Source organism: Fistularia commersonii, chromosome 6, assembly GCF_037954325.1.
Source record: "Fistularia commersonii isolate RoL2024-O1a breed Wild chromosome 6, RoL_Fcom_v1.0, whole genome shotgun sequence".
Lineage (NCBI taxonomy): Eukaryota > Metazoa > Chordata > Actinopteri > Syngnathiformes > Fistulariidae > Fistularia > Fistularia commersonii.
This window is the reverse complement of record NC_141289.1, coordinates 1,515,197-1,635,000: the sequence shown is the minus strand read 5'-3', so window position 1 is coordinate 1,635,000 and position 119,804 is coordinate 1,515,197. Positions and strand designations below refer to the sequence as shown.

Genomic DNA, 119,804 nt, shown 5'->3' with positions numbered 1-119,804 from the left:
CAAAATTAAAAGAATGAAAAAGTAGTGACAAATTGCAAAAAGTACAATCAGAACCAGCAAAAAAAATGGTCAAAAATAACAAAAGAAATTAGGGATGCAAATAATAAGATTAAAAAAAAAATGCAAAAAAATAAAAAAATACAATAAAAATGCAAAAATATGATCAAAAACTGCCAACATTACAATAAAAAAAAGCAAAATAATGATCATAAAATGCAAAAATAAATAAATAAAAAATATGATAAAAAATGCAAAAATATGATCAAAAACGCAAAAAATGTGATCAAAAATGCAAAATTAAAAGAACGCAAAAAATAGTGACGAATTGCAAAAAGTACAACCAGAACCAGCAAAAAAATGGTCAAAAATAACAAAAGAAATTAGGGATGCAAATAATAAGATTAAAAAAAATGCAAAAAAATAAAAAAATACAATAAAAATGCAAAAATATGATCAAAAACTGCCAACATTACAATAAAAAACTGCAAAATAATGATAACAAAATCCAAAAAAAAAAAAAAAGACAGCAAAAAAAAAAATATCAAAAATGATCAAAACATGCACGGTATATATTAATAATACTAGCAATAATGCACAATATTATACATAATGTTTCTGCAGTGGGGGCCCTGGAGGGCCCGGAGCTCCCGGCAGCCAGAAAGTCCTCCCCTGCTCCTGCATCTCCTGGAAGACCTGCAGAAGGTCCATAATGAGAGTCAAGCTCATCAATCTCACCCCGGAGGTTCCCCTCGCCGCCGCCCACCGGCTTCCCCCGGCCAATGGGAACGCTTCCTCCAAACCCCCTCCCGACCTCCGCCGGAGTGTGACGGAGCCGAGCTGTCACTGGGACAAAAACCAGGAGGAGACGCTGGACGCTTCTTCTTCTTCTTCTTCTTCTTCTTCACCTTCTTCTTCTTCTTCTTCTTGCCTTTCCCTCTATTTTTTTGTTTTTTTTTCGCCTCCCCCGCCTGGAACCTGAGAGACGACGACACACCGGATTCTGTGAGTGTAAGGAAAGCACTTTCTCTCAGCCGTGTGTGTGTGTGTGTGTGTGTGTGTGTGTGTGTGTGTGAGCTGCTGCACCGTGTTAGGAGAAAACACTCTGCATTACACACACACACATTAGCTGGTCTGTGACAAATTATAAGGTGGCAGATTCATTTCATATTCTGGTATGCATTTGTTTACACTTCTGCATAATACCGGATTCCTGTGTGTGTGTGTGTGTGTGTGTGTGTGTGTGTGTGTGTGTGTGTGTGTGTGTGTTGCTGAGGGGGGTGTTTTCCCTGACACAGTGTGGCGGCTCCTCGACCCATTTTGACCCCCTGCGAGGGACGAACAAAAAGGAAGCCTTCTGATTACAAGGCACGCGCACACACACACACACGCACACACACACACACACACACACACACACACACTATATATATATATATATGCAGGTGTTTAGACTTTCTACATATCTATATATGTGTGGTAGATTTTTTCTTCAGGACACCACAAAGCAGCTTCTCGACCCATTTTCACCCTTTGAACTAATAACACACACACACACACACACACACACACACACACACACACACACACACACACACACACACACACTCACCGCTAGTCCGTAACAAATAAGCAGCAGGCATTTCCACTCATACATTTCTTTCAATGTATCACTGTTGCACAATCCTGTCTTCGAGGGTGTGTGTGTGTGTGTGTGTGTGTGTGTGTGTGTGTGTGTGTGTGTGTGTGTGTGTGTGTGTGTGTGTGTGTGCAGAGCAGGTGTAGCTCGGCCATCATCAGTGTCACTGAGCCTCAGACAAATGTGTTTCATTCAAGCATGGGAGTGGGGGTGTGTTCAGTGTGTGTGTGTGTGTGTGTGTGTGTGAGTGCTCCCCTATGCTGAGGCTTTGTTCTACAGTCAGTGCAGCGTGTGTGCGTGTGTGTGTGTGTGTGTGTGTGTTGGAGGGGTTCCACACTGAGGATCCTCCAAAGAACAAGGAAGGTTTCATCTAATCTGGATTTAAAAATCCTGACTTTTACAAACAAATCCTCTGTTTTTCATTCATTCATTCATTCATTCATTCATTCATTCATTCACACAATATAACAATCATAAATCTACACATTTGCACCTTTTTGAGACGTTCAACCATTCACACGTGCACACATTTAAATATCCCATCCATCCATCCATTCATTCATTCATTCATTCATTCCTCCATCCATTCATCCATCCATCCATCCATTCATTCATTCATCCATTCATCCATCCATTCATCCATCCATCCATCCATCCATCCATTCATCCATTCATCCATCCATCCATCCATCCATCCATTCATTCATTCATTCATTCATTCCTCCATCCATCCATCCCTCCTTCTATCCATCCATTAATCCATCCATCCATCCATTCATTCATTCATGATCTAGACGTTCAACCGTTCCCTCATCCATCCATTCATTCACATGTAAAAACAAACATTCACCCTCTCACCTGCACATCATGCATGTGAGGGTGATAAACTCACTCATCCATCCGTGTTCGGCTTATAAACTGGCCACCGAGCGCTCGGGTTGTAATCGGATTACAATCCCATTGTAATCCGATTACAACCGCTGCGATTTTCAGGTGAGATTTCATCGGTTTGGCGGAAAAGGGACCAAAATGGCGGTTCCGGGTTCGACGCCTCCCTCTGCTCGGGCGCCACGTGGTTCCCGCCCGCCCGCCGAGTCGACCAATGGCGTGCCGGCATCCCCCCCCCCCCCGAGGACGCCGTCCGCTTTGAAGTTCTTTTCCAACGTGAATAATTCAGTCGATGATGATCGGAATTCCCGGGACGTTTGAAAGCACCGCGGGGCGTTCGTAACTGACGGTTAATAAATAAAAAATAAATAAATGCAGATTATTTAACAAATCTAGGCTTTTAGAAAAAAAAAACTAAAATATATATATTTTATAAAAATAATGTGACCCCTTTCAGGCTGCGCCGTCAATGTGGGGAGATTAAAAAAACAAATACATTAAAAAAAACAAACAAAAAAAAAAAAGGATAAATATTTCAAAAGCATCATAAAGAGCTGACATAAATTGAAATCAATTCAAAATCTTAAAGCTTTAAATTTTACGGAATCAAGGAAGCAAAAACGATAAAAAAAAAACAGTTATAATCCCTTCGGAAGTAGCCGAATTAACCAGAAGACCAAAAAATAAATTGAATTGCATTAAACTAAAAAATCTTAAAGCGTTTAAATCTCTGGTAAACAAGGCCGAAAAATAATTTAAAAAAAAAAAGCTACAATTCCTTCAAACTCAGCCGAACAAAATAAATAAAAGAAAAATTAAGTGTCGTGGGAGCAAAAATAGGCAAAGTTAAAAAATTGGTAAAAAATATAAATATCATATCAACGATTATTATTACAATAACTATTGTTGTTGTCATAAAAATAAATTAAATAGAGGATAAAGAGGAAAAATAGTGGATTCAAACAAATCAAAAATTACATTTTTTCATTTTAATTCCACCAGAGTAAAACTCAATGTCAAAATATCTGTTTCATTCAGCGTAAGATGAAGTATCGTAATTTCTGGACTATTGAGCGCACCTTTATATAAGCCGCACCGGCAAAAAATTACAAAATACATCTATGTGTACACTAATAGGCCGCATGTAGTTGTGTAAAACATCATCCTCTCATTCTTGATATAAATGTTTTAATTTTCCCTTTATTTTTTTTTTTTAATCGTAGCTCAATGTCAGGCAGACAGAATGGGAAATACATGTTGCTTTTTAACGCATTGAAACGGCGCGAAAAGACAAAATGTGGTCGGGGTGAGAAGGTTAAGTCTCGGACTTTGGGCCGCGTTGACGTTTGAAGCCCGAACCCTCTGTTCTCCAGCGCCCAGCTGTCCGGGGTCGAACGAAAACAGCAGCTGGGCCGTCCTCGCCGAGCCATACATGTCCTGCCCCCTTCAAAGACATTCAGCGCGTTGGCATTTCGGGAAAGTTGGTGGCGGCGGCGGAGATAACGGGCAGGATACGTTCTCCAAACTGACTACTGAAGGCGCAACTTTGGGCTCAATCGGGGACCCTGATTTCGACCGATGGGATTGGTCGAAGGATCCGCCTACTGCGAGTCTTGTCACTGCTGACCGAAAGCAAGCTAGCGGCGATCAGAGAGCATGGGAATCCAACCACTACCAGCCTGGATAAAATAACCTCAGAAAAGTACAGGGGGTCCTCGTCTTAGTCCTGTTCCTGCCGCGCATCATAACGCAATGTTTGCCAAACAACACAAAAACAACACAAAAGAAACTTAAGTACAACCGGCGAATGTAAACAAACGTGACGATGAAGTCATCCGCTCCGCTCGCCGACTAGTTCCCATGCGGAATATGTTCTAGCATCGCAAATGGGGTCCATCGGAATGATGGAACAAGACTCTTAATAAACTCACGGCAGATGACGATGTAACCCTGAAACGTAGATCGCGGATGTCGTAAAAGCTGGGACTTCCTGTAGTTGAGGAACCGCCGTTACCTAGCCGGAACCAGAACACGCCTCAGCTGTAACGCAAATGTTAGCAAAACTAGCTCGAAAGCTGGCGACCGGTTGTTGTTTTTTTTTTTTTTGGAATCATAGTAAGGTGTAGAAGACAGTGGTGAGACCAGCGATGATGTTTGGACTAGAAACTGTTCCAATGACCAAAAGACAGCAGGCAGAACTAGAGGTTGCAGAGATGAAGATGGTGAGGTTCTCTTTGGGAGTGACCAGGATGGAGAGGATCAGGAATGAGTCTATCAGAGGAACAGCACATGTTAGATGTTTTGGAGAGAAGGTCAGAGAAGCCAGACTGAGATGGTTGGGTCATGGACAGAGGAGGGATAGTGAATATATTGGTAGACGGATGCTGGAATTGGAGCTGCCAGTCAAGAGGTCTGGAGGAAGACCAAAGAGAAGATTTATGGACGTAGTGAGAGAAGATATGAAGGTAGTTGGTGTGAGAGAGGAGGATCCAGAGAATAGGGTTAGATGGAGAAGGTTGACTCGCTGTGGCGACCACTGAAGGGAAAAGCCCAAAGGAGAAGAAGACTCTGTCACAGGGGTGCAAGACATGTATGACCGAGACAAAGTGATGATTGAGATGTTTTGGACATGAACAAAGGAGTGTTCATGTCCAAACCATGGTGAAGATCTGGGTAGAAGGTTGCTGAAGGTGAAGCTGCCAGGCAGGAGGTCTGTAGGAAGACCAAAGAGAAGATTTATGGACGTAGTGAGAGAAGATATGAAGGTAGTTGGTGTGAGAGAGGAGGATCCAGAGAATAGGGTTGGATGGAGAAAGTTGACTCGCTGTGGCGACACCTGAAGGGAAAAGCCGAAAGAGGAAGAAGAAGAAGAACCCAAATGCTAGCAGTCGTGGAAGGGCGGTGTTGTATGCTCGAGTGCCAGCGGGAAAGGAACAGAAAAGAAGAAGAAGAAGAAGACAAAATGGCGTTCGGGAAGCGACCTCTGAGTTGCCCTCTAGTGGACGTATTGGTAAACAGCTTTATCGACATCATGGGAAGTATTTGGACGGTGGCGTTTGGCTACACCTAAAAGGAACGTACCCATTTACTTGCTGAGCCTGAGCATACGTGAGCTTCACGGTGTCTGCTAGGTGAAGGGCGCCCTCTAAGAATCCCGCTGTTGGTGTCCTGATGTTACAGGGTTGGAAGTCCTCATCCATGCGTGGGTCCAGCCATGGAGTCCTGGCCGCCGGCGACCTGGCTCCTGCTCCTGATCGCCACCCTGGACCTCCTGAGGGCCGCAAACGGCAGGGACTTCACTGAGCAGGACATCATCTACCTTCACCCCTCCAGTGAGTCCCGGAAACGTCTCGCGGTGAAACCTATGGGCGATGGAGGGGATTCTTAGCAGCTGTTAGCGCTAGAAAACTACAAACAGTCGGATCAGTGTGTAGAAAGACAACCAACATCCTCTTATTTACACATCTGGACAATTTAGGGGAATTAAATCCAACCAGGGACCGTCTTGCTGTCAGACAGAAGCGCTAAAAAATAATCCTTTTTTTTTTTGAATAAAATTAAACCAAAAGGAAATTAAATTGGTTTTATATGGAAATAAAATTAAATGAAATGCAATTTTAATTAATAAGGAAATTAAAAGAAGAAGTGTAATGATCATGAAATACAATGACATAATATTAAAATCAAATTTATAAGGAAATAAAACTTAACTAAATTTAATTCATAAGGAAATTAAATTAAAAGAAATGCAATTAAATTGATAAGAAAATTTGAAAAAATAACTTAAATTATCATGGAATACAATGAAATCATTATAAATCAAATCTATATGGAAATATCACTTAAGTAAATTGAATTCATTTGGGAAATAAAATTAAATGAAATGCAATTAAGTTAATAAGAAAGTTAACAAACAAATTATCATGAAATACAATGAAATTATATTAAATTAAACTTATAAGGAAATAAAAGTTAATTGAATTGAATTCAAAAGGAAATGACATTAAATTGGATTTATAAGGAAATAAAATTAAATGGAATGCAATTAAATTAATAAGGAAATTTAAAAAAGAAATTGAATTATCGTGAAATACAATGACATTATATGAAAATAGAATTTATAAGGAAATAAAACTTAATTAAATTGAATTCATTAGGAAATCAAATTAAATAAAATGCAATTAAAGAAGAAAATTTGAAAAAATAAATTAAATTATCATGAAATACAATGAAATCTTATTAAATCAAATTCATAAGGAAATAAAACTTAAGTAAATTGAATCCATTTGGGAAAGAAAATCAAATGAAATGCAATTAAATTAATAAGAAAATTCAAAAAGGAATTATCATGAAATACAGTGAAATTATATTAAATCAAACTTATAAGGAAATGAGATTTAATTGAATTGAATTCAAAAGGAAATGAAATTAAATTGGATTTATAAGGAAATAAAATTAAATGAAATGCAATTAAATTAATAAGGAAATTTGAAAAAATGAATTAAATTATCATGAAATACAATGACATTATATGAAAATAGAATTAATAAGGAAATAAAACTTAATTAAATTGAATTCATTGGGAAATTAAATTAAATGAAATGCAATTCAATTGATAACAAAATTTGAAAAAATAACTTAAATGTTCATGAAATACAATGAAATCATAATAAATCAAACTTATAAGGAAATAAAAGTTAATTGAATTGAATTCAAAAGGAAATGAAATTGAAATGCAATTAAATTAAGGAAATCAAAAGACATTAAATTATCATGAAATGCAATTAAATTATATTAAATCAAATTTATAAGGAAATAAAAGTTAGTGAACTCAAATTAAATTGAATTCATAAGGAATTAAAACTAAATGAAATTAAATGTATAACGATATACGATGAAATTAATTTAATCAAATTTATAAGGAAATAGAATTTGATAAAATTTATAATTAAATGAAATTCAATTTACAAGCCAGTAAAATTAAATTCATTATGATATTTAAAAAAAAAAGAAAATAAAAGGCATCAACTGCGACAAAGCCTCCGGATGAAAAACAAGCGATTTTTAGCATTAGCTCTGCAGCCTCATGCTAGGAGTCACTGTGCGGTGCACAAGCTAACTTTAGCTCGCTAGTTTACGGCGTGTGTCAAGGCAACGCAGCAAACACACATAACTGGGTGTGCTCGCCGTGTGAGTTACTGGCGGCGGATCGGGGGGCTGATCCCGCCGCCGTCGGGGCGGAAGCAGATGGCGAAAATGGGGCTAAGGAAAGAAAGCACGCCAGAAATGACTGCGGGGGGTTGTCATGCCTTGGAAACGGCGCGCTGGGCAGCAGCAGAGGGTCGTTTTTTGACCAACCAGTCACCGGCATCTTAGATTATTTGCTGTTGTTGCTGATCATAAAAGGATAAACTCGGACAGAAACACATGGCGACTTCGAAAAGGGGAGATGGGGATATCAATGATTGGGAAAACAGGGAAGGCTGGAGCCTATCCCTGGACCAATCACGGGGCCACATATAGAGACCATTCACCCTTCCATTACAAGTAGTTTTGAAATGTATTAACTATCGCCCCTCTCATTAACATGTCATACGGACATACAACTGTTGCCCCTCGGGTTCACATGTTATACGGACATACAACTATCGCCCCTCTCATTCACATGTTATACAGACATACAACTGTTGCCCCTCGGGTTCACATGTTATACGGACATACAACAGTCGCCCCTCTCATTCAGGTCATTCAGACATACAACTATCACCCCTCTCATTCACATGTTATATAGACATACAACTATCGCACCTCTCATTCACGTCATACAGACATACAACTGTTGCCCCTCGGGTACACATGTTATACGGACATACAACTATCGCCCCTCTCATTCACATGTTATACAGACATACAACTATCGCCCCTCTCATTCGGGTCATACAGACATACAACTGTCGCCCCTCTCATTAACATGTCATACGGACATACAACTATTGCCCCTCTCATTCACGTCATACAGACATACAACTGTTGCCCCTCGGGTTCACATGTTATATGGACATACAACTATCGCCCCTCTCATTCAGGTCATACAGACATACAACTGTTGCCCCTCTCATTCACTTTACACAGACATACAACTGTCGCCCCTCTCATTAACATGTCATACGGACATACAACTATTGTCCCTCTCATTCACGTCATACAGACATACAACTGTTGCCCCTCGGGTTCACGTGTTATACGGACATACAACTATCGCCCCTCTCACTCACATGTTATACGGACAAACAGCTATTGCCCCTCTCATTCACGTCATACAGACATACAACTGTTGCCCCTTGGATTCACATGTCATACGGACATACAACTGTCACCCCTCTCATTCCCTTTTTTTACAGACATACAACTGTCACCCTTCTCATTCACATGTTTTACAGACATACAACTCTCGCCCCTCTCATTCACATGCCATATAGAGGCATTCATCCTCTCGTCCACGATATTTCAAACCACCAATAAAAACGAGGACATTCAGACTCCATGTGAGTCAGATCAATTAGCTGCTGATCGTCTCCATGACTCAACGTGATCCTCGGACAATAAATGTCAGGACGGCAACCGCCAGCCTTCAGCAGCAGGTGAGGCCCTCGGGGTTTCACAACTCAAGTTCAAGAAGTGCTCAGTGTTTGTGTAAAACGTTGGTCACTCATTCCAGCGCAGCAAGAGAATCTTACAACACCACTTAGGTTACTACGTCGGTTTTTTATTAAAGGCCGTTAAATCGGCGTATAGAAACACAGGATACTCACCCTCTCATCATACAGGCATACAACATTCGCCCCCTCATTCACAACTCATAAAAAAAAAAAAAAAAGGGCTTTCAGTTTCTGCTGACCTTGGATAGAAGTTAGTTTTCAGGGTGAAGGCCCCCAGCTGTCTCGGGGGGCAGTGTGTGTGTGTGTGTGTGTGTGTGTGTGTCAGGGGCGCTCTGATTGACTCTATGGTACCAAATTGGAAAGCAAACAGTGCAGCCCTTTGATCCCAGCAGATGGTCTTCATTGGAACAACTGCAGAATTAGCGGACCGGCTAGGAGGCGGAGCTACGGATCACTACTCCGGTTATAGCTAACCAGCTAGCACCTGGCTAGCTTAGCGAATTATCGATGAAGGTTTCCTGACTCGGCCTGTGCTCCCGTTCCATGGCTGGAGCTGTCAAAACATTTTTTTGTTTTGCGCCCCCTTTTTTGTGGGACGTCAGGAAATGAAGACCAAGCTGAACCAACATGAACTTCCTGCTGGTGGACCTGCTCTTGTGGAATTACTGTTGCGTCTCAATTTCCATGACAATAAGATGAACTTCCTCTAGGAAGCCCCCGAGGACTAGACCATAACTACCATTGAGGGGGTGGTTACTTTGCATAATTCATTTTTATTTGACATATTAGCCCAACAGCTGCCGTGCTAGCACTTCCAGCAGTTCCATAAATCATTTTCAGACCTCCACACATTCATAACTGTCAGATCCCTGTTTTTGAACGTGCTAGCTTGAAAAGTAAATCTCTGCAATGTCAAGAACAGCGAGCCCCCTGCTTGCGCCTGCCGGTTCTTTTCCTCTAGCCAATAGCAGTTAAAAACAAGTAAAAATATGAAATAAAAATAAAGACGGCTAACATGGGCTTTGCTAATCGAACAATGTTGAGCAGGTGAATTGACGCGTTTTTCCCTCTAAGTTGCACTTTACTTTAAGCTACTTTTTTGAAGAACGCTTCAAGCTAGCACTAGCTGCTAGCGATGCTGCCATAGGCTTACTCTGCTGAGGGTTAGCGCATGGTGCACTTCTCAACGCTCCTCTTCGTATCCTGACTGCGCTAGCGTCCCCTCGTTAGCGCGCGCTAGCAACCTCACGAGTCCTTGGGCTCTCTCATTGGACGAGTTCAAGGGGCGTGGCTTGATCTTCTGCAAAGTCCTGCCAAATGCTTATGCTAGTATGCCGTTGATGTATCATGTCAGCTATTAGCATGTAGCTATTAGCGCTACAGGTAGCTCTCCAGCCTTCATACCCAACATATCCCTCTATCTCACTCACAAAACTTTTCGAGGCAGAAGGTCGCCCACATTGATCCGTCCAAAGTTCCTGCACGGACAACCGTGCGCTGATTTGAATGTAAATAAACGCGACGTAGCGACGGCTAGCTCAAACAGCTGAAGCCCTGTCGTTCAAACGCTAGTAACTCCGAAACATCTAAAAAGATGTTTCGGAGGCGTCCAGGTTCTTCACCTGAACTTGAGCAAGAGATTTTTTTCAGTTTACGTTCCACTCCTAGCTTGAGAGATTCATGCTAATAAAGTCCGTTTCCCTCCCACAGCCACTCCGTTTCCTGGCGGATTCAAGTGCTTCACTTGTGAAGACGCCCGGGACAACTTCAGCTGCAACCGCTGGGCGCCGGACGTGTTCTGCCCGCGCGGTAAGATCGATTTTCACACCTTCACGCTCCGTCCGCCCAACACATGTTGCCGCCCCATCTCGGTCTAACGCGGAGATTAGCCGAGAGCGTTAGCGCCGGCGGGATTTTTTTTTGATTGACGTTAGCGGGTCACTTCGTCGACGCCGCGCACTTGTTGCGGGATCCGCCGATTCGTCGCGCTTGACGCTTTTTGGGCACTGAGGCTCTAAAGCTTCATCCGGGGGTCATCTCACCCTGACGTTTGTCTGCAACAATTTGCAGCTTGTACTGTAAGATTAGAAGACGGTATGCGGGCTACATAACTTGGACTTGTACAGTGAACTTAGAGGACGGTATGCGCGCTACATAACTGCCGTTGCACCCACTTGGCGGCGGAATGATGAATGGGAACTCTGACAATCTGAAGACGTTTGCCGATGATCCGAGCCTCGTTGAGTTACTGAGTGAGTCGTTCGTTTTGGAACCGTGTAGGGCTACTGTGAGTAACCGAGTGATTCGCTTATTGAGTTACTAAGTGAATCGTTCGGTTTACAAGCAGGGAGGGCTAATGTGAGTAAACTGAGTGATTCATTTGTTGAGCTACTGAGGGAGTCGTTCGTTTTACAAATAGAGAGGGCTACTATCGACCCCTGACGGGAAAAGCCGAAAGAAGAAGACTATCAGTAAGTCAGTGATTCGTTTGTTGAGTTACTGAGTGAGTCATTTGTTTTGTAAGCAGGGAGGGCCACTGTGAGTAACCGAGTGATTCATTTGTTGACTTAATGTGACTCGTGCGTTTTGCAACCATGTAGGGCTACTTTGAGTCACTGAGAGATTCGCTTATTGAGTTACTGAGTGAGTCGTTCGTTTTGGAACCGTGTAGGGCTACTGTGAGTAACCGAGTGATTCACTCATTGAGTTACTAAGTGAGTCGTTCAGTTTACAAGCAGGTAGGGCTAATGTGAGTAACCGAGTGATTCATTTGTTGAGCTACTGAAGGAGTCGTTCATTTTACAAATAGAGAGGGCTACTATCAGTAAGTCAGTGATTCGTTTGTTGAGTTACTGAGTGAGTCATTTGTTTTGTAAGCAGGGAGGGCCACTGTGAGTAACCAAGAGATTCATTTGTTGACTTAATGTGACTCGTGCGTTTTGCAACCATGTAGGGCTACTGTGAGTAACTCAGAGATTCGCTCATTGAGTTACTGAGTGAGTCGTTACTACTATCAGTAAGTCAGTGATTCGTTTGTTGAGTTACTGAGTGAGTCGTTCGTTTTGCAAGCAGGGAGGGCCGCTCTGAACTGCTGAGTGATTTGTTCGTTGAGTTACTGGATGAGCTATTCCTTTTGCAAGCAGGGAGGGCTAATTTGAGTAGCCGAGTGATTCAGTTGTTGAGCTACTAAGTGAGTCGTTCGTTTTGCAACCATGGAGGACTACTGAAACGGAGTGATTCGCTCATTGAATTATTGAGTGAGTCGTTCGTTTTGCAACCATGGAGGACTACTGAAACGGAGTGATTCGCTCATTGAATTATTGAGTGAGTCGTTCGTTTTGCAACCATGGAGGACCACTGAAACTGACTGATTTGCTCATTGAGTTACAGAGTGAGTTGTTCGTTTTGTAAGCAAGGAGGGCCACTCAGGACTGCTGAGTGAATCGTTCGTTGAGTCACTGAGTGAGCTATTCCTTCTGCAAGCAGGGAAGGCTTCTGTGAGTAACTGAGTGATTCATTTGTTTACTTACTGACTGAGTTGCTTCCTACTCTAGCTTAAGAGGAACATGGGTTGAAACAAGAAACCAGACCTGTTGCTCTTCCCACAGGGCGAGTACGGTGATTAGCTAGGTATGGTTACACATTCGCAGTTAGAATAGCGGTTCTGCAATAGCAACGTGTTGTCAAGTATCTTATTTGCAGTTCGCTAGCTAGCAGTAGCAGGAACCAGTCAGGGAATGAGTTCACGGCCAAAGGCATCAGGACTCGTGAGGCGAATAAACAGACTCTCGAGTTTCAAACGATTCGTTGACTACTCACACGTCTCTAAATCTGAGAATCCAAGAATTACTGACCATTGGCGTGTCTTTGAATGCCTCACTACCCAACACCCTGCAACCTTCTGCTCCTCAGCATCAACTACTTCCACTTGACCAAATTTCTGACCAATCACACAACAGTTCTATGACTTCAAACGAGAAAAAAAGTAAGCTCTGTCTAGATGATGTGTGGAGATCCAAGTGACCTCCCATTGAACCTCAGAGGTGCGAATGGACCAAAGCCGGAGTTTGATTCTGCGCCACAGCTGACAACAGTCCACTGGCTCCATCCCATAAAGATAGAGGTTGTCGGCATGCGGCGTGTAAATGTAGGCTTAGGACGCCTGTCTCCGACACGACAACAAAGGTCACGGTGGATTTCGCACCAAGCAGAACTAAACCGAGGTTGTCAGGGAACTCCAGCTGCTTGTTCTCACTTGTCTACATTGCTGTTTCTGCTTCCAGAAGCCAAATACTGCTACACGCGCCACGCCATGAATGGGATGGGACACAGCCTGTCGGTGACCAAGAGCTGCGCCCGGATGGACGACTGCCTTTCCGCCGGATGTACCGTCACGGATCAGGAAGGAGAGAAGGTGTGGTAGTGGTGGGACCTTCTTCTTCTTCTGGCTCCTCACTTCAGGGGTCACCGCAACTAATCCCCTACCTCCATCTAACCCTCAGCATCCTCTTCTCTCCCACCAACTAACGTCTTCCTCTAGCTCTTCTCCAACCTCCATCCGTACCATCCCTCCTCTGTCCAAACCATCTCAGTCTGACTTTATCTCCAACCATCTAACATGTGCTGTCCCTCATTCCTGAACCTCTCCTTCCTCCTCACTCCCAAAGAAAACCTCCACATCCTCATCTCTGCTGCCTCTGGCTCATCTTACTAAGGGCATCAAGGACTAGGAGATACCTTCCACTGCACATGTCAGAGCCTTGTCTGGTGAGCTCCACCCAACGTAAGAACAAGGACTCACAGGAACAAGGACATATAACTATTACATCCATGACATGAAACTGGTAGAGACAGTACCTTCTGTCCATCCTGTCCATTCTAAGGGAGCTCACGGATATGTAGCCAAGTGCAGCAAAAAAAGCCGTAGCACCAGAAGCTGTGGGGGCAGAGTTGTATGCTCAAGGGCAACCAGCGAAAGACATGGCATCTCTTGTACATCATCATCAGCCAATCATCATCAGCTCTTCCGCCTTGTTTGTTATTGTGCGAAACAGAAATCAGAGCTTGAAAGGGCACTCTGCGCTGCCCCTTCTGGGTGTACTGCTGGGTGTACTGCAGCAGACCTCTAGAAAGACCTCTAGACCTCCGCCACATGGGAAAGTGTCATCAGACAAGGTTGATTTGATTTGGCGCCATGTGGATAAAACCTGGCCCGACAATTAGCCTGATTAGCTTAGCCTGTCTGATTGGTCAGTTATGAAATTTGAGGAACCCTGAGGACAACCCAGGAGGCTACTTGCTGACAGAGCTGCAAGAGGTGAAGCGGTCAAACTAGATAGGCAACCATCTTGGTGGACTTCTTGTTTGTTGCCCCATGTAGGGGCAGAACTTTTTTTTCTTGCAATGTGCAATGGGCATGCTAGTGTTCCCACTTTTCAGACAATAGCATCTACGCTAACTAGCTAATTCAAGATGTCTTTTTGTTTGCCATCCAGGTGTGCACTGCCTGCTGCCAGGGGAACATCTGCAACCTCCCGGTGCCGATGAACGAGACGGACGCCGTCTTCACCACCCGCTCGCCGCTAAGCGCCGCCGCGGGTCTGTTGCAAAGCTACGCCCTCGCTTTCTCCCTGGTCTACAGCTCCTTCGCCATCTCTTCCTGAGAAGTGACGCCCCCTGAAGCTGGAGAGTACAGACCAGGTGCTCCTTCTGTCTCTACCAGAGGAACCGGGCCAACCAAGGGAACCTCACGTCACGTTCCATGTTTGACAAACAAGAATCTGTTAGATGCTGCTAACAGAACGGGCGCCTTTTTGGGGGGCGTTTTGGAGTTCCTGTTGCAAATGTCATACATATCTGAGAAGATCAGTTGAAGCGGCGAGCTCGCCGGGTTTTGGGCCCATAAACAAGAAGACCAGAGACCCTGCACTGCAAACACTTCAGTTCCAGGTTTTCAGGTCGACCTGCAGCCGTGGGGGGCGGAGCTAAAGGGCTAGTCGCTAATCTCTTGCAATGCAAATGTGTACATAATCATCATAGTATTTATTTTTATATAACCATGTTCTCCTGAGAAGTGCTAATGGAAAAGAGCGCGTTGATTACTGCAGTAGCGACACACACAAGAAAAAAAAAACGAGTATGTTGGGACGCGGCGGTCACCAGGATGACATCACGGACACAGGTTGCTATGGTTACCAGGGGTCTCGATGCAGTCCCGCCGCGTCTGGCACACTGACGCAGGGAATCCACAGCGAGCGCCGCCAACAATCCGGTTGTTCTTTTGACGTCCAGGATGCCTGTGTTTGGACGAGGGCGGCGACCTTTGACCTCTTTCCCCGCTCATCACCGGCGGCGGCGAGAAAACGCTTTGTCCACGATGAACGTGCGACCGCGAGCGAGACTCTTCGCTCTCTGTTTTCCAAGCAAACACTCGGACCAAGTGTTGACTTTCATCAAGCAGGATTTCCTTTTTTCCTCGGGTTTCCTTCATTCACTTCTTGCATACGTTTATTTTCTGCAAGTGGAACCGCGGCATGTTGTTCTGCTGCAGTGATTCATCCATTCGTTCTTTATCTAAATTGCTTCTCCTGCACTCAGGATGGGGTAGAGGGGCTGGAGCCTATCACAGAGGCGGGTTCACCCTGGATCGGTTCAACATATGACCATTCACCCTCTCATTTATATGTCACATAGGCATACAACTCTTGACCCTGTCATTTATAAGTCAAATGGAGGCATACAAGTCTTGACCCTATCATTTATAAGTCAAATGGAGGCATACAAGTCTTGACCCTATCATTTATAAGTCGAATGGAGGCATACAAGTCTTGACCCAATCATTTATAAGTCTAATGGAGGCATACAACTCTTGACCCTGCCATTTATAAGTCGAATGGAGGCATACAAGTCTTGACCCTGTCAGTCCCAGATTTTGGACAACGTAGAGTCTCCAGTGACCCTCCAGCATGTGTTTGGACTGTGGGAGAAACCCTGAGGAACCCGAAGCAGACATGTGGAGAACATGGAGACTCCACACAGAAAGGGAATCCAACTATGGACCTTCTGGCTGCGAGACTGAACCTCCAACCTCTGCACCTCAGTGTCTGACTGTAAATACGATGTATCCCGTGTATAAATACATTCATACTGTATGTTCCCTCATGTTCCTTCCATGTCAAACATATCACCGAGGTATCTCGTCCATGGTGGAGATTCGACGCGCCACGTGGTGTTGTTGAGTTTGCCGTGTTGTTCTTTCCACCGTATCTGCAAAGCAGGCAGAAAAAAAAGCCAAGATAAGACTTCCTCGGAGCAGGATGACGCCAAGCCGGTGCTCGGGGAGGGGAAAGCAAACAGACGCCGTCCGGTCGGCGTCCAAAACCCCACTGGAGGACATCGCCGCCATCTTGGAGACTTCAATGTCTTGACTAAGGGTCGGGAATTAGCATATCAGCTAACAGTTGGCTCCTTTCCCAAGTCGGAATGAGTGAATCCCTGAAGCTAATGACTTCATCTTGAGGAATAGAACTAACCAAACACACACACACACACACACACACACACACACACACACACGTGCACACATGCCTCTCCAATGGCGTCTCTTCTTACCGTTGCCACCTGCTGCTCTTTGAGCCTGCCGGTGTAATTTGTAATCCTTGTCCGTGACGGGATTAGCCTCCGGCCTTCGTGCCCTCAGCGCTGGGACGGCGAAGACCCGCCTCCTGACCCTGAATGCACCGCCACCCCGACACACACACACACACACACACACACACACACACACAGCTACTTCATTGAAGTCGTGACGAAAATATATATCACTCTCCACTCAGTTCCCAGTCGTCTATAGTCAACTTTAAATGGTAAACATTCATTAGCAATACCGCTAATCCTGCTAAGGGGTGCTGGAACTGTGATTGGTTGAGTGGCCGGTTAACCGGTCAGTCACCTGATCCTAAATGAAGATCGTTCACCCTGTCATATAAGAAACACATATATTGGTTGAACATGCTAACTCTGAACACAATTCCCTTAAGGAATGGAACCAGGGACCTTCTTGCTGTGAGGTGGAACAACCTGCCGTCCTAAAGGGTTTATGGTCTGTGGTTTCAAATCACTTCACACTCGAAAACATTCACAACGATGGAGGCAGAGCTGCCGTGCGAGGAGCTAGCCGGGCTATCGGGAGCAACGTCAGAGGGTTCAGCATCTTGCCAGAGGACGCTTTGACATGCTAGGGAATTGAACTTTCAACCTTCCAATCAGGGAGACGCCTGCTGTACCGAGCATACCCAAACCTGATTTCAGGAATTGACATCCGCTCCATTTGTTTCAGCGCTAACTGCTGCTAAGCTACCCGTCAGCCGATGCCCCCCATTGATATTGTTTTCTGGTGAAAACGCAAAACTGCGGTTGTGTTACAGCCGGACATGTCCTGCGTGGAAAAGATGAGTAAACACCGGTTTCCATGGAAATAGGGAAAAGGCTAAACTTTGAAAACAAGGCAAGCTCGCTAAGGGTGCAGACATTTTCCATGTACGAGTGGGTCAACCCGTGAGCCGATAACAATAGCAAACTCCAGAGTCCTTCGGGTTACTCCAGAGTACTCCAGCGCACTCCAGAGTATTCAAGAGTACTTCAGTGCACTCCAGAGTACTAAAGAGTACTCCTGTGCACTCCAGAGTACTCAAGGGTACTCAAGAGTGCTCATTCATACTCCAGAGTGCTCCCTAGTACTCTTGAGTACTCCAGGGTCCTTCACAGTACTCAAGAATACTTCATGGTACTCCATTGCACTCCAGTGCACTCAAGTGTACTTCAGCACTCAGTACTCCAAAGTATGTCACATTACCCCGGGGTACTCCGTAGTACCTGAACTGCCATGACTCCCAGTCTACATCCCCTTCGTAGCCCAGAGTCACTCCAAGCAGCAATTCCACCTCCTTGTAGGTACAAACACTGGATTGGTTGCCGTTGTTGATGCTTACACTCGCTGTCTTTCCCGCGTTTGTCATCGCGACGACACAGGAAGCATCTTAGTCCGTCACAAAATCACAGCGCCGTCTACCGGCCTGACACGTATACTACAGCACTTCTGCTGCTTCTTCAGGTCAGCTGTGCACGGCGACTGTTGCCGTCTGCTACCGTGGAGCGGTTCGAAAACGCCGACTGAAAACAAAACGCTACGTCGTCGTGGAAACAGAGTTAGCTGCTTCTCTCTCGATGGCTGGAAAGCACAAGGCCAACACTTCGCCACCCGCAGACGTCTTTAGTGCTACCAATATCCGGCCCACGCCGACAGCAGAGGAACTCCAGTGGGGAAGCCGCTGCTTCTGAGACCAGGGGCAATTAATCCCCTGCACCTGAACCCACCGTGCACATTTCCGACCCTTCAGCCCCGAGAAGGAACTCCCCCTTACTCCTAGCATGTCAGGGGTAAGGGGTTAGAGGCAGGTCAGAGGCACAGGCCAGGTGAGATTACGCAAATTCCTGAGCGTGAGTGTGTTTTTATGCCGATGCCGCTGCATTTTATTTATCTTAAGACAATCTTTTCTGATCCGGTTCGAGTTCCCGTCACGGCTGATCAAACAGTGCACCTGTGCTCCCCCTCCGCCCACCGCCATCTGTATGAGGCTATTAGAAAATCACAAGAGTGGATTTTAACGGCCTGTAATTAAAGTGTCCTGCTAGCAGATGCGTCTGAGGGTTCGGCCCGATCTGACAAAGCCCCGCTCGTGGGGCCCGCGGGGTCGATCTCAGGCCTAATTGAAAGGAATTCCTGGTGGGAATGCCTAACAGGATTACGAGATGTGGAGGTTTGGTCACGCATGGAGGGGGGTCGACAAGGACCAATCACATTGCTGCGCTCAAAAATCCCCCAAACAAGGGTTCTGGAGGTTCTGCTTCTAATGTTTTGCAGAAGACGGTGATGTCTAGGTGTCGGTAAACAAGTGTCTCACCTCATGTTTCTTAGCTCCACCTGATGGATTTTCCGACAGCGAGTAGTCCTTGTCTTGAAGAAGTACCTGCTTCACCTGACCCTGCAGGTGAAGCAGCAGCTGTTGCTCATCAGGCTGATGATACCGGGTTGGGGGGGGGGGGGGGCATCCATTTTTTCCTGATTGACAGACCATGATGAAATAGCTGCAGGTTGAGGTTGGACTGTACCACCTGACTAGGGGGGTGGAAGAAACTTTCGCCTCTGGAGAGCAATATATTCAGAATTTGACCTGGATCCTGAAAACAGCGGGGATGTTAGCAGCGCGACGGTTAGCCTCACAGCGAGAAGGTTCACAGTTGTGCGGCGTCTCCATGTTCTCCCCCGTATCTGCGTGGTGTTCCTCAGGGTTCCTCCCAAAGTCCTACACATGAAGGATGTTCACTGGAAAACCTAAATTTTCCAGATGCAGGAATGGGAGGATTAAGACTTGTATGCCTCCATTTGACTTGACAGGATCAAGACTTGTATGCCTTTATGACTTGTATGCCTCCATTTGACTTGACAGGATCAAGACTTGTATGCCTTTATGACTTGTATGCCTCCATTTGACTTGACAGGATCAAGACTTGTATGCCTTTATGACTTGTATGCCTCCATTTGACTTGACAGGATCAAGACTTGTATGCCTTTATGACTTGTGAATGGTTTTATGCCTCCACATGTTCCGCAGGTCAGTCCAAGAACAATGCAGGACATCCCCTTCAGACCCTGATGAGTGAATGAATGAGGGAGTGAACCGTCATATGTCTCTTTTGGACGCAAAAATGACCAATAGAACGCCAGTCTCTAGTTGCAGCCCTATGATTGGTCCAGGGTGAACCACTGCCTCTCTAGAGCTACCTAAAAATACAAGCAAAAAAATAAATACAAATAAATTAACTCTGAAGTGTACAAGTGTAAAGTATAAAATAAAATACAATTTAATCACACATTATTCCAAAATAAATACTTTATTAAGAGGAAAATAAATGTTCACAGGCAAAACAGATTACACGATGTACACCCACGATGTGTGTGTGTGTGTGTGTGTGTGTGTGTGTGTGTGTGTTCAGCTGCCCTGTAGCTTCCTCATCACGGGGCTGTCGGGCGGCGCGCTGGTGAAAATGGTCCCCACGAAGGCGTGCGTCCCCCACAGGGAGTGTCTGATGACCCGGCAGCAGCCCAGGTCCTCGATCTGGAAGCCCAGGTGTCGGTACCGCTCGTCCGTCTCGAACAGGGTGTTGTTGGTGTACGAGCCGAAGAACTGGCGGGAGAGGAAGGCGTTCAAAATCACGGTGGAAATATTCGAAATTCACTTTTATTGTTACGTATTACCTTGCGGATAACGCGGGGAAATTAAATCAGGGTAAATTCAAATATTTTCTGTGTAAACTGAAAATATCTGGCATTCTTGGCATCTGGCTAAGCTAACACAGTACATGGAGTTTAGACAGAATGTGGCAAAGTTACATTTAGCATAGCATCCTAGCATCAGACGTTAGCATCAGAAGTGTAAGACGTTTTTGTTATTCATAAATATCGCTCATCTAATTAACAAACATGGCAAAAGCTTGGGTCTGGAAGGGATTAATAGCATTTTAACTCGTTTGAATTGATATTTATGCAAATTCAGTTTTAACCTTCGATCACAGAACTGATTCAACTCCGAAAGGACGGATTTCCTGGATTTAGTTGTAAAAGTGTCCTTTCTCCACTAACAACTCCTTATATGGAACTTCCTGTTGCGTCCCAAAAGCAGACTCTTAACTTTTAACTTCTTATTTGTTTGTTCCTTTTTGGTAAACAATAAATCCGGCTGGCGTCTGAGAGAAGTCCAGTCTGAGCAGGAAGGTATTTCGAGGACAACACAACACGACGACACTCGACAATTTGTTCAATATATACAATATATTCAACAATTATGTAACAAACTACAGGAGGGAACCAGTCAAATTCAAAATAAATCAGTTCTGCTCAACTTTCACATTTATATTCACTTCAATTCCTGTACCGGAACCAATACCGACAATTTTCACAAAGTAATTTATTTATAAATATATACACATATAGATATTATTCTCTTTTTTAAAATTATTTATAAATATAATTACTTTATTTAACCTTATTTGTGTATTTTATTTCATTTAGTTACCTTAAATTTTATTTATTTATTTATACATTCATCTGTTTATTTCAACTTTACTCTTGGTGTTCCAAACTTTGGTGCTGCTGGAGGAACAAATAGTTTTTCTGATTCTATATTTCGTTTCTTGAACTCCTTTCTTATGGAGGTCTGTTGTCGCCATCTGCTGGCGACTCTCTGTCACCGCACCCACGGCATTGGCAGCCAATCAGAGACGACTTCATTAGCGCACGATGGCACGTCCAATATTAAAAGTTGTTATTGCGCCGCAAATTCCGGCATATTCCGCTACTTTTTCACACCCTTTGAGAAATGCCGATTTTACAACGATGCGGCTAATTGATGGATTTTTATAGGGTAATTACGCTAGCTTCCTTATGCTAACACCGTCTCAGTAGAAAAACGAAACGGTTTCGGCAAACCCGGACCACCAACGAGTGGAGAAGGAAAAGGGATAGAGCGAAAAAAGCAGAGGCTCTGCAGATACTGGGGAAACGCTGCGAGGTGGGAAAAAAATACCCAAAAAATTGAGTTGTGGTCCGTAAAAAGTGACCCTGAAAGTTTGCAAAATCTCAGTCAAACCCTAAAATCTGGTCTTTAGATGTTCGGGCGGCAGTGAAAGGAGGACAGATGGACGGCGAGGCAGGATCTCACCGCCAGGCCGGAGGACGGCTCGATGAAGTCGGCCCAGAATCCTTCTCCCTGCAGCGCCATGCAGATCTCCTTGGCTCCGTTCACAAACTACGGCCACACAGACGAGGGACAGCTTCAGCTTCCTCAAACGCCCCCAAAACGTGGGCGTCGACACTGCGTTGACGCAAAAAACGAGCTGGGAAAAAGGGGGACCTTATCCAACATCTGCTCCCTCTCCTGCTCCACGGCGGGGGACCACGCCGTCATGTCGTTCCGGGTCTTCTGGGTCACCGTGACGACCATCATGCTGGAGGACGGGGCTTCGGGGAACATGTCCCGCAGATCTGGAGACGCATGAACCAGAGCGACACGTTTGGAAGTCTGCCCCTAGTGGCCGCGGAGGGAACCGCACCCCGCCGCCTTCCCTTTCGTTTCGGACGCACCTTGCCTCAGCAGCTCCGGGCACGGCTGGAACGCACACTCCACGCTGGACCTGTCGAAGTACTGCTCGGCCGAAGCGGCGCTCGGACTGACGGCGGAGTCGTCCTTCTCCTGCGACACACAAGACAATCCAGAATCCCGACGGATTAACGGCGCGAACCATTCGTCGACATCCTCTCGGGACCTACGTGGAGCTCCGTGATGAACTGGGCCAGGACGAACTCGTGCCTCTCGCTGTTGGACGGCGCCGACAGGACGTCGGGCAGCGGCTTGCTCGCCGGCGCCCGCCTCCTCTCCGCCACCCCCTCCAGGTGGCTGTCGAAGCCGACGTTGCCCGGCAGCTGGAAGCGCCGGTCCTGAGGCCCGAACGGACCCATGCTCTCGTCCGGCCACACCGTGCGCGCACCTGCGGCGGGGGAGCGCTCGTGAATCGGGGGAAATCGTAACGACGATAAAAAAGCTTTTGAGACATGAGGTGCGTCTCCAGACCAGGAGATTTAAAGTCCATGTGGTTAAAACAGTTGTAAATTTAACACTTCTTCAAAGAATCTGATTTTTGTAATCAGGATCAATAATAATAATAATAATAATAATTGATCACCGACCCATTTCAGGAGGATTAATGGCGAGGTGGGGTTCATCCGAGCCGGAGGATCCGGCAGCAGAGAAGGATCTCGCTCCGGCAACACGACCAACCAGGACGTGAAGCCCTGGGAGGTACGTGACCAGCCTGGCCCTGCTGCACAGCACCTAACACACACACACACACACACATACACACACACACACACATAGGATACACAGCACATCAACCCAGTGTGTCCACGTGAAACGCAGAGGTTTATTCTCATCGTCACTGATATTATTGCAAGAATTAGACGTTATTTTTAAATTTCTTTGAATTCACTTCTGGATTTGGAACAAAAAAAAACATCTGGTTACTTTTTACTCCTTTTAAAATATCATTCAATGCAAAATGATTTCATTGCACATATCACTCTAACACACACACACACACACACACACACTTGTCTTACACTGGCCATCCTGCGCTTTCTTGCAGTGTCCAGCTAGTCACCTGTGAGAGCAGATAACGAAACAAACACAGTAAGACATAACTTCCTCACCTGCTAAACTTATATTTACATACATTTTTAAAAACCTGCATGACGCGAAAGCACATTTTCATTCTCCTGAAATGAAAACTCAGGTTTGTAAACAGACCATGACACACATATAAGACAAATATCACATCAAGATGTTACCTATGATATTCAATTCTCTACAATATTCACAAAATGTACGATCAGCTTGACTTAGAGACGAAAACTGTCCAGTTTTCGTGGAAATCTTTTATGTTTAATTTTGTTTTGTTTCTTTCAAACGGGAGGCGGATGACGTCATACAGGTTGCTGTCAATCATTGCCGCCTCGTCCGATGACGTAAGAGCGAACTCGCGCGTGGACGGCTGTTTGACAGGGTGAAAAAACTCAAATAAAATAAGCTTAACTCGTTAATACTTCTGTCCGTTACTGTTTATTCTGTTATTGACTATCAGAGTTAATTTTCTCCGTCTAAAGCCGGACGTGTTTGAACAACCTCCGGTAACTTAAGCTAATGTTTGATAGCAAAACAGCACTTACCTGCTAACGGTGACGGGGGAAGTTGAAAAAAAAAATCAATGTAGAATTGCTATCATAATCCACTCATAAATGTCCTAACAATCCCGTATACGTGTGATAAATTTTACTTTTACACGGATATGGTGTAACAGAACGCAAAACTACGAACGGTCTACTTGCTAGTGAACTAGCGTCACCTTGGGTTTGCGCATGCGCTGTGTGAGCGAGTCGTCTTCTTTCCGTGTTTGAACGGCAGCCGCTGAATTTGTTTTGTGAACGCTAGCGCCATCTAGTGGTCGGAGGTACGCATTCCACCATGAGAAGAGAAGCTTTTACAAAATATTCCTGTCTTTGCAACAGCAAAGAACTGATGAGAAATAATGATAGTACATTTTATTATAAATATTTATTATAAATAGTTTAATTCTGAACAATAAGACATTTGAGTGCAGCTTGGTGTGCAACTCACAAAGTGCAGGTGCAATGTTGAGCGCAGTTTGAATGGCCGGTAATTGTGCTGATGTGCTGCATGTAAAGTGCAAAAAACAAAAAGAAGATTAAGTATCAGTAATTCACAGAAAAAAGATCCTTCATCTACAAATGTGCATACTTACATCTTTTAAAATGTACACTACAGTGGTTGCACAAATAGAATGTGAATCTCTGCATGGACATTTTATATGAATATGGACTCAATATTCAAAGTGAACAGTGGTTGCACGAGATTGCACATTATACTTTTGATGTATAATGCTGTATTATTCTACATGATGTATAAAATTGATGCCTTTTTGAAGTTTTATGTAAAAATGGCATGTATTATTTATATAAAAAAAACATGACATCCCAATTATATCTTGTTGTAAGTCTTTATTCATGTAGAAATCTGCCAAAATAAAAAGAATAAAAAAATAAATAAAAAATGAATATTATGATGCATCACAATACAAAGTTTATGGCCACTAGATAGCGCTATTACGCATTTTTTTTCATTATTCTTATTCCACAATTCACTCCGTTTCCCTTTGGTTATAGGAAGAATTACATGCATGAACTTCATTCGGATGTAAATTGATCTCCACCAACTAATAAGTGACACAAATGACAAAAATAAAAAAAAGAAAAACAACATATTTATCTATTAATATACACTTTCTCTTAGATGAAGGAAAATACAATAACTTGATAAATCACAAATCATTTTTTTTTAATCTTAAAATTGATTTCTTTTGCTGCAAAAAAAAAAAAAAAAAAAAAAAAAAAAATCAATTAAAATTAAATTCTTCGGTTAAAATGCGTGGAGTTTTCCCAATTTGAATGCAGGGATTATTCGATAAAATGGATCATTTACTAAAAAAAGTTTTTGTTACGAAATGTCACGTGACTTCCAAACTAAAAGCCGCGTCCCGTTTTGGTTTCTTTTGACAATTTTACCCCTGACTATCCTTGAATATCAAGTGAAAATGATCCGTTCCCATGACAGGCCCCGGGGAAGAAGATGGGGTGGGAGGCGGGGGTGGTCGCCATGGTAACATCATCCTGTGTTAAAGCCATGTAGTGAATGTCTTGTCCCGTGTTGTTATTTGACCCACATTTCTCTTTTTTTTTTTTTTTTTTGTTAGTCACTTTTCCCGGAAGGTCTGACGTCCATTAGGACATCGGGATCGTCCCCTCGGGCGTCTTCCGATGTTCTTTCCTCGCCGTCGTCACATGGCCTTTCCGCGGCGACCTGGAGGTCCATTAATTCCCCTCTTTGTTTGCGAGGAAGACCAGACTTCTTGGGCTCCTTTACAAACAAAACAAAAATAAAATAAAAAAAAAAAAACAGCAAAAAAATGGGATTAAATTTGGGATTTATGAAGGGAGTAAATTTGCATGAATGAGATTCAAGATAATAATAACAATAATAAAAGCAGTGATCATATAACAACAACAAAAATAATATTAATGAATATTATCATGCTGAAAATAGAACACAATTAAAAATATTTCAATAATATTACTAATAAAAAAAACCCTGTCTTTATTGACTTGCATATTTTGACTTGATTCTTGTGATTCTTGTGTTTTACTGAAAGTTGCTCACGCTTTCATTTGAAATAAATGAATGTCAAGAATTTAATCTGGAAAATCGTTCAACTGTATTTTTCTAAGGTTACAATGTTTTTTAAAAAAAACCCACACACCCAAAATATTGCCACAATATAACATATAATGAGACCTTATCTTACGAAAAATTAGAGTTTTTAATTCCATTTTATTTTTGTAATAATTATCATTATTATTATTATCATTTTAGATTGGATTCCTTTATTGTCATTACACATGTAAAGATACAGAAATGCAGATACGAAATGCCTATTATAATTCATTATTATTATTATAATTGCTATTATCATTATTATTATCATTAATATTGCTATTATTATCATTTTTACTATTATTATTATAACACAGGCCATATTATAACACATTAAACTTGATGGATAAGTGACTTAATTCACATCCTTAAAACAATAGCAATCTTGATGATAATGTGGACTAAGAATCATAATAATAATAATAATAATAATGACGACGGAAACAAAAACAACAGTAATAATGATTATTATGATAAAAATAATAGTAATAAAAATAATGACGATAATTTTAAAAAATAATGACGGTGGCTCTAATAATATTAATAGTGATCATAGTAATAGTAAAAATAATTATGCTAATAGAAAAAATAATTGTACAACAACAATAATAGTGAGGAACACAATATGAAAATGAAAATGGCGATAATGATAATGATATTAATAATAAAATAATGATGGTGATGATAAAAAATAGCAAATTTTGCCACAATGCCAGTGATAAGATAATGATGAAAATGGCTGTAATCATAGTCATTAAAATGATTGTTACAATGATGATAAAAAATAAAAATGGCTATAATTCTAGTCAAAAATAATGATGATGAAAAAGAACAATAATAATGGCTATGATAATACCAATAAAAATAATGATGATGATGAAAAAAATAACAAAATTGGCTATAATAATAGTAATCAAATTATGAAAATGATAAAAAAAATAACGAAAGGGGCTATAAAAATAGTAATAAAAATGATTATGATGATGATAAAAAAAGAAATGGCTATAATACTAGTCATAAAAAAAATGCTAATGAAAAAGAACAACAAAAATGGCTACAATGATAGAAATAAAAACAATGATGATGAAAAAGAGTAACAAAAATGGCTATAATAATAGCAATAAAAGTAATGATGATGATGATAAAAATTAAAAATGGCTATAAATACTAGTAATAAAATAATAAGTAACATATCCAAATATTAATACTGATGATAACAACAACAACAAACGATGGCCATAATAATGATGGTAATAATAATAAAAATTATATATAATGTTTTTTTTACTGTTTATACAATTTTCTACTATAAATCTATTATTGTTATGTTTTACTTGAAACTCTGGAACAACAATTTCTTTCGGGATAAATAAAGCTGTTCTTATTCTTATTCATATTCTTAATGATGATAACTGTTATTATTATTGTAATCAATATTACCTTTTAATTTGGTTTTTAAGAGTAAAAATAATGATGAGACTTATTGTTATTACAGTGGTAGTAGTAGTGGTAGTATCGTGTGAAGTTGCGCTCCGGTCCCCGGTGCGCCCCCCGGCGGAGCCCCGCCCTCCCGCCGGCGGAGCTCCGAACCCGGGCTGAGCGCTCGCCGACATCTCCGGAGCGGCCGGGCGGGCGGACGGACGGACCGACGGATCCGGACCCCGCCGGAGCGACAGCTCGGACACCGGCAAGTCGAGCGCGGACGCCCCGGGCGGAGGCGCCATGGAGGCGGGCGCGCAGTGCAAGCTGGTCGCGGTGGGAGACAGCCAGTGCGGGAAGACCGCGCTGCTCAGCGTCTTCGCCAAGGACTCCTTCCCCGAGGTGAGGCACCCTTTCCCGGCTACGATGGGACGGGACGACCGGGGGCCGGAGGTGGGTCCGACTGACCCCCCATATGTATGTGTGTGTGTGTGTGTGTGTGTGTGTGTGTGTGTGTGTGTGCGCGCGCTTGTGTATGCATGCATGTGTGTGTGTGTGTGTGTGTGTGTGTGTGTGTGTGTGTGTGTGTGTGTGTGTGTGTGACCCACGCAGGGTTACGTCCCCACGGTGTTCGAGAACTACACGGCCAGCTTCGACCTGGACCTGCAGAGAGTGGAGCTGCGACTGTGGGACACCTCAGGTGTGTGTGTGTGTGTGTGTGTGTGTGTGTGTGTGTGTGTGTGTGTGTGTGTGTGTGTGTCTGGCTCCTTAAACTCTTCCACACATAAACAGAGGAAACAAAGGGACTTTACACTTTTCTCCAAAACCCACTAACTTTTACACATACACACACACACACACACACACACACACACATACACACACACACACACTTTAATCTGTGCTAATTAACAAAACCAGAGTGTTTACATGTCTGCGTTTAAACACACACCCTCCAAATAAAAGGTGAAGAAAAGTGAGGTTGATCCCCGCTTAGAAGATTTAAATTTTAATCTCCATTCACGATCCCCGATAATCCCAACCCCGTTAATCAGAAATTATTATAATATTAAAAAAAAAAAGTTAAAGTCCAAGGCTCCCCTAGTGGCCAAACTGTGGAACTGCAGCAGTCGGACTTTCACCTGTTGGAAGATTTTAGCTGTTTTTTTAATATAATTTTTTTTTCTTTGAATCCCCACTTTGGAACAGCCCGCGGGTCTGATTGGTTCGGTCCGCTCGCGAGTTAACAAGTTTGTATCTCTACATGGTGCGTGAATGGGAGGCCTGGATGCATCTCTACTCAAAAATGATGTAACTGCTCTAAAATGCAAAATATAGACGTATTTATGAATATATTGAGCAGTATTTATATGTCCAATATATGTTGGTGTACTTTGCATGAACGCAAATTGAACAATACAACTGTCATGACCTTACTTTGTATATTCTGGACAGTAGCTAATGCTAGCCAGCCTCGGGCACACTCCCAAATTATCGTAGTTTTTACCAACAGTCCGAAAACGCAGCTCCACATTTGCCTTCTTCAATGTAGCGACGGTAGATTGACAGATGAGGCAAACGCTCTTCTACTTTAACAGAGCTAGGTAACTCGCTAGCTAGTTTAGCAGATACAGAAAAGGTCAGATATCGAACTGATACGGCAATTATGTGAGGACGGATGACTGGCTGACGTCCAATTTTTTTTAAAAACACTAAATCTACGCACATTACTTTGCCATCGACGTATTGGACATCCCTGATCTATGGTGAATGGTTGTAGGCTATGTCCCGAAACGATATGTGAATGAGTGAGTGAATGGCGGTTTCTAAATGACACGTGAATGTGAAGTTGAATGCTTGTGTCTGAATGAGTGAATGAGTGCTTGCATGTCTGTACGGCACAGGAATGAGAGGGTGAATGCTTGTATGCCCCTAGATGACATGTGAATGAGAGGGTGAATGGTTGCGTCTCCATGAGATGTGAATGAGAGGGTGAATGCTTGTATGTCTAAATGATTTGTGGATGAATGGTTGCATGTCTATAAGGCACGTGAATGAGAGGGTGAATGGTTGTTTCTAAATGACATATGAATGAGAGGATGAATGAGTGAGTGAAAGGTCGCATCCCCAAATGACATGTGAATGAGAGGGTGAATGCTTGTATGTATCTCTATGGTGTGACAATGACAAAGTGAATGGTTACATTTTATGTCCCCTAATTGTTTGAATGAACAAGTGAAAGATTGTGTCCCCAAATGACATGTGAATGTGAGGGTGAATGCTCGTCTGTCTCCACATGCCATGAATTAGAGGGTGAACGGTAGTTTCTCAATGACATGTGAATGAGTGAATGAATGGTTGCATGTCTGTATGGCACATAAATGAGAGGGTGAATGGTTATAAGGTATGTCCCCAAGTGACATGTGAATGAGAGGGTGAATGGTTACAAGGTGTGTCCCCAAGTGACATGTGAATGAGAGGCTGAATGCTTGTATGTGCCTCTATGGTGTGACAATGACAGAGTGAATGGATACATTTTATGTCCACTAATGGCGTGAAAGAACTAGTGAAAGGTCGTGTCCCCAAATGACATGTGAATGAGAGGGTGAATGCTTGCATGTCTCTACAAGATGTGAATGACTGAGCGAATGGTCGTTTCTAAATGTGAATGAGAGGGTGAATGTGTGTCCGTATGATGATGTCGTCGACATTCCGGTCCGTCCTGTCGTCACTAAAAGAACTGGAACAAACGGCGCGACTCAGTCAGCTGTTTCCTATAAATAACCCTGTAACTCGGGGCTCGGCTGCCTCCTCGCCGCCCTCAGAGGAGAACCTTCCTTCCAAGAATCGCACCACCCTTGACCTTGAACCAGAAGGTCGTGGGTTTAGGGGTCAAACCTGTCCGGAAGGAGAACCCGGAGGTAGAAAACACGCTATTAACTCGCCCCGGACTCCAGTCGTGACCTTCGACCTCGAGGTCCCGCGGTCCGACCTGCAGCTCGGGCGGAAAAAAAAACAATAAAAAGAACATTTTTATGATTATTACCGCACAACACCGAGTTTGAAGATGTACAGCCTTTCCATATTTGGAAAGAAAAGCCTTGAAAGCTATAAAACGAACGATGAGAAACATCACGAGCTGGAGAACATGTGACCAAGTTACCTTTTTTTTAGATGTTCCTGAAGGAAAAAGGTGTAGAAGATGGAGGTGAAGAGCAACCACGGAGGTTCCTCAGTGAGAACGAGGAGGATGGAGAGGATCGGAGATGTTCTGAAGCCACTTTGAGATGGTTTGGACGTGGACAGAAGAGGAAGGTTCTTGAGGAAGACATGGAGAAAGATGATTGGCTGTGGAAGAAGAAGAAGAAGAAGAAGAAGGTGTCCGTCTTCTGGGCATGCTCAGTTTGACTGGACTCAAATCAAGAGCTGAACCGATACAGTCGGGTTAGTCAACAAGACGAGGACGCGGGGCTAACTGCTAACCGCTAACTGCTAACTCCTAACCGCTAACAATAGCTTGCCTTTCCAGCTAACCGCGAGAGAAGAAGAAGAAGGTGATATTTATCGCTTTTAAAAACATCGGTGAGCTCATTTCGCCTTTAAAGCGTTGAAATCTTCCGGTCGTTTCAAAGATTTTTTTGCTTTTTTTTCCGAATCCCCGCCCGAAACTCCGGAGGAACGACGAAGAACGACGGCGAGCTCTGGAAGGGTGGGTGGCCTCCTGGTTGTTAGGCAGGGCTTGAAGCTGTAAAACTCCGGAGAAAAAGCGTGATGCTGTGCGTCTGGAATGTAGGCGAAGCCTTGGCTCGCAACTCTGGGTATAAACCAAAGAGTCAGATTTCACTGCAGTCCATAACACACACACACACACACACACACCTATCCGATACCAGAGGCCTTTTCTGTGCCCTACTTACAGATTCTACGTCTGGACAAAGGAATGCGCGAATGTAATCCACGGCATACCGAACGTGTCATTTTCCGAAGCTTCTTAGCGATTCCCGACTCTGGAGGTAATTATGCCTCCCGCCGTTCGCTGGTGGCGGCTCCGCATCTGGATGAGGAGCTACTTTTAGAAATAAAACTCCCGACGCCCACCTGCCGCACCCCCCCCCCCCCCTTAGGTGATACGGCTCCGGGTTTATTTTGCAGGAATTGAAGACTCCCGTCCCGCTGAGTTTTGTTTGATACGCTCGGCAGGGGGTGCAACCGCCGCCGCCACCGCCGCCGCTATCGCGGGTGTCTAATATTATTGATGTAAACAACAAAACATAAAACTTGTCGTTGGGAGGAGGTGAAGAAACCAAAGTTCAGGGAGTATCTCGCTCTCGCTGTGAGCTGGGAAGCCACGCAAAACACCATTCGCTATGGTTAGCTATCGTTGGCTATTATTGGTAGCCATGGTTAGCTATTGTTGGCTGTTGTTGGCTATGGTTGGCTATTGTTAGCTACAGGTAGCTATGGTTAGCTATTGTTGGCAATTACTAGCTATGTTTGGCGTTGGTTAGCTATTATTGGGAGCCATGGTTAGCTATGGTTGGCTGTTGTTGGCTATGGTTGGCTATTGTTAGCTATGGGTAGCTTTGGTTAGCTATTGTTGGCTATGGTTGGCTATTGCTAGCTATGGTTGGCTATGGTTGTCTATTGTTGTCTATTGTTGGCTATTGTTGGCTATTGTTGGCTATGGTTAGCCATGGTTAGCTATTGTTGGCTATTGCTAGCAATGGTTAGCTATTGTTGGCTATCGTTGGCTATTGCTGGCTATGGTTAGCCATGGTTAGCTATTGTTGAATATTTTTGGTAGCCATGGTTAGCTATTGTTGGCCGTTGTTAGCAATGGTTGGCTATGGTTGGCTATTGTTGGATATTGTTAGCCATTGTTAGCTGTTGTTGACTAGTATTGGTAGCCATGGTTAGCTATTGTTGGCTATTGTTGGCTATTATTGGTAGCCATGGTTAGCTTTTTAGCTATTGTTGGCTATAATTAGCTATGCTTAGCTATCGTTAGCACTCATTTTATCCGTTCAGCTCTTGAATTCAATCCGGACACACTGAGCATGCCCAGAAGAAGGACACCTTCTTCTTCTCCCTGTTGCTTCCTCCACAACCTCCTTACTGGTCTTCCTCCAGACCTTCTTGCAGAGAGCTGCAACATCAGCATCCTTCTACCCAGATCTTCTCCATCCTTCTCCATATCCAAGTCCAAACCATCTCTGACTCCAGAACATCTCTGATCCTCTCCGTCCTCCTCACGACCCCAAAAAGAACCTCCACATCTCCTCAGGTTCTCCAAACCAAACCAAACCCCGGTAGAAGGAAAGGTTTCTTGTTGAACCAAAAATCTAGTTTCGTCTTCAAGCGATGAAATGAAGATGGACCTCCGTGACGTTTCTCATCGTCTTCTTTTCTTTCTTCCCAAATATGCCGTTTGAATTGTACATCTGGCGACAACATGTGGCTAATATGGTAGCGTAGCATATTGAAATGCAACGGATAGCTGCTTTTACAGGGACGGTTCTAAGAACTATCCAGCTTGAATAGCATTCCAGGAAGTAGCCTCCTTTTAGCTTAGCATTCTGGAAGGCAGTGCGGTATCACGGTAGGTGACGCACTACTCAAAAACAGACCACGGAAGAAGAGGAAGACGACAGGGACGACACGGAGGTGGAAGCTAGCATAGCGTTCATCGGATGTTCAGATGGTTGTTTTTAAGTTTCTCCCTGCACTGCAAGAACCCCGTTAGCCGCTAGCTAACTCCACCCTTATGTCGGGACCGAACAGTTCGTCTGCGAGCCCTGGAAGAGCTTGGACCTCCTCGCAAGAATGAGCGTAGCTTGAGGCTACCACCAAGCATCTACGTCGCGGGAGTTCCTAAAACTCTACCTCGGAGTCGTCGAAAATGCGTTCTGGGAACTGATGTTCACACTTCCTGGTTCCTCTGCTGACCCCAAACTGTAAAAAGTTCCTGACAAAACACCACAAGCTGCAAAAACTTCCTACATGTGAACGGGGCCATTGCCGTCGGCGAGTCTCCGACGGTTCAGAAGAGTCTCAGCCGGTCCGATCACAGGAAATAAAAAAAGAAATTCACCCTTTGAATTATTTAGCAGCCAGCTGGCGGCTGACCCGAAGGTGACGCATCTGCCAAAAACCAGAAACGGACCAATGCGGCGCTCGGGCGGTGACATACCGCGATTCGCTCGCGTCGGAGTCGAAGGTCCGGCCTCCCCAACCCTCCCCTTCTCTGTTTCTTCAGAATTTCTTCATCTGTTCTTTCCCGAAAACATTCCTGTGGAAAAAGAAAAAAAAAGGAAAAAAATAAAAAAAACCCAGACCGCAGATCCCGAGGGATGCCGAACACATTTTCAAGACGCATTTTCGGCGACGAAAACAAGGTAGCTTAGCGGACGAGGGAGTGTTTCATCGCTGTTTACATCGGCTCTTGGGAAAAAAATCGGGGATTCGCTTTACTTCTTTCGGCGGTCCGAGGGTCGGGTCCGAAGCGGACCCCATCTGGATCCCATCTGTGAACACAAACATCTCGCGCCCTCCGAGGCTCCCGGAGTCGCTCCCGGAGGCGATAGATCGGGTTTCTTGTCGACGTCCCTGCCGACTCGGACATACGAGTCTCCGTCTCTTCGAACGACTCTTCGCTCGGATCAGGACGAATGTGCGCCGTTTGAGGCGGTTCAAAGCAGGATTTGTCTTCTGCGGCGTCAAAGCGAGAAGCGTGGCTTGTGTAATTCATAGTGGCTAAGCTAAGTACGCTAAACAGCACAGCGGCGCCTGGACGAATGTGCAAAACGGCGGAAAAGGAGCAGTAGTTTGACAAGGCCGGCGCCTCCTGTTTTTTGTGACAACCTGGCTTGGGTTGAAATGTTGCTATAGCAACCCAACGGGGAGATGCGGCGAGAGGTGCTTCCCGGAAAATCCGATTTTAAAAACGATCGAATCATTCGAAACGATTCGGGGTTCGAAACGAATCAGCTGAGCGAATCTTTAACCTGGTCGTTCGATATCTAAACACTTTAAAACATTCTCAACCAGCAGGATGTGTTGCTAGGATACTTGCCAGGCAACAAACCCAAAGATCTTCTCCTTGAAGGCCTGTTGAGACGCATTTTGTAATAACGGTGCATTTTGTAATAAACGTCCAAAATGTAATAACTTTTTCATTTCATTTTGTAATAAAGCCGCATTTTGTAATAAACTGCCCCGATGCATTTTGTAATAAATGTTGCCGCATTATGTAATAAGTTATTACATTTTGAGTAGATTATTACAAAATGCACTTGCAACTTTTTTATTTTCTAGGAAATGTGATAACATGGTGCATGATGTAATAACAATTCTAAAGCATAAGTTTGTTAATTGTATTTTATTTTACTTAAAAGTATTTGTAAAAGCTAGGCCTATTATTAGTATCAGTGTATTAGCCTAGTAGCAGTACTTAGCAATTACTATCAGTTCACTATTCAAAGGTTGCATTAACAGAGAATATTCTATAAATTCCATGTTATTACATTTCCTAGAGAATAAAAAAGTTGCAAGTGCATTTTGTAATAATCTTCTCAAAATGGAATAACTTATTACATAATGCGGCAACATTTATTACAAAATGCGTTGGGGCAGTTTATTACAAAATGCGGCTCAACAAGGCCAGAACCCCTAATGCTTCTGCTTGAAGAGCCAAAATGGCGTCCCTGTTAGCGCGTTAGTTTCCCTAATCTAAGCTAGCGCGGCTTCGTTTCTCCAGCTTTCTGAACGGAACGTGGACGCACACGACCTTCAAGCTCCATCCAGGCGTCACTCGACACCCGCTGACCTTTGACCCGCCCCGTCATGTGACAGATAACCCTCCGTGTCTGGAGGGCATTGCCCTTGCGAGTTGAACTTATCGTACCCGGACCTCGGGAACTCCGGGGGAATTCTATACCCTCCCATGTGAACTCCTGCTGGAAACATGCCTGGGAGGATTTAGTGTGCTGGAATGCGCCTGGCGGAAACCCGAGCCCCGCTTTGAAACGGCGGCGGGAAGATGGCGGGGTTCCCCCCCCCCCGTCCCCCCCCACCTCCTCCTCCTCGCCTCTTCGGGGAACTCGGACCCGCCCGAGCAACAACGGCGCGGTGACTCAGCTTTTTTTGAAAGCAAACTGCACTTGTAGATCTTCGCGGCGCCCGCTAGCAGCTGGAGATCACCGGGGACGAGTCGCTCCCGCTGTTTTTCCAAACGTCCCGGCAAATATTGGATTAGAGGGCGGGTTTGAGGGGGTATCCATTACACCCCCCCCCCCGAGGATTAATGCTAAATGATTTTTGGGCTGAAATTGGGAGGAGCCGCGCATTCCTGCTAGTCATGGTCAATTTTGGTCTGGTTAAAAATCTCCTCAACCCTAAAAACTAGCATTAAACCACCGACTTTGACCTTGAAAGTGTCGTCGGCACCACTTCATTTAGCATTTGTTGATCGTTCTCCCATGGGGGATGCTAATGCAGCATCGAGTGCTAACGTCCAACAATGGGTACTCCCTAATCAGTAGCTCGCCATAGCTAACGCTATTACCAAACATATAACACATTAAGTTTGTTAAAAAACATAGTTTCAGAGGAGATGCTTGATTTTTGTTTATCTACACCGCTTGTTCTGTACTCGGGGTCACGGGAGGGCTGAATCTCAACTGTGATTGGCCGAGAGGCCGTGTTCACCCTGGACCAATCACAGAGCCACATCTAGAGACATATAACCACTCACCCTCTCATTCACATGTCATGTAGACATACAAGTCTTGCGCCTGTCATTTATAAGTCAAATGGGGGGATACAAGTCTTGCCCCTGTCATTTATAAGTCAAATGGGGGGATACAAGTCTTGCCCCTGTCATTTATAAGTCAAATGGGGGCATACAAGTCTTGCCCCTGTCATTTATAAGTCAAACGGGGGCATACAAGTCTTGCCCCTGTCATTTATAAGTCAAATGGGGGGATACAAGTCTTGCCCCTGTCACTTATAAGTCAAATGGGGGGATACAAGTCTTGCCCCTGTCATTTATAAGTCAAATGGGGGCATACAAGTCTTGACCCTCTCATTCCGACATCTGGACAATTCTGAAGTGAACCTTCTGCATGTGTAGGACTGTGAGAGGAACCATGAGGAACCCCACGCAGATACTAGGACGACATAGTGACGCCGCAAAGAACACCCGCCCAAAGGTGTTCCAGGGACCTTCTTGCCGTGAGGCTGAAGGTCTCACAGCCGTCCCGCCCGGGGCTTACTTTTCTAATTCTTATTTTTGGTCTCAAAGGTTCTCCGTACTACGACAACGTGCGTCCGCTGTCCTACCCCGACGCAGACGCCGTCCTCATCTGCTTCGACATCGGCCGTCCGGAGACCCTGGATAGCGTCCTGAAGAAGGTGGGTTATCCCATGATGGGTCCACCTTCTCCAAACTTCCTTCCTTGCAGTCAAATAATCCGGATTAAGTGTCTAGAAAGTTCTCAGTCAGGTTGAGATGATGTCGCTCCTGATGTCCCAAACTCTTTTGTCCGTCCAGTGGCGGGCGGAGATCCAGGAGTTCTGTCCGAACGTCAAGATGCTGTTGGTCGGCTGCAAGTCCGACCTCCGGACCGACCTCTTCTGCCACAGCCGGCAAACCCCGGTGTCCTACGACCAGGTGGGTGAAGATCTCCGCCCAAACGTTGCTCCTCAGCTCGCCTCCTTCTCCAAGTAGAGCCCGACCTCTGGTGGGGGAAGCTGAGCACTGCGACCTGGTAGCTGAACGTCCACCAAGGAACTTGATGGGATTTTAAATCCATTCATTTATCATATAGACATATTTACCCATTCCGTGTTTGGCAAAAAAAAAAAAAAAAAAAAAAAAAAAAAGTGATGATAACGCGCTAATAATATAGACATATTTATTATACGTTAAAAATTCTACATGGCTCTCGGTGAAATATATTTAGGAATTTTTGGCTTTTATGGCTCTCCAGTTCCCGACCCCTGATATAAACAAACTACATTCATTCATTCACTCATTGATCATATAGATATACAAAGTTACCCATTTATTCATCATATAGAAACATTCTACATTCACCCATTCATTCAGTCATGCATTATATAGATGCATAATATTCACGCTTTCATTCATTCATAACAAACATACAACATTCACCCATTCATTCATTCACTTATTCATTCATCATATAGAAACATACAAAATTCACCCATTCATTTATTCATTCATTCATCACATAGGCATTCATTCATTGTTTTATTCAGTCATTCATCATTTATCAAATAGATAAATATTCGCACTAACGTTCATTCATTAGACAATTCATCCATTCATTCATTATATAGATACATTCTACATTCACCCATTCATTCATTTATTCATTCATTCATCATATAGACAAATATTCACACTTAAATTCATTCATTACAGACATACAATCATTCACCCATTCATTCATTCATTCATCATATAGAACATACTAAATTCATTTATTCATTCATTCATCAAATAGATAAATATTCACTTACATTCGTTCAGACATACACCAATTCATTCATTCATTTATTCGTCTCAGAAACATATTACATTCACCCCTTCATTCATTCACCACAAAGACAGAGATTTAACAAAATTCACCCATTCATCAGAAACATCCTGAATTCACCCAGTCATTTGTCATATAGAGACATAGACATTCATTCATTCATCAAATAGATACATACTACATTCACCCATTCATTCTTTCATGCGTCATATAGACAAATATTCACGCTTTCATTCATTCATCCCAGTCATACAATTATTCACCCATTCATTCATGTCATATAGACACATACAACATTCACTCATCATGTGGACATGCTTCATTCATTCATTTATCATATAGAAACATATTACATTCATCCATTCACCACATTATTATTCGCCCATTAATTAATTAATTAATTCATTCATTCATTCATTCACATATTCATTCATTCATCACAGACATGCAACCATTCATTTATTAATTCAACCATTCATTCATCCATTCATTCATCATATAGACATATTACATTCACACATTCATCACATAGACATCCATTCATTCATTCACCCATTCATTCATTCATCACATACGCATTCATTCATTTATTAATTCATTCATCAAATAGACAAATATTCACGTTATCATTCATTCATTCATCATATAGACATTCACCAATTCAGTCATTTATTTATTCATCATATAGACATACTACAGTAATTCATTCATTCATCCATTCATTCATTACATACACATTTACCCATTCATTCATTATATAGAAACAAACTACATTCACCCATCCATTGTTCATGCGTCATATAAAAAAATATTCACGCTTTCATTCATTCATCACAGTCATACAACCATTCACTTATTCATTCATGTCATATACAACGTTCACTCCTATGGACATGCTTCATTCATTTATTCATCATATAGAAACATATTACATTCACCCATTAACTCATTCATTCATTCATTCATGCATCATATAAACAAATATTCACGCTTTCATTCATTCATTACAGACATGCAACCATTCACCCATTCATTCATTCATTCATTCATTCATCATATAGACATTCACTAACATTCATTTATTCATCATATAGAGACATACTACAGTCATTCATTCATTTATTCATCACATAGACATTTACCCATTCATTCATGATATAGAAACATACTACATTCACCCATTCATCACATTCAGTCATTCATCCATTCATTCATTCATTCATTCCATAGAGACATACAACCATTCACCCATTCATTTTTCATGCGTCATATAAAAAAATATTCACGCTTTCATTCATTCATTCCAGACATACAACCATTCACCCATTCCTTATATCGCACTACAACATTCACCCTGTCACTCATGTTCTATTTATTAATAACGGGCCTGTTCATTCATTCATTACAGACATACAACTATTCACCCATTCATTCATCTGAAGAAATTCACCCATTCATTCACTTCTTTATTCATCATATAGAGACATACTACATTCACCCATTCATTGTTCATGCATCAAATAAAAAATATTCACGCTTTCATTCATTCATAACAGACATACAACCATTCACCCATTCATTCATTCATTCATCTGAAGACATTCACCAATTCATTCATTTATTTATTCATCATATAGAGACATACTACATTCACCCATTCATTCATTCATTCATCACATAGACATTCATTCATCCATCTATTCATTCATTCATTTCATAGACATACTACATTCACCCATTCATTCTTTCATGCTTCATATAGAAAAATATTCACCCTTTCATTCATTCATTCATTCATCACAGACATACATTCCTTCTCTCACTTACACATAAGAGACGTGCAACATTCATTCATTCATTCACCAAAAAAGAAGCGTTTTTCAGATTCTACCGTCTTCCTCATCTTCCCCTCCCAGGGTTACAACGTAGCCAAGCAGCTCGGCGCCCCCTACCTGGAATGCTCGTCGCTGCAGTCCGAGAACAGCGTCCGGGACATCTTCCACGTGGCGGCGCTGGCCTGCGCCGGCAAGACCTCCAAGGGCGCCAAGAGGCGGAAGTCGTCCCGCGCCGCCGCCAAGAGGATGTCCCAGAGCGGCGGGGAAATGTCCGCCGTGGTGCCCGGACACTACCAGCGCGCCAAAGCTAAGAGCTGCGCCGTCATGTGACCTCGGATGTGAAGGCGAGAGGAAACAAGGGGAAGGAAGAAAACCATGAGACTCGGATTTGTGCTTCAAAATGTGAATCTTTTCCATTTTTTTTTTTATGTTTCGAATATATCGTTCACGTCGCCGGATGTTTCCCAGGTGACTTCTTTCCTGCCGCTCAGGTATTCGGTGTCACAGAAGGAACTGAACTCCGGCGATTAGCAGTTAGCGGTTAGCGCTTTAGCTTCCCGTTCTGCGTGGGGGTTCCTCAGGGTTCTCCGGGTTCCTCCAGAAGTCCAAACAACATGCGGGAGGTTCATCGGCGACCTCGCATCGCCCGAACGCGTGAATGGTTGGACGTCTGTGCATGTGGACCAGATTGACTTGCAGGGTGACGAATAAATGAATGAATAAATGAATGAACGGATGAGTAACTTACTTCACATCGGGCGCCGTGATTGGACGGTCAAGTCCGACCCCGACACACGAGGACGCGCGATACCGTGCTCCCCGATTTCCTGCTCCTGATTTTCCAAAATAAAAGTACCAGACACTCTAGCTGTGCATTGTTTTCCATATTAAGAAAAAAAAAAAAAAAATTAAATTATCTTTTATTTTTTTTTATTTTTTTATTTTAATTATTTATTTATTTACTTATTTATTTTAATTTCCTGTTTGTTGTCATTTTCATCATTTGCAAATTTGTTAAAAATACAATCAATGGAGTTTAATGTTTTTTAAGGAAGGGAAAATAAACAGTTGAAATCCATCCCTGCTCACTGGCGCCCCCTAGTGGACAAAAGTTGAAAAGCAAATAAGAGACGCTTTTGTGTCAAACAGCACGGGGATAAATTTACAATTAGAAAAAAAATACACAAACTACTTTTATTTGAATAAAAATGCAGTATATTAAACTGAGAAGACAGAACTGTTGAAATTGCACTGATTTTTAGCATTTAGCTGTTCTCCTTTACACTAAAACAAAGGAAAAAAATTGGACTTGTTATTATGTGTTATTATGATTTTACTTGACCTCAAATTTGGCCGCACCAAAATGTGTGTAAAGTTGTTAAAAATACAAAAAAAAAAATCAGAAAAAAAAGAATTCCCTATAGTCTGCAAAAATTTACCTAAAAAAATTGCAATAAATGAATTATCAAGAAATAATAAACATGTGCACTCTTTCCCCTGCAATTAAAAATAGTAAAAAACATAAAATAAAAGGTAATTTTAGCGCCGTCAAAAGTAAACGAACTGTTGAAAACCGGTCGATAAATCATCAATAAAAATCAAATTTTTCCCCGTAAAGTTTTATATCTCGTCCCGAAGTATGACAGAACGCAACTTTACTGAAAATAAATACATCTTTATTATTCTTACCTCTACAGTGAGCCCCCCCCCACAACATCAATGAAAAATAAACATCATTATTAATAGACATCGATAGAAATTAATAGATGCCGACAGCAAAGTGTGATTAGAAGTGTGTGTGTGTGTTTGTGTGTGTGTGTGTCACCGGTAAAAAATAAAAATAAAAGTGTAAAGAAAGGAGGCGGCGCCACGTTCGATAACCAATAACCGATCAATAAAACGCCGATCAATTATTCCGTTGGGTTTAGTGTCATGAAATAAGCCTGTTGATGAGAAGCAGGTGGGCAGATCATGTGACATGTTAGCAGCGGGTTATTGATTTTATATATTAGCAATACTCTCAATCATCGTTTCCCTTAGCCCTCGGGGCGCTAGCATGCTAACGTGCTACGGGTTCGGACACCTTCGTCATCACATCATCATCATCATCATCATCAACGCCGTCGCTGTGGCAACTTACCAAAAAACACGCCGCTCCAAAGTTCCACCCTGTCGCTAAAGCTAGCTTAGCATAGCAGGGTAAGTGGTCAGTGAGCTAATTTGAAAGTAGGAAAGCATTGGTAGCATAATGCAGAGTGGCTGCTAATGTGGCTGAAGCTGGTTTTCTGGTGGTCAAGTTAGATTAGCTAACAGGCTACTCTAGCTAACACCCTGCTAACTAGCATCATGATGATGATTGCCGTCACCGTGGCAACTAATCAAAAAAACCCGCCACTCCAGCGTGACCTCTGAACGTCACATTTGATTTCTTCCCCCTGTTCCCAACCAGTTAATGAGAAGTTTAAAAAAAACGTTTCTTTCCACCCTGTCGCTAAAGCTAGCTTAGCATGGCAGGGGAAGTGGTCAGTGAGCTAATTTGAAAGTAGGAAAGCATTGGTAGCATAATGCAGAATGGCTGCTAATGTGGCTGAAGCTGGTTTTCTGGTGGTCAAGTTAGATTAGCTAACAGGCTACTCTAGCTAACACCCTGCTAACTAGCATCATGATGATGATTGCCATCACTGTGGCAACTAATCAAAAAAACCCGCCACTCAAGTGTGACTTCCAAACGTCACATTTGATTTCTTCACCCTGTTCCCAACCAGTTAATGAGAAGTTTAAAAAAATGTTTCTTTCCACCCTCTCGCTAAAGCTAGCTTAGCATGGCAGGGGAAGTGGTCAGTGAGCTAATTTGAAAGCAGGAAAGCATTGCTAGTATAATGGAGAATAGCTGCGAAAGTGGCTGAAGCTGGTTTTCTGGTGCTCAAGTTAGCTTCGCTAATGGGCTACTCAAGCTAACACCCTGCTAACTAGCACCATGATGATGACTGCCGTCACCGTGGCAACTAATCAAAAAACCCGCCACTCCAGTGTGACTTCCAAACGTCACGTTTGATTTCATCCCGCTGTTCCCAACCAGTGAATGAGAAGTTTAAAAAAAACGTTTCTTTCCACCCTCTCGCTAAAGCTAGCTTAGCATTGCGGGCGAAGTGGTCAGAGGGCTCATTTGAAAGCAGGAAAGCATTGCTAGCATAATGGAGAATAGCTGCGAAAGTGGCTGAAGCTGGTTTTCTGGTGCTCAAGTTAGCTTCGCAAATGGGCTACTCAAGCTAACACCCTGCTAACTTAACATCTTAACGTCTCTTCTGAGATTAACTTGCAGATTCAAATTTCTACCATTTTTTCTTATTGATTAGTTTGGGGATGAGAATGAGATTAATGTCGTCTTCTTGGAATTTTACATAAAAAAACAAAAAAAAAAACAAAAGGTCAAGCTGAATGCCTGGTTGAAATGGAGAAGCACGATGATGACGGTGATGATGGGAAGCTGTGCGACCGCACTTAGCGAAGCGAAAAAGCGAAACGTGAGTCGAAAAATAAAATTAAAAAAAAAAAAAAAAAAAGAAATGTAAACCTTGTAAAAGAATGGGCGTCGGGTATTTACAGCTCGTGTAGTTTCCGACGCGCTTCGTCCGTCTTAAGACAAGGGAAAAGCGTATAGAACACGTGATTTAGCAATAAATAAAAAACAAAAGCGGAGGATTTCACATCTGGGACTCCGGTCGGCACCGGAAGCAGTACGACTGGCAGTGGTTGTAGTTTTGAAAAACACGAAAACGAGACGGCGGCGGGCGGGCGGCGTGTTCAGTGATACAGACATACAGTGTTCCAAACGGACGGCTTACCCGGTTCTACAGTGATACAGACAAGACAGTGGTGTTGCTAACGCCCCCCGGCGGTTGCTATGACTACAAAGGGTGTTGCCTTGCGGGGAGGGACGGTCGTCCCGGTGAAACGGCGGCCATCAATTCGTTGAAGATTTCCCGTCGGACCTCCTGCGTGACACTCTCTCGGATCTGGAAGACGGAAAGCAAAGGGGTCACCCAGGAGCTTGACATGTATGCTCAAAGCCAGGGGTCTCAACTTTGACAGAAGGGGTCAAGCCAGGAACTATTTGCGTGAACTGCTACCGTATTTTTCGGACGAAACGTCGCTCCGGATTATAAGTCGCACCGGCCAAAAATGCATATATAAAAAAAAAACATATATAAGTCGCACTGGAGTATAAGTCGCATTTTTTGGGGGGAAATTTATTTGATAAAATCCAACACCAAGAATAGACGTTTCATCTTGAAAGGCCATTTAAAATGAAAATAGAATAAAGAACAAGAGGCTGAACAAGTATAGCCTTTATGACGCATAAACAACGAACTGAGAACGTGCCTGCTAGGCTATGCTAACGTAACATATTACAGCAAGAGTCATTCAAATAACGATAGCATATAGCACATGCTACAACCAAACAATCTGTGTAACTCTTAATCACTAAATCCAAAGAAATCTTCTTCTTCGGTGTCACTTCTGAACAACTCCGCCAACTCCGAAGGTAAACAACGCGCCGCTTCTAGCGGTACGTCGCTACGTCGGAGTCATTGTCACTCGCAGTTCCAATTATTCCAGCCTTTCTGGATCTCGAAAGGCGATTGCGTTGCATGAAGCTTTAACACCAGGAAGTTCCTCCCGAATTTCTATTCATCTCCTTGGCAACTACCTGGGTGTGAAGACGCAACTGTCCTGTTGACAAGCCTCTCCATGTCCTTCCTCTAGCCGTGGCCAGCTAGCTTTTAGCTTGCGATTAGCTTTTTTAGTTTTCTTCACTTCAGTAAGAGTAACCTTCGCTTTTCTCCAGTCCCTTACAAGTTTCTCACTAACTTCAAACTTTCTTTCTGCTGCTCGGTCGCCGTTTCCGGCTGCATATTTCACTACTTCCTGGTTGTAACCTGCAGATTTTCTTTTCGGTGCCATTTTTGTTCAGCCCTTCTCAGTTGTTTTTATAAGTTAGCGCCAATGTTGAAATGATCAATTTTCATAGGTAAACAAGTAGCATCTTTTTTCACAACGCACTTCTGCCATGACCCGCCCCCGCTGAATTTTGATTGGTTGACGTGTGTGTGTGTGTGTGTGTGTGTGTGATGATCGCTGTTATATTAAAGGCACACACACATCGGCGACTTATAGTCCAAAAAATACGGTAGTTGGAATAGAAGTAAACGTAAAATCCGATGAGTAAAAAGGATATGGACGTTTTTTTTCCAGTGCATCAAAGTTTCGTAGCGCCTGTTCTCAGGATGGATCCAAGTTGTCGGTCTATTAGCTAATCGCTAATTTGAAGGCTAGCATAAAACCTGCTTCGGCGCTCGACTCTTGAATCGCGGTTCGTCGGTGAAAACATTTTGGAAAGTCTGTAAATTAGCCGTCAAGCTCTGAGCCGTAGCCGCCCGTTTTTGTGTTGACTGCTCGCTAGCACGGTTAGCATGCTTGTTAGCACAACAGTAGCCCGTTCTTGCCGCCCGAGTAACATCTTGAGCGCTACAAGCTAGCAAAATGAGTGACCTCTTTGGGAAGTTTCCTTTCGAAGGGGGGCAAAGCGCGGTGAAGAGTCTACAACTTCCAAGAAAGTGTTTAAAAAAAATACCAGGAGTTCTGTCTTGGCTTTTAAAAGAGTTCGAGCGCTACTTGACGAGCAAAAAGCACCTGCGGAGCGCCGAGGAATAAATCCGCGACCCGTTTACGGAAAAACCAGCATGTTTGCGCAAGAAAATCAACTCAAAATGCTAAAAGTTGTTCATTTGCTAACAGAGGGGATTTCAGCTAACATTCACGATGCTTTAATAATAAAAAAAAAAATGAATGATCTATTAAGATAATAGAGAAAGAAATGTGGTTCTTGTTCTTCATTTATTTTTAATTTTTTTAACATTTGTCGGCGCGACGTTACCGCTAATAAAGCCGCATAAGACCTTAAGACACTTTACAGCCTTGTTACTTAGACACTTTATAGATTTATTTATATTTCTTATTCTCCCCCCCTTTTTTTATCCTGTTTATACAATTTCCTACTATATTATTATTGTTATGTTTTACTTGAAACTCTGGCACGACCATTTCCTTCGGGTTAAAAAAAAAAGTTGTTTTTATTCTTAGTCGCGAAGCTACGTGTAGCGTGAAACGCTAGCTAAAAGGTTAAAATATGGAAATAACAAAAAAAATCACGGGCCGCAAAAACTCGCCTCTCGGATGAGCTGCTGCAGGTTCTCCACGCCGACTCCTCCTGGAACCTCCGGCGGTGCAGCTTCACCTCCGCGACCTTCTTCCGTCCCGCCTTCCGCCGCCTCGTCGGGCGCGTCGGGTCGCGGCGGCGGGACGGGGGTGATGTTGATGCACGACCTGTAGACGCCCTTCGTCCGGTCGGCGTCCCGGACGGGGCTGGAGGAGCGCGAGGACGGGCCGGCGGAGGCGCCACCTTCGTAGCCGAGCTCAGATCGCAGGAAGAGCTGCTCTCGGAGGAGGTCCGACACCTGGAGACGGGTTCGGAAGTCAACCTCGGGACTTTTGTTATCGTTTCAGCAGCGCGTGAGGAGAGCGATTTAAAGGGATCACCGGAAAGGAAGGAATTTTTGATCATTTCTTTGAATATTTTTGGATTTTTTTTTTTTTTTTTTTTTTTTTTTTTAGTTGCTTGCTAACATGGCCGAGTAAATAATATAACGGTAAATAATGAGAATAAAAAATAATTTTCCCGCGATGGATTAATGCAGTTTAGTGAAATTAAACTAAAAAAGAAATGATAAAATAATGACACTTGTTGCCAAAAGACAGTTGCTTGGTAACTTGGCCATTGAAATAATAATATTAGGAAATAATTTCCCACAATGGTTGAATATAGTATCAACATATTTGTAATATCTATATACACATATATATATATATATTTAAGTTATATTTTATTTTTATTTATGATATTTTTTTTAAATTTCTGATAATTATATACTGTATATATATATATATATAAATTATATAATATACAAAAATAATATATATAAAAATATACATATATATATTTATTTTTAATGTATATAATGTAAATAATAATAATAAAAAAAATCTCAAAATTACAACACTTGCTATACATGTTCTCCTTGTAACTTGGACATTTGAATAATAAATAATATTAATAATTAAAAATTATTCCTTGCAATGGATTAATAGAGAATAAGAAAATAAAAGAAATACAAAATTCTCAAGAAATTGCAACCTTTGCTGTATTTGTTGTGGAGATTAATTTAGTATTAAAAAAAAAGAAAAAAAATCATGAAAGTTAAACACCTGTTGCCAAGAGTCAGTTGCTTGATAATTTGGACATTTAAAAAATATAAAAATAAATAATAGTACTAAATGCAATAAAAATCCCTCGAGGGATCAATACGTTATTTTAAACCAAAAATAAAACAAACATTTCTAATAAAATCACAACACTTATTGCCAAGAGACAGTTGCTTGGTAACTTGGATATTCAAATAATATAATAATAAATGATATCAATAATAAAAAACAATTTCCTGCAAGGGATCAATTCAGTACAAGAAAAAAACTGAATTGTTTTCATGCTAAACACATAAGTTGTAACTTATAAAAGTTGTAAATAATAATAATAATAATAACAGCAAATAATGATAAATAATTTCCGAAAATGGAATAATACAGTATAATAAAATAAAAAGAATCAAAAAAAAAAAATCTGATGAAATCAAAAACAATCAAGTGAAAAATGATGGAATATTATTTTTTTTTCTTGTAAAATTGCAAAAGCACTGTTGAAAAAAAGTGTGTGTGTGTGTGTGTGTGTGTGTGTGTGTGCTGACCGGCTCCATGGCTCTCAGTGCAGAGTTGCTGGCCAGACTGTCCACGCTTCCGAGGTCCTGCGGAGGAGAAGGGAAGCGACATCACCTTCCTGCTCCACCAATCACGTTTGACCCGCGGTTAAGCCCCGCCCACGACCTCGGCGCCGAGAAGCGTGTGTGTGTGTGTGTGTGTGTACCGTGCGAGGTGTGTTCTGCGTCAGTTCGATCAGTCGCTCCTCCAGCTGCTGCTCGAGCTCCTGCAGCTCCTCCCTGACCGCCGACCTCAAGGACTGAAGCTGCTCCAACTCCATCCTGACACACACACACACACACACACACACACACACACACACACACTCAATCGTTTACATTGTTATTGATATATAAATATTTTTAACCATTTTTTTACGATCAAACAACCACAGATGCCCTTTATAATATTTATGCCTCTTCTATTTTAAATTAATATTCATAATTATGTCTCTTCTATTTTGTATTAATATTAATAATTGTGTATCTTCTATTTTATACTTATATTCATATTAGTACCTCTTGTATTTTATATTTATTTCTCTTTATTTCATATTTATATTCATAATTATGTCTCTTCTATTTATAATAAGGTACATATTTAATGCCTCTTATGTTTTACATTTATATTCATAATTATGTATCTTCTATTTTATAATTATTCCTCTTTATTTTTATATCTATATTCATAACTATGTATCTTCTATTTTATATTTATCCCTCTTCTGTTTTATATTTATATCCAGATTTATGCATCTTCTATTTAACATTTATATTCAAATTTATACCGCTTCAATTTTACATTTTTATTCATATATATGCCTCTTCTATTTTATATTTATATTCATAATTATGTATTTTCTATTCTATAATTATGTACATATTTATGCCTCTTATATTTCATATTTATTCCTCTTTATTTCATATTTATATTCATAATTATGTCCCTTTACTTTATAATTATATAAATATTCATGCCTCTTTTATTTTATATTTATATTCATAATTATGTATCTTCTGTTTTATAATTATATTCATATTTATGCCTCTTCTATTTTATATTTATTCCTCTTTTATTCCACATTTATATTCATAATTATGTATCTTTTATTTTATATTTATTCCTCTTTTATTCCACATTTATATTCATAATTATGTGTCTTTTATTTTATATTTATTCCTCTTTTATTCCACATTTATATTCATAATTATGTATCTTCTATTTTATATTAACATTCATAATTATATATCTTCTATTTTAAAATTAGATACATATTTATGCCTCTTTTATTTTATACCTATCTCCATATTTATGCATCTTCTATTTTATATTTATACACCTTCTATTTTACATTTTTATTCATTTTCTGTCTCTTCTAATTTGTATTTACATGCATATTATTATTATTATTATTATTATTATTATTATTATATATTATTGATATTTTTATTGATATGTTTATTGTTGCTGCTGTGACAATGATCAATTAATCACTATCTTTCTTTATTGTTTTTATTTCATCGTTTTAAATCTAATGTGCCTTAAATAACATTTAAATACAATCGATAATTATGATTATGTTATTATTATTACCATTATCTTTATTGGAATTGTGCCGATAAAACCTTTTAAAAACACAAGACTTAAAATCTTGCAGTATAAAAAGCGTCAAAAGCGTTGTTTTTTTTAACGTCATAGTTAATTTTAAATCTATATTTTGTATATCTTTTGTTTCTAGTAAAGTGCCTTAAATAAAATCTCATCATAATTATTATCATTATTATTATATGATTATTATTATTATAATTTCTTTATTGTTATTATGATTATTATCCCATTATCTTTGTTATTATTAGAAACATTAGACTTAAAGGCCTGTAGAAATGAAAGGGTCGTCATGTATTGTTTTTATTTTTTTATGCCTTAAATAAAATGTACTATTATCATTATTATTATTACTATTATTTATTATTATTATTATTATTATTATGATTGTGCCAATAAAACCTATTTGAAACACACATCTTGAGTCTTTCAGAAAAGAATGGGGCCTTCATGTATTGTTTTTTTTATGCCTTTAATAACGTATTATTATGATAATATTATTATTATTTATCACTATTACTATTATTTATTATTATAATGGTAATTATGACCGTGCAAATAAAACCTTTTGAAACACACAACTTAAATTCTTGCAGAATAGAAAGAGTCATGATGTATTGTTTTTATTTTTTTTTATGCCTTAAATAATGTATTGTAATGATTAGATCATTACTATTATTCATTATCATTATTATTATGATTACTATTAGAAATATTATTATCTTTATAATGATCATGCCAATAAAACCTCTTTGAAACACACAACTTTAAATCTTGCAGAACAGAAAGGGTTATCATGTATTGTTGTATTTTTTATGCCTTAAATAATATATTATTTTGATTTTATCATTGTTATTATCATTATTTATTATTATTCTTTATTATTATAATGGTTAATATGATTGTACCAATAAAACCTTTTTTAAACACACAACTTAAAGTCTTGCAGAACGGAAAGGGTGTAGTGTTTTAATTTTTTTATGCCGTCAATAAAATGTACTAGTATTATTATTATTATTATTATTACTATAATTTATTATTATTATTATTATCATTATTATTATTGTGCCAATAGAACCTTTTTTGAAACACACAACTTAAAGTCTTGCAGAACAGAAAAGGTTATCATGTATTGTTTACATATATTTTTTATGCCTTAAATAAATGTGTTACTATGATTAGATTATTATTATTATTTATTTATTTTTTTTTATATATTTTCTTTTTTACTATTATTTACTTTATTATGATCATGCCAATAAAACCATCTTTGAAACACACAACTTTAAGTCTTGCAGAACATAAAGAGTCTTAGTGTATTATTTTTATTATCTTTTATGTTCCTTAAATATAATGTACTACTGCGATTACGATTATATTATCATTATTATTTATTATCATTATTATTATCTTTATCGTCAACATGTCAATAACACCTTTTTGAAACACACAACTTAAAAGTCTTGCAGAACAGAAAGGGTCATCATCATTTCTGTGTGTGTGTGTGTGTGTGTGTGTGTGTGTGTGTGTGTGTGTGTGTGTGTGTGTGTCACCTCTCAGCCGGACTCAGGTGCTTGTAGACCTGCGCCTGCTGCTGGATGATCGACATCTCCAGGTTCATCATCTGGCTCCTGAACATGTTGAGGCTCCTCCTCTTCTGCTGGAACTCTGTCAGGGACTGGAGCAGACCTGCTCTTCAGTAACTCCGCCGGTTTTCGGGGTTCACGTTCCCTAGAACTCCGGCGAGAAGACGATACCTGGTGTCCGAAGGAAGCCGCCCTCCGCTCGGCCGACGGGTCCGGGGTTTCGGCTCGACTCTGAAAGGAGAAAATCGTGGAAGGACGTGAGGGGGGACGCTAGGACAACCGGCTCCGCTAACCGGTGGACCCACCTGGCACAAACTCTGCACCGTCCCCCGGATGTCGTCCAGGACGCTCCTCAGCTGAAGCTCGGCGCCTTGAACCCCTCCGGGACTCGGGTAGAGCGGGTGGAAACCGTGGGGAAGGGGTTGCGGGAACGGCGAACCGGCGTTGTAGCCTTGGTAGCCTAGCCAGGGGGAGGCGAAGTGCGGCGGAGGGTGAGGCGCGGAGTGGTACTGGTGGGCGTAAGGGTGAGCATACATCTGGGAGGCCGACGGGTGGTGAAGAGGCGCCGGCGTGGGCGGGTGGTGGAGGCTGGTCAGGCTGGAGTGGTGGCTCGGGGAAGGGTTGAAGACGTTGGGAAGGCTAGCATACATGTTCAGAGGCGGAGGGTACTGCGGAGGGTACTGGGGAGGGATGCCGAGGCCGGGACTCGGGACGGGGCTGAAGTACGGAGCCGAGCTTGGATACGGGAACATCTGGTGGTGGTGGTGGTGGGCGGGTGTCGCGCCCTGCTGGAAAGGGCCGGGATGCTGCTGGGCGTAGCAAAGATCCGGGACACTCTGGGAACTCCAAGGTGAGCCGTGGTCTTCCAGCGAAGCTTCGGGTGGAGGGCTGTGACTCTGCAACGAGTGGGACGGGCGGAGGGGGTTCCGCTGGAAGTGGTTCTGCGGGAGTTGATCTTCTACCGGTGGTCTCGACGGGGGGTTGATGATGAGCGTGGAGAGACAGCTGCTTTGTCCGTCCTCCTCCGAGTCGCCTCCGTCCTCCTGGTTGTACTTGAAGGAGTAGCTGGGCTGGGTGACGGCGGTCCGGTCCCGGCCGAATTGGATCCGGACGGAGGACACCACTCTGGAAGGGGAAAGAAGCGAGGAAGGAAGGGAGGAGGACCTCTGCAAGGGGACGCCTCGTCCCGGTCCCCCCTCCCGGATCGGCCGTTGCTGCTTGGCTCGGTGCAGAGCGTTCTGGACCAGCGAGGAAGAAGCGCTGATGGTGGTCGCCCGTTCCACCTGGTCCTCAGAGGTACCGGGTCCCTCCTGGTGCAGAGCGGGTTCCGGTTCTGTGCCCGGAGGGTCCGGGTTCTGGGTTTGTACGGGAGGACGACTGCCGTGTTCCGGTTCCGGGGTTAGGTCTTGCTCGGTCTCCTCTCTCGGCACGTCGTTTGACCCGCCTCCGGGCAGCTGGTGGGCCGAGTAAACCGGAAGCGGATCCGGGTTCCCGTCGCGCTCCTTTGCCAGAGAACTACTCCTGTCGCCGACCTCCGCGAGCTTCTCGCCTCCGTCCGGTAAATCGAACATGCGCTGGTCTGTGGCGAGGGGAGTGGCCACGTCTTGTGAGGGATGTGACGTCACGGTGGTCTCGCTGTCGCAACTGTCGCTGCTCACCTGCACCTGGAAACGGGCAAAAGCGTTTGAACCTGCGGCGTAGGGAGCGGAAGTCGTGTCCATACCATCTCGGTCCGACCCCCTGGAGGACTCGTACCTGAAAAACCTCCACATCTTCATCTCTGCTGCCTCCAGGTCTGCCTCCTGTCTTCTACAAACCAGACAACATGGTTGCTGTCAACACCGTCTTCTACACCTTTCCTGTCATTCTGGCTGATCCACTTTTCTCCACCCCCTTACCTACTTGTGCACATTTCTTCACCTCTTCTCCACCCTCTTCGTACCTCTTTATCTCCCTGTAGCCTCATCGTTCCACTTGGGTTCATCTCAGTCACATGTATTCCCTCTTAATTCCTCTCCTTTCCAGAGCATACCTCCACCAGCAGATCACAATGCCGTCGGCAAACAAACACCTCTCGCTGGAGAATCCTGTCTAGCCTCATCGGTCAGTCCATCACCACCGCAAAGAAGAAGGGGCGCGGAGCTGATCACTTGATACACTCTTTGAACTCCTCTGTCACACCTTCAGCACACCTCATCACCGTCTTATAGCGAACATACATGTCCTGCACCACTGAAACATACTTCACCGCAAGAAGAAGGGGCTCAGAGCTGATCACTTGATACACTCCTTGAACTCCTCTGTCACACCTTCAGCACACCTCATCACCATCTTACAGGGAACATACATGTCCTGCACCACTAAAACATACTTCTCCGCCCCTCCAGACACCCTCATACTTTAAGATACTACCACATAAAACGCCCTATCCGTCCATTTTGTGTCACACCAGCTCATGAACTTCTGATTCTTATTTTTCCGAACGATTATTGGATCGGCAACACGACTTACGGCCTTGAAGGCCACTCAAATGTGAGAAAACGCACCGTGAGGTGGGCAAGGTCGAGCGACGGCTCCTCGGCAAAGCCGCTGCTGTCCGACTGCTGGCTGACGGTCCTCAACAGATCTGGAAGACAAAGGGGATCCGGGTTGGATGATCTCCGCGCCGCATTCGTCCAGTAGATGGCGGAGTGTAACAGCGCAGATCGGCCCAGATGCAGGGAAACATGCTCAAATTTGCACAGACATGTCTTGTCGTGGGCCAGAAACGGGAAAAAAGGTAAAGCAGAGAGGGGGAGGGATCAACCTTTCATTGGAACTGACGCGCGGAGTTTCACGGAAATCCAATCCGCTTAACACTTTACGGAAGATTTCCAAAACTATTTTCAGCTAATCTGCGGTTTTAAGCTTATTCATATTTGAAGTTGTAACCCGGTGAATACATTCCTGGTTTGAATAGATAAGGGCGTAGAGACGGCAAAGCGTTATTTTTTGGGGGATGGGGTATGCCTTCTCTTTAGCGCACCGATAACAAGATCCCAGGAAGTCACCGAAAATAGCTTTGGCCCCGATGAAACAAGAAAAAGAAAACAAAAAAAAAACCCGTCCGTTTTCTTTTTTTTGTTGTTGTTTTTGTCGACCAGGACAGCTTTTATTCGACCGAACGTCGGTTTTCTCGCAAATCATTGGTTCAAAAGTCCTTGCATGGGGGAAGAAACAACAAACAAAAGAAAATACTGATTTCTAATGTTTTCCACATGTCGAGATAGTTTCCGCGCACCAACAAATGTCCGCCTTTAATTGCACGAAACGCCGTGAAAATATTGCGACATCCTTCAAATATGTTGCAACATGTGTTTCCACGTGGAAACGTTGCAAAGCGACGCCGCGCGAAAGTGAAAAACAACGGGACGAAAACACACGGAAAGCTATTAAAAAAACGTATCCTTGCGCCCCTTGTGTTTTTCATTAGCATGTTAGCATTAGCTGAAAATGACGTCAGGAAGATGCCGGCGAGTTCAAAGCGGGAGATGCTAACTCCCCCCGAAAAACATGTTTCCTGACCTCATCGGTGGATGAAACAGATTATGTTTATCAGAAGATAAGAGATGGAAGCGAAAACAAAATAAAAAATAAAAAAAAGTGACTCACCAGAGTTTCTGGACGTTCTGGTTAGAGGAGCCTCGTCTTCGTTACTCTGGATCTACAAGACAAACATCACGAATCACAAAAGGAGCGTCACAAGGGCGTTGAATAGCAGCGTTAGCTCGAAGCTAAGGGGATATTTTGATGAACAGCAGCGTTAGCTTGAAGCTAAGGGGATATTTTGATGAACAGCAGCGTTAGCTCGAAGCTAAGGGGATATTTTGATGAATAGCAGCGTTAGCTCAATGCTAATGGGATATTTTGAAAGGGAGGAGCATTCCTAGGATTTGGGGAAAAAAAAAAAGGGGCTCGTTTTTGTCAGAGATTTCCAAACTTTTTTTTTTCCAAACAATTTTTTGAGGTGAAAATGTGCAAACCAAATGAATTATTTTGTGACTATTTTTTTAAATTACAAACGCCATACTTTTCATGTCTTGACATGAAACTTTGTCTTTCATATTTGAATACCGCATAAAATGAGGGAAAAGTGTCTGGGGAAAAATAAAAAAATACAAAAAGGCTAAACATTTTTGTTTACGTATTATTATATGTTACATATTATTCACTATTAAACGCTCACTATGAACGTCAGGAAAATTACAAAAACTGATATAAGGCCGAAGTACAAAACTTTGAGGTCCTTGTTTTACTTCTTCACATGAATTGCAAATAAAACTAGCATGCTATGCTAGCACGCTAGTTAGCATTGGTGCCGTTAGCATGCTAACATACCTATATTTTCCCTTCTTAAGAACAACTTCCTTAATCCCGAAGGAAATTGTTGTGCCAGAGTTACAAGAAAAATATAACAATAATAAATAATAGTAGAAAAATTGTATAAACAGTAAAAAATAAGAGAAAAGGGAAAATAAGAAATATAAATGTGTGTTAAGTAATAAGTGAAAAATAAGGAGTGCGCATGAAAAAAATTGTACATGTAGCTGTTATGAAATATTGCAGTTATGAACATATACAAATAAATATACAGATAATATACATAAAATATACTGTATATTTGTAGTTCCGTCTATTAATAATTTTAATCCTAAAAAAATCTGCAAATATAATTATCCACCTCTACTTAGAAAAAAAAAAAGCATTTATCTGTAAATACGGCACTTCTGATAAGATACTAACTGCATTTCTGTGTCCGTACATGATTAACGACAAAGAATCGCATCTAAGTCCAATTTTTTGGGGGGAATTTAAAAATACAACCGAAGTCTTCGAAAGCCTTGACCTGAATCTTCGCGAGCGTATTTGGTGGCGACGCACCTCCTCCATGTCGAAAGAGTCGGCGTTCTCGGTGCGCAGCTGAGCTAGCAGGGGCGGCGCCAGGGCGGCGGGAGCTTTTTCTGGGCCGGAGGTCAAGTTTAGCTCTTTTTCTAGCGTCACCTTTTCCCCTTCCGTCCGGGGAGCGGCGGTTGCGAGCGCGGAGTTGCTACGAGTAGAATAAAAAGCACAGGTCGGGGATGGTACAAACTTCTTTTTGGACGACGGCTAACTGACACGCTAGCTGCGCGGTACCTTAGCTCCGACAAGCGCTCGGCATCTCCGTCTCCGTTGGTTTCCTCGGTAACCGTGGCTAACAAGCGGGCGTCTTTCTTGCGGCTGGGCTTCTGGGTGAGCGTCTCCACCTGGTGGTCGGGATCCAGTTCCGGAGGAGCGCTTGTCGTGCCGTTCGTGACGGCGTTAGCGTCGGTGCCGTTGTGCTGAGCCTGCGGCGGCGGCGAGGGGCTAACGGGCGACTCGCTCGCCGCCATTAGCAGGTTGCGCTTGGAGATGGTCTTCTTGAGGAGCTTGGCGGCGTTGATGGCTGAGCTGCTCCTCTTTAGCGGAGGTGGTGACTCCTCTTTGCTGCCGTCTCCTTCTGCACAAGAAAATAACATCCGTCCTCAGGACCATTCAGAAATATAACCATCGAAAAGTTTTCAATTAAAAATACATTGAATTTCAAACAGCGTCGGTAAAAATTTAAAGTGTCTCCTAGAACTTAAAGGACGGGTACCGACAAACACATTAGAAGCTCCTGGAAGCTCCGAGGGTCTTTTTATGTTTCCGTCAGGTCGCTTGCTGATTGGTGGAGCTCATAAGCCCCGCCCCTTATAAAGAACATTTTTAAAAACTTTAGTTGTGTTGGTTTTGCTACTTCGCGGCAAAATGGACGGAACCATCAAGAAATGGACCAACCGACGAAGAGGAACGGCTACATTTTGGACCAGAATAAGTGCGGAGTTAGCTAACGGCTAACGGGGTTCTTCACACGGCGAGGCAGTGCAGGGGGAAGATAAGAACCATCTGGTTATTATTCCACAAACATTACAGCAGCTTCCATGTTTGCAGATGACATTGTGATCTCAAGTGACAGAAGGGAACAGGTAGAGGAACATCTAGAGAGGTGGAGGTATGCTCTGGAAAGGAGAGGAATGAAAGTTAGTCCCAGCAAGACAGAATATATGTGTGTGAACGAGAGGAACTCGGGTGGAACGGTGAGGCTACAGGGAGTGGAGATCAAGAAGCTGGAGGATTTCAGGTACTTGGGGTCAACGAGAGTGTGGAGAAGAGGTGAAGAGACGGTCCAAGCAGGTTGGAATGGGTGGAGAAAAGTGTCAGGGGTACCAAGAGATAGAAGACCATCGGCCAGAAGGAAAGGAAAGGTGGAGGAGACAGTGGCAAGTGGTACGTACTACTAAAAGTACCACTACAAGTACTACTGCGACTTACGCTGGGCTCATACTCAATGATTTTAACAGCTGTAGACTAAAAAAACCCGATGCTGTTTGGACTAGAAACTGTTCCAATGACCAAAAGACTGCAGGCAGAACTAGAGGTTGCAGAGATGAAGATGTGGAGGTTCTCTTTGGGAGTGACCAGGATGGAGAGGATCAGGAATGAGTCTATCAGAGGAACGGCACATGTTAGATGTTTTGGAGAGAAGGTCAGAGATGGTTGGGTCATCTACAGATGAGGGATTTGGTGGACAGATGCTGGAATTAAGAGGTCTAGAGGAAGACCAAAGAGAAGATTGATGGATGCAGTGAGAGAGGAGGATTCGGAGAGAATAGGGTTGGATGGAGAAGGTGGATTAGCTGTAGCAACCCCTGAACAGAAAAACGCAATGGAAAAAAAGAATTTGTCACAGGGGTGCAGGACATGTATGACCGAGACAAAGTGATGACTGAGATGGTTTGGACTTGAACACTCCTCTGTTCATGTCCAAACCATGGTGAAGATCTAGGTAGAAGGTTGCTGAAGGTGGAGCTGCTAGGGTGTAGCCCAATAGTGCACGTTGAAGATGGTCCCTCGCTGCCTGTGGGGAGGCAAAACTAGTTCCTGGAACGGAATTCAAGCTGAAAAGTCCTTCTCTGTCTGAAAGCAACTCAGGACAGAACCTAGAGGTGATCTGATGTGAGGACCATCACATCTGAACCGTTCCCAGATTTCCATCTGAAACATCTCAAGATAAACAGGACCACGTCATTACTTCGGCGCAATGCGGTCGCCAGGGTTACCTTGCTCCTTGGACGTGATCCGTTGGAGCGGCTGACCGGATACCTGACTGTAGAGCTGGAAGAACTCGTTGGCGACGGTCGTCAGGACCTCGATCTGCCGGAAACGACCTGAGGAAACAAAAACTATCGTCAATTCTTGAAATCTGAACAGATTTAAAATCTCGAAGACCAACGCCGGAGCCGTTCAGAGCCCAGACGTGGAGCTGACAACGATCTCGCCGAGGCCACTTGCCCCGCAGTGACGCACAGTTGCCCGGACGGCAGGAATCAAGATTTCCACGCGACCGCCATCGTGAATGAGGGAACCCTTTGATTCGCTTCGGCACGGCGACAGATAAAGCATACCGCTAATCCTTCTTCCAACTAAAATGTCATTATGCGAGTCTGGGCTCGCTTCGGGGCTGGAGGTTGCCAGAGAACGGACGCACCCTTTCTTCATTCCCGAGAGGTCCGACGTAAATGTTTTTCCTGTTTTTGTGTAATGGAAAACTGACATAAAAGGGTTGAAGCGTCATCCGGATCATCGCCGCTAAACGCTAACAGCGACGACAACATCCGCTACCGCTCATTGACGACTTCAGGTATCTTGACGTGCCGCTTGTTAGCTGATTCCATCGCGCCTTGTTTGTAACCAGCAACAAGCTCTTTCTCACGGGGAAAAGTTGTCCGACAACACTGTGGTAACAACTGCGAGAAACCTGGGCGCCGTCTTAGACAACCAACTGTCGTTCTCAGCAAACGTCACAGCCGTCGCACGTTCCTACATCAGGAAGATCCGCAGATTCCTCACAGAGGATACGGCGCAGATCCAGCGATCTAGTCGCCTCTTGTCCAGACTACTGCAACTCCCTCCTTGCCGGTACCCCAGCAGTGACCACCAGGCCTCTGGAGCTTGTTCAACCGCCCCAAATTCTCCCAAGCAACTCCCCTTCTTGTATCCCTTCACTGGCTACCAGTAGCCGCCCGCATCAAGTTCAAGACCCTGGTTCTCGCCTACCGGGCGGTAAATGGGACAACCCCGTCTTCTCTCCGGGGTATGCTCAAGCCACATGTCCCTACCCATCCCCTCCGATCTGCCACCTCCGGGCGACTGTCCACCCGGTCACTCAGAGCCCCCGGATCGAATCGGTCTCGGTTCTTCTCCGTCTCGGCTCCTCAGTGGTGGAACAAACTCCCGAAAAAGGTCAGAACAGCGGGGTCGCTGCCCATCTTTCCCCGCGAGCTGAAAACATACCTCTTCACCAAGCACTACCCTACTAATCGCACTTAGCACCCGACCCCCAAAAAAAGAAGGTATGTATGCACATGGTTCTGAGATGGCTATTAGTAGAGTGGTCACTTCCGACTTCTGGTACTTCGGATCTTCGATGACTAAATTGCACTTTTTGTAAGTCGCTTTGGATAAAAGCGTCTCCCAAATGACTGACGTCTCAGATACGGCCAACCAAAACACAGTCGGAGACTGATTTTCCAACCGGCTGTCATGGATACGTTTCCGCGGCGGCGCTGGCGGCACATCTACCAAAAACAAGATCTCCCGCGAAACCGGTACCGCGACTTAATTGCGGTTTTGAAATATAATTTGGCCCCGGCAGGTGACTGGCAGACAGGAAAGTATCTAGTGCATCATTTTTTCCATGATGTACTTTGTGATGCGAAAAGGCGCAACAGATATAAAGTGTACACACCAATAAAGTGATGCAACTTCTGGATTCCTGAAGATACCCCGGAGCATACAAGTCACCGTTTCTTGGGATGATACAGCTCGGCCAAAGCTCTGGCGTTTTTACTGTGAGGCGGAGCCGCTGGTAAAATAAGATGTAGTGGGTTTTTAATGCAAGGGGATTTTAATTCTGTTTTTTTTTTTTTTTTTTAATTTTAGCTCGCGAGCCCTGACTGGAGGGGATGTGCGGAGACACGTCCTGCTGGCGAGACGTCGGCAGATGCATTCAAAGCTCGCTCTGGAGTCATCCGAAACGCCGCTGCGCCGCCGCCAGAAACCCCGAGCCAGTTCAAATAGCTCAGCTGGTCGGTTATTTCCTGGCGTTATTTCTGTCTGCGATATTGTTTTTGCAAACGCTACCCTGTGACGCGTCACCCGGAGGAGACTGCGCTCACCTGTGTGGTCCAATTAAACCGCACTGTGCAGCGAGGGGGGGGGGGGCTAGCAAACAAAAAACAGATTTCGGAAGGCGAACACGGGAATAGCATCGTCTTCGGGAGTGAAAGGATAACCGGGAGTGACATTGAGAGTCCAGAGCTTTGGCCGAGCTGTATCATCCCAAGAAACGGTGACTTGTATGCTCTTTCCTGCCACGGTTCCCCCCCTTGATCCCTCGCAGTCTAAACACTTGTCAGTCCATTACGAAGCGCAGACTCCTGCCTCCCCCTTTCATTGCCGTGTAAATGCCTTCAAAATTCAGCCGGGTGACGTCATGGGCCGGGGTTAGCTTAGCCCTGAGAAAGACAGCGACGGATTAAAGCGAATCCAACATTTTCCTCTCCTCGCGAATCCAATAAAAACCTTTATCTGCGTCGGGGTTTTTTTTTCCCCCAGCAGAATCTCCCGGGTGGGAACGGAGGCACGCGTATGTTCGTTGGACGGATTTTCAAAGAGAAGTCAGGCTTTCCTGCAGAAAGTTCCCATAAATACAACTCGACTCTGACAACGATTCAAGGGAATAGGGCCGATATTAAAGTCATAAATTACACAAAGGTCGCTCTGTTTTATTCTTTGTTTTGATTACCACGAGGCCTCGGTTTACAACGTCCTCGCCCGACGGCGTTTCCCGATTACATCTCTGGTGGATTTATTGACGGTCTCGTTCCGACGTACAACGTTTGCAAACGAATTTTGCGCGGATGAATACGCGACCGTACGAGGGAGGCGGCTCGATTTTGTGTTTCGGAGACTTCGGAAAAGGAAAGGTATCTCCTCAGGAGGTGCAACAAAACACTCAAAAAAGGGCGAAAGACCCAATGGACGTTAGCCGGTTGCTTGGCCTCAGTGGACATCATCTCACACCTGCTCACATCTGAAGACAAGTTTTTAGTCGCAGACGAATTTGAGATTCTTACAGGGTCACAAACTACGAGACTACAAGTCAATTTTTTTGGCCCTTTTTTCCCCACCATGGGTATCTACAGAGCCTCCTTCTCTGCTACGTCACCTTACGTTGGGCAGTAGATCCAAGCTACCCACAACTCCACCGTCCTCGCCTCTTTCTGGACGGTCCAAACCGATTCCTTTCGCCGTTCCCGTTCATCCATACCGCCCACAGACACCGTCTCTGCCTCCAAAACCTCTCCGGGGATAGCTTGTCTACCGGGTTTCCGGTTTTATTAAAGCTCGTCTATCGTGATACTGTCGTAAGACAAGGGAAAGACAACTCGAGGGATCTAAAGCAGCTCAGATTACCGGCTTACACTTCAAGACCAAGATGACGGTAGCACGAAGACTCCAGAAAAACTCCAGTTGTTTTAGTCTACGACCATGAAACTCTTTTGGCATAAGCACAGCGTAAGACGCACGACTGCCTCCACCATCATAAATAAACTGATTACCCTCTTTTGCGGACTATAAGGCGCGCTGCACTATAAGGCGCATGATAAAACATACGGTATCTAAAGCCAAACAAAACAGTCAGTTTAGTTCAACGTTATTCGTCTCGGAAACTGTTTCGTCTTCTTTACTCGGCGCACTTCATCTGCTTGCGTCCTCCACTTCCGTTGCATTATTCATGTTGAATTCTTTGGCGGCAGCTCTATTCCCATCATCTACTGCGTGACTGATCGCAGTGAGTTTGAATTCCGCTTTATAGCCATGTCTCTTGACAGGTGCCATTTTTGGGGGCTCCTCATAAAACAAGTGTACCGCTTTTACAAAAAGTGGCAGAAGTAAGCGTACTATGTACTCTTCTGACACCTGAAGTAAGTGTGAGGTTGGAACGACGTTGGATTCCAGCACTACTACCACATAAAATTGGTTGGAGGCCAGCAGGCACAACAAAAATTCCTACGTAAGGCTGATTTTTGAGAAAATTCCAGATTTTAAGTGCGCCTTATAGTGCGAAAAATAGGGTATATGTATGTCTATAAGGTGTCCTTGAGTGTTGACTAAGGTGCCGACCATCTAAAATGATGACAAATGCTAATACTCAACAGAAAGCAGCCCAAAGTATTTAGCAACAAGCAGTTAGCAATAACGGCTGGACTTCCTATTGAAAGCATTCACGGGTACATTTGCCACGTTTGGTAGATTTTGTTCCTTTTATCACGTCGGGAACGGCTGAAAATCAATCGAGCGAAGCGGCTTGGTCGCATTTTTGGGCGTAGCGTACCGCATCAGATTGGCTCGAAGTCGGTAAAGACAACAGATTTTTGAGAAAACGTAAGGATTTTAAGTGCGCCTTATAGTGCGAAAAATTGGGGGTATCATGACAAGCATACAAGTACGCAGTCACCAGTGACGTCCAATTTCCGGGAAACAACAGAGGTGATTCAGACAAACATTTCGGAGCGAGAAGATTCAGAGGAAAAGCGTCCGTCGTTGGACTCCAACTTGAAAAATAAATTGAAAGTAACTTTTATTTACTTCTCTCATTGCGCGATCGCCTCATCGGCAAACAGGAAGTGAGGCGCGGGAGACACCGGCGTCCCGTCCGGGCCTCCGTCCCTCGAGGGTGAGAACGTCGCTTACGCAACAAAAACAACACCACGTGCGTCAGGGATCCGGGGGGAGCTGGTTGGAACAGTGTGAGAATGTTCTGGAAGATGTTCTGGAAACTTCCAGGGACCACGTTTTCATGCAAAGCAGTGGACGTTTAATTGCAAACTCTGTTAGGAGAGTAAGTGTCCGCCGTTGTTCGTAGCGGCGAAGAAAATGATCGAGATGCGTCATCGGTTTTTAAATCGAAAGTAAAACGTTTGATGGTTTCCGGTTTCTGCTTCGATGAGAAAGTTTTAACGTTGCATTATCAGTGAAGGATACAAAAAAGTACATAACAAAAAGATGCAACAAGGCTAAAAAGGTTAAAATAACACATCCCAGGTTTGAATGAATGAAATATTCTTATGAAATACGTTGTTCTTTACATGGTTCAATGTGCCGGCAACAAAATCCCATAAAAATGATCAATGGAGATCAAATTTATGAACCCATGGAGGTCTGGATTTGGAGTCACGCTCCAAATTAAAGTGCAAAAAAAGCCAAAATAAACTGAGCGGATGGTTCAATGTCACAGAAGTGGGACTGTATTGGAGTTAAATTGCGTTGTTTAAGTGTTCCCTTTGGTTTTTTTGAGCAGCATAGTTTGGTATCACCCTCAATAACGAGGAACCACATTAGCAAGCTAACGTTAGCCTCAGTTAAAAACGAAAACACATTTGTTTATATCTTGATTTCAAAAAGTTCATATTTATCCGAAACCAAACTAAATGACAGTCACTTTTTTTAAGCAGCATATTTTGGTAGCACCACTAATAGTGGGGAACCACATTAGCAAGCTAACGTTAGCATCAGCTAACAACGAAAATACATTTGTTTCTATCTTGATTTCAAAGAGTTCATATTTATCCGAAACCAAACCAAACGATACAGAGTCACTTTTTTGAGCAGCATAGTTTGGTAGCACCCTTAATAACGAGGAACCACATTAGCGAGCGAACGTTAGCCTCGGCTAACAACAAAAATACACTTGTTTATATCTTGATTTCAAAGAGTTCATATTTATCCAAAACCAAACCAAATGATACCCAGTCACCTTTTTGAGCAGCATAGTTTGGTAGTACCCTTAATAACGAGGAACCACATCAGCAAGCTAACGTTAGCCTTGGCTAACAACGAAAAAACAATTATTTATATCTTGATTTATAAAGTTCAAATTTATCCAAAACCAAACTAAACGACACAGTCACTTTTTTAAGCAGCATAGTTTGGTAGCACCGCTAATAACGAGGAACCAAATTAGCAAGCTAACGTTAGCCTTAGTTAAAAACAAAAAATACAACTCTTTCTATCTTGATTTCAAAGAGTTTATATTTATCAGAAACTAAACCAGGTGAGAAATGACGCCGGCGGGAACGACACCGAGTCACAAGACGACGTTGCTAAAAGTGCAATCTGGCTCTTTTCTCTGCTCTCCGTTGCGTAACAGCTGGACGCTCTCGCGTGGCATCTGGCCGACAGGCGAGGGAAGGGGGGGCAACGCCGTAAAACGCATCTTTTCTGGGATACCGATTAACGGAAATGTAAGACTTCCTTCCTCTGACCCATGACAAATAATCTGGAGGCCAAACCTACACCGACGGCGAAGGTTTACACGTTTTCGGTCGGTCGGATTTCAAATCCCGATTGGATTCGCCCGCTATGATTACGACTTCGGGAAACATCATTGGGATGAGGATTTGTTAAATTACCAGATCGGTGAAGTTGATGAGTTGATGAGCCATACAATGAAGTTATGGGAAAGAGTAGTGGAAACTAGACTTAGAGCAGAAGTCAGCATTTGTGAACAGCAGTATGGCTTCATGCCTAGGAAGAGTACTACAGATGCAGTATTTGCGTTGAGAATGCTAATAGAAAAGTACAGAGAAGGCCAGAGGGAGCTGGTTTGTGTTTTTGTAGACCTAGAAAAAGCATATGACAGGGTGCCAAGAGAGGAGCTCTGGTATTGTATGAGGAAGTCTGGAGTGGCAGAGAAGTATGTTAGACTGGTGCAGGACATGTATGCTCGCTGTGAGACACTGGTACGGTGCGCTGTAGGGGTAACAGAGAAGTTCAAGGTGGAGGTGGGACTCCATCAGGGCTCAGCTCTGAGGCCCTTCTTGTTCGCAGTGGTGATGGAGAGGCTGACAGATGAGGTTTGACAGGAATCTCTATGGACCATGATGTTTGCAGATGACATTATGATCTGTAGTGAGAGCAGGGAACAGGTTGAGGAACATCTAGAGAGGTGGAGGTATGCTCTGGAAAGGAGAGGAATGAAAGTTAGTTGCAGCAAGACAGAATATATGTGTGTGAATGAGAGGAACTCGGGTGGAACGGTGAGGCTACAGGGAGTGGAGATCAAGAAGCTGGAGGATTTCAGGTACTTAGGGTCAACCGTCCAGAGTAACGGAGAGTGTGGAAAAGAAGTGAAGAGACGGGTCCAAGCAGGTTGGAATGGGTGGAGAAAAGTGATAGAAGACTATCAGCCAGAATAAAAGGAAAGGTGTACAAGACAGTGGTGAGACCAGCGATGATGTTTGGACTAGAAACTGTTCCAATGACCAAAAGACAGCAGGCAGAACTAGAGGTTGCAGAGATGAAGATGTTGAGGTTCTCTTTGGGAGTGACCAGGATGGAGAGGATCAGGAATGAGTCCATCAGAGGGACGGCACATGTTAGATGTTTTGGAGAGAAGGTCAGAGAAGCCAGACTGAGATGGTTGGGTCATGGACAGAGGAGGGATAGAGAATATATTGGTAGACGGATGCTGGAATTGGAGCTGCCAGGCAGGAGGTCTGGAGGAAGACCAAAGAGAAGATTTATGGACGTCATGAGAGGAGATATGAAGGTAGTGGGTGTGAGAGAGGAGGATCCAGAGAATAGGGTTAGATGGAGAAAGTTGACTCGCTGTGGCGACACCTGAAGGGAAAAGCCGAAAGAAGAAGAAGACCAGATCGGTGAAGTGAAGTAAACATACAGGGACAAATGCCCTGTGAGGCTACATGTTAGCTTGTTTTTTTTTGCTAATTTATCAGTTTGTTTGCCACAGTTGAAAATCTGACGGAAGGCAGGGGTGTTCCCATATATAAACAAGCTCAATGGGATTATTGGCGCTAACCCGGGGTTACACCCAGATTATCCGACAAACGTGTGCACGGAAGGCCTTTAGATTGCCTTGTGCGCTACGAGTCGAACGCTAAACCGACGCATTTGTTTCAGTTTTTGGATTTATCGCTTCAACCTCCGAAAGAACGCTAACGCTGCAGAGGATGTTGTTGACACGCTAACTGCTAATAGCTCAGCGGCTACCGCTTTAAACCCCGCTAATGGGCTTAAAAACATGAGCCGAAATCTGACCTCTTCTCGCTGCAGATGAAAATATAAACCATCACGCTACAACAGCTTGCGCGCACATTTTCTATTTTTTTTTTTTTTTTTTTTTTTTGTGCTCTTGTTTCCAAAAGAGGATAAAACAATTTTTGACATATTTGTGGAAGAGAGTCTCTGAGTGGGTGTCACACTACATTACTTCTGGGAGTTTACACAAGACATTTTTTCCCCCTCCCTTTTCGGCGAGTCCGCACAGTTCTGGTTATGCGCTGTATTATTTTAAGAGCCTTTAGCGTTTATTCAGCGTTTTATCAATATTTATAGGGCCAGAAGTCGTCCTCCTGCGCACGTAGCGTAGCTCCTCATTAGCTCAATGCTCGCTAACCTTGTTAGCCGTCGCGGGTGACGCTCGTGACTGGCGCCCGCGGACGACTAGTGAAAGAAAAAGCGTCTTTTTACGGTGGGACGCATGGATGTATGAATGCACGGGCGTCCATTGTGCACGTCCGCCGATGCTCGGCTTTTTGTGCCGGGAATCCAGGCTAATGCCTCTGATTAATTCCCGACGAATAGAAAGATCGGTCGGCTTTTTTCTTTTTGTATCCGGCGGCCTGACATCGCCTCAATTAGAGCTTTATGAAGACTAACAATAGTTTGCGAGGCTTCTGCCAGGATGTAAATGTTTTTAGCTTAGCGCGAGCATTCGAAATTAAAAAAAAAAAAAAAAAAAATCAGCTGACACGACGCGAGGCATCTTCTCTCTGAGACGGCTCGGTTCTTTATATCCTAAACCTTAGCGGTGAGGACGTTTTTAAGCTAGTTTGCGAGAACAGGAGGGACAAACCTGAATGTTTAAGAGTTTAGAAGCATTCAATTAGCAAAACGGTACCTTAATGCAACCCGAAGAGGCTGACAGTGTGTGTGTGTGTGTGTGTGTGTGTGTGTAGGGACTATGTAAGTTCTAAACTTAAGCGGTGAGGACATTTCTAAGCTAGTTTGCAAAGCAGGAAGTAGAAACCTGTGTGTTTACGCGAGTCCAATTAGCATGCCGCTACTTAATGCAACCCAAAGAGGCTGGGATGCTGGTGCTGCAAGTGTGTGTGAGTGTGTGTGTGTGTGTGTGTGTGTGTGTGTGTGTGTGAAGGGACTATGTAAGTCCTAAAAACTTTAGCGGTGAGGACATTTTTTAATGAAGTTTGCAAAAGCAGGAAGTAGAAAACCTGTGTGTTTACAAGTGTCCAATTAGCATGCCGCTACTTAATGCAACCCAAAGAGGCAGGGACGCTGGTGCTGCAAGTGTGTGTGTATGTGTGTGTGTGTGTGTGCGTGTGTGTGTGTAGGGACTATGTAAGTTCTAAACTTTATCAGTGAGGACATTTTTAAGCTAGTTTGCAAAGCAGGAAGTACAAACCTATGTGTTTACGCAAGTCAAATTAGCATGCTGCTATTTAATGCAACCCAAAGAGGCCGGGACGCTGGTGCTGAAAGTGTGTGTGTGTATGTGTGTGTATGTGTGTGTGTGCGTGTGTGTGTGTGTGTGTTTGAAGAGACTATTTAAGTCCTAAACCTTAGCAGTGAGGAAACTTTTAAGCTAGTTTGCAAAAGCAGGAAGTAGAAAACCTGTGTGTTTACAAGTGTCCAATTAGCATGCCGCTATTTAATGCAACCCAAAGAGGCCAGGACGCTGGTGCTCTAAGTGTGTGTGCGTGTGTGTGTGTGTGTGTGTGTGTGTGTGTGTGTGTGTGTGTGTGTGTGTGTGAAGGACAAATAGATCTTTGTCCTTGCTGTCTCTGTTGCACAGGCAGTTGGCAGGGAAGCTAAAAAGGGCCGAGCAGCTCCACAATACATCACAACACTACTGGAAATGGGCCACCCACACACACACACACACACACACACACACACACACACACACACACACACAGCCCAAGCTTGCGGACGTGAACGCCGGAGCGTCCGGTCAGCGACGGGCCCAAGCCGGTCGACGGCACCTACTTGTCAGGGCGTAGTTGGGATTCTCCACCTCCATGCGTTGCAGCTGAGCTCCCAGATAAACCTGGACGTGAGGAACAGGAAGTGATGTCACAGTTTTCCGGATGGGAGCGGGGTCTCGCGGCGGTACCTTGATGTCGATCCCTCTCGCCGAGGAGGAACCGTTGAAGAACCTGGAGGGAATCTTGGACGACAGATCCGGTTCGTCCCGCCCGAAACCCAGGTTGAGCAGGATCTCCTCAGGGTCCTCCTCGTAGAGGTCCAGCAGCTCGGACACGCTGAGGACAAAGCAAACGGCGGTTAGCGAGCGGTTAGCAGCCGGTTAGTTTATCCACCGGTTGGTTAGTCTGTCTAACCGCAGAGTGAGGAGGATCTCATCGGAGGGCTGCTCTGACGGATCCGACACTTCTGAACCTCTAAAAAGACACAGATATCCAGTTAGGTCACACAGCTCGCCGTTCACGGGTCACTCGGTTCGTTCCCCTTGTTGGTTAACCAGGTCAACCCACCCGTTTCACACCTGGTGTTAAAATGCACTCAAGCTCAACCTACATTATTAATAAATCCTAATCAAGACGTTGTATGAAGTGGGTCCTTGGTGTCCGCTATTGCTAGCAGCAGAGAAAGCATACCTCTGTTTGGTCACAGGGGTACATTCTGTACTTCAGTATAATTGTTTGCAGATGATGTCGTGAACAATGATGGTGGTCACTGGTCAATGCTTTCTTGCGACAAAAAGGACGGAACCGTCAAGAAGTGGACCGAAGAAGAGGTCCGAGCTTTTATGGCCTGCTGCGCCTCGCAGAGGAACGGCTACAGTTTGGACCAGAAGAAATGCGGAGTTTGCTAACAGCTAACGGAGTTCTTCAGTGCAGGGAGAAGATAAAAACGCTTAAACATCTGGTTGATATTCCTTCCATGTTTCCACGTCCAGGTGACATTGTGATCTGAAGTGAGAGCAGGGAACAGGTTGAGGAACATCTAGAGAGGTGGAGGTATGCTCTGGACAGGAGAGGAGTGAAGGTTAGTCGCAAAAAAAAAAAAAAAAACGCAAAAAAAAAACCCTTTTAACGTTTTCATCTTTGTGGAAAATTTGGAATTTTGCAGACCTTCAACGACGCTCTGTTTCAATACCAGGTGCGAAGAAGGTCTACGACGCCCCTCCTCCCTGCGTAACCACCCGCCAGCTCCTGAACAGCACCACCTAGAAGAGGAACCCCGACCAGCGGCGGACCATCTGGGGAGGTTCCTGACGCTTGAAAACTTGCGTCCGATTTCCCCCGAAGTCGAATTACGTCGCTTTTCCGAAGATGAACACCTGCTGAGGTTGAGAAGATCCTTTCCGGAAGGAACTTCACAGTGGACCGTGCGGGTGCTGGACGGGGACGGACGTTCGGGAAGGACAGTCTGATGCGGTTTCGCCATCGGTATGTCGTCTTTTTTTTTCCTTTTCCTTTTCCAAACAAACAGTGAAACTCCCGTATGACTAGTTGCGCTTATCTAGAACAATCCGGAAGGACTGCTTGTTACTTTTGTCTCCTCGCTGTGAATTATTGCTGGTCAAACAAAAAACCAGAGGCTAGCATGGGTTCACTGATCTGGTTGTGGACCTGATCCTCCTCTCACGTTCTTCGCCTGGCCGTCCGTTACGACCCAAACTCGAGTTTTTAGACGCTCCCTTCCCCCTAAAAACCCCAACCCTAAACCGCCACCAAGAAATGGGTACCTTCGGTCAAACCGGAGGTGGTCAAGAGACCCGGTGGGCTGAAGACCCTCGAACCGGTTGATTGTTGTTCCCGATCTGTCCGGGCAAACATGAAGGTGCCATCTGTGCATGTGTAATGTTTACTGTCCTGAAACTAATCATACGCCGTTGAACACTGATTTTACGAACCACGTGACGGGGAGTTTATAACCCGGTTTATCTGGGAGCAAACAATTTGGGCGTTCATTATCGGCACGGCTTATCTTGCAGTCATGGTAGCGGAGGAAGGGGCGGGGTGGAGCCAATCCCGGCTGTCATGGGGTTGGAGGCGGAGCTTAACCTGGACCGGTTAGCCAATCGATTACAGGACTACATAGGGAGGCGTTCATTCGCCTTGTAGACATACAACATTCACAGGTCATACAGGGACATACCACTCATCTGGACAATTTGGGGTCTCCAATGAACCTCCTGTTGGGTGAAACCCCTGCAGATACAGGGAGCACATCCAACCAGGTACCTTCTCATTGCACCGCTAACAGAATACTCGTCGTTTGACTAGTGGACAAGCATACCTGTACACTCCGGTTCTGGAATTTCTGTGAGAAAAGGCTCAACTCCACAACTCCTCAACTTGCCAATTCCTTCACTTGAAGGATTCTGCTGATTATCCCTGACAGCCCACTGAGTCTCCACACCCCTTCCTCCACCTGAAGCTGGCGCCACCTCCAAGGAAGGGAGTGGAGAACTAACCTGGACACGGTGCTGCTCTTCCCCGATCCTGTGGAGTTCATGCTTCTCCCCTTCTCCTTGTACAGGCTCCTCTTCTGATCCGCCGGGAGACCAAAACTGAAGGCGAGAGGGGAGACGGAGAGTTCACATGGAGACGAACGACGCTCTTACTTCAGGTGTCTTGGAACAGAAAACACCGGTACTTTGTTTGGATGAGAAGGGCAAACCCTGTCATCTGTAAGGGCTTAGCCCTTGACTGCCTAATACTTAGGAACTCAAGAGGCACAAGAAGGTTCTCAGTGAAGGGCTTGAGTTTAGAGTGATGCTTGAGTGGAACTACCTCCTCTTGGGAACTCTGTAGTTTTGACCCTTGTGCTCAGCTTCTCACAAATAGCTTCTTTTCCTTTGGGCTTTTCCCTTCAGGGGTTCATCTAACCCTCTGTATCCTCATCTCTCACATAGACTACCTTCATGTCCTCTTCCGCTACGTCCATAAATCTTCTCTTTGGTCTTCCTCTAGACCTCCTCCTGGCAGTTCCAACCCGAGCATCTTTCTACCAATATATTCACCATCACTTCTCTGTACACTTCAACATCACTGGTCGCACCCCTGACTTGTACCTTTCCTGAGACTGCTACTCTTTTATGGCACGTCACTTTTCTCCAGGCTTCCAAACTGCTTCAACCTGTTTCTGAAACTAGCAAATTCATGGAACATGGAGTTCTGGGGCATCTGCCGACCCTTCATGCACTGTATGCTCGGATCCCTGCGCTCCTTTGTATGGCTTTAACCTTGGCTGAGGGGAAAATTTGAGTTTTGTGAACCCTCTCCTTAAGGACTGGTTTGACTTTACTATTCACTGCCGCCAACGTAATTTATTAAAATACATTAATAATGATCGTTTTCCATTCTTTGTATCTGATTATTCATGCGGGTACATTATTTATCGCACGCCTCTTATATCCTCCTTTGGTAGTTTACATGAAAATGACATTTATTATACTGTTATATTGGCCAAACAACGTCTTATTTTTACAGCACATTTGAAAGCAACCTTAACCTGAGCGAACGTTTTACGAATATGAGAAGAAAAAAAAAAAAAAAAAAAGGAGGAAGAAGCGTCCAAATAGCCTGCCAAGAATCCAAATAAAAATCACTGTATAAAATATTCAGTGAATGAAGAGAAGAAAAGCGACTCACCAGGATCCAGTCTTCTTGCCGCTGGACTGGAGATGGTTGGCTGCGGACACAGACATCCGAGCAGACAGATAAATACTCCGACATCCATTACAGCACTCTGGTTTTTCAGACTCGTATGCCCAAAATGTCTTTATCTTGTCCATATTAGGGTTCGCTTGAAGACCGGTTGTCATTAAAACCGACCAACGCTGAGTTTTTCGCCATCGACTTGAACGTTAGGGGACTGAGAAGAAGAGCGGTAGTGACTCGACGCTTTCTATTTCATTCGAACTTTCATTCATTTATTATCTACGCCGCTTATCCGACAGTCAGAGTGGCGGGGGACCTTATTTTCGCCAGTCCGCACTGGCGAAAAGGTTGGGGACCACTGGTACAGGACTTGTACACCTCCAGGACCAACAGGCAAGATCCGAGGCGACCCCACTCACCCAGGACTTGTCGAAGCTCCCTTCTTGCAGGGGGTTGCGGTCCATCAGGACCAAAACTACCCGCCACAAAAACAGTTTCCACCTCTTCAATAAGTCCCCTATGAACACCCAAACCCTCTTTTGCACTACCTTGCACTGCTTTGCACAACTTGCCATTTTGCACAACCAACCAGGATCCCCCTGATCTCACTTTATTTTTCAATTTTTTTAAACATCTTTAGGATCTTTAACCAAAGCAAATTCCTCAGAGTTGCAAAATTTCTTGGCGAATAAAGCAATTCTACGCTGGGAAAGACTGGTGTGTTTCCTGTGTCCAAAAAAATGCTGGTAGCCATGAAGCCAAACAAATGAAGCTACATTTTAGCAATTAAATCCTGACTTCCTCATTTTGATTAAAAAAAAAAAAAAAAAAAAAATTAGTTTACCCATATATTTTTTGGGGAGGTTACTGGGTTTAACATATTAATGTAACTGATCACTTTGGATTTATTATTATTAGTTATTTATTTCAATCTATTATTTTATGTACTATGTATATATATAATATTATCTATTTTATTTTTCTGTATCAAGTAGGTCAAAAAATGTTTATCATTTAAATAAGGATTAAATTAAAAAAAAAAAAAAGATGATGCACTTTAAATCTTTTCTGTTCCAAACTAAAAAATTAGCAAGTTATTCTTGATTAATATTTCTTTTTTTTTTTCTTCATAAGGATACAATGTTGTGCCGAAGTGGACGTATAATAAAATATATAGAAAAATTACAGACAAATTATTGAGAATGAATGAATGAATATTTTGTGTAATATCAACGTAACAACAAAATGTTGTAGAAACGGTGGTTGTTTTTTTTTTTTTTTTTTTTTTTTTTTTTAAAGCGTGATGCTACACAGGCTACATAGGCTAACCCTTTTCCTGTCGGGACTCGTCCCTTCCCCTTGTTCTCTCCGTCAGCGTCGGGATTTCTTGCTAATTCACTTATTCGCTCCCCGACTGACAACCCTTTTACTCAATCGTTGGCTTTTGTCACTGTAATCCCCACCCGTCCTGCCCTGCTCGTGTTTTAACATCACCGGGGTTATTATTTGGGTGATTACAGGAAGTAGACTAACGTCTGGGCTTACGATTTCAACAATGAAAACCTAAGATTTGTAAAGGTGTAGTTTTAACTTCGGATTATAGCGCAGAGTCCACGTAAAGACACCGTTCCACGCGAAGCTTGGTGAGTTCCGATTGATTTCCTGCCTCTTCCGGGGTCGGGACAGGACGGAGGTACAACTGGGAGGGCGTTTTGTTTTAGTACAATTCTGATTCACTGTGGTGAACCCTGAAGGGAGGAACCAAAGGGAGAAGAAGAAGACCAGAGTAGCCTTTGACTGGGTTCATGTGGGACCAAGTGGTGATTTGGAACTGGAGTCCATTCAAGAACTCCAGTCCACTGCTGAAGAAGAAGAGTTTACACCAGAGGCTTTGACAAACAAGTAGGTCTACTGATGTTGCCAAAGAGAATCAAGGAACGTCAAGACGCTCAGCGGTCAGAAGAACTTTCCACTGGACCTTTGACTGGGTTCATGTGGGACCCGTTGGTGATTTGGAACTGGAGTCCATTCAAGAACTCCAGTCCACTACTGAAGAAGAAGAGTTTACACCGGAGGCTTTGACAAACAAGTAGGTCTACTGATGTTGCCAAAGAGAATCAAGGAACGTCAAGACGCTCAGCGGTCAGAGGAACTTTCCACTGGACCTCCCAGGTTCTTGCTGTGAGGTATGATGTTCAAGGGGAACCCCAGGCGATGCTCAGAAGCCTGAATGGGATCCAGGTTCTGTACAGCTCTTGATCAAGGGTACGGTCCATGGAGAGTACGTTGCTCATGGAAGCAGAGCAGAGATAAAAGTGTTGAGGTTCTCTTCGGGAGAGAGCAGGATGGAGAGGATCAGGGGTCCATCAGAGGGACAGCACATGTTAGATGTTTCGGAGAGAAGGTAAGAGAAGCCATACCAATAAGCAAACATCACGGCATCTCCGGTTAATAACATCCAAAGTGAGGCTTGATGAGATCCGGCTCCAGCAGAACCGACTAAGCCGTTGTTTCCCTGATTGTGTCCGAGGTGACCTCCATCCGCTGTTGCTTCCGGTGCAGGACTGAGATCCCCATGAAGGCCCACAAAGGACACATGCCCGGCTCCCGGGCGCCGGACACAGCGTGAAAGCGCCGTGTGTTTGGTTGCTGTGATACAGAGTATCCACACTAGTAAAAATGTCACTGCAGAAGCACAAGCTCTGGGCTCTGTCTGGGGGAATTTAATGCTAAACCTCACAACGGGAGAAGAAGATCCATCAATCTGTTTGGTTTCGAAGGGGTTCTTTGTAGAACCATGCAGGATGTGGCGGTTGGTCCGTGTGGCATTTGTCCTGACGCTCATTTGACAAAGACTGGAATGTTTTTCAGTTCGCGGTTGTAATAAGTAAGTACAGAGGTCTTCCCTGATGCCTTTGTGTCACGCAGTATGATGATCACCTGACCGGTGAGATCTTTATCTCCGGAATCGGAGATAAACAACAACAGCCAACCTTTCTTCGTCTTCTTGTCCTTCGGTCTTTTCCCTTCAGGGGTCACCACAGCCAATCAACCTTCTCCATCTAATCCTATTCTCTGTATCCTCCCATCTCACATAATCTAACTTCATAACCTCTCTCATGACGTCCATCAATCTTCTCTTTGGTCTTCCTTGAGACCTCCTGCCTGGCAGCTGCACCTTAAGCAACCTTCTACCCAGATGTGGACATGAACAGAGGAGAGTTTATGTCTTAACCATCGCAGTCATTGCTTCGTTTCGGTCATACATGTCCTGCACCCCTTTTGACAGACTCTTCTTTTCCTTTGGTCTTCTCCCTTCAGGGGTCTCCACAGAGAATAACACTATTCTCTGGCTCCTCCTCTCTCACACCAACTATCTTCATGTCCTCTTTCCCACCATCCACCAATCTTATATTTGGTCTTCCTTGAGACCTCCTGCCTGGCAGCTGCACCTTAAGCAACCTTCTACCCAGATCTTCACCATGACTTGGACATGAAAGGAGGAGTGTTCATGTCCAAACCATCTCAGTCATCACTTTGTTTCGGTCGTACATGTCCTGCACCCCCTTTGACAAACTCTTCTTTTCCTTTGGTCTTCTCCCTTCAGGGGTCTCCACAGAGAATAACCCTATTCTCTGGCTCCTCCTCTCTCACACCAACTATCTTCATGTCCTCTTTCACACCATCCACCAATCTTCTCTTTGGTCTTCCTTTAGACCTCCAATTCCAGCATCCGTCTACCAATGCATTCACTATCCCTCCTCTGTACATCACCCAAACATCTCTGACCTTCTTTCCAAAACATCGCGCTGTTCCTCTGATAGACTCATTCCTGATCCTAACCATCCTGGTCACTCCCAAAGAGAACCTCAACATCTTCATCTCTGCAACCTCTAGTTCTGACTCCTGTCTTTTGGTCATTGTGCCTGTTTCTAGAGCATACAACATCACTGGTCTCATATCCTCGCTCACTACGTCTAAGCCAGTGGTTCTTCACCTTGTCGGAGGTACTGAACCCCACCTGTTTTACATGCGCATTCACCGAACCCTTCTTTATTGGATGGAGGATCGTTTCGTTGATGGGTACAAAGAACAGGCGGAGTAGCCTTTTCATGGAATCTGGCTCCCTTCACCTTGAATCCAGCAAGCGCTATGTTCTTGTAGCTCCCATCTCCATGCAGCTGAAGGAAGCCTTCCCTTAGTTTTGCCGGTGCCGGACTAGAATTGCTCATCTTATCATTCCAAATCATGCAGTTAGGACATCGATTCCAATCGCGTTCCGTCATACATTTGAATCCGTGTTGTACGTGTTCTTCCGACCGCTTTCTTTTTTTGCCCGACATAATCAGTATGAAGGGATTAAAATATTAAGAAAGAAATCACATGACGTACCATCACGACAGTCACAAGTTACTACAACTGAGCGCGCCAAAATCCCTGCAGCACGGATAGGCTAAGCTATGTAGCGTGATCACCTGCAGCCAGGTTAAGAACCACTGGTCTAACCTTTATGGACAGAGTTTCTAGGAGCATCCAGGGTCTCGTCTTTCGGCAGATGATGCCGTCCCGTTGGCTTCATCACATCATGATCTCCAGCTCTCCACGGGATCTCTCTCTAAGTATCTCAGGGTACTTTTCAGGAGTTGGGGAAGGATAAAGCGGGAGATCGACAGGTAGAATCTGCTCCGACCCGTCATGGTGAAGAATTCCTAGTAAATTTACTGGTCGGTCTGCGTTCCTAGAGTTGTGGGTAGCGTCCGAAACGACAAGATCTCGGATCCAAGCATCCAAGGAGTGGACCGACTCCCCTTTAGGGCATCAGGTGATAAACCAGTATTGGATGTCACGTGTAACTCAAAGTAAACTCTTTTAATTTAGCTGATAAACAAGACGCGACTTAACTTTCGTAAACCAAGGATGGGAGCTGGACTTCCCTAAAACGGACCAATCGGTGGGTTCAAACTGAGAAAAACCAACCGTGTTTGCTGCTTTTTGTTTTGAAATGTGACATTTTTGTGATCAAACCCAGGCTTAAAGTTGGATGAACGGGACGAATGCTTGTCGGCAGTGACGGAACGCCGTTTCAGATGCAGAGGAAGGTCTGTTTTCGTTTCAAAGACCGGGTTTGGCGGACGAGGACGCATAAAACAGGGCCATCTGGTGAAACCATCACAATCTTTTTGCGGCATGATGGGAATGACGTTTTCTCTCGCCTCTTTTAGAATGTCGGTCGGCTACAACCGTGCTATAAATAAGCGTCGGTACCAAACAATGTCTTCCGATTACCGTAAATTCTGGACTATAAGGCGCACCTTTATATAGGCCGCACCTACTACATTTTAAAAGGAAAAAAACTGTACAAAAATAAGCCGCACATGTAAACAAACCGTAGGTGAGATATTAACAATACAAGATGTTACAGGAAATATAAATAAAATGTTAAATAAAATTTAATTAAAAAAGTAATATAAAATTTTAAGATACAATACAAGATGTTACAGGAAAATATAAATAAAATAAAACATAAATATAAATATAAATAAATATAAATAATATATATATATATATATATATATATATATATATATATATTTAAAATAAAAATTGAATAAAATTTAATTAAATCAAAAATGTAAAATTATTCAAAAAATAATAATAATAAAATAAAATAAAAAGACAGTATCATCTACAACTAGGGTTTTTTTTTTTCCAGATCAGATGCCAAACTTACATGCAGCAGCTCAATTTTCGTCTTCGACAGCCAGACTGATCACTTTCGACTCGAATCAATTTATTTGGCAAACATTTATTAAATGTTTTTTATCAAATTTTATTAGATTAATTTAATTTTATTACATTTATTGAATGTTTTTTTTATCAAATTTTATTACATTTATTTGATTTTATTAAATTTATTAAATGTTTTTTATCAAATTGTATTAAATTAATTTAATTTTATTAAATTTATTAAACGTTTTTTTATCAAATTTTATTAAATTTATTTGATTTTATTAAATTTATTAAATGTTTTTTTTATCAAATTTTATTAAATTAATTTAATTTTATTAAATGTATTAAATGTTTGCCAAAACGGTTTCATGTGTCCATTTCCAGAAGGAAGCTACCATAATTACCCTTCAAAAAAATCCAGGAATTAGCCGCAGTCCTCAAATGCATGTGAAAAAAGTGGCGGCTTATAAGCCGGACTTTACGGTAGTCCAGAGACGAGCTCAGTGTGCTTTACCGTCTGGACTATTTTTGTTTTTACGACCGAAAAAGAAAGAGAGGCATCAAAGAAGTGAATCGAGGGGCTGAAGTTTATAGCTCTCGGCAGCGAAAAAGAGAGAAGAGAATGCTTTATAATGGTTTTATTTTTAGACCGACTTAAAAAGGAAGTGGGTGAACCTCCATCCATCACCGATGAAGGTTCGCCACTTCCTTCCGAGGTCGCGTGAATAGGGAAAACTTAATATTCTTGGAAACTGCGGAACGAATTTATAAAAAAAGAGACATATTTGAAGAGGACCGTCAAAAGATCTCTCGCCGACGTCCAAAAGAGTAACAACGCAATTCCACCGAAGAGCAGGATCGCGTGGAACGCTGACGTCGTACGCGATTTGAGGATTGTCCGCTCCAAAAATGTACCAAAAAAAAAAAGGCCTCGGAAGTGCTACCGACGCAGGATCATACCGGTATCCTTAATAGTACTTTTCCAAAACAATAAGGGTATCAACCACAACGTTACGTCAAATGATTGTTGCTCGTGTTTTTTGAACTCGAAATCCATTAGCGTGTTAGCGCGCGGCGGTAGAAAAGGTTTGGCGTGCACGGCCGAAAGAAATCTACTCGCATGCAATATCAGTCACGGAGTTGATGTTTCTGCACCTCTGTGACTTTTGCTTGGCGAAGAGTCAGTTGGGGGGCGGGGTCATGCGTCTTGTTTGGACGGCATGCTAACACAGGCGTAGAGGACAAACAGCTCAGCCGCAGCAGGTTTGCCGGGTCACAGATTATGAAACAAGTTTGTTTTATCAGGGAGACGTGTGAGGCTAAGCTCAAGAAGTCAGTCGGAGTCCGACGGCGCACGCCGATGGTCCGACACTGACCTTTTACCTCTAAATCACGATTAGCCTTCAGCTCCTTCTCACTCCGAAGCGTTTGTCTGAATCACGTCTGTTGTTTCCTGGAAATTGGATCCATACTCGTATGCTTGCTGAAACGGTTTCCCCACCTGTGATATACCCTATTTTTCGCACTATAAGGCGCACTTACAGTCCTTACATTTTCTTAAAAATTCGCCTCACATATGAATTCTTGACAGTTTCCACCTGAAGCGGGGAATTTGTATGAAAGTCAGTCCCTGGTTGAAAATGTGTTGCGACATCAGACAAAGTTAGATAACTAATTATGTGTTGTTCCAACCTCACACTAACTTCAGGTGTCTGCAATGTAGAGGGTTGTGCCAGGAAGCCCATCCGGCAAACAACTTGTGCTGAAACCAAATATGCTAACAGAAGACTCATACCGGATCAGGTTAAGGACGAACGCCATTGGTGCCGATAGTCTCCAGGGTACCGGTGGATATTGGGTTCAACCAAGGGTCGAAGAAGAAGAGGAAGGCGTGTTCGGAAGCAGAGAGAGTCTGGAACTGAGAGTAGGGACTTTGGATGTTGGGACGGAGACAGGAAAAGTTGGTGCAGAGAAGGTCTAGAAGGGAGTGTCTGGGAGACCAGGTTAGCAGCTAGAAGCTTAGGAGCAGCTTTTAAGTTGTACTGTCACGGTCCTGATAGCAAGTGAGCTGGAGTTATCTTGAAGGAGGAGTTTGTTAGGAATGCAAGTCGGATGTAAAATTCCAAATTGTCTGGACAAGTACAACGGGAAAGGTGTCTGGGGTGGGACGACTAAAGGGGGCGGGGTCAGCACCTCTGCCAAACTTGGGGGGTGGCGTCGGCACAGACACATTAGCGCCCAGGGGCAAACTTCTGGGAGTTTGGGCGACTTGACTTAAGGGGTACGGCACCCCGAGAAGGATCTACAGGAACTCCAGGTGGGCATACATGGCTTGACCCCACTTAAAGTAAACCCGGTTAGACCTTGACCCCTGGGGCTACATGTTGGCGCAACAGGTCTGACTATTCCAAACGGGATTTAGCTATGATGCTACCAGTTATTAGCCAATCAACACACACGACCGCAGTTCCGGCATTCTATTTCCAGCCTTTGCAGCAACACGGTAAATAAAAACCAGCTGATTGAATATTTACAAAAACCGAAGCAAGATGCCACCAGAGATTTTTTTTTTTTTTTTTTTTACCCGTGGAAAACATCCACCGGCTCAAAATATGACATCGGGGATATTTGATGTACGGGACGGCGGAAAATGCTGGCACGCTACGCCGATTTCATCCGGGGGGAGATGAAAGCGCTCGTAAACCTGGCGTGGAGTAGGGTTTCTTTTTTTTTTTTTCCTGTGTGAAATGGACAGTTTTCTAGTTCACAGGGAGGAGGTTCAGCTGAACTGACCCAAACAGACGCTTTCGGAGGTTGCATTAAGCCTCGGCCAACGTGACAAACCTTGGATGCCAGTTTGGACACCGGCCAACGTCCGCAAGCGGAGCTACAAGTCCTGCTCCCCGATTTGACTTTCACAACAAACTTAGCATGGAGTTTTCACCGAGCTGAAACTCCTAACCGGAACCGGCAACCGGAAAACCTCCAGGACAGGAGAGTTGAGGTGGTCTGACCTTCTTACGTAACCCTGCCACGCTTTGAAACTAAAAAAGAAATGCGCGGACATACGGGAGGTTCCAAGGGCATACGGGTATCTAGCTTAGCATCTGAGACGGCTTTACCGAAAATGTCAGCGCTCCGCGATTATCCCAGCGTGGGTTGTAATTAAGAGAATGTTTGGGGAAACTCAACAATGCGCAGGAATCTCTAATCTTGTTTGTCTTTTGTGCGGGTTTGCGTTTTGTTTTGTTTTCCCCCCTTCGGCACTGACCTTCAGCTCCCAGCGAAAGGTCATCTTCAAAGCTGCAGCTGTTCCTCGGAGCTCCTGTTCTCACACAAAACACAATAATAGGTTGTGAAATCCAGACGGCGACTTATTAATAGTAACATATGGCAGGGGAAAGTTTTCGTATCGGGGTTGGAAGAGGAGCCGGTTCCTTGAAAGGAAGCCAGTTCTCGCGGTACCATACGGGTTTTACAAAAACGTGCTAATTACCTTTGCTAGGCGACGCACTCTGATCGTCCAGCGAGGCTCCGATGGGCGTCCTGGAGGAAACCATGGGGTCGGTTACATTTCAATCCAAAAGCGGCGTTAACTCCCGCTAGCTTAACGAGGCGCACACTGATTGTAACATCGAATTCATCATCAGACTAGCGTATGCCGAGGCTAGCAAAACAAACAAGTGTTCAAGGAAAACTGCTGGGCGACGTGAGAGAAATTCAAACAAGTAATCAGACTCGCTCTTTGTTTGCTTAGAAACTTGTGATCTTAAACAAATAGCATCAGAACCGGCTAGGCGTTTACAGATGAGATTTTTAGGTCAACAGTTTTTAGCATAGCGCGGTCCCTAAAAGGCTAGATCTGGCAGTCCTTGCCTCACTGGAAGGCATCGCTAGCTAACGCGCAGGCTAACTAGCGACAAACCCGGCACTTGCGCAAGACTTCGGGTACGAAAAGAAACGATTCAAAAAGGTCATCTTGCATTTAACGTCCGATGAAACAGCGAAGCTTTGATAAATACGAGTCCCGATGTGATCTGGCGGCTAATTAGCCAAAACGTAGCTTCCTCACGTGAGAAGATTTTAATCTTTGTCACCAGTTCCCTGAAGTTTCCTTCCTTTCTTACTGGTGCGACTGCAACTTTCAAGAAGGAGGTAACCAAGAAGCTAACATTCTGTCGGACAAATCGAACCGACAGACCCGAGACCTCATCTCGGGTTAGCGTGTTTTAGCATGTTTTAGCATGTTCTCCGGATGAGTCCGCGCGAACGCACCGCGCTTTTTGGTCCTGCCACTTCAGAACAGGAGCGTTTCCGAAGGCTCCATGTTTCCATGTGGGCTAACGAGTCCCGTATTCGGAAGCAGCACTGCTAAGATTCGCACACCGAAGCTAAGCTAGTCCACTGCATCAAATCAGACGCCCGGCTTCAGGCTAAAGCACGGGAGCGACCAAACCGGCTAACCCATGTATCGCGGTCAGCTCCTGGCTAACGACGCTAAACACGCCGGGCTAAGTCCCGTGCTAAATCGCTATCCCAGATGTGCCGCTAGCTAGACTGACCATCCGCAGCAGCTAGCCGTAGCTTTGTGGCAACGAGCTGCCGTCTGCAGCCGGACACACTGTGAGCGGTTACACAACCTGCCGCTTATCAGTGGCACAAGTTTCATACCCCCCTTCAACAACACACACACACACACACACACACACACACACACACACACACACACACACACACACACACACACACACACAGGATTGTATAACAGCGCGCAGCCGCATTATTCCCTCGCTGTCTTTTTCCACCGGCAGCCATGTTGGCCCCCGGGCTTCTGTCCCCCATGGCCGTTGCTATGGCAACCAGCACTTCCTCCGAGCTCCGGCGGCGAGTCGGAGGAGTGTGTGGCGAGCGGCGGCGGCGGCGGCCGACGCGTTGCGTGCGCGCGAGAAGATTGTTGACTCAGTAAAAGGAGACACTCCTTTGTTTACCTTTTTCATTTTGCCTCTTTTCCATCATCTGTCAACTTTTTCCTGCATTTTTTTTTTTTTTTTTTACGTCAAGGCTCTTTGACCCGTCTCTCTCCGTGTGTGTGTGTGTGTGTGTGTGTGTGTGTGTGTTTTGTGAGTCGAACGTCAAGGCGTCGGCACGCCGCTCCTAAACACACACACACACACCTTCGGACGCCAGAACACACTCGTTAGAGCAGATAAGGTGAAAAGTGGGTCACCTGGTCCCAGACAGGATCCAAATAAAAACATTTTAATTAAAATATAAATATAATATAATATAATATAATATATAATATAATATAAAAGTGAATCCCTTTTATCATTTATTTTCTGATTTTCGACTTAAAATCAATTCATTTAAATTTATTCCCCAGCATTTGTTTGTGTTATTTAATACAATATTAATATTTTAATATTTTTTTACGCGTATATTTATTGCATTAAATGAGATGCTTGGGAAATTATTTCAAGGCATAAAAACAAAAAATACACATAGAAAATAAATAAACTCTGAAGTGTAAAAATTAATCTAAAAAAAAAATAAAATAATTTAAAAAAATTAAAAAAAAAACATCTAAATATTCTGGCTCCTGCTCATATTTATGTATGTTTTACTCGCTGGTCAGGAATTCTTCTGCTATGTTTTTTTTTTTGTTTCTTTGTTTTTTTCCCACTTAGAAACAGTTTCAGCTGCACAAACAAAATGGCGCAAAATGAAGCGTGATTTTTTTTTTTTTTTTTTTTTTTTTTTTTTTAACTTTGCCGCATTCATTTGAAAAACAGAACACAGATATGGATTTTTAAAAATGCCGCCGTACCTGCATTCGATCAGCCAGCTGGTGATCTTGTTGGGGACGTTTCCTGCCGAGGAGACGGAGAAAAGCGTTAAAACAAAAATGCGACGGGTTCAACAAATAAAAAAACGCTTCCGAAAAAAATAACCACATGTGTTCGGTTTTGTTTTGCGAACGGCTTCGATTAAATGCTGTTTTTTTTGTTTGTTTTTTTCCGCAGATGGCGATGTGGCGTGCGAGGATTGTGTGCCGATTAGATTAAAAGATTGTTAAAAAAAAAACAAATAGGTGACACAAAACACCGAGCTGGCGCAATAATGTCAAAAATAAAATTGAAAAAAAAATAAAATTTTTAGTTTCGAGATGAATTCTTCTTCTTCTTTGGGCTCTAACCCTGTTCTCTGGATCCTGCTGCACCTTCAGCAACCTTCTACCCAGTTCTGCACCATGATTTGGACATGAACAGAGGGGTGTTCATGTCCGAACTATTTCAGTCAGCACTTTGTTTCGGCCATACATGTCCTGCACCCCCTGTGACAAACTCTTCTTTTCCTCTGGTCTTTTCCCTTCAGGGGTCTCCACAGCGAATCAACCTTCTCCATCAAACTTTTAACCTCCTATATTGTCTTTGGTCTTCCTCTAGATCTCCAATTCCTACATATATATTCTCTATCCCTCCTCTGTCCATGACCCAACCATCTCTGACCTTCTCTCCAAAACATCTAACATGTGCTGTTCCTCTGATAGACTCATTCCTGATCCTCTCCATCCTGGTCACTCCCAAAGAGAACCTCAACATCTTCATCTCTGCAACCTCTAGTTCTGCCTGCTGTCTTTTGGTCATTGGAACAGTTTCTAGTCCAAACATCATCGCTGGTCTCACCACTGTCTTGTACACCTTTCCTTTTATTCTGGCTGATGTTCTTCTATCTCTTCGTACCCCTGACACTTTTCTCCACCCATTCCAACCTGCTTGGACCCGTCTCTTCACCTCTTTTCCACACTCGCCCACACTCTGGACTGTTGACCCCAAGTACCTGAAATCCTCCACCTTCTTGATCTCCACTCCCTGTAGCCTCACCGTTCCACCCGAGTTCCTCTCGTTCACACACATATATTCTGTCTTGCTGCGACTAACTTTCATTCCTCTCCTTTCCAGAGCATACCTCCACCTCTCTAGATGTTCCTCTACCTGTTGTCTGCTCTCACTACAGATCACAATGTCATCCGCAAACATCATGGTCCATGGAGATTCCTGTCTAACCTCATCTGTCAGCCTGTCCATCACCATTGCGAACAAGAAGGGGCTCAGAGCTGATCCCTGATGGAGTCCCACCTCCACCTTGAACTTCTCTGTTACACCTACAGCACACTGTGCCAGTGTTACACAGTAAGCATACATGTCCTGTACCAGTCTAATATACCTGTCTGCCACTCCAGACTTCCTCATACAATACCAGAGTTCCTCTCTCGGCACCCTGTCCTATGCCTTTTCTAGTTCTATTGGTTTTGTTGTTTCATTGGATGTATCTTCTTTCGACCTTTTACTCAAATATCATTCAGGCTTTGCCCTTTAATGTTCATCCTGAACAAAAACAAGCACATAAAAATACGTCAATCAAGCAATAAAACAGGACAACGGACGCTTGTAAAGCAAACATCACAAAGTTTCTCATGACCAAAATCAACAAAGCATCGGAGCTCAGCGTCCGCCTGGACGTCACGCGACGGTTGACCGAGGACGAATGACAGCAGACTTCAGCCGCCGCAAGCTGGAGTTACAGCGAATACTATTCATCGACGACCGACCCAACTTTTGGTCATCCTCAGTCCTCCTCCAGGACCCCCGAGGCCCTCCGGACACATGGGTTTCGCTTAAAAGCACTGAGTCAACCGCTTTGCAACCCTGATTCTTTGCCCCGCGGACAAACTCAGGCCATGAAGGGTCTTTTTTTGGGGGCGTATATGCAGAGTCTCCTCCAGAGCATCAAACCCTGAACCTCTTTCACATTGTATCCTGCTCCGCCGCCCAGAGCGCTTGGGCCAATTGGAAAATGATCTTTAAGACCCGCGATGCATTTAATTCACGTCGCTTTCGGCATATTTGAGAAAATACGGCCTCTAAATGTTTGAAAATCACTCCATGGACATCAGATTTGCGGCCCGAGTGTACGCCTGCCAGGTCGGTCTTCCTGTAACATGACCAAATCTAGCTTGTCGGTCCGAAGGCCTGTTGTGCTTGGCAGCCACCGATCTCCAGCCTGCCTCTGTAAGGCCACGGCGACAGGAAGATCGAACAATTCCTCCCCTCGCCGTGACTCCCGGAGGTTGGCATGTTTGTTGTTCTTGTCCCGGCAAAGACGTTCGCATTTTCAGCTCCCGCCGCATCCTTACCCGCGGGGCGTCTCTTGACAGAAAATCCAAGTTCACCCGCCCATGTGTTTTCCAAAAAACAGGATAAATCACAGAATAATTACAACCACCGGGCGGCTCGAGGCCAAACGCATCACTTCGGACCTCATATGGAGTCCTCGTCCCGTTTTCCAAACACCGCAAAAGGACTGCAAATCCAAACGACTGCAGGAAATGCGTTTGTATCAAAACAGCATCCAGACACCAGAAAACTAGCGGATGAAAGTTGGTGTTAACAAACGCGAGTGTTCCTCAAATAGCTCAATGGACGCTAGAAACTGGAAGTCAGAAGGGAATTTTAGGAGTCCATCCTTGTTGGGGTCACTTCACTTGTATCACTTCTAATCTTATCAAAAGACCAGACATACTTTATTGAAATTCTTCTGTCGCAACAATGACAGAATCATTAAATATGGGTCGATTAAAAAACAGCAAAAGACGTCCATAAAGAAATAAACAATTGCTAATGTCACTCTTTCTGTTCTTTTTGTTTTGGTTGTCTATTCTCACCCTTGTTGTTGTTGTTGTTGTCGTCTTTTGCTATCTTTTAATTGTCTGTATTGGGCGTTTGTCACTTTTTTTAGCAAGTGAAAGCGCCGCAAGGCAAGTAATATAGGAAGAGGTGGCTTCAGACGTGAAGACGCCACAGAAGAAGTCCTGCCTGACTCGTACCAGCTGGACGTCCACAGATCCTGACCCGTGAAACTCCGACTGTAAACAGAGTTAATGTACGAACCGTTTGTTTAACATGCGTTTCCTGCTTCCCTCACAATGGAAGCTGCGACTGATCTCGCTGTTCCCGGCGGTTTGATCGGACTGTACCGCTTTTTCACGTCTAGAGCATACAACATCGGTGGTCTCACCACTGTCTTGTACACCTTTCCTTTCATTCTGGCTAAAAGTCTTCTATCTCTTCGTACCCCTGACACTTTTCTCCACCCATTCCAACCTGCTTGGACCCGTCTCTTCACCTCTTCTCCACACTCTCCTACGCTCTGGACTGTTGACCCTAAGTACCTGAAATCCTCCAGCTTCTTGATCTCCACTCCCTGTAGCCTCACCGTTCCACCCGAGTTCCTCTCATTCACACACATATATCTGTCTTGCTGCGACTAACTTTCATTCCTCTCCTTTCCAGAGCATACCTCCACCTCTCTAGATGTTCCTCTACCTGTTGTCTGCTCTCACTACAGATCACAATGTCATCCGCAAACATCATGGTCCATGGGGATTCCTGTCTAACCTCATCTGTCAGCCTGTCCATCACCATTGCGAACAAGAAGGGGCTCAGAGCTGATCCCTGATGGAGTCCCACCTCCACCTTGAACTTCTCTGTTACCCCTACAGCACACCGTACCAGTGTCTCACAGCGAGCATACATGTCCTGTACCAGTCTAACATACCTCTCTGCCACTCCAGACTTCCTCATACAATACCACTCTTGGCACCCTGTCATATGCTTTTTCTAGGTCTACAAAAACACAATGCAGCTCCCTCTTGGCTTCTCTGTACTTCTCTATGAGCATTCAAAGCAAATACTACATTTATAGTACAACTGAATAAGGGACTCCTACACCTCCATTATCTACGGGCAGAAAAAGACTCCAGGCTATGGGGTAGAGAAAGAATGAAATAAATATCCAAACAGCTTGTTTCTAAATAGTTTGGACCGCTTTCTGTTGTTGAGTATTATCATTTGTCATTATTTGAGATAGTTATGATCGGCATCTTAGCCAACCCTGAAGGACATAGTGCAGACATACATGTACCGTACTTTTCGCACTATAAGGCGCACTTAAAATCTTGAAAAAAAACGATGTAGTGCTGTTATACAACGCCATCGTTAGCATCTATGCTAGTGCATAGATGCTAACGATGGCGTTGTATAACAGCACTACATCTATAGTGCTATAGTGCATGTCGTTGCCCTTTAGCTGCACTTCAGCAACAACTAATTAACTGCAAATTAACTTTCGGGTCCACATGAGTGAATAAATTGAGAAAAAGTGTTTTTTAAATACGCTCTTTCTTCAGATGTTTAGCAAAATATGCTTAACCCCGCTTGCAACGTTATTATACACTTTCCGTGCTCCATGTCAAATAAATTACAGCAAATATGTATAATATTGAATGAATACATTATAAATAGTTATTATCTTTTTTTTTGGAGCACAAATTTTTTTTTCAAACCTTCATCAGATGAAGAAAAAAATTTTTTCCAGCATCAAGCATCTCCAACATCTTGTTTACTAAGACACTTTATAGTTTCACTGAGACACTTTATAGTTTATTTTTATTCTGCCTTTTTCTTTTTATTATTTATTACTGTTATATTTTCTGTCACTCAGCCGCCGCCGTTTGACGTGCAGCAGGTAACACAGATTCATTTTGACTTGTTTTAAGGACATTACATCAAAGTTGGATCAGCCTGGAGTTTGTTTTTACACTTTAATTTGGAGTGTGATTCCTAATCCAGACCTCCATGGGTTGATACAATTGATTTCCATTGATCATTTTTGTGTGATTTTGTTGTCAGCACATTCAACTGTGTAAAGAGCAAAGTATTTCATAAGAATATTTCATTCATTTAGATCTAGGATGTGTTTTTTAAGTGTTCCCTTTATTTTTTTGAGCAGTGTATATATATATATATATATATATGTGTGTGTGTGTGTGTATATAATTTTTTTTACATTATACATTTTTATATATATATATATATATATATTATATCACACGCTGTTCAAAAAATAAAGGGAACACTAAAATAACATAACGTATAATATTCCCTTTTTCACTTTTTTTTACTTCTTCACTTTTTAATTTTTTCTTTCTACACATTGATGTATTTATTCTTCAAGTTGTTGTTTATATTTTTTATATGTGACACATCTATATATATTTATTAAAATTTTTGGTCTTATAAATTTTTTTTTTTTTTTTTTTTACATTATACACTGCTCCAAAAAATAAACACCAAAACCACTTTAATTTTGAGTGTGATTCCTAATCCAGACCTCCATGGGTTGATACAATTAATTCCATTGATCATTTTTGTGTGATTTTGTTGTCAGCACATTCAACTGTGTAAAGAGCAAAGTATTTCATAAGAATATTTCATTCATTTAGATCTAGGATGTGTTTTTTAAGTGTTCCCTTTATATATAATATACAATTAATACATTATATATGGTTACTATCTTTATTTTTGGAGCGCAAATTTTTTTTTTGGGAGATGAAAAAAACTTTTTTTTTGCTGCTTTCCGACCAACTCAGCCGCCGCCGTTTGACGTAAATAAGACGCTGTGGTTTACGTTTCCCCACCTGGTTCCTGTTCTTCTGCAGATCTGGGCTCGTCCCCGGCCGGACCCTCGCGGTTCTGCGGATCCTGCCGGGCGTCCGACGCCTCCGGCTGGGTCTCCTGCCAGAGGGAGTCCCGGCTTTTGGCCCAGGCTCGGCGCCGCAGGTGGGCGAGGCTGCGGTCGGACGGAGGACCTGCGGATCGTGGATCGATGGATCAACAATCGGGTGTTTTCCAAAAGCTTTTTTGCGGTTCAGACGCACGAACGGCAGGATGAGTCCGGCCAGGAGACGGTAAAATAAACACGACGGGAAAACACTGCTAATATCATCCCTGATGTTGTTGTTAATGTTGTTGTCTATTTATGCTACATCCTGTCTTCTGTCGTTCTATTTATATTTAAACTCATATTTATAATCATATTTATTTCCTGTTTTTTGGTTGTTGTTTTTTTTTTTTTTTTTTTTTACATTATAACTGTTACGCCACAAAGGAATTTCCCCTACGGACACCAAAAAAAAAGTCTTAAAAAATATATATCTTAAAATAAATAAAGTAATGATAAATAAATAAATTAATTGAATATTTTTATTTAAAAAAAAAAAAAAAAACTGTGGATATGCGTCAGTGGGAAGAGGCATATATATATATGTGTATATAAACATATATATAGATAGATATATTTCTATCTATATATATATATACACACCTACATATATTATATACATATATATATGTATATATCTCTATATATAGATATAGACACACATGTATATGTATATATATACACACACATATATATATACATGTGTATATATATGTGTATATATATGTGTGCATTTCTATATACATATATATATATACATTTATATTCTTTGATGTTTGTAATTATTTCATTATGTAAAAAAAATATATATATGTATATATATATAAAATAAGAATAAAGCATAAGATTTACAGATATATATAGACATATACAAACACATATATACACACATTTGCATGAATAAATATATATATATATACATACATCTATATGTGTATATATACATATTTACATTGAAATACATATTTATACACACACATATACATATGTACGTATATATATATATATATATATTCTTATGCATCATAGATTTTTAATTTATATTTTTTCTTTAACCTTTTTACGTTAATTTTTGACATTCACAATTTGATGCTATAACCCCATGTGCCCCCCAATATAAACATATTTTACAATTTTTTTTTTTTTTCTGATTCCAAAAGGTCGCCGATGCCGACCTGGTCGCGACAAAAAAAAAAAAGCTCGAATTTGCATCTCCAAACAAAGGCCAGCCGCGCAAAAAGTTAGCGGCACAAAAACGACACGGCTAGCGTTTCCCGTCCCGTTATCTGCGACGTTCGGGGGTCCGAGAGCTAAACCGGCGGTGAAACAACCGCGGAAATCCAACATTTGCAATGTCACTATTGTTTAAAACAGAAGGCGCTTGTGTTCCTCCTTCTCCAACTCTTCTTCTTGCAACTTCTGACTCACTGCTTGAACTTCTGCGGCTAATATCTTGCAGATTTTTTTTTTTTTTTTTTTGGGGGGGGGTCGGACGTTCGTTCTGTTTCTGGGTTCTAGGTAATTTTCAGATGATGCGTTGCAGATGTTGCAAAGTCCATTTTAAACCATTTTTTATCTCTTCTGCTTCATGGCAAGAAGGTTCTTCATGGGTTCATCGGAGACACCGAATTGCCCAAATTAGCAACGCGCGTCTGGATTTAGCCCGTAAAAGCCGGGACAATTTAAAAGAAATAGATTTAAATCGACGACGCGGCGTCCCGCTGCGCTCGCCGGACGAGGAAGTTGAAGGGAAAGCAAATATTAACACAAGAAAGCGGACTTTTCTCGGAATATCGATCAACGTCCGACTTCGGAAAGGAGGGAGCGGCGCTAGAAGTTTGCTAAACGGTAGCCGTGAAGAGCAGGAGTGCAGTAAATGTGTCCGACGGCGGACGATACTGGAGAGAAATGTATTTGTTGAGCAAACAGGCTTCACATTCGTCAAAAAGGGCTGTTGGTTTGTCAAAAAATAAGGCAGCGCGTTAAAAGAAATGCGTACGGGAAGTCCTCGGTAGGTCGCGATTACGTTGACGAGGAAAGTCTCGTTCTGCGTAAAAAAAAAAAAAAAACGTACGTTGAATTCCTGGAGATTCACCCTCTCATTTAGACGACAAAAACATTCACTGTCTCTGGGACGTCATTTTGAGAAAAAAAATCATTCACTCGCTTATTCATAAAATGACAAATTCACCCTTTCACTCATCTTTCATAATGAGTCATATTCATCTATTCACTTACGCGTTAATAAAATTACATGTTTATTCATTCATTCACCCATTCATAGACACATTTGTCGATTCTCTCGTTCATACAAATCATTCATCCATTCACTCACCCATATTCACTCATTCATAAAAATACATATTTATCCATTCACTCATTCATTCATAAAAAGACACATTTATCCATTCTTTCGGTCGTTCATAAAAATACATTCAGCATTAACTCACCCATTCATTAACGCGCATTCGTCCATTCACTCATTCATAAAAAAACATTCATCCATTCACTTACCCATTCATAGAAAGACATATTTACCAATTCACTCATCCATTCATTAAATCATTCATCCATTCACTCGCTTATTCATAAAAACACATTCATTTATTCACACACCCATTCATAAACACATATTCATGCTTTCACTCCCTCATTCATAAAGAGACATATTAATCAATTCATTCATCCATTCATAAAGAGACACATTCATCCATTCAGTCACCCATTCATAAAAATATATTCAGCATTTACTCATCCATTCATAAAAACATATTCACTCATTCATAAAACTACATATTTATCCATTCACTCACTCATTCATAAAAATACATTCATCAATTCACTCACCCATTCATAAAGAGACACATTCATCCATTCATTCACTCACTCATTCATAGAAATATTTATCCATTTTCTCAATATTCACAAAAATTATTCGTCCATTCATAAACACATATTCATTCTTTCTCTCACTCATTCATAAAAATACATTCATCAATTCACTTACCCATTCATAAAGAGACACATTCATCCATTCACTCACTCATTCATAGACATATTTATCAATTTTCTCAATATTCATAAAAATTATTCATCCATTCATAAACACATATTCATCCTTTCTCTCATTCATTCATAAAAATACCTATTTATCCATTCACTCATTCATAAGAAGATGCATTCATCCTCTCACTCACCCCTTCATAAACACATATTCATCCATTCACTCATTCATAAAAATCATTCATCCATTCACACACTCACTCACTCATAAAAATACATTCATTTATTCACGCACGCATTCATAAACACATATTCATGCTTTCACTCACTCATTCATAAATATATATTAATCAATTTTCTCAATATTCATAAAAACCATTCATCCATTCATACACACATATTCATCCATTCACTAATTCATAAAAATCATTCATCCATTCACTTACCCATTCATAAAAACGCATATTTATCAATTCACTCGTCCATTCATAAAAATCATTCATCCATTCACTCACTCACTCATTCATAAAAATACACTCATTTATTCACGCACGCATTCATAAACACATATTCATGCTTTCACTCACTCATTCATAAAGACATGTTAATCCATTTTCTCAATATTCATTAAAATTATTCATCATTTCGCTCACTCATTCATAAACACATATTCTAACATTCACTCATTCATATGAAGACGCATTCATCCACTCACTCACTCATTCATAAAGTCATATTTATCCATTTTTTTCAATATTCATAACAATCATTCATCCATTCACCCATTCATAAACACATATTCACCCATTCACACCTGGTAAACATACAATAATTCATCCATTCATCCCATCCTGTCACAGAAACGTCTTCATCCCTGGTTATGAAACCGTAAAAAAAAAAAAAATTTTTTTTTAAAAAACAGATCGACCGTAAAAAGAGGTGCGACTGCAGTCGCGATCTTTTCGCGGAAGACGCCCGTGTCGGATAATTCACGTTTTAATAACGACGGTCCCCGAGAGGCGGCACCTGTGGCGGCGGCGGCGTCCAGTCCGAGAGCTCCGGCCTCCATGTCGCTGAAGGTCAGTCAGAGGACGACACCTGCGGAGCAAAGAGACGCCAAGGTGACGACAAATCCGCTGTTTTTATTTCTATATTTCTATGAGATGACGTGAAAAAGCAGCGCTTCAGATAATGTAAACTTTTATCGGTTCGCTGTTTATCTGGATGCATCCGTTACACTTTATGTTTTGGAACTATAATATAACAGCAGCGGAATATAAGCCGCACGGGATAAAGATAAAAAAGTACGATTACCCGTAAACGTCATACTTGTACAGCTTTAATTTACATAAATATGTATATCAATATATGTAAATATATATGTACATATATATATAAACACACTTGAATACATATATATGTATGTATGTGTGTATATACATACATACATATATACATATAAATATATAAACATACATACACACACACACATACATGTTTACATGCAGGTACACGAATATATACATGTGTGTGTATATATACACACACAACACACACACACACACACCCATACATATATATAGTCGTATATTCACATATATATGTATACTTGCAGGTATACATATATATTATATGTATGTATATACATATATATGTATGCATACATACATAACTATGTACACATATATACACACATATATTTATACATATATACACATACATACACACATATATACATATATATGTACATGCAGCTATACATATATATTAAATGTATTTATACACATAATATATATACACATATACATACATGTATATATACATACATATATCTGTTCACTTACATACACATATATTAATATATAAATATATATATACATATTATTATATACATATATATGTATACACACACACACACACACACCCACACATATATATTTATATAAATAAAAAAGTGTGTGCAGTGATCTGACCCTTGACCTTTCTGAACAAACCCCAAGCGCATCTGAAATTTAAATTTGGGGGAAAAAAAAAAATTAATTTGCCATAATTTCCGGACATTTAGCCGCTACTTTTTTCCGCACACGTGTCAAACACTGCTGCTGAAACGAACAACGCTAATTTACGGATTCATTTGGGCTCATTAGCTTCACGTCGCTAAAACATTTAGCCTGGTCACATCAGGCCGATGACATCGCCGCGAAATTCAATTCCCGACACCAAAGAAGACGACTTTAATGGTTTTAGCTCGAGTTAGCAATTAGCTAACAGCTAAAAAAAATGAAAATAAATGAAATAAAAATTTCTGTGTAAATATCTCATGTCACAACACGGGTATTTGTACATATATATTTATTTTTGTATTTTCAGGCGGTGCGGCTTATATTCAGGTGCGCTTAATAGACCAGAAAATACTGTACTACAAAAAAAAATTTATTTCTGGTTATTCTAGTTGCTAATAGTAACTATGCTAATAATAGCGGTGATAATTGAACAGGTCAGGCAGTAAAAGGGATTGTTGGAACGAGAGAATGAAGGGAAGTTCAGGCCCGGCGATAAGAAAAGTGTGACTCCATGGAAAGAGGGTGTTGAGAAAAAAAAAAAAAAAAAAAAAAAAAAAAAAAAAAAAAGCTAAATTTAACAAGAACGTGCGAAACAGGAAACGAGTGTTTAGAATGAAGAACTGAAAGACTTCCTGTTAGAAAGGAGGAGGGATGGATGAAGCCGAGGCGGGGGTTATTTTTAGAAGCAGAATTTGAAAACAAATTAGTGGGTCGGAAAAATATTAACAACAACGCCTGCGCTGAGAAAACCCCCTTTTTGGGGGCCTTTTAGATACCAATAAAATCAATATTTTCAATCGTGTGAAATTTAAAATGCCATTATTTTGATGAGAAGGAAGCAGATACAATTCAGACAGAATTTAGATAGAAGATAAAATTTATAATTTGTAAGAAAAAAAGGAAAATAAAAGAATTATCAGAAGTCATTTACATTATTTTCCAATATCAGTCCTTAGATTTATCTAAATGGTCAAAATTCGAGGAAAAAGGTTTTCATTTGAGGTAAAATACGTATTTCTAAGTAGTAATGATGATAATAATAAATCACAATAAATAAGGATGATTTAAAAAATTATTATAACCATGATTAATAATAAATAATAATGCTAATATCAATACCATAATAAATAATGCTTATAATAATAATAATATTAATAATAATGATATTAATATATATAATAGATAATATTATATATTATAATATATAATAGATAATAATAAAATAACAATTATAAATATTAATTATAAAAACAATACCATAATAAATAATAATAAAATAATGATTAAAAATAATAATGATAAATAATAATAATAATAAAAGTAATAGTAATAATAAAAAATTATTCATCATAAAAATTAGAAAAAAAAGCTTTATGTGGAAGCTGATCAACTTGCTCCTTATTGTAATGTCAATTACAGTTGAAAAAAAAAAGAAAGAAGAGAAAATTGCGACGGCGAGACGCGCGGCTCTGATTGGCTGCTGACCGGCGAGACCCGAAACTTTGCGGCGTGAAGCTGAAACATCTGGTCGGGAAAGAAAACGACGATGACAATCTGTCGGTCGGACAAGAATCAGACAGAGTGTGGTTTCACTCACACAGTCATAGTCTATTTGCTGCAGCCTAAACACACACACACACACACACACACACACACACACACACACACACACACACTATAAGATCATATCAGATGAGGGGTGTTTAGCTGTGGTCGGATTTAATTTACGGTATGAAGATAAGCAATAAACAAAAGGATTTTAGCAACAAACGCCTTTTTTTTAAGTCACAATGTTTATTTTTTTCTGCTTGTTTTTTCCATTATTATGATTAACATAGTAGGTTATTGATCTCCATAAGGGAAATAAATCAAATACGAATATAAATATAAAATAGACATGTACACGGACAAAAACAAGTGACGACAACAGCAAGGATAAAAATAGAAAAACAGAATTAAAAATAGGAGAAAAAATGGATAAGCAGAGTGAGATGGAGTGAAAACAACAACGATAAAAAGATAATAAAAAATGTAAAAAAAACAATAACGTAATTATGTGTGTGAATATGAGGTAGTGAGTAGTTTTTTTTTATTATTATTACACGAATAACAGTAATAAAAATAATAGTTTATCTACTATCTGTACTCCTATTCCTGTCAGGGATTGGACGAGCCCGCAGCCAATCACAGACGGCGCTTGGCAGGAGGCGGGTCCAAACCCCGACCGTTCACCTGTCAATCACAGAGCCACCAATCAGCCTCTCGTTCACACAGTCTGAGTACTACTGGTAGTAGCAGTACTAGTTGTATTGGTAGTAGTATTGTACTTGGTAGTAGCAGTAGTAGAAGAAATATTGGTAATACTGGTAGTAGTATTTGTGGTGTTGGTAATAGTATTGGTAGCACAGGTGGGATTAGGAGTAGTAGCAGTATTGGTGGTAGTAGTAGTAGTAGTAGTAAAATGGGTAATATTGGTAGTAGCAGTAGTCATATTGGTGGTAGTAGTCGTCATATAGGCATTAGTAGTAGTAGTATTGTAGTAGTAGTAGCAGTCATATTGGGAGTAGTACTTGTTATATTGGTGGTAGTAGTAGTATTGGCAGCTGTAGTATTGGAAGTAGAAGTAGTGGTATTGGTAGTGGCAGTGTTAGTAGTAGTCGTATTGATAGTAGTATTGGTAGTAGTAGTAGTAGTATTGGTATTATCGGTAGAAGTAGTAGGATTGGTTTTGTCGGTAGTAGTGGTAGTACTGGTTGTAGTAGTAATGGTTGTAGGAGTATTGGAAGTAGTAGTAGTAGTATTGGTGATAGTAGCAGTAGTAGTGAAAATGGTAGTAGTAGTAGTCATATTGGTAGCAGTGGTAGTAGTAGTCGTATTGGTGGTAGTAGTAGTCATAGTAGTGGTAGTAGTAGTCGTATTGTTTGTAGTTGTAGTTGCCATATTGGTAGTAGTTGTAGTAGTAGTAGTCTCAGTTGTATTGGTAGTAGTAGTCATAGTAGTAGTAGTAGTTGTAGTTGCCGTATTGGTAGTAGTAGTAGTAGTAGTAGAAGTCGTATTGGTCATAGTAGCAGTATTGGTCATAGTAGTAGGAGTAGCAGTATCAGTCATAGTCACCTTAGTCGTATTGGTAGTATTAGCAGTAGTAGTAGTAGTAGCCATATTGGTCATAGTAGTAGTAGTTGTAGTGGTAGTAGTAGTAGTATTGTTTGTAGTTGTAGTTGCCATATTGGTAGTAGTAGTAGTAGTAATAGTAGTAGTTGTATTGGTTGTAGTAGCAGTATTGGTCATAGTCACCGTAGTCGTATTGGTACGAGCAGTAGTAGCAGTAGTACTAGCAGTAGTAGCAGTAGTAGTAGTAGTAGTACTAGTGAGATGGCGTCTATCTCAGCGTCTCTCTGCAAAGGTCGTGACCCCTCAGGATTCCACGGAAAGGAAGACGACTCAGAAATCAAGTCATGGAGGAGAAAATGGGGAAACAAAAAAATGCAGAAGACGTGACGTTTCTTCCTATTTGGTGCAAAATCAAAAAGAAATAAAAAGGAGAAACTGGAGTCGCAAAGTGAAATCAAACAAAGGCAAAAGATTCCCTTGGCGGGTCACATGACCTGGCCATTACACTTTCACCGCCGTGACCCCATTTTTGTTTTCTTTTAGCTATTAGCTCATCGCTAACTTGGTCTTCCTCCTGCGCGCTAAAACCGTTAAAGTCGTCTTCTTCCGTTTCAGAATTGAATTTCACTGTGATTTCATTGTTCTGATGTGACGAGGCTAAATGTTTTAGCGTTGTGAAGCCCCCCCCCCCCCCCCCCCCCCCCCCCCCCCAAAAAAAAAAAAAAACTTAAATTAGCCACTAATTTTGGCTAATCGTCCAACAAAAAAAAGTAGCGGCTAATCATCCGGAAAACACTGTAAATTCAGTTTTCCTTTTCCGCCAAATGTAAATCAAATTTGCAAAAATACATCTCATTCCAACCCGAAAAGTCAAAAACCCCAAACCCCAAATTTCTGGCCTTTCAAATCTTTTACCGTCTTAATCTCTCCGCCTTGTAAAATACAAAAAAAAAAAAAAAACAATGCATGAAATGACTTTTAAAATAAGTTTTCTTGCTTTCGTCCCCTTTCCGTAAACAAAGTCCATGTGGTTGAGATGAAGAACGACACTGACGGACGAGGAAACTCGAGATATTTAGATATTTCCTTCCCACCGGCGGGTCTGTCGGGTTTTTCTTTTGACAGGGACGGTCTGGAAAACAGCACCGCTGACTTGGAAACACATTTTTTACCTCCTTCCTTCTCATATTATCCATAATATCCCCTCTGGTAGGAGGTTCTGGTCCATCAGGACAAAAAAACTACCCGCAACAAAAGTCCCTGGTCCCCTATTGACTCTATCCTGACCCTTCGATTGCACTGCTGGACCACCAACCACAATCGCCCTGGTTTCGCTAACCGCTAATCCAAGCACCGCTAACTCCTTAGAGTTGCAAAAGTACTTGGCGATGATAGCACGTCTGATTCTTCCAGTAGTACCGTATTTTGCGGACCATAAGGCGCGCTGCATGATAAGGCGCGTGATAAAACATACCGTATCCAAAGCCAAACAAAGCAATCAGTTTAGTCTAACTTTATTAATCTTGGAAACTCTGGTCTACTTGGTGTTCTTCATCGACTTGCTTCCTCCACTTCCGTAACATTGATTCATTCATGTTGAATTCTTTGGTGGCTGCTCTGAACTCCGCTTCGTAAGCATGTCTCTTAACAGGTACCACTTTTGGGAGTCCTCAAAAACACAAGTGTACTGCTATGATAAAAAGTGGTGGAGGTAAGCGTACCACATACTGTTAGGGGACATCTGAAGTTAATGCCAGGTTAGAACAACGTTGTCTTCCACCACTGCATAATAAGTTCCCTGGAGGTTCACTGATGCCAAGGTGACCCGATAGGTAGCCTATTTTGTGGACCATAAGGCGCATGACAAAACATACCGTATCCAAAGCCAAACAAAATAGTCAGTTTAGTCCGACTTCATTAATCTTGGAAACTCCATTGATTCATTCAGGTTGAACTTTTTGGCAGCTGCTCTATTCCCGTCATCTACTGCGGGACCGATAGCCTCGAGGTTGAATTCCACATTGTAAGCATGTCTCCTAACAGGTGCCATTTTTGAGGGTTGCGTAGGAGAGAAACGTACCATGTAACACTCTCTGCTTGGTTTATGGTTGCCAGCGATAGCGGACACCTGCAACAACGTTGTAGTCCAGCACTACATCATTTGTTATCTAACGCTGTCAACCGGAGCCGCTTTACTACAACGTCCCCGTGCCAGGTGGGAACCGTCGGACAATCGATCAAGCGGAGCGGCTCGGTCGCTTACCAAAGTGGCGCTAAAGCATTCTGACAGATGTTTGAGCGCAGCGTACCGCGTAAAACTGGTTGGAGGTCAGTAAGCACAACAAGAGTTCATGCGTAAGGCTGATTTTTTTTACAGCATTTTAAGTGCGCCTTATAGTGCGAAAAATAGGGTACATGTATGTCCGTAAGGTGACCTTGAATGTTGACTAAGGTGCCGATCATAACGATCTAAAATGATGACAAATGATGAAACTCAACAGAAAGCAGCCCAAACTATTTAGAAACAAGCGGTTTGGAGGTTTATTTCATTCGCCTGCGGTCTTTTTTACCCGTAGATAATGGAGGTATCGGAGTTCCCGCAGAAGGGGAATAAATGGTAGAACGTCATCAATAACGGCTGAACTTCCCATTGAAAGCATTCACGGGTACATTTGCCACGTTTAGTAGATTTTATTTCTTTTATCATGTCGGGAACGGTCCGACAAGCAATCGAGCGGAGCCGCCAAGTCGCGTTTTGACAGATTTTTGGGCGCAGTGTACCACGTAAACTTGATTTGGAGGTCGGTAAGCGCGACGAGAATTCACACGTAAAGCGCACGGAGGATTTTTAAGAAAATTTAAGGATTGGCTCTGAGCTACAATTTCTTCCAAACACTTCCTGCTGAGCCACAGGACATATTGTACGTTTTCAGTCCATGCGTGCTAACAACTGATATCTTGTCTGTTTATTGAAGCTAGTTTCTTGTTGGGATTTTGTGCTTTTTTTTTTTTTTTTTTTTTTTTTTTTTTTTTTTTTTTTGAAAAGGTTTTTCTTTAAAAAAAAATAATAATAATAATTCACTGAAAGTTTCAAATAAGTCACTGCAGCATGTTTTTTTTTCCTTAAAAAAAAAAAAGCTTAAAAATCAAAAATGATGTTTAAAAATTCCGACATTTTGTAAAAACAGTCAACTTTCTCCCAAAACAATGAAAAGAAAAAAAATAATTGTTTATCATCTATACAAAGGCGTGTCATCGAACGTGTTTCATCATTTCACAAACACGTTGCAAAGGAATTATAAATTTAGAAGTAAAAAAAAAAAAAAGTTGTGAAACGTTTTACATTTGAAAAGACACCAAACGCAACACGGTGACGTCACCATGACTCATCCTGCTGACATTTAATATTTACAAACCTCACATATGGACGATTTTTTTTTTTAAAAAAAGCAGAAACTGTAACTTTTTGTCAATTTTTTCATTTGATAAAAACTGTTTTAACATGAAGCAACCTATTTTTTGTGAGGAGGGAAAAGAAATAATTAGAAAGTTGTTGTTTTTTTTCCCCCAGTAAAACGAGAGAAAAGTGAAGAAACAAAAAAAAAAGTGTTCTCTTTTCAGCTGCGGAGGAGTGATTGACATCTCACAGAAAACTAACAAAAAATAAAAAATAAAATAACACAAATAAAAGGATTAAAAAAATCCTCCACTTGATATTCAGTTGTTTTTTTTTTTTCTTTTAAATTAAATATTTTTCGGTCTGAAAAAGTTTTAAAAAAGTCACCCGGATACCAGAAGACGCCGGATTCGGAGATGCAACTTTAAATTCGACCCTCCGCCGAGGAAGAAAAGTCCAATTTTGGTGATTTTTAAAAGCAAAACACGATTTTTTGGTCAAGTTTCCTCGCCTGGTTGCGCCTGTTTACCCGCAGGCTGCAGCCGCTTCACGGACAAACACGACCGCCTTCGTCCGGTTTACCGGATATTAACGGCGGGATTCAAACCCGCCGACCGGCGTCCCGGTGCGGGAACTCACCGTCATGCTCCCCCGCAGGTCGCGTCTCCTTTCCCGGGTTTGTCAAACCCGTCCAAAGTTTTCTTCATGAGACGCACCGACATTCCTGCTTCCGCTTCCTGGACCCCGCAGCGGCGTGGAGGCGGCGGGGAAACAGCGCCCTCTAGTGGTCAGATTGGGGAAGTGCAGCCCCGGTTTTGCAAGTACACACACACACACACACACACATATGCATACACGGAGGGTTACGTAACTGGAAACAAATTGAAACACGAAGGTTTGAGCGATGGAGAGAAACTATTGTGTTTATTGGATTTGTGTGAATATAATCATGTTTATGCTGCCTTTTTTATTGTTGATACTGTAAACATTTTGAATCTTTGGATAAGATAAATGGGGAAATTTCTACCAAGGCGTATCCACCTTCTCAGTTATCCTCCTTTATCACACCAACTCACTTCATATCTTCTCTGACTATGTCCATAACAGCATGGGGGAAAAAAAAGACAGTAAGGGTGGACAACTTAAACGATAACAACAGGGATGGGAACTTCATATCCTCTCTCAGAATGTCCATCAGTTTTCTCTTTGGTCTTCCTCCAGCAACCTTCTACCCAGATCTTCACAGAACAGAGGAGTGTTCATGTCCAAACCATCTCAGTTATCGTTTTGTCTCGAGCATACATGTCCTGCACCCCCGTGACAAATTCTTCTTTTTCTTTGGCCTTTACCTTCAGGTCACTCCACCTTCTCCATCCAATCCCATTCTCTGTATCCTCCTCTCTCACATTAACTAACTTCATATCCTCTCTCGCTACGTCCATAACAGCATGGGGGGAAAAAAGACAGTAAGGGTGGACAACTTAAACGATAACAACAGGGATGGGAACTTCATATCCTCTCTCAGGACATCTATCAATCTACTCTTTGGTCTTCCTCCTGCCTGGCAGATCTACCTTAAGCAACCTTCTACCCAGATCTTCACCATGATATGCAAACCATCTCAGTCATCGCTTTGTCTCGAGCATACATGTCCTGCACCCCTGTGACAAATTCTTCTTTTCCTTTGGCCTTACCCTCAGGGGTCAATCCACCTTCTCCATCCAACCCTATTCTCTGTATCCACCTCTCTCATACCATCTAACTACATATCATCTTTCGTTATGTCCATAAATCTTCTCTTTGGTCTTCCTCTGGACCTCCAATTCCGGCATCCGTCTGCCAATATATTCACTCCAGCCAACCGACATTGAAGCAGAAGAGGACGGCGTCAGCATCAGAGATGGACAGCAGATGCAGGTTGTCGTAGAACGGAGAACTTTTGTGACAAATAATAGGAAAAAGCAAGTGTGGACGGGACAGTGGTGAGCACTTCAGCCTCACAGTGAGAAGTTCCCTGGTTGGATTCACACAGGAGGTCTGTGTCTGTGTGGGGTTCCTCAGGGTTCCTGCCAAAGTCCTACACATGCAGGAGGTACTCTGGAGAACCTCAATTGTCCGATGTAGGAATGAGAGGGTCAAGACATGTATGCCTCCATGTGACAGGTTGAAGAGTAGTATGCCATGTGACACGTAAATGAGAGGGTGAATGGTTTTATGTCTCCATATGACGTGAGAAGGATCAGGAATGAGTCCATCGGAAGGACAACACATGTTAGATGTTTTGTTGAGAAGGTTAGATATGGTTGGGTCGCATCCAGAGGAGAGATAGTCAATATATTGTGGCTGGAATTGGAGGTCTAGAGGAAGACCAAAGAGAAAATGTCTGGACATGGAGGACATGAAGTTAGTTGGTGTGAGAGAAGAGACAGAGAATAGGGCTAGATGAAGAAGGTTGATTTGCTGTGACGACCCCTGAAGGGAAAGAGGAATTTGTCAAAGGGTGCAGGACATGTATGACCGAGACGAAGCGATGACTGAGATGGTTTGGACATGAACACTCCTCTGTTCTGACAGGAATGGAGGTGGTTGATTGGTTGAGGCGAGCCCAAAGGACAAGAGGAAGAAGTAGATGTGTAAATGAGAGGGCGACACTTGTATGTCTAGACGGGAGGTCCTAGCCTTATGTCGGAATTCTGCTCCTACGATTTGACATAATGCGATTTCAGCCGTACATAGGAACAATAACAGGCAGCAATAATAGGCAATAATAATAAAAATAAAAATAACCAGAACAAATTAATCGTTCATTTTATTCTCCTGTTTATTCTAATAAAAAAAATATTAAAATACGAATAAGAACAATAATAATAATATAATGATTATAATAATAATATCGATAATAATAAAAATGATAATGATGATGATATTTATTAGCATTATAATCATCCTCATAACATTATGATGATAATAAAATAATAATGATGATAATAGTGCTTATGATGTTAATAATCATAAAACGTAATAATTACAATCATAATAGCAATGATAATGACGATTATGATGGTGCAAATAATAATAACAAGCATAATAGTATAATGGTTATAAAAACAACAATACTAATAATAAAAATGACGATGATCGTGATGTAAAAATTATAAAAATGATTAGAATTCTGATAAGAACAATAATGATCATTTAATAATAATAACAATAATAATGATTATGATAGTGACGTTAATAATAATAATCCCGTGACAGGAGGCGTCATTATGCGGGAAACTAACTAATAAATTGAATAAAGTTATATTAAAATCGAATGTAGCATTTATTTAAAGTTTTCTCTGTGTTTATATTTTCAAAATGTTTTCCTAAATAGAATAAATAAATACATTTTAATTGTCATTATGCAGGCACAGGGAAATTTTACACTTTTTAAACTGCATTTCCTTGCCCTGCAACATGTACTTATTAATGACAGTAAAGTTTAATCCAGTTTAATTTAATATTTTCTCACTTTCAGTTAAATTATTCCAGTGAGTCACATTGCAGTACCAAATATGGCCACTAGATGGCGCTAAATTACCGCTGTTCTGTGGAAGATGAACTTCAAATGAAAACCAACGTCTTTTTAAAAAGGGTTTAAATCTCCAGGTTCCAGATTACCGGATGACTCTTGAAAAAAAACTGTGTTTTTAACTCAAATTATAAATTAAAAACATCGCATGAAGAAACTTTCGTTCTGACGGCTAAAAAAAAAAATCAAAATTGACAAAGAAATCAGGTTCTTATATAAAAATCCCATTTAGTCTCTGATCAACACTCAATATCATATTATGTGTGTGTTCAGTGTTTGCTTCCTTGGTTGTATCTATTAGGTAACCCGACCCCACACACACACACACACACACACACACACACACACACCCTGCCAAACGGCGTAATTATTCATATTCCCCTTGTTTCCATCGAAACTCTCACTTGGCTTTTAAATAATGCAGGACGTTTTGTCGCCCATGAATCTTTTCCAAAGCATCACCTTGTTTCTATCTTTATTTTTTATTTACTGAAATACTTATAAAATCACATCAGAAATTGTTAAGGGGGCAAATTATTTCGAGGAAAGCGATCGTAAAAGTTGCATCTTCTTTAAAAAAGAAAAATAATAAACCTTTACCTTTTGGCTAAGAGAGCTGAGTAACATTTATTAACATTAGCTAAAAGGTCACGACTTTGTCAAGCAAATAAATAAAACTTCTCTTCGTCACTTACAGAGTAAAATGTCATAAATATAATTACTGTGATAGTAAAACTACAAACTTGAACAAATATTGGTTGTTTGCAAGGGGAGCTTAATTATATATTAGCATCATCTGAGCAATAAAACGGATATTAGTACCTTATTAACTGTCCTCTAGCTAACATTTATATTAGCACTTTACTGTTACAGTAACTTACATGGATATTAGCATCTTAACCGTACCTTAGCTAACACTTATATTAGCACCTTATGGCCACTATAACTTACATAGATATTAGCATCTTAACTGTCTGCTAGCTAACATTTATATTAGCACCATATCTCTACTATAACTTACATGGATATTAGCATCTTAACTGTACGCTAGCTAAGGCTTATAATAGCACTTTATCGTTACACGGACCTTCATGGATATTATCATCCTACTCTCCACGAGCTACAACTTATATTAGCACCATATCTCTACGATAATTTACATGGATATTAGCATCTTACCTGTCCGCTAGCTAACACTTATATTAGCATCTTGTCTTGTTCATGGATATTAGCATCTTAACTGTCTGCTCGCTAACATTTGTATTAGCACCATATTTGTACTATTACTTACATGGATATTACCATCTTACCTGTCCGCTAGCTAACACTTACATTAGCATCTTGTCTTGTTCATGGATATTAGCATCTTAACTGTCTGCTAGCTAACATTTATATTAGCACCATATTTGTACTATAACTTACATGAATATTACCATCTTAACTGCCCGCTAGCTAACACCTATATTAGCATCTTATATTTACAATAACTTACACAGATATTAGCATCTTAACTCTTTGCTAGCTAACTCTTGGCAGCTTATCCCTTCATAATTTACATGGAAATTGGCATTTTAGCTATGTACTAGCTTGTGTGGATATTAGCAGCTGGCGGTTGCCGAAATGTCCGCTACCTAGCCTCTTGCATAAATGTCTTGATAGCTGCATAACTGTCCGCTAGCTAGCATTGCTACAAGAAAAACCACAATATTTAATATTTCAGATGTACTTATCAGTCTTTCAGTTAATTAAAAAAAAAAAATCAGCTTTTCTTAAAAGCCCATTCATTTACATTACTTGTATTTAAGTGGAAAAAAAAAAATACATAAATGAATTGAATTCATTATAATTTGTGTGATTATTAACTTGAGCGGTGCTTCTGTTACTTGAAAAGTGGCTCCAGAAAGATGTTATTTAAACGTTTGAGGCGAAATATGGTTTAAAAGATGGAAAACCGAAGCCTCCGAGGCGTAAAACCTTGTTTTATCAGCTTTTATCAGCTTCTCCCGACTGCTCTCCATCTTTAGCTCTGAGTCGGATTGATTTTATGTTAACCATTAGCTGTCCAAAGACCAACACACACACACACACACACACTTATGCGGGTGCTCTGAAGTCGCCCGGTGACTTCCTGGCAACCGATTCATCGTCGCCGTAGCGACCGACTAATTTGGCGCAAATTCATGTTTAAAGTCCGCCGATTCATTCATATAGTGGATATTAGCATCGTAAATATCTGCTAGCTAACACCGGCATTATCATCTTAACTGATTGGCTAACATGGATACTATTCATCTTTACTGTCTGCTAGCTAATAAGCTAATACTTACATTAGGATGTTAACTGTCCACTGGCTAATATAAATATTAACTTCTAACTGTCTGCAGGAAAACGTGGCTATTTGTACTTTAAATGCTAGCCAGCATGGATATTAAAATATAATCTGTCCGCGAGCTAATATAGATATTACCACTTTAGTGTCTGCTAGCTAGCATGGACATTAGCATATTTTAGCCCACTAGTTAAATTGTTTATTTGTACATTAGCACCTTACCTGTCTGCTTACTAGCATGGATATCATTCATTTTGACTTTCCAGTAGCTATAGCGGATATTAGCATCTCAAAAGTCCACTAGTTGAAATGGACAGTAGCTCTGTAACTGCCCACTAGCTAACATGTGTTTTAGATTCCTATCTGTCTGCTAGCTAACATTGATAGTAGTAACATCTTAACTGTCCACTAGCACAAATGGACATTAGCATCTAATTGGTCCGCAAGTTCACATTAGCACCTTTATGTTGATCTCTTTCCTCTTTACCTTTTGGCTTTAGCCTTCAGGGTCCGCCATTTATGTTAGCGCCTTGTCTCTGACATGGATATTTGCATCTTAACTGTCCACTAGCTAACACTTATATCAGCACCTTGTCTTTATGCTAGCCTTTATGGATATTAGCATCCTTACTGTCTAATAGCTAACACTTATATTAGCACCTATCTCTAGAATAACTTAAACTTACATGGATATTAGCATCTAAACTGCCTGCTGAGTAACACTTATATTAGCACCTTATCTTTAAGCTAGCCTTCATGGATATTAGCATCCTTAATGTCCACTAGCTAACACTTATATTCCCCCCTTATCTTTATGCTAGCCTTTATGGACATTAGCATCCTTACTGTCCACTCGCTTACACTTATATTAGCACCTTATCTCTACAATAACTTATACTTACATGGATATTAGCATCTTACCTGCCCGCTAAGTAACACTTATATTAGCACCTTATCTCTACAATAACTTATATTGAAATTATCACATTAGCAATTAAAATTATCTTGATAGCTACATAACTTTTCACTACCTAGCATTGCTACAAGAAGAACCACAACATTATTCTTATATATTATCTTTAACTTTTTTTTTATTTTTATTTTTTATAAATTTTAATAAATTTAATTTAATTTTTTTGCAGTTTTTCTTCAAAGCCCACTCATTTTACATTAGCGGTATTTTAGTGGAATTAAAATTCCTCTGACTGCTCCTCATCTTTGGCCGAACCCTCCTAGCCGACGAAGGGATTGACTTTATGTTAACCATTAGCTGTCCAGAGACACACACTGATGGACACACACACACACACACACACACACACATATGCAGGTGCTCTGAAGTGGCCCGGTGACTTCCTGGCAACTGCTTCATCATCGCCATAGCGACCGGCTCGCTCGGAGCAAAGTCCCGTTTAAAGTCCGTCGCCGGTCAGAAGTCCCGTCCCAATTCGGGAGGCGCACACTTTGAGCGCTTGTTGCCTAGCAACAAGCCCATAACTAGGACACATATGTTTTATCTTTGTCTTTTTGTATTCGGTCAACAACTATTATATGATTTAATTAAATCCTGGCGATGTGTTACTTTGCAGACAATGTTGATGGATAAAGCAGTCGCTCCGCAAAGAGTACAAATTCCAATCGTACCAAGAAACGGTGATGAAGGCGACTCGACACTTCAGGTGACCTGGAAAAACGTTGTTTTGGCTGCACAGGAGGTACAAGATGGTAGTCCAAAGGGGTCAAAAGGGCAAAACTAAGGGACGCGAAGAGGGTTATCATCCTTGGAAATGTAAACAATTAAAAAAAATCCGGTGAATTCCACTCTAAATGTCTCTCGCGGTGATTGAACTGGTCTGAAAATACATTTCTTTAACAAGATAATAGAGTGTCTTTCCAAACGAAACTGCAAGAAGAGCTACTATTACTGTATTTTTCGCACTATGAGGCGCATTTAAAATCCTGTAAGGCGCATTTAAAACTTCGGTTGTCCACTGTTGGCAACGATTAACCAATCAGAGGTCTGACACTTTTTGTACAGGAACAGTTCCAATGACCAAAAGACAGGAGTCAGAGCTGGAGGTTGCAGAGATGAAGATGTTGAGGTTCTCTTTGGGAGTGACCAGGATGGAGAGGATCAGGAATGAGTCTATCAGAGGAACAGCACATGTTAGATGTTTTGGAGAGAAGGTCAGAGATGGTTGGGTCATGGACAGAGGAGGGATAGTGAATATATATGTAGATGGAGGCTGGAATTGGAGATCTAGAGGAAGACCAAAGACAAGATAGGAGGTTAAAAGTTTGATGGAGAAGGTTGATTCGCTGTGGAGACCCCTGAAGGGAAAAGACCAGAGGAAAAGAAGAGTTTGTCACAGGGGGTGCAGGACATGTATGGCCGAAACAAAGTGCTGACTGAAATAGTTCGGACATGAACACCCCTCTTCTCATGTCCAAATCATGGTGCAGATCCGGGTAGAAGGATGGACAGAGGAGGGAGAGGGAAGATATTGGTATATGGGTGCTGGATTTGGAGGTCCAGAGGAAGACCAGAGAGAAGATTTATGGACGTCGTGAGAGAAGATATGAAGTTAGTTGGTGTGAGAGAGAAGGATCCAGAGAATAGGGTTAGATGGAGAAGGTTGGTTCACTTTGGTGACCCCTGAAGGGAAAAGCCCAAAGGAAAAAAAGAATTTGTCCCAGGGGTGCAGGACATGTATGACCGAAATGAATGTATCTATGTATGTGGTTCTGAGATGGTTATTTGGTTGAGTGGTCACTTATGACTTCCGACTACTGGTGCTTCGGATCTTCAGTGACTGAATTGCACTTCTTGTAAGTTGCTTTGGATAAAAAGTGTCTGTTCACGTCCAAACCATGATGAAGATCTTGCATCAACAAGCATCAACTTAAACCCCAACATTCATGACTCGCTACAATATCTTATCTTCTGTTGTCTGTTGTGCAGGTATCAGAGAGGAGGATGCTCAGGAAGCTCCTCAGCATCTTGGACAACATCCACCCCCCCCTTCATGCACCACTGACGTCCTGTCAGAGCTCTTTCAGTCGTAGACTGATACCACCAAGGAGGTCCTTCCAACCTGAGGCTATCAGACTTTTTAATTCCTCTCCCTTCAGCCGCAGGGAACCTTAAAATCTTAAAACCTCCAAAAAAAAAAAAAAAAAAAAAAAATCTCTCACCCACTTACTGTAACTTGCAATAATTTGATTTTTCATAATTTATCTGTATTTATGTTCATAACTGTGAAATATTTCATTTCATAACAGCTACATGTTATACAATTTTCTACTATTATTTATTATTGTTATATTTTTCTTGTAACTCTGGCATAACAATTTCCTTCAGGATAAGTAAAGTTATTCTTATTCTTATTCTTATTCTTATTCTTATTCTTGTCTTTTATTCTTGTTTTTATTCTTATTCCTATTCTTGTTTTTATTCTTATTCTCTATTCTAATTCTTATTCTTATTCTTATTCTTATTCTTATTCTTATTCTTATTCTTATTCTTATTCTTATTCTTATTCTAGCCCAAAGGAAAAGAAGAACTTGTCACAGGGGTGCAGGACATGTATGACCAAGACAAACTGATGATTTGGACACGAACGCTCCTCTGTTCACGTCCAAATCATGGTGAAGGGTAGAAGGTTGCTGAGGATGAAGCTGCCAGGCAGGAAGTCCAGAGGAAGACTAAGGAGAAGATTTATGGACGTAGTGAGAGAAGATATGAAGTTAGCTGGTGTGAGAGAGGAGGATCCAGAGAATAGGGTTAGATGGAGAAGGTGACCCCTGAAGGGAAAAGGCCAAAGGAAAAAAAGAATCGGTCACAGGGGTGCAGGACATGTATGACCGAGACAAAGTGATGATGGTGACAGGAACACTCCTCTGTTCACGTCCAAATCGTGGTGAAGATCTGGGTAGAAGGTCGCTGAAGGTGGAGCCGCCAGGCAGGAGGTCCAGAGGAAGACCAAGGAGAAGATAGATGGACGTCGTGAGAGACGATATGAAGTTCCCGTCCCTGATGATGGAGATGGAGAAGGGAAAACACAAAGCAGGGAAAAAAAAAGAAGATTATATTAAATATAATAAGATAACAAAAAAATAATCATGAAAGTTTCCGCATTTGGGGTTTGAACGTCAAACGTCAACATCCGCAGTGTTATTCCACGGGACGGCTTCGGCGGGGCGACTGCGCATGCGCAAAAACGCGGCGACAGATGGTCAAGTCGCTTCACAAAAGAGAAAAAAAAAAAAAAGAGAGAGAAAAAGAGAAAGAGAATAAAAAAGAGAGAGAGAGAAAGAAAGAGAGGGAAAAAAAAGAGAGAGAGACTTTGGCTAAGACAAATGGAAGATTTGTCACGTGATCCCCGGGGCCGTTTTAGTGACGTAAGCACCATATGGCGCGTGCCGCCGGGGTGGGGGTGGGGGGGGGGCGTGGCTCCTGATTGGCTAATTGATATGCGCGAACACGCGCGCGCCTCCACGCGCGCTATAAAGAGCCGCTCGGCACGCACGCACGCCTCACAGACGGTGGCTCGCGCGCGGCCACACACCGGAAGAAGAAAATAATAAAGAAAATTAAAAAATAAAAATCAAATTGATTTTAAAAAAAACACGCGCGTCTGACATGCAGGCGATCTGACGGGCATCGCAAAACAGGTAGGACACTTTTATTGATTAATAACCGATATCTGATCAATAACCTCCGTTATTCGTCTTTAAATCTGAGCTCGCGGCCTCCTTTTTTAAACCTTGATATCGAAACGATGATCGATTAAAGTTTGCATCGAAGCAAAAAGCTGCGTTTGTCATTTTATTATTATTATGTTTTTTTCCACCAGAATAAAATAAATTTTTATCATTTCCCGTTCAATTTATTGATTTTTTTTTAAACTTTCACCCCACTCCCGTGATCGATAACACCAACCCATAAAACGCCCTCAATCATTGTTAATCGATAATAAACTTGTTGTATCGGTTGTGTTTTTATTTATTGTTTCTTTTTTTTAATCGAAGATTTTGAAATTCGCAAAATATTTTTTTCCCCATTTCGTCCTTTAAATCCGAAAACAGGCCGAGACCACGCACACACACACACACACACACACACACACACACGAAATATATGTTTATTACTATGTAATTACATTATTACTATTACTGTGTAATTATTGTAAATTTAATTACATTTTCCCGACGGTAAATATTGCACATTGATATTTAAAAAAAAAGGTAATTTTACGGTCAATCTATCCATTTATTTATCAATGTAAATAGAATTGAGGTGTTTTTATTTTTATTTTTAACGTTGCAAATGCGCATTAAAAGCTCGCTTTAGGTATCAATGGTTATAATTAATTTCTAATTTAACAGAGTTGATTCTAAATAAATAAAAGAGAAGTTTCTTTATTTTCTTTCGGGTTCTTATTCTCAGCGAAGTGCGTTATTTCCGCGTTTATCCTATAAAATACAAATACGTAAAAAGACGAATTGTGAATTATACTCGAATAATAAGTTATTATATTCAGATTTTTTTTTAATTAAGTTAAATGGCCTTTTCTTTTTTTTTTCCTTTTTAATAAATATCCACTAGAAATGATTATTTTCCCTTTTCTTTTTCGCAAGGTTCCCAAAGTTGCGTGATGACCCGGTCGGTGCGGGAGGATGCGTTGTGCGGGGAGGCGGAGGAGCAGCGGGAGCTTTGCAGCCCCGCAGGTGCAGGAGGAGGAGGAGATGGAGGAGGAGAAGGAGAAGGTGGAGGGATGGAGGAGGAAGGAGAACATCGCATGGAGGAGGAGGAGGATGAAGAAGAGGAAGACGAGGAGGAGGAAGAGGAGGACGGGGAGAACAAGCCTAAAAGACGCGGGCCGAAGAAGAAGAAGATGACGAAGGCGCGGCTGCAGAGGTGAGGAGGAGCAGGAGGATCTTCTCCGGCTTTCTAAGCGAGGAGGCTCGAATTTGCCTCCGATTTTTTCATGCATTTGGTGGATTTTATTCCCCTGAAATGCTGCAGATTCCGTGAACCGCACATTAGCGCCCTCTAGCGGACGCGGATGGTACTGCTGTAGATATAACAAAATAAAACAAAATAAAATAAAATGATCAAAAATAAATTCAAGGGGGTGCCGTTCATGCATTTTGTTCTTGTGGGAAAGATAAATGCATGAAAGTTAAATAAGATCAAACAAAAATAAGTACATTTAAGATGACCCTTCATGCGCTTTATTATTGTGGGGAAGATAAATGCATTAAAAAACAAATCAAAAGAAATAAAAGAAAGGAAAAGATATCAAAGAATCCCGTTATTGCTCTTTGTAATTTCAGGAATGAAAAAGGTAAATATAATACTGTAAACTATAAAAAAAAGAAATAAAATGAAATAAGATTGAATAAAATTAAATGAATTTAAGATGTCCTCTCATGCTCTTTACTAATTTGGGAAAAACAAATAAAATAAAATAAAATAAAATAAAATAAAATAAAATAAAATAAAATTATAAAAAATAAATTCAAGGGGCTGCCGTTCATGCATTTTCTTCTTGTGGGAAAGATAAATGCATGAAAGTTAAATAAGATCAAACAAAAATAAGTACATTTAAGATGACCCTTCATGTGCTTTATTATTGTGGGGAAGATAAATGCATTAAAAAACAAATCAAAAGAAATAAAAGAAAGGAAAAGATATCAAAGAATCCCGTTATTGCTCTTTGTAATTTCAGGAATGACAAAGGTAAATATAATACTGTAAAATATTATAAAAAAAAGAAATGAAATGAAATAAGATTGAACAAATTAAATAAATTTAAGATGTCCTTTCATGCTCTTTACTAATTTGGGACAAACAAATTTATTAATTAAACTAAAATAAAATAAAATAAAAAACTAAACTAAACTAAAATAAAATAAAACAAAACAAATTAAAATAAAATAAAATGAAGAAGCCCGTTAATGCTTTTTATTATTTCAGGAAAGACAAAAGAAATATAATTTTATAAAATACCACAAAATTAATATAAAATATAATAAAATGAGTAAACTTATGATGACCCTTCATGCTCTTTATTATTGTGTGAAAGATAAATGGATTGAAATAAAATAAAATAAAATAAAATTAAATAAAAGAAAAGAAAAGAAATCAAAGAATCCCGTTATTGCTCTTTGTAATTTCGGTCAAGAAAAAGGTAATTATAATATTGTAAAATATTTCAAAAAAGAAATAAAATGAAATAAGATTGAACAAAATTAAATGAACTAAAATTAAAACTAAATCTAAGATGTCCCTTCATGCTCTTTACTACTTTGGGAATGACAAATGCATCAAAATAAAATAAAATAAAATAAAATAAAATAAAATAAAATAAAATAAAATAAAATAAAATAAAATAAAGAAGCCCGTAAAGTAAAACTATATGATAATTGTGAGGAAATTAAAAAAAAAAAATCCTGAAAAATGACATGAACATTATGTAAAAAAAACCTGGGAAAGAGCTTGATAATATAAGAAAAAAAAAAAAAAATTAAAGGTTAAAAAAAAAATCCCTATTCCGGGGATTAGACCCCAATTTCAGTATGTTTTTTTTTTCTCCCCCTAAATATATCTCTACTTTTATACCTAACCTGTCCAGTAGAGGGGAATTGTAACATGAGCACACTCACGATTGGCCAATTAGCTTTTTTTTCATTATTTATTGATTTATTTTCTCTAAAAAACCAATCATCAAGGTGAGCCCTGGACAGACGTGACTGGATTGTAGATTTTACTTTTGTAAATCATCCTCAAAATAGGCCATCGGATATTGTGGCGCGGAAACGTACCATGGCGGCGATTAGCTTCTCTTCCGAAACGTCGTCAGAATGTTCGCCAAATGTTCAGAACTCGCTCAGCCAATAAAATGACGGCTAATCGTTGACTTTGAGGAAGTGCTTCCAAGAAGTGTGTCCTCATATGAGGACGTCAGGGGTCGTGCCGGTTTTGGAGTTGTTTTTGCCGAAAACAAATTTTTGTTTGGCTAACCCTCGTCGTGTTCGCGCAGGTTCAAGATCCGTCGAATGAAAGCCAACGCCCGCGAGAGGAACCGTATGCACGGGCTGAACGACGCCCTGGAGAGCCTTCGGAAGGTCGTCCCTTGTTACTCCAAAACCCAGAAGCTGTCCAAGATCGAGACGCTCCGCCTGGCCAAGAACTACATCTGGGCGCTGAGCGAGATCCTGCGCTCCGGGAAGGCGCCCGACCTGATGAGCTTCGTCCAGGCGCTTTGCAAAGGTCAGGGGCGCGACCATTCACTTGCACATTCACACATCTTATAGAGCAGGTACCGGTACAGGTCCACCGATCATTTGGTACCAATCGGCAAAGAAAATCTTGGTCCAAACTGTAGTTTATTTCCAAAAACGACCGTTTCCGCCTTTGCCTTACTGCCCCACTTAACTCTGTCGTGCCATTTCACACATCAGATATTACAAACTAGCCCTTGAGGAAAATAAGCCAGAAACAACCTCAAGAGGAAACAACCTCTAACCGGTCGGCGGAAACATTTTCATGCGTGAAACTGGTCCCTGGTCCAAATAAGGTGGGGGATTGCTGATACAGAGGCATACAACTTCTGACCCTCTCATTCACATATCATATTGGGGGATACAACTATTGACCTTCCCATTCAAACGTCATATTGAGGCATACAAGTACTGAAACTCTCATTCAAACGTTATAGTGAGGCATACAAGTATTGAACCTCTTATTCAAATGTCATATAGAGGCATACAACTACTGACCCTCTCATTCACATATCATATGGAGGCATACAACTATTGACCATCCCATTTAAACTTTATATTGAGGCATACAAGTATTGAACCTGTCATTCAAATGTTATAGTGAGGCATACAAGTATTGAACCTCTCATTCAAACGTTATAGTGAGGCATACAAGTATTGAACCTCTTATTCAAACATCATATAGAGGCATACAACTACTGACCATCCCATTTAAACTTTATATTGAGGCATACAACTATTGAACCTCTCATTCAAACGTCATATTAAGGCATACAAGTACTGAACCTCCCATTCAAACATTATATTGAAGCATACAACTATTGACCCTCCCATTCAAACATCATATAGAGGCATACAAGCATTGACCCTCTCATTCCCATATCATATAGAAGCATACAACAATGGAACCTCCAATCAAATGTCATACAGACATACAACTATTGACCCTCCCAGTCACATATATTGAGATGTACAAATATTGACCCTTTCATTTACAGGTAGAACCAACCATTCACTTATACTTATTCACCTATACTTTTTTAGGGTCACTCTGTTTATCCGAGATACGGCAGTACTACAACGACCACGAATAAAAATTACTATAACTATACATATTTGCAAAGTAGAACACTCCTGGTATCACTCCCATCGACGTAGGACGCAGGATATTCAGTGATGACCACCGTAGTCCCACACAGGAACATCATCGCTATTGTTGATATTATTCGTAAACTATGTCGGTTAGCAACGTGCTAAAATCCGATGTAGCGAGCCCTGATTTCACGCGATATTAACGGGTATGGCTTGTGTGCGCAGGCCTGTCTCAGCCGACCACCAACCTGGTGGCGGGCTGCTTGCAGCTCAACCCTCGGACCTTCCTGCCGGAGCAGACGCCGGACCTGCCCGCCCACCTCCCGCCCGCCGGCGCCGCCCCCTACCCCGGACACTTCTCCTACCAGAGCCCCGGCTTGACGGCGGGCCTGCCCAGCCCTCCGTACGGCAGCATGGAACCCTCCCACATCTTCCACCAGGTCAAAGGTCAGCCCTACGGGCCCCTGGAGCCCTTCTTCGACAGCGTCCTGGTGTCGGACGGCCCGGCGTTCGACCCGCCCCTCAGCCCGCCCCTCAGCATCAACGGCAACTTCTCCACGTCCTTCAAGCACGAGGTCGTCGCCGCCTCCGAGTACGACAAGAGCTTCGCCTTCAGCGTGCATTACGGCGGCGGCGGCGGCGGCGGCGGTCATGGCGGCGTCTACGCCGGCGGGGCGCCCAACTCCAGGTGCGGGGAGCCGCAAGTGGACGGGCTGATGGGGTTTGACGGACACTCGCACCACGAGCGGCTGATGAACGCCCAGCTGAACGCCATCTTCCACGAGTCCTGAGGGCGCAAGGGACGGGCTTGGCGGGACGGATCCACCAGAGACGGGTTTCCGTGGGTTTCCACCCGCCGTGGCGTTCAATCCCACTTCCTGTTTGTGTCAGTGACTTTCCCCTGCGAGGGACGGCGGCGGCGGCGGCGGCGCCACGTTGACGATATTACCTTCTGTGTAGTGCTTCGTCCTACGGGAGCAGCTCTCTGAATGTCCATGTCATTATGCTATTGTTTAAAACTAATCAGCAATCAATGAGCAATAATCTGGAGCGAGCTATGCAATTTTGTTACGACGAACCCGAGCGACGCTCGGACGTCGATTCCAAATGTGGAAAAGAATAAAGATTCCTCTATTTTTGTGCTCGGCGGCGGCGGCGGCGGCGGGTGTCGATGTTGGTCACGTTGTTTTTACTTTTTATAATGTTTCCCGTAGCGTTCTGTTAACATTTCATGTGGATCTTGTTCATATTTTATAAGATAGATGTTTATAAATGCCTTTTATTAAAAGGGAACTCGATGTGACTCAACTCAGAGACTAGCTTTATTCGCACTTGCACGCGGCTAAATGGTTTCCATTTTACAAACTAGAAGAAATATAAATATATATAGAAATAAATAAAAATCGAAATAAGAATATAAATAATGCTTATTGGAATTTTACGAATTTTTAAAGTTCGTTAAATCGTAGCATTATTGCGAGCTAGCAAGATGTTCATGAGAATTTAGCATGCAACTGATAGCATCAACGCTAGCTATGTGTGATAACGCTAGGTTGGATGATGATGGTGATATAATGATAACAATAATGACAATAATAATAACAATAACAATAATTTTGATTATGATGATACCACTTCTAACAATAATGATGATAAAAACAACGGTAGCAATGATAATAATGATAATAATAAAATAAAATGATGATGATGGCAATAATAATAACAATAATTTTGTTGATAATGATAATGATAACAAGAGTAGCAATAGTAGTAAATTCTTTTAATCATTTGCATTTAACGGTCGCTTTATTTATTCACAAAACAGCACAAATACAGTCACTCCTCACTTTACGACAACTCAGAGTTGCGACTTTTACCGACATTCATTCAATATTCTGAAGTTGCGACGTCAATGCATGCGCAAGTGGCAGCGCAGCCGAGAGTGTTAGCGTAAGCTACACTTGCTGGGTAAGCTAGCTGGGTACGTAGCTTTACTGAAGCCTATCTTTCATTTTGGATACGTTCAAAAAATATAAGATAATGGGAAATTTTGAAACTAATTATAAGATACAAGAGAAAATAAAAATATAAACAACATGATTAGGTTGGTGAAAAATCGGATTGTTTACATTTTGTTAGCAGTGCATAACATTCATGAGATCAGAGCAGGGATAAGAAATGAAAAGGTATACCGGTTTGAATTTGGAAGATAATGGTATGATAAAAGATCTATAGCAATAACACCAACTCCGTTGTCAACAAGCTAGGCTAACTTGTAGCTTTTCACCGACAGTAGGTTCATATTTAGGCTAGCCTACCGTAAGGCTACGCGGTGTAGCACTTATATACAACGATTTGAGTTGACGTAAAGGGAATTCTTCGCTTAGCGACGAATTCATTCAACGGATCATCGTCGTTAAAAGAGGAGTGACAGTTTTTCAGTGGAGACACTAAATTAAAGATAAATTAAATTAAATTTCTCGGCCAATGACGGCAGGGATAGGCTCCCCAGCTCCCCCCCCCGTCACCCAGAGTGCAGGATTAGCAAAATACATGATGAATGAATGATTTGTAATTTTTTATTTTCAATTAATTCATTAGACCCGCTTTCAAACGGAGACAAAAATCCCCCAAAAAGTGAGATATATTGTGAAGGACAGTTTTCACAGGCCTGCAGGCCGTCGAGATGACCTCGCAAGACTGGTAAAGAAAATGAACAACAACCCGTAAACGTCACGATCGCATTGACAGAGGGATTAACCGTGGCATGTGTGTGTGTGTGTGTGTGTGTGCTAGACGTAGCTCATGGATTACACACCGACTCAGTTTAGCATAATAGACAGGGGAATGTTTCTCACAATAAATGTCCCCAATAGAAATCGCTTCACTAATGTGTGTGTGTGTGTGTGTGTGTGTGTGAAGAGCACAGATGTTCGTTCTGCGGGCAAGATTTTAATTTATGAAAATGATCTTGTTTATGCATGAGAGCCAACCTTCATTCAGTCCTGCTGTGTGTGTGTGTGTGTGTCACCAGGAACAATATGGTGTCCGTATCCCACCATTTAGCCCCCCCTTCTCCGTTAGCGTGGAATAACAATAACAGGAAGCAGGAGGTTTCCCGATCAAACTCCGTCGCAGAATCCGTCGGACTCCAGGGACGGGCGCGGAGGTGGAATAGCTTCGGAGAAAAAACCTCAATTTCGTGGTTTTCCCCCCAACGTCACGTCTCATTACGCTCGGAATACGGCTCGTGCGGCGGCATTAGCGGCATTAGCGGGCCTCTTTGCGGCGGAAGGTTTTGTGTTTCAGTCTGTTGGCTGATCATAACGCTGATTAATGCAGCTTAAACTCGGCCATCTGTCATCAACGCGCGCACGCTGGGTTCTCCGGCCGGCGCCGCTAACGCCGCATCCGAGGACACCTTCAACGACGAGGGCTTTAATAAGTCTCCCGTGGGCTCTGGCACTGTTTTGTTTACGGTTAGCGAACTGGCTAACTGGTGAAATCTGTGATCAGAGCTCACGTCTGCTGTTTTTACTTTTTATAATGTTTCCCGTAGCGTTCTGTTAACATTTCATGTGGATCCTGTTCATGTTTTATGAGACAGATGTTTATAAATGCCTTTTATTAAAAGGGAACTCGATGTGACTCAACCCAGAGACTAGCTTTATTCGCACCTGATGGCAGCTAGATGGCTTCCATTCTAAAAGCTACAAGAAATATAAATATATATAAAA

The 119,804-nt window shown here is 42.1% G+C and overlaps 5 protein-coding genes and 1 long non-coding RNA gene across 13 annotated transcripts; 3 read left to right on the top strand and 3 right to left on the bottom strand.

Moving 5' to 3' along the window:
- Positions 1 to 857: 857 nt before the first annotated feature.
- On the top strand, positions 858 to 15,669 carry lypd6 (LY6/PLAUR domain containing 6). 4 transcript variants are annotated; one of them, XM_086147698.1, is made up of 6 exons: positions 858 to 1,002; positions 1,296 to 1,365; positions 5,705 to 5,856; positions 10,894 to 10,992; positions 13,467 to 13,597; positions 14,679 to 15,669. In XM_086147698.1, exons 3-6 carry the CDS (start codon positions 5,739 to 5,741, stop codon positions 14,844 to 14,846), a joined length of 516 nt encoding a protein of 171 aa, XP_086003824.1. In that variant the 5' UTR covers positions 858 to 1,002; positions 1,296 to 1,365; positions 5,705 to 5,738; the 3' UTR covers positions 14,847 to 15,669. The 4 variants fall into 4 exon arrangements, with proteins under 4 accessions (XP_086003824.1, XP_086003822.1, XP_086003826.1 ...); XM_086147696.1 differs by having other exon boundaries at positions 858 to 1,008; XM_086147700.1 differs by lacking the exon at positions 1,296 to 1,365.
- Positions 15,670 to 20,120: 4,451 nt separating this feature from the next.
- On the bottom strand, positions 20,121 to 24,224 carry mmadhcb (metabolism of cobalamin associated Db). The gene is made up of 8 exons (XM_086147694.1): positions 24,026 to 24,224; positions 23,420 to 23,460; positions 22,988 to 23,132; positions 22,571 to 22,788; positions 22,385 to 22,493; positions 22,155 to 22,285; positions 21,963 to 22,049; positions 20,121 to 20,429 (listed from the first exon to the last, which is right to left on the bottom strand). Exons 2-8 carry the CDS (start codon positions 23,426 to 23,428, stop codon positions 20,235 to 20,237), a joined length of 894 nt encoding a protein of 297 aa, XP_086003820.1. The 5' UTR covers positions 23,429 to 23,460; positions 24,026 to 24,224; the 3' UTR covers positions 20,121 to 20,234.
- Positions 24,225 to 25,242: 1,018 nt separating this feature from the next.
- Positions 25,243 to 34,326, bottom strand: LOC147233144 (uncharacterized). Of its 4 annotated transcripts, XR_015106250.1 has the most exons (4): positions 33,754 to 34,326; positions 30,727 to 30,911; positions 30,462 to 30,555; positions 25,243 to 25,790 (listed from the first exon to the last, which is right to left on the bottom strand). It is a non-coding gene; the product is annotated as an uncharacterized LOC147233144 (long non-coding RNA). The 4 variants fall into 4 exon arrangements; XR_015106249.1 differs by having other exon boundaries at positions 30,462 to 30,911; XR_015106251.1 differs by lacking the exon at positions 30,462 to 30,555.
- LOC147233143 (rho-related GTP-binding protein RhoE-like) lies at positions 27,707 to 40,827 on the top strand. Its single transcript, XM_086147695.1, has 5 exons — positions 27,707 to 27,965; positions 28,176 to 28,263; positions 36,865 to 36,974; positions 37,114 to 37,233; positions 40,042 to 40,827. Exons 1-5 carry the CDS (start codon positions 27,867 to 27,869, stop codon positions 40,288 to 40,290), a joined length of 666 nt encoding a protein of 221 aa, XP_086003821.1. The 5' UTR covers positions 27,707 to 27,866; the 3' UTR covers positions 40,291 to 40,827.
- A 787-nt stretch (positions 40,828 to 41,614) lies between these two features.
- On the bottom strand, positions 41,615 to 101,526 carry itprid2 (ITPR interacting domain containing 2). Of its 2 annotated transcripts, XM_086147692.1 has the most exons (23): positions 101,423 to 101,526; positions 93,239 to 93,310; positions 89,127 to 89,297; positions 83,415 to 83,457; positions 81,084 to 81,133; positions 80,859 to 80,912; positions 71,849 to 71,888; positions 70,669 to 70,764; positions 68,341 to 68,488; positions 68,214 to 68,274; positions 58,181 to 58,288; positions 56,196 to 56,538; positions 55,944 to 56,109; positions 54,675 to 54,726; positions 53,570 to 53,649; positions 52,779 to 52,832; positions 51,329 to 52,687; positions 51,195 to 51,254; positions 50,991 to 51,115; positions 47,999 to 48,113; positions 47,823 to 47,879; positions 46,191 to 46,478; positions 41,615 to 43,976 (listed from the first exon to the last, which is right to left on the bottom strand). In XM_086147692.1, the coding sequence occupies exons 2-23, from the start codon at positions 93,279 to 93,281 to the stop codon at positions 43,869 to 43,871; spliced, it is 3,621 nt and encodes a 1,206-aa protein (XP_086003818.1). In that variant the 5' UTR covers positions 93,282 to 93,310; positions 101,423 to 101,526; the 3' UTR covers positions 41,615 to 43,868. The 2 variants fall into 2 exon arrangements, with proteins under 2 accessions (XP_086003818.1, XP_086003819.1); XM_086147693.1 differs by lacking the exon at positions 52,779 to 52,832.
- A 9,693-nt stretch (positions 101,527 to 111,219) lies between these two features.
- On the top strand, positions 111,220 to 117,370 carry neurod1 (neuronal differentiation 1). Its single transcript, XM_086147691.1, has 4 exons — positions 111,220 to 111,360; positions 112,327 to 112,606; positions 114,735 to 114,964; positions 116,293 to 117,370. The coding sequence occupies exons 2-4, from the start codon at positions 112,344 to 112,346 to the stop codon at positions 116,856 to 116,858; spliced, it is 1,059 nt and encodes a 352-aa protein (XP_086003817.1). The 5' UTR covers positions 111,220 to 111,360; positions 112,327 to 112,343; the 3' UTR covers positions 116,859 to 117,370.
- The last annotated feature ends 2,434 nt before the right edge of the window (positions 117,371 to 119,804 follow it).

Bases quoted from the DNA above. Each gene is read 5' to 3' on its own strand.
- itprid2 (XM_086147692.1), bottom strand. From the start codon at position 93,281: ATGGAGGCCGGAGCTCTCGGACTGGACGCCGCCGCCGCCACAG. The intron at 80,913-81,083 runs GTAATTAGCACG...GTGTGAGAACAG, and splicing joins GAGTGCGTCGCCTAGCAAAG to GAGCTCCGAGGAACAGCTGC. The intron at 70,765-71,848 runs GTGAGTCGCTTT...TCTCGCCTTCAG, and splicing joins GGCAAGAAGACTGGATCCTG to TTTTGGTCTCCCGGCGGATC.
- lypd6 (XM_086147700.1), top strand. From the start codon at position 5,739: ATGGAGTCCTGGCCGCCGGCGACCTGGCTCCTGCTCCTGATCGCCACC. The intron at 5,857-10,893 runs GTGAGTCCCGGA...TCCCTCCCACAG, and splicing joins CATCTACCTTCACCCCTCCA to CCACTCCGTTTCCTGGCGGA. The intron at 10,993-13,466 runs GTAAGATCGATT...TTCTGCTTCCAG, and splicing joins GGACGTGTTCTGCCCGCGCG to AAGCCAAATACTGCTACACG.
- neurod1 (XM_086147691.1), top strand. From the start codon at position 112,344: ATGACCCGGTCGGTGCGGGAGGATGCGTTGTGCGGGGAGGCGGAGGAG. The intron at 112,607-114,734 runs GTGAGGAGGAGC...GTGTTCGCGCAG, and splicing joins ACGAAGGCGCGGCTGCAGAG to GTTCAAGATCCGTCGAATGA. The intron at 114,965-116,292 runs GTCAGGGGCGCG...TTGTGTGCGCAG, and splicing joins CGTCCAGGCGCTTTGCAAAG to GCCTGTCTCAGCCGACCACC.
- LOC147233143 (XM_086147695.1), top strand. From the start codon at position 27,867: ATGGAGGCGGGCGCGCAGTGCAAGCTGGTCGCGGTGGGAGACAGCCAG. The intron at 28,264-36,864 runs GTGTGTGTGTGT...TTGGTCTCAAAG, and splicing joins GCGACTGTGGGACACCTCAG to GTTCTCCGTACTACGACAAC. The intron at 36,975-37,113 runs GTGGGTTATCCC...TTGTCCGTCCAG, and splicing joins TGGATAGCGTCCTGAAGAAG to TGGCGGGCGGAGATCCAGGA.
- mmadhcb (XM_086147694.1), bottom strand. The intron at 22,494-22,570 runs GTAGGTCCCGAG...TGTGTGTCGCAG, and splicing joins AGTTCATCACGGAGCTCCAC to GAGAAGGACGACTCCGCCGT. The intron at 20,430-21,962 runs GTGAGATCCTGC...CTCTCCCGCCAG, and splicing joins AGCCGTCCTCCGGCCTGGCG to TTCTTCGGCTCGTACACCAA.